Source organism: Mesoplodon bidens (assembly GCF_964165515.1).
Source record: "Mesoplodon bidens genome assembly, chromosome: 10".
In the NCBI taxonomy this organism is placed as follows: domain Eukaryota; kingdom Metazoa; phylum Chordata; class Mammalia; order Artiodactyla; family Ziphiidae; genus Mesoplodon; species Mesoplodon bidens.
Genome location: NC_138172.1, coordinates 1,716,633 through 1,837,176, shown reverse-complemented (window position 1 = coordinate 1,837,176; position 120,544 = coordinate 1,716,633). Strand labels below are relative to the sequence as shown.

Below are 120,544 nucleotides of genomic sequence, written 5' to 3'. Positions count from 1 at the left end.
TTTGGGTGGTTGTGACCGTACGCCTCCCCACCCAGATGACTGGGTCCGTGAAGGCACGGACCGCTTTCTGCCCACGTGAACAGGAGGCCTGCAAAGGCGCCTATAATGTAGCTGCGCACTAACTGCGCGCGCAGCCCTCCAGGCTTAACCGGATGCCACGCCTCGAGGGGCGAGGAGCGGGCCGCCCACGGTGGGGGCGCCGAGGCCGAGGGGCCTTCCCAGGGGTCCGGTGACAGCCTCCAGGAGGGCCGCGCCGGGCACGCCCCCTTCCCCCCCCCCCCCCGCCTCCGGGCGTCCGGGAGACGGAACCAGCCAAACGCGGCCCTGGCGCCGGGATGGATGTGGCGCCTCCGCGCACAGGCTGCCACGCGCACGCCGCCGCCGGGCCTATGCAAATCAGGGATCGCAACCTCACCAATCAGAGCGGGGCCCCGGCGCTGTTCCTGCCAATGGGGGCGAGCGGCGCTGGCGGGCGGAATCCCCGCCCCAGACCCTAGGCCTGCAAATTCTTCTTCCGGCGGCGGCGGCGGCGGCGGCGGCGGAGTGGCGGGTGGGGTTTGTAGACCAACCCTAGGCGGAGGGGCGCGTGGCGCTTTTCCGGGGCCTGCAGTTTTCTCTGAGCTCTTTGGCACGGGGTTGTAGTGAGAGATCGTACAGATACAGATATCTTACCACCGGAATGTTGACTGTTAGGACTTTTGTCGTATTTGCTTCAAGTTTAATGAGCGACAAAAGTAAAATTCCCTTTGTTTCTCCTCGCCGTTCCCCACTCTTTTTCAGGGTTGTCAGTTTGGTGGGGTTTTTTACCAGGAAGAATAGAGTATCCTCAGGAGCCTGTGTCCTTTTCATTCAGGTTTTTATACTTTAACATAAATGTGATGTTAAAAGCACATTCTTGTATCAAAACATTGTTTTGTGATATTCAGGTTTACATAAATGGTATCATCTTGGGCATTTCCTTCGGCAGTTTTTTCCCCCTAGCTGACTTATCAGCTTTACTAGGTATTGCCAAGTTGCTCTCCAAATTTTCACTAGCTTCAGGGGCATGTGATTACCATTTTCCCACCTTTTGCCAATACTTACTCCTGCTTGTTAGAGCAGCATAGCATATTGTCCTGCCCTTCTTTTTTCTTTTTAATTTATTCATTTTTTATTTTATTTTTATTTTTGGCTGCGTTGGGTCTCCTTTCGTGGTGTGATCTAGTAGACCAGGACCCCAGCTGTTCTCAGGGCAGGAGGTACAGCTCTTGAATGAGGCCGTCTGGCCTCTCAGCTGGGCTCCCAGCTGGCAGGCCCTCCTCACCCCACCCTACCTGCACGATGACTGGGATTGGCTCCAGGCCTTAGGGACCCTTTCCTGCTCTGAAGTCTTCGAGCAGGCAGAGGGTCCCCTAGACTCTAGATTCTAGTAGACGGGTGTCTCCCCCGCTGCTGTCTGCGGTCCTTCTCGATCCATCTCTTCCTGCAAAGCTTGTGTACGTGAAGCACAGTCCTGCTTTGTATAGAAGCAAGCAGAACAGACGCAGGCAAGGGAGGGCCTTGGCCCACAGCGCACAGCTTGGCATAGGTAAGTTGAGGGCAAATCTGAGGGGCTCCTGGCCTGGGAACGGTGTCTCAAGTTTGGAGAGTTTGGACGAGACCCTGCTTGCTGCCAGGAGAGCCCAGAGGGTAGGTCGGTGGTGGGAACCAGAGAGGGTAATGCGTGGATTCAGACTCTCTCCCTCTTCTCAACCAGAGTGAGGAGCGCTCCGTGATGGGAGGTGTGGAACCTCATTTCTTGAGGAAAGGAGCTTTGGCTCGGGCTGTATGGAAGGGTCCCTAGTACATACAAAACTGACCAAGTCCTTGGCCCTCTCTGAGACTTGGTTTGCCCATCTCTGAATCAGGAGAGTGGGTGCTCACAGTTGAACTCCCAGGATCCCACAGCCACAGGCGCTGGTTGTTGGAGACCGAGAACCTACCTCTTGTCATGGTGTCCCTCATGTGGTGATGGGTGAGGGTCCCCCTTGCGTCCCGGGGCTCCAGGGAAGAGAGGCATGCTGCAGGCTCCGCAGGCAACACTCCCAGTGGGCAGCGGAAGCTAAAGCACTGTTTGGAGGAGCTGGGGCTTCAGTGAAAGGGGTTGGATAATCACACTGAATAACACAAAAAGTTTTATAGGGCAGCCAGGCTGGGGCAGGGCCCCAGTGCCACAACTTTTTGCCCCTGAGGGAGGCAGCCAGAAGAAAGCCAGGAGCTGGGAGAGGCAAGAGGAGGTGAGTGAGAATAGGGAAGCACATATGTGAAGGGTGCACTGTGCAAGGCTCTGGGGTCCCAGGAACAGCCCTGTGGGAGGAGGTGGTCACCCTGGTGCAGGCCCTCCGCAGGGGCAGCCTGGTCTCTGCTGTCACCACTGTGTGGCGTCCTTTGGCTCCGGCTCCATCAGGACACCACCATTCGAAGCTTCTTGTCTCGTGAAGCAGCCAGAACAGCCCACATAGAAGATCAAGCTGAGTGATCGCAAAGGTGGGGACCGAAGGCCACACTGAGTCACACGTGATTTTGCTTGGGCCATACAGTATTTATTTTTAGTTGTGGTAAAATACACAGGACGTAAGATTTACCATCTCAACCATTTTTAAGTGTACAGTTCAGTGGTATTAAATACAATATATTCACATTATTATGCAACCATCACCACCATCCATCCCCAGAACTCTTTTCATCTTGCAAAACTGAAATTCTGATCCCATTAAACACTAACTCTCCATCCCCCGCCAGCCCCTGGCACCCACCGTCCTACTTTCTGTCTCTGTGAAGTTGACTCCTCTAGGGACCTCATATAAGTGGGATCATACAGTACTTGTCCCTTTGTGACTGGCTTATTTCACTGAGCACGCTGTCTTCCAGGTTCATCTGTGTTGTCTCAAGTGTCAGAACTTTCTTTTAAGACTGAATAATGTTCCATTGTGTGTAGAGACCACACTTTGTTCATCCATCATCCACTGATGGACACCTGGGTTGCTTCCACCTTTTGGCTGTTGTGAATAGCGTTGCTATGAACATGGGTGTGCGAATCTCTCTTTGAGTCACTGTTTTCAGTGCTTTTGGGTGTGTCCCCAGAAGTAAAATTGCTGGATCAATTCTACGTTTGACTGAGGAACCTCCATACCGTTTTCCAACAGCTGCAACATCTTACATTCCCACCAACAGGGCCCAAAGTTCCAATTTCTCCACATCCTCACCAACACTTGTTTTTTTTTTTTTTAATGGTAGCCATCCTAATGGTTGTGAGGTGGGGTATTTCTTTTTTTAAGCCCACATTTTAAAAGTGGGAGGTTTCACAAAAAGGTTTATAGTTTCCACATAAAATATTCTCAGGAGGGACTTCCTGGGTGGCGCAGTGGTTAAGAATCCGCCTGCCAATGCAGGGGACACGGGTTCAAGCCCTGGTCCAGGAAGATCCTACATGCCGCGGAGCAACTAAGCCCGTGTGCCACAACTACTGAGCCTGCGCTCTAGAGCCCTTGAGCCACAACTGCTGAGCCTGCACGCCACAACTACTGAAGCCTGCACACTTAGAGCCCGTGCTCTGCAACAAGAGAAGCCACCATAATGAGAAGCCCGCGCACGGCAACAAGACCCAACACAGCCAAAAGAAAGAAATAATTTAAAAAAATTCTGAGGAGGTGGCTCTGATGACTGAGCCCTGTGTGGGACCACTGCCGACCGGGGCACCCTCCAGCCAGGCCTCCCTGGATGGCCCACGCCCCTCCATGCCTTGGGAGGGGAAATCAGAAACTTTCAGGAGGTGCTCTTAATAGGTCTGAGAAGGTGGGAAGCTCTGTCCACATTCTGCTGCATTGCTGCCTGGAGACCATCAGCAGGACTGGGTGGTCACTGCCCCTCTTCAGGGGGGGTCTGCGTCCTCCAGTTGGGCAGGCTGTCCTGCCCGGCCTGGGGCCTGTGCACCTCTGTGTCTGAGACCCTGGTGCAGTTCCCACGCACCCATTCTGTAGTGGGGAACCATGATGGCTTCGTACTGTGTCAGTTTGGCTGCACTGCACTACCTCTCCCAGAGCGCCCTCGCTTCTAGGTTTCCCGGTAGGGTGGGCCACAGGCAGATTCTCGCCAGATTTGGAAGGAAGCAACCATTTTGGTCGGTGAGCTGCTGATTTACCTCCTTGTTGGGAAGTGGCACCTGGGCCTGCAATTACTCTACTTTCCCTGGACTCTCCTTCAGTTTTTCTGACTACTGGGCCAGGTGTGGACATGTTGAGCTCTGGATGAAAGGTCTCAGCTTCTGCAGGATACCCTCATCGCCAAGGTCAGAGGCAACATGGACGTGGGTTTCAGTCCTGTGCTCAGTGCCAGGCCCTGCCCTGGCAGAGGACAGCTTTAGCTGGGTTGGTCCCCAGCAGTTGAATGGGTGGAGACCCCATCCTTTGGGTCGCTCAGGCTGCTCGACCTGGAAAGGGGCCTTTGCAGTGTGTGCAGAGCTGTCCGGGGCCCAGGGAGAAGTAGGACCCAGGAGCGCAGAGGGTAGACCCGCGATCCTGAGGAGATTCAAGGGAGGCAGGGTCCCAGCCCTGCGAGAGGAAGGAGGTGGCTTCACAGGAGGAGAGGGCGCTACCCCAGGGGTGCGAGAGACCAAAACCTGAGACCCTGGCCAGGGGTAGTGTGTTCAGACCGCCCTGGTCAGCAGCTGAGTGAGTAAGAGAAATCTTTTTTGGCTCTGTTTACAGGTGAGGGCACTGAGGCTTGGAGAAAACAGTCTTGCCCCAGAGAAAAGACCATGGTGGACCCAGGCTCAGAACCCTGACCTCATCCTCTGCGGGCCCCCCACCCAAGTCCCCTCCATCAGTGGGTGTGGGCTGTTGCTGTGCCCTATCTTACAGACAAGAAAACCACCTAGTCCTTTGTCTCCTTTGCTGCACAATGGATACCTCCTCCAGGGCCTCACAGTGTCACGTGCCTTCAGTGTTCACCTGGAATTGAGGCCCCTTGAAGCCAAATCCAAGAGACACAGTAAGTAAATGGGCTCCCCCGCTCTGTTCAGGAGCTGAGTGTGGTGTCAGGGCAGAAAATACACCTTCAGCACCAGTCAGGTGAGTGTTGGAACACCTCCCTCGCTGGGCTGTCTTGAGGCTGAGGTCTCTACCCTTCCTTAGAGTGCCTGGCACACGCCGAGTGTTCATTCAACTTCAGGATGTGGGACCCGCCTACAGAGATGCAGCTCGGCTGAAGGGTCTGAGTGAGCAAGATGGGAAGGTGGGGGACCTGTGGGTGGAGGACAGTGGGACCCTAGGAGAGTGGTTTTGAGGAAGACCAATTTGAATAGATGACAAGGTCCAGGATGTGGGCATGGGAGGATAAAGTGAGTTAAAGGAATGAGAGACCAGATTGCAAGTGACGTAAACCCAATTTCAACTAGGTTATGTGAAAAGCATCAGCTCACAGAATAGCCAGGTCTATGTAGCTTCAGACATGGCTGGATCCAGACGCTGCATTAATGTCCTTAGTTCTTGGCTCCACCTTTATGTCTTGGCTCTTTTTTCAGGTGGGTTTTCCCTATGTGTTGACAAAGATGGCCACTGGCAGCTCTGGCCCCAGTGTCCCTAACCTTAGTGATCCTGGGTGAGAGAGCACCTCTTTCTCACTAGTTCCAGGAAGTCTCAGGATTGACTCATTGAACTCACTGGGGTCAAGAACCAGTTTCTCCAATCACTGTGGCCAAGGAACAGACTAAACGCTCAACAGCCAGGTCTTTGGTCGCGTGACCATCCCTGGGACTGGAAGAGTCAGACCCCCCAGAGCCATGTGGCCTGAGAGTAGGGGAGCGGTTTGTCCCCAGAAGAAAATTAAAGTGCTTTTTATTATCAGAAGGATGAGAGATGCTACCTGGAGAAGATAGGCCTTGGCGTGGACAACAAGCCAGAGGCTAAGTCTTCAAAGAATGGAGGGGGGCGGTGGTGACAAGAGAAGGGTGTGGGCTGCAGCATCAGAGCCAGAGGCTGCTGGGAGAGCCAGGTGGTGTGAGCAGTGAAGGGCGGATTTCAGTGGGAAACCTGGAAGGACAGCGTGGAATAAGGCCGACCTGAAGGGCACTTCGGGGCCTTGGAGCTCACGGGATGTCTTCAAAGGATAGAGAGTCAGCAGGGGTGGAGCTTTGGGCAGGGAGGACTCTGGGAAGGGCAGGTGGCTCAGTGTGAAGGGTTGGGCAGGAAGGAGCAGCGTCCACGTGCCCAGGTCTCTGCAGCCCTTCCCAACCCTCTCTGAACCCCAGGGCAACCTAGGAGAGGGTCAGAAACCCAAGCCCCAGGCCCCAGCCTCAGATGGTGACTTGGACAACTGGGGTGAGCCCAGGTGGCATCTGGGCTTGGGTTTCTGCTTTAGGGAAAGAGGGTGTGGGGTGGGAGGGCTCCCGTTTAGCTGGTCAGGAGCACCATCCCCCAGAACCCTGGGGAGGCTGCGGCCTCTCACTGCTGCTAGCTGCTGGTGGCCTATTGGTTGGCTCTGCAGGCAGCTTGGGACCGGCCAAGGCTGGCACGGTGGTGCTGCAGCAGGGCACTGGGCACACTGCCCCAAAATCAAAACTGCAAACTAGATGAAGTTGTTACTGATCAGTAAGTGGCCAGGACATGGGCTGGCAAGGTGGGTGGAGTTCCCAGGAATTGAAAACAGTCTTTGCCCTAATCCCAGCCAGATCAGGGCCCCATCTGGCTCCCAAGTGTCTCTCTCCGAGCTTCTGCCTTGAGGGCAATGATGTGGTCCCCTGTGACTTATCTCCCTTCTCCCACACTGGAAGCTTGGGCAGGGCAGGCACCTGTGCTGGTTTGGCCCGCTTCTGTGTCCCCTGGGCCCAGGCCAGGGCAGGGCAATCACACACTGGCAGCTGGCCTTGCCGTTCCCTGCGGCAGGAAACAGTGGGGAGAGCCTGCAGCTGGGGGGAAAGAGACTTGAAGTGGGACTGGGTGGCCACTTGCCCAATGTGGGAAGGGTCTGCCCTGTTACCCAGCCTGTGTGCCAGAGGAGGGTAGTGGCTGCCAGGCCATGGTCAGGGTCACTTGCTGGCCAGGGCCTCTTCTCCACCGGAGATCCCCTGAAGCTCTCTCACCTACTTGCTCAGCCTGGTCTGTGCACATGCACTGTCCTAGAATGTTGTCTGGCTTTCCACTGCTCCAGGGCTCTCCCTGTTTTGCAGGGTTGTCCTTTCATACGAGCATCTGTCAGAATAGGCCTCAAGTCTAGTGCCCAACTACAAGCACAACTATTCCATATGATGGACACAAACTGTGTGGGAGGGTGTCCCAGGGTTGAGGGTCATTCCTGCCAATCTGTCCGTAACCCTCTGGGTCCCGTGTGCACTCCAGATTAACTTACAAGCGCCGGGAGGGTCAGAGCCTTACTCAGACCCCACCTCAGTTAGTGGGGAGTGAACCAAAACCCGGCTCCACTGTCCCTGTCACAGTAACACGAAGCCTCACTGAATTCGGAGTCAGTAAGCTCTGTGAAGGCCCGGCGTGCGGTGACCTTGTGAGACCTGAGGGTCTCTAACCCGCAGACCCCGCAAAGCCCCCGCTCCCCCACCCCCCAGAAGGTGGACCCAACTGCCCATCTACCAAGGTAAACTCCGCACCTCCTTCGGGGACCAACCGGCCCCCGCTCCTGCCGGGCTCCGGACCTGCACCTCTAACGGATCCGGGGTGCTGGGGACCCGCCCCCCATCCAGCCCAAGCCCCGAGGCGGCGACGCCGCCCAACCCTCCTCCACTCGGAAGAAAACAAGAGCGGTTCAAAGGTTTAAACAATTTATTGTGCCCCAAAAAAGGCGACGAGAAAAAGGAGCGCCGCGCGGCCCCGCGCCCCGCGCGATTGCTCGGCGCGCGCCCGGAAACAGGGTGGGCGGGGGCGGGAAGGACTGAGCGGCCGTCGCGTCCTCGCGCGCAGGCGCGGCGCGGCCTTCGGGGCCCAGTAACCAAGGCGACACCCGTTGCCAAGGGCGAGAGCCAATAGGAGCATCGCCAGGGCCGTTTCAAAAATCTAAAGCAAACAAAAAAAAACGCTCCCACGCGGGGGATGGGCAGGCCGGCGCGGGCCCGGGTCCCCTGAAGTCGGAGCGCGCACGGCGGCCCGGGCCGATGCCCCGCGCAAAACCTACGTGCAGTCGGGGTGGAAAAGGGGGCGCCGGGGCCCCGCGTTCACTTGCGGCCCTTGGGCACTTTGGGCACGCTGGGCTTGGCCGCCTTCTTCACCTTCTTGCCGCCCGCGGCTGCCGCCTTCTTGGCCTTGCTGCCTTTGTCCTTCTTGGAGGCGGCACCCTTCTTGTGCGAGCGCTTCTCGGGCTGCGGGCCCTTGGCGGGCTTCTTGTCCGCGCGCCGCGCAGGGGCCGCGCTCGGAGCCGCCTTCTTGGCCTTGTGCGCAGCAGGCGCCGGGGCGGAGGCGGGCGCCGGGGCTCCGCGCCGCTCCCCGCCGCCCTCCAGCTTCTTGCGGTTGAGCTTGAAGGAGCCGTTGGCGCCGGTGCCCTTCACCTGCAGCAGCGTATCGTTCTGCACCAGCGCCTTGATGGAGTACTTGAGGTAGGTGCGCCCGTTTTGCTGGTCGAACCATGCCACCTTCTTGGCCTCCGCGTAGATCTTGGCCAGCGACGAGCCGTTGCGCTCACCCAGTCGGCGGATGGTCTCCACCACCAGCTGGCTGTATTTTCCTGGTTGGTTCTTCTTCTTGCTGTTTTTCCTTTTTTTGGAAGGGGACAGTGAGGCCGAGCCGCCGGCCTTGGCCGCCTTCTTGGCCGCCCCCTCGGCGGTCGTCAGCGGCAGGGCCTCCTCCAGCTCCACAGACATGGTGGCGAGCGGATTGGTGGCGGGCGGGGCGCGGAAGCCCGGGGGCCGCGCCGGGAAGAGAAAGGCGAGGGGCCGCGGGGGCGCCGGGGGGCTGGGGGCGCGCGGCGGCTCCAGGCGGGAGCGGCCGCGGCCGTGCCTGGGGCCGGGCGGCAGGGCTGGGGTGGGGGCCGGGCCGGCCGGAGCGGGGGTCCCGAGCCGGGGCCGGCGCGGGGGCGGTCGGAGCGCAGGGGTTCGGCACGAGGTAGCCGGAGCGGGGACCGTCTCGGAGCGGATTTAGTCGGCCTTGCGAGCGTCGCCGCCTCCCCCAGAGCTCGCTGGGCGTGCGCGCTGGGCTCTGGCGAGGAGGGCGCCCCGCTCCGCTTTTATGGCTCTACGGCGGACCACGTTGAGAACAACAACAGCCTGGTCCGGGGCCAGCGCCAACTTGTGCTTCTTGGAGCCCCTTCCCCGGCCGCTGGCTTCCCAGACCGCGCCTCCCCGGCGCCGCCGCGCCCGCCGCCGTGCGCCCCGGACAGGGCCCGAGCCTGCGGCGCGGCAGAGAGGCGGCCCGCGCCCAGGGAGGGCTCGGCAGAGGGGAACGGAGGGGCGCACCCTAGGCTGCGGGAGCGCGAGAGGAGGGGGGCACCCTGTTTAGGGTCGAATAGCGCGGGCCCCCGGGGAGGCCCCGCGGCCCGGAGCTCGGCGGCAGTCCGCCAAGAGTGGTCCACAGGCCCCCAAGCCCAGACCGCGTCCGTGGGGGCCCGGGCCTGCCCGCTGGACGCGCTTTAATTTGTCCGAACTAACACAGGGCACGCCCTCACGCGGTCGGCTAGGGCAGTGTGGAGGGAGCCGGGACGGCTTCGAGGGGGGTCTCCGCCAGAGTGCAAGGGGAGAGCGGATGCTGGCGCCCTCCCCTGCGCGCCCGGTGTCTCCTTACGCCTCGGGGGCCTGGGCAGGACGCGGGAGGCGGCGGAGAAGAGCGCAGGTGCTTCTCTGGGGACATTTCCTAGCCGCCGTCCCCCCCCCGCCCCCGCCGCAGATGCTACAAGTGCCCCATTTTGTGGTGGGTGAAGCAGCCTCCACCATTCCCCCCAAAGCCAAATGGCGGCTCCGGCGGGAGAGAGGGGAAGGCCGCGGACCCCGGACAGTTTCCCGGAGAGGATGGGGGAGGGGAGTTGCTCCTCGTTCCGGGCCACACCCCTCCCCCTCCCGTGTGGGGAGCGCAGTTGAGAGCGGGGGCTCCCTCTCCGGGTACCACGCGGAGGCTTGTGCAAATCTGGTGGCCCTGCCGCTGGGTCCAGTATTGGAGGTGCGGAGGAGGCGCTGGACAATCTTTCTCGAAGCCGAAGGAGCCCCCGCTTGGGGAGCTGAGGCCACGGGGAGACGCTCCGGGAGGAGGGCGGATCCCTTTGGGGTGAGTGATTTAGGCCCAGATCCTGCGGCCGTGGCCACGGCCACGGCAGGATAAACAGTTCCCTGAGGCGCGAGCATGGAGGAGAGGGGGTGGGACGGGGGGGGGTGGACTGGAGCTCCAGGGGTGAGGAGAGCTGCAGGCCGTGAAAGCCAAAAAAGCGGGGTGCGTTTCGAGCCTTCTGACCGAGCAGGCCCCCTGAGCGGTCTGTGCTTCCCCCGTCACAGCGCTTGTCCGGCCCCCATTTGCTTTCCGACAAGCTGGGGAATAAGCCCCAGGGGAGAAGGAAATTGAGGCTGGTGGGGTGTTTGCGGGGGTCAGCGGCTTGAGCCACAAAAGGGGGCAGAGAGTACATCCCGTAGGAGAGGGAAGATGGATCTCAGCCCGGGCTCCTGCAGAGGCCAAGCCCCTCTCCCAGGGAGGAGGGCCGCTTAGCGAGCCCAGCCCAGGTGACGAAAGACCATCCGAAATTCTTAACGGGGGTGAGGTGGGGGGACACACGGGTCTGTGAGAGCTGAGCCCTGGGAGGAATGGGGAACAGTGGCAAGGAGCTTGCAGATACTGATGGCTTGAGCAAAGACCTCGGGTTCCGAAGACGCAGGGTGTGTGCAGGGTGAGAAGCAGCGAGGTGTAGACTCCGTGCCCCCGAGGGGTCTGCCTGGGAGCAGAAGCCCCGGGAGTGAGCAGAGGGTGCGTGTGCTGGGGGTGGGCGTGGCGGCCCTCCCGGGAGGACCAGGGCGCATTGAGGTGGAGTGGGGGCAGGGGCGCCCACGAGAGAGCTGGCCCAGGGCACCCGGGTGACTGGCACGAGGGGCTCCAGCTTGGGTCTCTGAAAGGTCAGAGGGAGAGCAGAGGGTGGTAGCCCCGAAGGACCCCCGACTGAAACCTGCCCAGCCGTCGCCGTGGAGGGGGGGCAGGTCGCTGGAAATGTGAATCTGGAGCTGGTTGCAGCAGCAGGCGGGGTGAGGGCTGTCTCCGGGGGTCATCAGAGGGGAAGGAAGGACGTGGGGTGGCCGGAGAGGGAGGCTGCCCACTGGAGACAGAGGAGGAGCGGTGAGAGAGGAAGGGAGGGCCCGGCGTGGCTGCTGTCCTGGAAGCCGAGGAGGAGAGTTTCCAGGAGGAAGGGCCGGTCTGTCCGGTGCAGCTCCCTCAGGAAGCTGCTTGACCCTCAGAGCCGGCTTCTGAGACCCGCTGCCTGGACCCTGCCTGTTTCGTCTGGTGTTTTACTAAGTCCTAAATTAGTTCCAGGATTTAAAAATCAGGCGATTTCAGTAAAAATGCAGTCCAGATTTCAGATTTCCCTTTAAAAAAATCTCAAGATTTGACCGGGGTGGGTTGTGGGGAGTGGGCATAGGGTGCAGGGCCTGAGTAACCGTTCAGTGAGGGGTGCTGGGAGGCCCTCTTGCCCTGGGGGAGGCCTGGCCGTACCGGGAGGAGAGAAGGAATCAAAGCAGGGAATGGGACACACGCAGGCAGGGCAGTCCACAGGGAGGACACAGCAGACACGGCTCAAGAGTCCACACCGGCCCTGGTGGGCTCCTTGGCCTGCCCAGAGGGGGTTGCTGCCTGGGGCCCAGGACTCAGGAAGACTAATTCTAGGCTTTGGGAGTGGGCAGGGAGGTTATTTCCTCCCAGTGACCTCATTATACAGGTGAGGACACTGAGGCCTGGGTGGCAGTGAGTAGCTTTATCCAGTTCTCCAGGACTCTAGGCCTTCGGGGATGCCTCTTGAACCGAACGCTCCTGGGTAGCCACTGCCATCCTTCTAAGGACGTCACAGGTGGGGAGGGCCTCACGTGGCCAATGGGAAAATGCCAAAATACGGGAAAAGGAGCACCTGGAATTGGCCAGGGCCTGGCGGAGAGGGCCACCCCTTCCCCAGGGCCGGGGGTGCCTATTCTGGGCGGGTCCACTCTCCCTAGGCAGGCTTCTCCCATACTGGGGCTCCAAACACCATCCATACATTGGTGACGCCCATTTCTGTCTCTCTCCCGAGTAACAGACGGCCACGAACTGCCCGCCGCTCCCCCTGGGATGTCTAAAATGTGTCTCTTCTGTGTCATCGCTGAAACAAAAACTCCCCATTTTCTCTTGCAATCCTGCTCCTCCCCAAACTCGCAGAAAGCAGGGGCCCCTCCTCATCTCTTCTCCCCTCTCCCCTCTCCGCCAACCCGTAGGTGCCCGTGTGCACTCCTCCCCCAGCCGCCGCGCTTGCCGCCCTCCCTCTCCAGGCTTTTTGTTCCTCCCACACACCAGGGGCTCCCACCTTGGGGCCTTCGCACCTGCTGTGTGCCAGCTCCTTTCACCCAGAACCCATTCGGTGCAGCCTCCAGGCCAGCCGGGCCAAGACGCTTCTCTGGGATTCCTGTCTCGTTACCCTGCTTTATTTTCTTCATAGCACTTATGATCATCTGACCCTGTTTTGCCTATTTCTGGGGGGGCTCCGAGAGCGTAGCTGGGTCTCCCTTGCTCCTTGCCGGCCCCCAGCCCCGGGCACACCCTGCTTGGCAACGCAGCAGCAGGAAGGTGGACTCTGGGAGTCAGGAGCTCCCCTCCCCCAAACTCCCTGTGTGACCCACCTGTCTGGGCTCCTGGCGGGCTCAGTGTTGCCATCTGTATAAGGGGTACACGCACAAAAGGGCAAACAGAGGCACCTCCACCTCGGAGTGTTTCTGACAGCCTGGGCAGGGGCCCTGGGCGGGGAGGCCCAGAAGGCTGTGGAGTCGCCAGCCTGCTGTAGGAAAGGCCCAGTCGGCTCTGGCTAGGCTGCTGGGGTAACAGTTAAGAGGCCAAAGGGTCTGTCTCCCCAGAAGGTGTTTTAAACTGAGAGGTTGGCTCCAGCCTTAGCCTGGGCTGGACCCAGTTTGGGGTTTGAAATGTAAATAAGAGGCATTAAGTGCTTTTCAGTATTTAACGGGAGACAAAGGGGAATTCACTAGAAGAGACTGTGGGGAGGTTGCCTTTAAGATGCAAATGTGTATTGTGAAGCCCTGAATGGGGACGTGGTGAAGGCCTCTGGCCCCTCACCCCCAGGGCCGGCGTTGGGGCGGGGGCGGGACCGCCAGGCGGGAGGCTGAGATCAAAGGAGCGGACAAGTAGATGCTGACGCTTAGAGGAGGTGGAACGGGGGACTGAGCTGCCACCGCGTCCTGTCGTGTCCCCGGGGCCCCGGCTGCCCACCACCTCTGCTTCCCTGCAGGGTCCCCTGCTGCAGACGCCCCCAAGGTGCTGCTGTCCTTAACGTGCGGGTTGTCAAGAAGGGACTTAGGTGCCACTCAGTGTGGAAGGAGCCAGACCTCGGCGGGACCCGCCACCGCCTCGCGCTGTGTGTCAGGGTCAGAGCGAGGGAGGCCCCCCCTCTGGGGGACTGAGGACCGTGGGTGCTGAGTAAGGACCCCAACCTAGAGACGGGCCTGCAGTGGTGATCAGAGGCGCGGCGTGCAGACTGGAGCCCGTACCCTGGGACGTGAACAGTGGCTCGGCTCCAGGAGGGGTCCTTCCACCTCCCGCTTCCGCTTCTGCCCGAGCTGGGGACCTTCTCCAGGACTTTGACTTTTCTTTTCTTTCCTTTCTTTAAGTGCTGGGTAGTTTTTTCTTGGGGAAGTTGTGTGTGGTATAAAACCCAACGGGAGTAGAAGGATGTGAAGTGAGAACAAAGCCCCCGCCCTTGGCCCCAGCTCGCGAGCTGTGCGCGCACAGGGCTGCGTGTCGCTGACTCTGGACACCGGGTCTGCGTCCAGGTGGCCTGTCCTGAACGGCTGCAGCGCCAGCCGTCTGGTCGTGTCCTCCTGCGGGGCAGGCGGGGCTGTTACTAAGGTGTTTCCGTGACTGTCCTTTGTTCACGAGCCCAGAACTCGCCGCCAGATTCACTGTTATAAATCGAGTTAAGCCTTGCTGCCCCGCGACCGTGCAGCCCTCCGAGCGCCCCCTCCTCCCCGCACCCGCGTCCCCTATGAACGCCCATCCTGGCTTCTGTGACTCCACCCAGCCTGGCCTGTGTGTGTCCCCACCTCCCCGCCCCATTTCAGGCACCGCCATCCCCCCGCCCCCATGACCTGGCCGCCTCCTCTGGGCTTCCCGACCCCCCATCTCTTCTGGGCCGCGGCCACCAGCCTTTGGGGGCGCGAAGGGACGTGGCATCCTGCCCCCCTCACAGCCTGGCTCTGCCCTGCCCACCTTCCCCTGCCCTCCCTCCTTTCGGCCTCGGCCCACCCAGCCCAGCCTCCCCAGGGGCCTCCCCTGCAGGGGTCTCTGCCTGGCTGGGTCAGGCCTGGGAGGAGCAGTGGAATTGGGTGGCGTTTGGGCCCTTGTTTCAAGGACAGGGGAGCCGGCGACTCTCCTGGCCCAGGAGACGTGGGCTCCCGGCCCCCCTGTCTGCGGGGCAGGGGTCTCCTGGGACCCAGGCTGCCCGCTCCAGTGCCCCCGGGGAGGGAGCCGGCCCAGTGGGCGAGGCCAGACTTGTCTTCCAGCCTTGGGCTGTGGTAGAGCTTGACATCTCTTCTCCAGAAGGTCCGGGGTTTGAGGCCCGAGGAGCCCGAGCGGGTTTGGAATGGAGAGACCATTTGGGGAGGGCCCCGGCGACCAGGACAAAACCCGACAAAGAGACAAACTATCTTCCAGCGTCGCCCCGCGGGGCAGAGGCGCCGACAAGGGAATCTTGGCTTTATCTCCTTTCTTACAAGCAGCCTCAGCTGTGGAGACGCTTCCGCGGGGGCCGGGGCGGGGGGACCCGCAAAGTCCTACAGGGGGCGAGAGCAGCCTGGGCCCAGGCGCCGGGCATCCACTCATCCCGTGCGGCCGGGGCTGCGTTTCTGCCTGCGGTGGAAAACCGGGACCCAGGAGAGACGGGGTAAGGTCCCCGGGGACCCCTGGCCAGGAAGACATGGCAGAGCGTTTGCTGTTTACCTCATTTCAAGGCGCCCCCCCCCACTTTCTAGCACTTGGTCTTACACCACCTATTGCTTTCTCATGCCTGCCGCCCCCAGGAGAGCAGGGACCCGGTCAACCCATGCTGCACGAGGCCTGGCACGTAGTAGGTCCTCAACAGATATTCGTTGAATGAATGAGATGGGAGTCAAACCCTGGCGGGCCTCCCGTCGCAGTGCGAGTCTGCGCGGTTCCAGGGCCGAGCCGAGAGCCCGCGGGGCCTGCGAGGCTCACAGACGCTCATGTCAGTGTGACTGGCAATGCGGACACCCTCTCCTGGTCAAGAACAATTCACAGCTGCCCGGAGAGGCTGGGACTCTGCTTCCTGACTGCCGTTGTCCGGGGCGGCTGCCACCCACCAGCCCGGGCCCCCGACCTCCCCGCTCAGGACCCTCCAGGGCTCCCCGACCGTCCTGCAGCACTCGGACCTGCTGACCTCTTCAGACTTTACGTCCTGGCGCCCCTGCCGTCCCCGCAGCCTCCCGCCCAGAGCCCACTTCCCACCCCTGGTTTGATTTCCGTCGGCTCCTTCAGTCCTGTCATCCTGATTCCTTTTCTCAGAAGTTTTCTGTAGCTAAAGTATCTTTTATTTTAGCATCTGTCCCCCACCCCCAAGACCTTGTCTGTCTTGTGTAGCATTGAATGATGAGAATCTAGAAAGGAATCTAACTCCAAACTCAGGAGTTAGGTCCGTCAGGACCCAGAATTATATTTGTGAAAGGGGGAAACAAAAGCCACCAAACCAACACCTAGTCTAGAGCTTGACATAAACGGCTCTCCAGAAATGAGTTCCCTTACTTTATTTCCCTCTAATCAGATCTTAATGCTTGAATGCTTCGGGACCGTCGATGGATCCAGTGGGAAGGACCCTCAGACCCTGTCTTGTCGTCCTGTCTGCCCTGTCCCCACCTTCCATGAAGAAGCTGAGGTCCAAAGAGGCCGGGCTCACACGGTGCCATGGGATTGCGCTCCCAGCCTGACTCCCAGTGCAGTGCTCCTGCCCTTTCTGACCCTTCACCTGTCCAGTCAGCCAGGGGCGGGGAGGGACGGCAAGGCCAAGGCTAGGTCCCAGGCTGAGGACAGGTGTTCGCCAAGCTCCAGCCTTGTCTGGGTGCAGAAGTCTTTCCATCTGGGCCGGGCCCCGGAGCCAGGGCACGGCGGAAAGGCAGCCGGAGGAGGCCCAAGCGCTCTTCAGGCAGCTAAGCTCACTGTGGACCTGCCTTTTAGGCACCATCTGCCCCAGAAGACTGAGAAAGCCTCGGAGTGGATCTCCCTGTTGCCAGATCTTCACAGAGGCCCAGGTTTTCTCAAAGCCCCCATTGGACCCTGTCAGGTCCTGCCCACCCCTCAGACACGCGGGCGGCTTCCCGTCACTCTTAAAACACAAGACGCCTGATGCGGTTTGCCTTCCTGCCCTGCCCTGGACAGCAGGCCAGCCCACGCGGTGTCTTTGCTCTGCTGTCCTGTCCTCCGTGGACTCTCAGGCCCTGTTCCCTCTTGCCAGTCAGGTGAATAACACTTCAGGGAAGCCTTCCCTAAACACCCCGTCTGAAGTTGGGCCACCACCACCCCCCCACCGCAATCTTTCACCATCACTTTGACAAGTTTTTCTTTAAAGCACTTACCACTACTAGAGCTTTTGCATTTATAGCCTAGTCTCTCCTCCCCACCTGGAGTCAGCTTGTCTGGTGTGTGGGTCACCGAATTCTCCGTACTTAGCATACAGTAGATGCTCAATAAACATTTGTTTGAGTAAGTGACAGAGAAAGGGCCCTCACAGGGAGTACAGAGATTCGGCCCAAGGTATTAAGCTGCGCGTCTGGAGAGCCTGGGGGTTAGGGCCAAGATAGCACCTTCCCCTGCCCTCCCCGAGCCCCTCGGCCTTCGACGAGTGAGCAGTTGGCTCCAGTGGAGGAACTAGTATTTCAAACGGGAGACAGGTTGGGGCCTTGGGGCAGCCTTCTGTGTGGGGAGCGGGGACAGTTCTTGGGAAGGACAGTCTTCACCCTTAGGGTGAGTAACGACCACGGCCGGGGTCAGTCGCTGTGGAGGGGACTGAACGGAAAGGGTCCCCGGGATGCACGGGAAGGATGCTTATCTCTGTGTCACGGGGAGCGGGGGCCGGCACCCAGCCTCTGCGTCTTCGGCCGCCCGAGTCCCCTCCGGGCTTCAGGGGCGCACCGCGTGGTCTCACCCGCGTCCCCGGCCCTTCCGTGCCCGCCTCCCTCCCGCCCCGCCGGTGCGGCTAGACTGCCGGGCGGGTAACTGCGCTCGCCGGCGGCGGGCGTTCGGCGCGCGCCCCACCCCGTCTCCATGGAGACCACGCGCCCGCCTCCCAACAGCCCAACGGCTGCGCGGCTTCGGGGACCAGATGCGCGGATCCTAAAGCCCGGAGACGCATGTCAACACGCGGACCCCCAGACCCCCTTCTTGACAGGCCCAGGGAGGGGCGGGGGGGTGTCTCTCGTTTAACAAAGGGTCGATCCTGGGACAGGTTTGGGAAGAGGAATTGACCCAAAGCCTGGAGAGCTTGGACCCTTGGGTACTGTTGCTGGTCCAGGACCTGCAGTGGAGCTTTCCTGCCACAGGTCCTCCTGAGGCCTTGCTAAAGTTTCCCTGGGGTGGCGCCGAGGCCAGACCCCAGGACTTCGTCCCCTGGGCACAGATCCCTCTGGTCACTCCCCACGGGGCTGCACTGGAGGAGGCTCTGAGATGAGGTTCTGTGAAGGACGCTACAAGGCTCCCCCCGACGCCGCCGGGCAGCCACCAGGGAAGGTGTCCCGCTGTGGGGACCGCTTGCCCCCGTAGATCCCAGCCAGGCTATGGCAGAAGCTCTGCAAAGCTGACCTTGGTCTTTGACCTCTGCCTGGTAAGCTCAGAGAATAGCCCAGGCCACATCTACGCCCACCAAGGAGACCAACTGCTGGTTTCCTCCCAAGACCACCACCCTGCACAGATATATATGTATGTATGTATATGTATATATATATATATATATTCGGGTAGGTAGGTATGTATGTATGTATGTATGTATGTATGTATATATGTATGTAGGTACGTGGGCCTCTCACTGTTGTGGTCTCTCCCCTTGCGGAGCACAGGCTCCGGACGCGTAGGCTCAGCGGCCATGGCTCACGGACCCAGCCGCTCCGCGGCATGTGGGATCTTCCCGGACCGGGGCACGAACCCGTGTCCCCTGAATCGGCAGGCGGACTCTCAACCACTGCGCCACCGGGGAAGCCCTGCACAGATTTTTAGATGTCCACAGCCCCAGTAGAGGACTGGCTAACCTGAAAGCCGACTTCTCCCGGGATATGGCAAAGTGACAGCTGGTGCACACCTGACCTGCCACTGCACTAATCACTAGAGCTGGCTTCCAGAGTGACCTTTTAACTTGTCCTCACTGGCCACTCCTGATGCTGCCTTCAAGGCCTGTACAGTCGGCACCTGCTGGCCTTTGTATGTCAGGAATCCACGCCACCAGCCCCTGTGGTGACACCGAACACGGGACCAGAGCTTCGCAGATTGGCCTGATGGTAAACCACCAGAGATCCGTCCTCATATGGAACCACCACACTGCACAGCTCTGTGCCTTTCATGTCCACCTGTCTGGGATGCTTTTCTATTCAAATTTTGTCCCAGGAAACAAAAAAACAAAAGTCCAAACCAAAACAGAAGACAAAAGCATTAATTTTATCTGTCCCGGGGTTCACAGACTTACAGGCCTACCTGGCCAGGTAGAAAATATCAATGAATGAGATGGTTTGCGAGGGACTGGTGACCTGGGGGGCACGGTGGGCCCATAAGGGGGCAATGAGCCCAGCCCCCACTGCTATGCCAGGTAGAAGGCAGGCCCCGGGCTGCAGAATACTCTGAAGAGAAGTGGCAAAACGATATTTTTTAGTATATAATTTCTTGTTTTGTTCTTTAAACATTATTCAAAATTCAGATTAAAGGACTTCCCTGGTGGCACAGTGGTTAAGAATCCGCCTGCCAATGCAAGGGACATGGGTTCGAGCCCTGGCCCAGGAAGATCCCACATGCCATGGAGCGGCTGGGCCCATGAGCCATGGCCGCTGAGCCTGTGCGTCTGAAGCCTGTGCTCCGCAGCGGGAGAGGCCACAACAGTGAGAGGCCCACGTACTGCCAAAAAAAAAAAAAAAAAAAATTTAGATTAAAGAAAAAATTGTAAGAAGTAAAACAAGGCACGTCTGCAGCTCAGAGTTGGCCTGCCTGGCTTGCTAGCCTGGACTTCAGTGCAGATTCAGCCCTGTCTGCCCGTGATCTTATGAAAACTCCACTTAAGCCTGCTGTGTGCAGACCCCCTGGACACTCTTCTTTGCATGTGCCTGAGCCCCAGAGATCCCTCCGTGTTACTGGCCGGGTGGGGGCTCCTCAGGGGGGGGACCCTGCCTGGCCCAGCTACCTCACCTGCTTCTCCCTGAGGAGCAAGGGCTGCCCGAAGATTCTTTACCAAACTGATCCTGCAACCAGTCTAGAAGGAGATGGAGAGGGAGGTGGAGGTCTCTGGGCCTCTCAGCACCAGGTGCCATGCCAGCCACAGGGTGCACTCTTCCTGTTTTGAGTTTGGCCCCAGACTTGTGAGCCGACTTTCTCAAAAGCCCCTCCCACCCACTGAACCTAGAGGTCAGGGTGGAAAGAGCAGCACAACAGCTTGGCTTCCAAGGCGGCTTCTGGCAGCACCCGCCCAGTACTGAGATTCCCAAACTCAGCCCTGAAAATCTGCACCTCGTTCCTGGCCCCTTTCCGGATGGTTTATTTGCTAACCAGCAACATGCACTTGTGCATAAGCCAGCGCCCTGCTCTGGGGCCCCAGCGGTCAGCTCAGGAGCCCCATTGCTCCGGGGAGCCCTGGGCTCCTCCAGGTCCAGGTGTGACTTCCCAGGGGGACGGTTCCTGCACACAGTGCGGGGCGTGTGACGGTAGTTCCTCGGGCTTCAGGCCTTGACTGAGAAGGGAAGGAGGTTTCTCTCTTCCCCTTTCCAGAAACGTACAAAACAGAAATAGAAACCAACTGCTCTGCCCTCTAATACTTGTCTGCTGCCAACCCGTCATCTTGCAGGACCACGGACACTGGAACACGATGACCACAGTGACGCCGGCTCCTTTCCTAGTTCCCTAAGGAGCCTTGGGCCACGGCCTCTGCTGACTGGTCACAATCCAGAAGAGTGGTTCTCAACCTGGCTGCACGCTCAGATGACCTGGTGAGCTTTAAAGACTACCAGCGCCTTCTCCCAGGACAGTGAAATCCAAAGTGCCAAAGGTAGAGCCCAGGCATGAGGATTTTTTCTTCCAGTTTTATTGGGATATAATTGACGGGCACTAGGATTTCCGGGGGGATGGGGGGGTGTCTAGGGCATTACCAGAGAAAGAATGCCTGCTTTGGGGCAGTGGAAATGCTGCCCCGCTCCCAGTGGGAGGAGGTGAGCCCTGGGGCTCCCCGTGGTCCAGGGGCAGGCGTCCCAGCTTCCAGGATGTGGGTGGGTGAGAGCCACTCCAGGGGTGGGGGGCAATCTGAGTCTGGGGCCTTTCTCGGGGGAGGGAGGGGTGCCTGAGGGGGTGTTCTTTGGCCCCCTCCGCTTCCACCTCCTTCAGGTAGTGAGGCTGGCAGGCCTTGCCCACTGGCTCTTTTAGAGCTTGATGGCCAAAGAAATTAGCCCCACACCACTGCGCCCTCCCACACCTTGGAAGAAGGTTGTGTTCTCTACATACACCGGGGAGTGGCAGCAGAAGTCGAGCTGGCCGAGCTGTCCCCGTGTGCGGTGTGGCTTTGCCCACGCACGGGCGTTCCTGTTGAAAGGGCACCCCGCGCAGGGACATCACAGAGGATGGAGGATGTTTGCGGGCAGAGGCAGCGGCACCTGGGGGTCTGTGAGGCTGAGCCCTCTTCAGGTTTCGTGAGCTGCAGACACTAACTGCCTTTGACTTCTTTAGCTCAGCAGTTTCCTTTTTTCCCGTTTTTTTAAAAACAAAAATGAAATGCACGTAACAAACTTTTTACCATTTTAACCATTTTTAAGTATACAGTTCAGTGTCATGACATCTATTCACAATGTTGTGCAACCATCACCACTGTTTATTTCCAGAACGTTTCCATCATTCCTAACAGAAACTCTGTTACCAACTAAAGAGTAACTCTCCATTCCCCCACTGCCCACAACATCTATTCTATTTTCGGTTGATAGGATTTTTCCTATTCTAGCTCCTTCACCTAAGTGAAGTCATACAATATTTATTTTTCTATGTCAGGCTTATTTTACTTAGCAAAATGGCTTCAAGGTTCATCCATGTTGCAGCATTATTCAGAATTTGTTCCATTTTGTGGCTGAATAGTATTCCGTTATACATATATAAACCACATTTTGTTTACCCATTATCTGTTGATGGACACTTGGGTTGTTTCCACCTTATACCTATTGCAAATAATGCTCCTGTGAACTTGCTATACGACCATCTCTCTGAGCCCCAGCTTTCAATTCTTTTGGGTAAATACATCGGAGTGGAATTGCTGGCTCATATGGTAACTCTATGTTTAAATTTTTGAGGAATGACCAAACTATTTTCCACTCAGCCGCACCATTTTACATTACTTCCATGTGCACAAAGGTTCCAATTACTCCACATCCTTGGGAACACTTATTTTCTGTTTTTTGGGGGTTTGTTTCTTTGTTTTGTTTTGTTTTGGTTGCGTTGGGTCTTCGTTGCTGCATGCGGGCTTTCTCTAGTTGTGGCGAGCGGAGGCTACTCTTCCTTGTGGTGCGCGGGCTTCTCATTGCGATGGCTTCTCTTGTTGCAGAGCACGAGCTCTAGGCACGCGGGCTTCAGTAGTTGTGGCTCGCGGGCTCTAGAGCACAGGGTCAGTAGTTGTGGCGCACGGGCTTAGTTGCTCCAGGGCATGTGGGATCTTCCTGGACCAGGACTTGAACCCACGTCCCCTGCATTGGCCGGCCAATTCTTAACCACTGCACCACCAGGGAAGTCCCTTTTGTTTTGTTCTGAATAATAGCCGTACTACTGGGTGTAAAGTGGCTTTGATTTGCATTTCCCAAATGCCTAGTGACATTGAGCATCTTTTCATGTTCTTATTGGCCACCTGTGTATCTTCTTTGGACAGATATCCAAGTCTTTTGACCATTTTTAAATTGCACTGATTTTTGTTACTGATTGTAGAAGTTCTTTATATATTCGGATATTAACTTTTGCTGCACAAAAGTTCTTAATTTTGATGAAGTCCAACTTACCTATTTATTTCCTTTGTTTCCTGTGCTTTTGCGGTCATATCGAAGAAGTCACTGTCAAATCCAGTGTCATGAAACTTTCCCCTGTGTTGTCTCCTAAGGGTTTTATAGTTTTAGCTATATGACAGTTAGACCTTCGATCCATTTCCAGTTAATTTTTGTATATGTGTTAAGGTAAGGGTCCAGCTTCATTCTTTTGTGTGGCTATCCAGTTTCCCCATTGAATGGTCTTGGCACCCTCGCTGAAAATTAATAGGCCATATATATACTATTTCCAAGCGCTCTGCTCTATTCCATTGGTGTATGTGTCTGTTCTTATGCCAGTGCCTCACTGTCTCGATTACAGTGGTTTTGTATTAAGTTTTAAATCAAGAAGTTATTTGTTATCTTAACAATTATTAAGCTTCCAATCCATGAACACAGTATCTTTCCACTTATTTAGGTCTTTTTTTTTTTTTTTTTTTGCGGTACATGGGCCTCTCACTGTTGTGGCCTCTCCCGTGGCGGAGCACAGGCTCCGGACGCGCAGGCTCAGCGGCCATGGCTCACGGGCCCAGCCGCTCCGCGGCATGTGGGACCCTGCCGGACCGGGGCACGAACCCGTGTCCCCTGCATCGGCAGGCGGACTCTCAACCACTGCGCCACCAGGGAAGCCCTGTTTTATTATGTTTGATGCAATCGTAAATGGAATTATTTTCTTAATTTTTTTGGATTGTTTATTGTTAGCATATAGAAATGCAGCTGATTTTTGTGTGTTCATATTTGAATTTTGTGATGTTGCTGAAGTAGTTTATCATCTCTAATTATATTGTGGACTCTGCAGGGTTTTCTACATATAAGACTGTGCCATCTGTGAACAAAGATACTTTTACGTCTTCCTTTCCAATTTGGAGGCCTTTTATTTCTTTTTCTTCCCTGATTGTTCTGGATAGAACTGCCGGTGCTCTGTGGAATGTGGTGATGGAAGGGGGCACCCTTGTCTTGTTCCTGATCTTAGGGAAAAGGCTTTCAGTCTTTAACCGCCGAGTATGATGCTGACTGTGGGGTGTTCATATGTGGGTTTTATTATGTTGAGGCAGGTTCCTCTATTGCTAGTTACCTGGTGTTTGTATCACAAAAAGGGGTTGAAGTTTTAAACACGGAGATATGACTGACACATACCATGCTATTCGTTTCAGGCGTAGCGCTATTTGTATGTGCTGTGAAATGGTCACCACGGTAAGTGTAGTCAAACCCGTCACCATACATCGTTACAAAATTGTTTTTTCTTCTGATGAGCACTTTTAAGGTCTAGTCTTAGTGAAACTGCAGGGACCGCTTAGTTAAATCCACTTCACCTGTAACCTGCCCTGACTCATCAGGGTGGTTGTAGTCGTTGCTACAAAAAGACCTGCGTGTCCTCCGCGCAGCCTGACAGTGTGCGGAAGCCGAGAGTCAGCTGCAGCCTGTTGGAGCTCAGCCGGTTGAAACCGGTTAGGACGGCCGGCCCTCCAACTGGGCCTGCGCCGCTGTCCCCGGGGCGGCCTTTTGAGGCCGGTGGCCGCGTTCCGGCAGCTCGCACCCTTCTTCCATCACTTTGCTCCACGCCCCCCACGCGCAGACCCCGCCCTGCTTCCTCCTTCCTTCTCCCGAGACCACCCGGGCCCCTTGCCTGCCGGCGCGTCCGTTCTCCTGCCTCCTCGCTCGGCTTGCCGACCTCGGCATCTCAGCTCGTGGCTTGCCGCGCGCCAGGTAAGACAGCTTGTTTCAGCAACTGTGAAATACGCAGTCGAGTGCGATTGACCCTGGTCGCCACCCAGGACGGTACATTCCCAGGACCAACGTTGTAACCGGAAGCCTGGCCCTCTTGACCCATTTCACCCCCCCACCCCCCGCCAGCTCTGGCAACCTCCAGTCTGTTCTCTGTGTCCGTGGGTTCGGCTTATTTATTTATTTTTAGATTCCACATATCACGGAGATGATACAGTATTTGTCTTTCCCTGACTTTCTTCGCTTAGCCTGATGCCCTGAAGTCCATCCACGATGTCATAAATGTCGGGATTTCCTTCGTTTCTTATGGCTAAGAGTCCGTTGCGTCCGTGTACCACGTCTTCTTTAGCCGTTTATCTGTGGATGGACACCTAGGTTGTTTCCATGTCTTGACTGTTGTGAATAGTGCTGTGGTGAACGTGAGGGTGCAGCTGTCTTTCGAGTTGTGTTTTCACTTTCTTCAGATAAATACTGAGCAGTGGAATCGCTGGATGGGTTGATAGTTCTATTTTTTTAATTTACTTGTTTGTTTTACCTTTTCACAAACCCCTGTGTCGAGGGCTGACTTTCAGTAGATCGGGGTGAGGGAGCCGCTCTGCTGCGTTTGAGGCCCGACCCAGAGGCGGCTCGTCTACAGACGGTTCAGCTCCAGGTTCCCCACAAACGTGCGGTGCATGATTGTGTTTTTAATTTCTTGAGGAACCTGCATACTCTCTTCCACTCCCACCAACAGTGCACAAGGGCTCCCTTTTCTCCACATCATCACCAACACTTGTTTTTTCTTGTCTTTGATAGCCATTCTGACAGGTGTGGGGTGTTATCTCATCGTGGTCTTGACTGCTTTCCCTGATGATTAGTGATGATGAACACCTTTTCATATACCCGTTGGCCATCCGTGTGTCTCCTCTGGAAAAATCTCTCTTCAGGTCCTTTGCCCGTTTTTCAATTGGATTGTTTGTTCTTTTGCTTTTGAGTTGTATGAGTTTTGTAATATATTTTGGATATTAAGCGCTTATCAGCTGTATGATTTGCAGATATTTTATCCCATTCAGCACGTAGTCTTTTCATTGTGTTCATGGCTTCCTTTGCAGAGACTTTCTAGTTGAATTTTTTCAAATGCTTTTTCTGCATCTGTTGAGATCATGTTTTTTGGTCTTCATCCTGTAAATGTCGTGTATCGATAGACTTTTGTATGTTGAATCATCCTTGAATTCTAGGAAGAAATTCCACTTGGACATAGTGTATAATCCTTTTAATATTCTTTAGCAGTTTCCTTTTTTACAGCGAGAATAGCCAGAGAATCAGTGACCTGACAGGATTCTGATGATCCCCAGGGTAACCTGAGTTGATCTCAGAGTTGCAGGATCCTATCCCAGGGCCAGAAATGGGGGATGGCAGGCAGTTTCCCTGTCCTTCCACAACCCCTGAACAAGACAGCCCCCAGACAATCCTTTCCAGGCGTGGAGGGCTGACTGGAGAGACAGCCAGGGTCCTTTTTTTTTTTTTTTTTTTTTTTGATGTGAACCATTTTTTAAACGTCTTTATTGAATCTGGTACAGTACTGCTTCTGTTTTATGTTTTGGTTTTTGGGCTGTGTGGCATGTGGGATCTTAGCTCCCCCAGGAGGGATCGAACCCACACCCCCTGCATTGGAAGAGGAAGTCTTAACCACTGGACTGCCAGGGAAGGCAGTCATGCTGGCTTCTCCAAGTAGAAGGAACAGATACACATGCAGACCCCACTTCAGCCAATTGGCCAATTGGCCTTTCCTCCCCTAAAGCAAGGGGTTTATTACAGCCCTTACCCTTCCTCCCCTCTGGCCTAAAGTAGGGACTCAAGGTTCCCCCGTGAGCTAGACTAGACCCTAAGTGGTGATGTACTTCCAGCACTGGCTCCTTTCCCTGGAGCTCCGGCAAAATGGCGAGTGCCCAGTGACAGGGGCGGCTCTAGCCCTGCAGCGCCAACTGAGGCAGGACTCCCGCCAGCGAGCTCGCTTCTCCCCAGACGTCAGGAAACTCGGGAGCCTGAGCCCGCCTGGCAGAGCAGCCCCGACAGCGCCTCGTTCCGCCACACGCCAGGGCTCCGGCAGCACCAGATGCCAGTCACACGCTTCTTGGCCAGCACGTGCAAGTGACACACACAGGGAGAAGGCAGGTGTGCAATGCGCTGGGTCCTCCGCAGCATGTGGGATCCTCCCAGACCAGGGCTCAAAGCTGCGTTCCCTGCATTGGCAGGCCACTTCTTAACCACTGCGCCACCAGGGGAGTCCCATCAGAGAATGTTTTGCCTACGATCTCTTCTAGGAGTTTTATGGTGTCATGTCTTATGTTTAAGTCTTTTAGCCATCTTGAGTTTATTTTTGTGTGTGGTGTGAGGGAGTGTTCTAACTTCATTGATTTACATGCAACTTTTTACATGCAACTGTCCAACTTTCCCAACACTACTTGCTGAAGAGACTGTCTTTTTTCCATTGTATATTTTTGCCTCCTTTGTCAGAGATTAATTGAGCATAGGTGTGTGGGTTTATTTCTGGCCTCTCTTTTCTGTTCCATTGATCCGTATGTCTGTTTTTGTACCAATACAACACTGTTTTTGTTTTTGTTTTTGTTTTTGTGGTACGCGGGCCTCTCACTGTTGCGGCCTCTCCCGTTGCGGAGCACAGGCTCCGGACGCACAGGCTCAGCGGCCATGGCTCACGGGCCCAGCTGCTCCGCGGCATGTGGGATCTTCCCAGACCGGGGCACTAACCCGCGTCCCCTGCATCGGCAGGCGGACTCTCAACCACTGCGCCACCAGGGAAGCCCTTTTGGTTCTATTTTAAAAGTGACTTGTTTTTTACATTCCCTTTCTGATATTTCAATATTAGTGTAAAGAAATGCAACCAACTTTTGTTTTGTTTTGTTTTTTTTGGCCTCACCTCATGGCATGCATAACTTCCCCAATCAGGGATGGAACCCATGCCCCCTGCAGTCGAAGGGTGGAGTCTTAACCACTGGACCACCAGGAAAGTCCCTGCAACTGATTTTTGAATGTTAATCTTGTATCCTGCTACTTTGCTGAATTCATTTACTAGATCTAGTAATTTTTGTGTGGAGTCTTCAGGGTTTTCTGTATATAGTATCATAGCATCTGTATATAATGACAGTTTTACCTCTTCCCTTCCAATTTGGATAACTTTTCTTTTCCTTGTCTGATTGCTGTGGCTAGGACTTCCAATACTATGTTGAATTGAAGTGGTGAGAGTGAGCATCCTTGTCTTGTTTCAGATTTTAGCAGGAAGCCTTTTAGGTTTTTACCATTATTATATTGGCTGCGGGTTTGTCATAAATGGCTTTTATTATGTTGAGGTATGTTCCCTCTATTCTAATTTGGTAAGACGTTTTATCATGAATGGATGCTGAATTTTGTCAAATGCTTTTTCTGCATCTATTGAGATGATCATTTGGTTTTTGACTTTTGTTAATGTGGTATATCACATTGATTTTGCAAATGTTGAACCATCCTTGTGAACTTGGGTTAAATCCCACTTGGATTCAAACTTGGGATCGTGGTGTATGATCTTTTTTTATGTGTTATTGGATTCGGTTTGCTAATATTTTGTTGAGAATTTTTGCATCTATATTCAAAGATACTGGCCTGTAATGTTCTTTTTTGGAGTGTTCTTTTTTATGGCTGAGTAGTATTCCAGTGTATTTATGTACCTCATCTTCTTTATCTGTTTATCTGTCGATGGATATTTAGGTTGTTTCCATGTCTTGGCTATTGTAAACAGTGCTGCAGTGAACATACGGGTGCGTGTATCTTTTTGAATTAGAGTTTTCTCTGGACATACACCCATGAATGGGATTGCCAGCTCATATGGTAGTTCGATTTTTAGTTTTCTGAAGAACCTCCATACTGTTCTCCATAGTGGCTGCACCAACTTACATTCCCACAAACAGTGCAGGAGGGTCCCCTTTTCTCTGCACCCTCTCCAGCATTTGTTATCTGTAGACTTTTTTTTTTTTTCCAACAGCTCTCTTTTTAAATTTTTTAATTTTTTGCCCCCACACATGCAGGATCTTAGTTCCCCGACCAGGGATTGAACCCCCATTCCCCTTGCAGTTGAAGCATGGCGTCCTAACCATTGGACCACCAGGGAATTCCCGTGGACTTCTTAATGATGGCCATTCTGACTGGTATGAGGTGGTACCTCATTAGTAGTTTTGACTTGCATTTCTCTAATAATTAGTGATATTGAGCATCTTTTCATGTGCTTGTAGGCCATCTGTATGTCTTCTTTGGAGAAATGTCTATTAAGGTCTTCTGCCCATTTTTCTACTGGGTTGTTTTTTTGTTGTTGAGTTGTACAGGGCCACTTTCAAATATGAGGTCAAGTTCTTATTTGAAATTCAAGGAGGGTTAAGGCCAGGTGATCTTCAGTGCACAGATTCAAGGTGAAGTTCAAGATCAAGCTGAAAAGAGGGAGGCACAGAACACTGGATCAAGGTCAGGTTCCAGGTTAATTTGAAAGCTTACCCGAGGGTGCTTCAGGGGGATTATGGTCAGGAACATCCCAGTATGAAGGACAAGGTTGGGGTTGAGAAGTTCAAGGTTAAAATCAGTTTCTCAATGTGAGACATTGGCAGCATGATCTGGATCGGGGTGAGGGTCAATTTCAAGGTCAACTTCAAGATGATCAAATTCAAGGACCAGTTCAGCACTGACTTTGGTTAACGTGCAGCATCAGGAGGGTCATTCCAAGGTTTTAACATAAGGTGACACAGGGTCAGGTTCAGGAGAAGGTAAAAATTAGGGCAATTCACGAGGAACATATATCCATAGGGTGAGAGACTGGATCAGGGTCAGGCTCAAGGTCAGTTTCAAGGGAAACATCTGGTTTGAGGCGAAGTAGGAAGTCAACCTAAAATTAGGACATCGTGTGGTCAGGTCATTTGGAAGGCAAAGAAGTGCCAACATCGTGAGGTCCAGGAAGATCTTTAGGGTCGTGACAAGGCAAGAGGTTCAACCTCAGCGTGTATCTGGCTGAGAATCAGGGTCTGGGTCAGGATTAATGAAACAAGATGAATATACTCAGCAATATACTTCACCTCAACAGCAAGCGCTTGCTGAGAGCTTGAGCCAGTTAGGATGAGTCTGATTAGTGGTAATGGGGAGAATCCGCATTAGTGTAAGCAAGCTTAGTCTCAGCCATTGCAGGTCAGCGTAAACCGGGATAGACCTACATTCAGCTCGAGGGCACGTTCATCTAACTACTGCTACTCGAAAGCACTGTGTGCAGACAAGCTCAGCCTCAGGCATTCTTCTCAGAGATAAAACCTTATTGCTAGTTGTGTTAACTAACACGAAGGGACACAATGCGACACACCTTCATCTAAAGGCACCTTCTTGCTGAGACGCAGGAGAGATTAGGACCAATCTGAACAGAGGTTTTGATAAGAATTCCCACCAGTGCAACGACATGAGTCCCAGACTCCTTACAGCTTGTTGGAGTGAACTGAAGGCGATGCCCATTCACGGGCGACAGTGGGTCTGGATCAAGCTGAGGAGTACCACTGAGATGAATTTGTATCCGTGCAGCGAATCATTCCCATTCTTCTCAGAAGTAACTTCCTCTTGTTAGAACAAACTGAGATGAATGTAAACACAGCAGCACACATTCGTCTCAATTCACATTCTTACCGGGAGGCACAGCATATTCAAAGGAACTTAACTGTGTTACTGAAAAGAATTTGCATTAGTACAAACACTCCAAATCCCACTCTCCTCAAAAGCAAATCTTACTGCTCGTTGGAGCAAACTTGTTTCTCTCAAAAGCACGTGCTGATGCTGACTCTTAGTAGGAATATGGGAAAAGACGCTGTATTAGTGCAGAGTTCGGTCTCAGCCTTACTTCTTACTGTGGAGAAACCTAGATAAGCGTAGCTGTATGTATAGAGTTTAGGTAAATAAGGTGTGATCAAGGTCAGCCAGACATTGGGCTGACGGGACATTACATGGATTAGTCTCAGGCTGGGGAGTAAGGTTGTCATGGGAGGTAGGGTTCAGTGTTAACTTCAAAGTTGGAGTATGACAGGGTCAGGAGGAGGGTCAGATTCAAGGTCATTTCAAGGGGGACCATGTTTAGGATGATTGTCAGTGACAAGACGAAGCTGAGAACAACAGAGTCAAGGTCGGTTGAAAGTCAAATTTTGAATCAGCTAGCTACGGTTCGGATCAGGGCCACGAGGTTATGTTCAAGCTCATTTGAGAATAAAGCAGGTCAGTGTAAGGATGATCATCAGTTTTAGGGCATGGTTGAGGTCAGAGGTCAAAGTCCATTTCCACGTCCTGCTCAGGGTTAGGGCCAGAGGGACCCGGTCTGAGAACGGCAGCCTGGTCCACACAGCAAGGCCCAGCACTGGGCCGCCAGCTGGGAAGGACGCGGCCCCTCTCGAGGCCGAACAGCATAGCCACCAAGCCCAGCCCGGGTGCAGGGCCACAGCAGGCTGAGCTCCACCAGCCACGGCGGCACTGTGGCTGTGAGCGCCTGAGGACGCTGCTTTCACACGTGCCGTACGAGCCAGGAGCAGCGGGGAAAGACACCGACTGAGGGGCTGGAGACGTGGGCCCAAGTAGAGTCCAAAGGCTGAGTCTGCAAAACCTACACTGTCCTGCTGCGGGAAACATGACTAGTTCATACGTTTGACTCAGCCCCGGCTGTTGCTTATCCGTGTTGGACTATGGGGCCGCTGCTGCTACGTCTTCCTGTAGGTGAGAGATCAGGAATCCACGACTGTCCGATGGCCGACCACAGCATTAGCCACCACGCCAGTTAAAAAGCAAGACAGCACCAAGGCCGAGTCACACTCTCAGGCTGTGCGTGGTCCATGGGTCCCCAGCAGCTCGTGGCTGCTCCTCTAAAGGGACAATGCTCGCTCCATGCAGGGTACCCGCCCCCACTACTGTGATTAAAAATGCAAAACACAAAAGCCAGGGGCAGGTACTGCAGGGCTGGAGAGGAGAAGGCCTTCCTGCCTCCGAGGCCTGCGGGCCCAGACAAAGCAGCGGCAGTGATTAGCCCACAGGGTCTCTCCTGAGCCCGAGTCTGGACGAGGGAGAAAAGACGGGGCGGAGACAGACGGTCTTTGTTCTTGTTACATTTTATTGGCATCACGTTCATCTCTTTACAGAAGAACTTGGCCCACACCCTAGAATGCAGGCCTCTGGAGAGAGGGAGGTGCTCTGAGAAGCAAGCTACAATGCAGGGCAGGTCCTGGGGCACAGCTGCCTGGCTCCACACCCAGGACACGGGGAAGGCGTGGCGCGCTGTACTGGGAAGAAGGAGAGAAGGTCTGCTCACCTAAGGATGCCACAGCCCCGAAAGGAGCACCTTCCAGAACAAAGGTAAAGTCACTAGGACAGGTCTGGTAGGATTTTCCTTTTCCTTTCCCTCTTGTACGTGGATGCTGATCTAATAGGAGAGTTTAAAAGTGTGGAGCAGAGAAAAAAAAAAGAAAAATGAGAGTTTTATATTTCTGAAACAGCCGTTTCTCCATTGCACACACCATGGTATTATGCAAATCAACCTCTTGGAAAAATTTAGATACAGAAGGGAACTAGACAGTTTTCCCCCGGGAGGGATGAAAAGCTTTTTGGCTCCTAAGTCTTTGATTAAAAGGCGTACATGATTCTCGTGTCTGCTGTACAGAATACTGCCTCCAGCTGGATTTCTGGAATCTGAGTGGCAGAACAACACTCTGTGATCCAGACAGGCTTCACCCTCCATCTCTACGCCTGCATCACGGGACTTAAACACGTAATCCAAGAATTTCTTACACTAATTTATACATTTTTAATTGGTTGCATATATTAACATGTACTATAAGATTCTTTTCTAAGAAGCATTACATAATAAATGGATACTGTAAAAAGATCTGATTAGTTAAAAGTAACAAGCATTAACAGATAAATACAAAACTCAGCCTGATCAGACTGGGTGTGAGCCTGTAATGAAGCGCAGGGCACCAGCCTTCCCAAGTGGTAGCCTTCACGGGGGTGGGGTGGTGGTAGGGTAAAAAGACCACAAGACAGTTAAAAAAACCAGAACTAATTAGACACAGGTTGACTGTAAACAGTTCTCTCTCTCTCCAGTGGACAAAACGAAGAAGCCTCCGAGGCCGACTCCAAACCGGCACGATTTCTACAGCCGGCCCATCCTGCTGCCGTCTGAGGGCTGACGCAGGGACCCCGATGGAGCTGTCACAGGCCTGGGCTGTAGAGTCTGTCTGTGTCGGGGGGGGGGGTGTGTGTGTGCAGGGGAGACTGTGTTTGGGGGTTCTTTTGGCAGCTGGATGTGAGAGATGACTGTTTGTGTGGAGAGGAGAGGGGCTCGTGGTGGAAGGCCTACGTGTGTTCTTGGTTCGCGAAGGACTCTGTGCTCTGCTTGCTCTCTGCCACTTCAGCAGCTGCAGCTTTCTGCCGAGGCCTTGGCCCGGTCGTTCTTGTCCAGTTTGATGGGCTCAGGGAATTCATTGTACAGCTCCACCTCCGTTTCCTGGGCAGGGAGAGAGAGAGGCTGGTTAGTCCAGTCGGGGAGACTCCCGAGCTCAGCCCGGGCAGGTGGGGGGGGGGCATGGGCACGGAGCAGGCCCAGCCCTGGCAGAAGGCGCTCGAAGCCAAGTGAGCGGAAGACGGGGCAAGGTGACTCTGAGCGAGCAGGCAGGACAGGGCCCACGTGCCCTCCGTGTGGCGTCAGCCTGGGGGCTCCGAGGCTTCTACCAATGCCTGACAAGAAGGCAGATGCTCCCGTGGCCTGCATTTGGCCGCTCTGAGCCAGCATTTCCACAGGGTTCCTGGGCACTCCTCCAGCCCCCTATCTGCTCTCATCTTTCTGGACTCAGGGTCTAGCTTCCTTTTCTTAGCTCCAAATCTGCACAGGCAGAGCCCAGCCGAGGACGGATCCCTCTGTCTGTGGGGATCACAGGATACAGGCTGATTAGCGTGTTTCCAATGATCCAGCGAGGAGCAGCTTTCTACCTCCGAGCACCTGTGCAGCAGGAACTGTTCAAGGATTTGGGGAAGCAGGGAATCAGAAGTTCTCTAGGAAAAATCATTCCATTCACAAGTAACAACCTCTAGAATTGCTATAAAAGTAACAACCTCTAGGACTACATATTTAAAAAAAAAGCTCTACTGAATACAGCAGTGTGTGTGTGCCATCTTGTTTAGTATATTCAACAGTTGCCAGCCGCCACCACGCCCTGATTCCAGGACACTTCCGTCATCTCCAAAAGAAAGTCTGCACCATCGGCAGCCACCCCGGACCCTATCTGATGCCCTCAGCCATTCACACACACTTAGCTACTTTCTGCCTTAACAGAGAGTCCTCACCGGAGATCGGATTTGCTGGCACCCTGATTATGGACTTCTGGCTCCAGAACTGAGAGAAAATAAAAGTCTGTTGCTTTAGCCACCCAGTCTGTGGTATTAAGGCACCCAGAGAGACTCGTACAACGGTTGTAGTGCAATTCCAATCAGAATCTCAATAAGGTCTTATTTGGAAGGAGGGTGAGGAAAGAAAAAATTAATAAAATGAACCAAAAATAGCCAAGAAAAAAGATAAAAATAGTGAGGGGAGGCCTGCCTGGTCAGGGGCCAGATGCAGAGGCAGCAAAATCAAGACGGTCCAGGCAAGGAGCAGGCAGACGGCCAGGACAGACCCCAACGTATGTGAATACTGGATACTCAACTAAGAAATTCTCTATGGAAAAAGCCCCTGCAGTAACAGGTGAAGTGAGGTTGACTTCAAAAGCGCCCTTGAGCCCTGCGGGGTCCCGCGAGAGGGCTGTGTATGGGCTCTGCTGCAGAGAGTGTCATCCAGGGCCGGCCTGCAGCGTGCTGGCGGGAACAGAAGGATTACCGCTGTCCCTGGGAAAGCCAGGGGGCACTTGCCCACAAAAGTACACACACCTTTCAATCTAACAATCTCACTCCCGAGATGCCAGCTCGTCACTGTAACAAGGCTCTAGGGACAGCAATATTCAGAGAGAAAAACTCCAACAGTGATGCCAGCCAACAGGGAACTGGTGAAAAACGACTCCTGTACAGCCTGCAGACCAGCTGCCCCGACTGCCGAGAAGCACACCTTCTGTAAACCCACTCCCAGGAGCTGCAGAACCACCCTGCCCTCTGCAGCTGCCACGGGCCCCTTGCCTCCGACTGCACCCCTCACCTGCCCACTACAGACGACTGACAATGCTGGGACCCGCCTCAACGCACCGGCCCCAACAGAGCTGCTGAGTCAAAGAGTCTTCAACTGGCACTTGCCAACAAGAAGCCACTATTATTTCAGGGGAACAGGTGAATAAACAAAGAAAAAATGTAGGAAAACTTTATCCAAGGAATACAATTCCTAGAGCTTTGGGTTAACCTTTCCGGGGATCATTTAGGAGAATTCCAAGTCAGTGTATCTCATTTAATCTTCACAAGTGCCCCGAAAGCCCACAGTCTCTTACAGCTCAGATATGATTTCAAAAAACAAACGGGGCTTCCCTGGTGGCGCAGTGGTTAAAAATCCACCTGCCAATGCAGCAGACACGGGTTCGAGCCCTGGTCTGGGAAGATCCCACATACTGCGGAGCAACTAAGCCCGTGCGCCACAACTACTGAGCCTGCGCTCTAGAGCCCACACTCCGCAACAGAAGCTACTGCAGTGAGGGGCCCACGCACCATGGCAAAGAGTGGCCCCCACTCACTGCAATTAGACAGGGCCTGAGCGCAGCAGCAAAGACCCAACACAGCCATACGTAACATAAATATATTTTTTAAAAACCCCAAAAACAAAAAAACTAGATCCAACGATGGGCAGCAGAGCTGGTTTTCAAATTCAAGTTTATCCCCTCCCCAAAGAGTCAGTGAGGAAAGAAGATTAAGGACAAGGCAGCCAGGCCACACCCACCTGCTTCAGCGCGTTCCGGGCAATCGTCTGGAAGGCCTGCTCCACGTTGATGGCCTCCTTGGCACTGGTCTCGAAGTAGGGAATGTTGTTCTTGCTGTAGCACCAGGCCTGTGCCCGCTTTGTGGCCACCTGGAAGGAGAGGCAGGGCACGTGTGTGCAGGGAACAGCGGGAATCCCACCCGGCAAGGACCGTCCCCCCTGCCGCCCCGGTCACCCCGCTGGCTACACACAGCAGAGCCAGGAGCCAAAGCACCCCGCCTGCCACCCACGGCTTCGGACCCTCCGCTGCACTTAGAGTAGAAGCAGCTTCTGAACGGAGTAAGACGCCGTCCCAGGAAGGAGTAACCGTCCCTCCTGGGACCACAGAGACCCTCAGGACAGGCCTGGCAGCTTCGTCTTAAGCTCCGCAGCCCCTTCTGTTACCACTCACGGCACCTCACCTGGCCGCACACCTAGGCACCAGAGCCCCGAGGCCCTCACCCTGCCTCCCATGTCCCGACCTCTCCCCACCCTAGCCCATTTTCAGGCAAGATAGGGACTAAGTCACTCAGGAAAGGGAGATAAAGAGATGAGTGGTCAGAAATACACCTAGCTACAATTAAGAGTCTACATTCCCCAGAGAAATGCTATTTGAAGGAGACCTAGAGCAATGTTGCTCAAAGCCCAAAGCATCTCCTGTACACACGGGGGTCAAGGGAGGCCCCTGAGGCGCTGAGAGAACCGTCACGCTCGAGTCCCCTCCTTCCCAGCGCAGAAAGGAACGAGGCTCAGCGGCAAAGGTAATAATGACCCAAAGTCACAGCTGCAGGGGCAGCGTGGGGATGTGAACTGGCCTCCTGGGCCCTGGTCCCCAAAGGCAGCTGGCCAGGAGTCAGTCTGGGCTCAGCACAGAACCCTCTAAATTCACACAGTACCCCAGAAGCAGGGGGCTCTCACAGGAGAGGAAAATGCTAGAAAGCTCCTCCTGGGCACCGCAGCCCCAGACGCACTGTCATCTGAGTGTCCTCGTCAGATGAACACAGCGTCAGACTCAGGAAGCATCCCCGATCTAAGAGTGCATGAGCCAGACTAAGTGCAAGTCTGCCTTTGCGTCCGAAAGACCAAAAATGTCACACGGCCTCAAGGCAAATCCCGTCACCTGGACCAGGAGGGCTGGCCAGTGCAGGTGGCCCCACACGGTGGGCTTCCTGCTTTGTTGCCGTAATTCCCAAGGGAATACCAACCACTGCAGACTTTCGCTGCCCGTCTCTCCACGGGGAAGCCAGGATGGTAGGTCTTTACAGGGTGCAAGGCCCCAGTCCAAGGGCTGGGCAGGTGGCTAGTTAGTTGTCTCCCACACCCACCCCCGCATGGGGGTGCACGCAGCCAGACATGGGGTGTAGATCCCTGCGGCATGTAGTTTTCTATCAGTCAAGTCTAAAAACGGCACGTGTCAGCCAAACCTTAGCTGCCCTTTCCGAGAAGGCCCTTCCTGTGCCTCAGCAGCCCTACCCCAAGCGAGGGCAGGCTCACAGGTTCTCAAGTCCCGCAGTAAGTCGCTGGCACTTACTTGTCTGTTTTCGAGGTCAATCTTGTTTCCCAGCACAACGAAGGGGAAGTTCTCAGGATCCCGGGGACTGGCCTGGATGAGGAACTCGTCTCTCCAGCTGTCGAGGGTTTTGAACGTGTTTGGGGCAGTCACGTCAAACACCAGGACGCAGCAGTCTGCGCCTCTGTAGAAGGCCACACCCAGAGACTGGAACCTCTCCTGTCCAGCCGTGTCCCAGATCTGCGAGAGACAAAACGGTCGTTCCTTGGGGCGGAGTGCCAGGGGTGGGGTGTGTGGAGGACGCCAGGGCCCCCCCCAGAGACAAGCACTTCAGGATTCATCAGGGAACAGAAGTCAGCACCCGAGTGTCCAGAGCGCCCCGACAGACAGCAGTGTGAGTGGACGTGTCCCATGACTGGCGGATGCTAGAGAAATGTTTATCTTGATCCAGGTGGTGGTCACATGGGTAGATGTTTATGTAAAATCTGCACTGTAAACGTAAGATTTATGTACCCTGGGAACTTTCTGGGGGTGATGGAAATCTAGGGAGGTGATTATTCATTGAATTGTACGTTTATTTTTACTTTTGGCCGTGCCGTGCAGCTTGCGGGATCTCAGTTCCTCAACCAGGGACTGAACCCAGGCCACGGCAGTGTGAAAGCACCAAGTCCTAACCGCTGCACCACCCAGGAACTCCCAAACTGTTCATTTAAATGTATGCATTTTACTGTATATAAAGTTGACCTAAAAAAACCTCAGTATGTTTTATTTATATTATACCTTAATTAAGAGACAAAGGAAACAAAGTACCAGAAAAGGGGGGGGGGGCGGGAAGGAGAGAGGGGGAGAGAAATAAAGGGACAAGCAACGCGAGAACACACCATGGAGGACAGATCGAAGTCGCTTCTGATCAAGACCACCAGGCGCTCAGCTCAAAGAACGTCCCACCATTCACGCCACACCAGGTCCAACAGCAAGGATGCATTTCCTCAACGCCCCAGATCCCAACAGGGCCCCCGGTCTGCCTGGAGAGGACTAGTGTTCTCCAGAATGGCCGCACACCCGCAGCGAGCCACGGTGCCGGGGTCCAAAGTGGTTTGCAGTTACTTCCAGCTGACAGGAGTCTTCACCTCTTGGCTCCACTGTCTGTTGGCAGGAAACCACTTAGCTTCAGAGCAACATGAGAATCTGGACCATCCTCGCAACCCAAATAAATTTCAACCTTATATCCAAAGCACCAGCCAATGAGCTGAAGGCCTGCGACTTAGACCAACATGGAGTGTGGACTGAGCCACGACAGTTTCAGCTCCAGAAGCAGCTTCTGCAGAAGGAGGGCTGAGCTCCTCCCCGAAGCTCCTCCCAGGCAGCCCACAGCACCCGGGGACACGCCAACTCTACCGCGGCCACAGACCGCTTTCAGTTCAGGTCGGAAGAGCCTCACTGCACAGAAAGTGCACAGGATGCTTGTGCACAGTGAGTGAATACACGTAAGGATAATCCAGCAGAACAGGACAGTATCATGGGATTTGCATTTCTTTAATACTACCAAGCTCAGGATGTTCTAAACCCCACAAAACCTCCCAGAATGTTCTCCAAAAGGAGCCCTGAAACGTAACATGCAAATGCTGAAGGTTGGTTTTCCCATGGGGACGGGCTCAAACAACATCATGGCAGACAGGAGCAGGGCCAGGACTTAAATATCGTCTGGAAATATCTAAAGCTGGGAACAGCAGCATTAGAACCCCTTAAAGAAGTTCCCATAAAGCAGTGCAACTACACAGGCTAAACTCTGGCTCACAGACGGGCCAAGGACAGTGCATGTGGAAGGGGGCTGTTGTGGTCGCCCGTCGGTGCAGGTCACAGAGTGCCCACCCAAGCCCAGAGGTTACCCTCCAAGGAGGGCAGCTCTGCAAGGCCCACGCAGCCCTCTCTTCCGAGGTATGGGGCCCTCCACAACCAGCACACGACGCCACAGGTGACCAGACTCCAGGTCACAGCTCTGGCCGCACGGGGCCTGACCACGGCAGCCTACCCCCGCCCACCCCCCCGGGAACCTCCAGCCCACGTGTGCTCCAAACACTCTGGGAAGAACCCTCCTGAAAAGGACACGTCCTAGTGGCCACGGGGGCTCAGCGTGCCTGCAGGCGTGGCGTCAGGAGGCTGTGGTAATGTCCACGCAGGGCCTAGCAGGGCTCCCACTACGTGGAAGGAAGCAGCCACTGGAACCAGAAGAAGTGATGATAAGGCTGAAGGGCAGTGAAAGAAGCAAAGCCGAAGAGCCGGCGGCTCTCAGCTCTCAGCGGGCTGGGAAGAGCACCGCCCGCCCCACGTGAGCAGCGGAGCACACGTGCGGACACACGGTCTCTGTGGACAGCGCGGCAGCAGCCGGACCCTGTGAGGGTCACCTCTGTGCTCGCCTGCGGTCCAGCGTCCTACCCTGCATGCGTGTCCCTGGGTGGAGACCAAGGTGGAGGGAGAATCAAGAACTGTGTCACAGCAGGTAAAAACTGACAACTACTTCTATAAAGAGAAACACAGGGGAAAAAATATATATATATATGCGCTTGGACAGCAACGAAATTCCCATTAGAGAAATAACACTGTCACTATGTAAATATCTGGATAAGTAAAGCAAAAGCCAAAAAATGCCCCGAAACTCTTGGCGTCCTCCCACCCAGAGGTCTTCACGAGCACACGTCTTTCTGTAGGTGCCCGCGTGGCAGGGTCACTCACGCAGCTGAAATCCCAGTGCACAGGCCACTCCCCTCCACCCCACGAAACATGCAGCGCCCTCCCCGGCGAGAGCGCACATCCTTACCCTGCCCAACGGACTCAGCCAACCACTTCACTCGTTTTAAAAAAATATTGCTGCCAATTTTCCGTAATTATAAGTAACTCAGTAACGAGCTTTAACACAGAGAGTCTTTCCTGTAGTTCAGATTGCTTCTTTAGGACAGGATCCCAAGAGCAGAATTACATAGGAACTTTATGACTCTTGGTGGAACCAAATGGGTATCTGGAACTCAGATACTGAGAAGGCAAACTAAGGAATTGAAAAGAAAGGTTGGAAAATTGGGGGTTATTCTTAGCAAGTTTCCAAAATTAATTTAACACTTACAAAAGTCCAGTCTTCTGGCTATGATGTTTCAAAATTTGTAATATTTTAACTGAAATACTTTATTTTCTACCTTCAAAATACACCCAATCTATCTATCTACCCACAACTCCAAGGTGACAACTATTAACACTGCCGTTTTGACATCAGTTCTTCAGGAAGAGAGTCAGCCCTTCCTCACAGCCTTCCTTCCGTTCCCTCCCCACCCCCCTTCCTGAGACCTGTACCACAGAGACAGCGTCTGTAACATAATTAATTACATGTATTATGTACAAGATCCTCTGCATCTTTTTGCTGTTTTTTTCTCCAGATGTTAACAGCTGTACAGTATCCCGGTGCCTTGAAACAGCACCACTGACTCCCTGGATCCGCTACGTTATCCGTAGTTTTTCGTGACTGCACAGAGGCTGCAGTGAGCGTTCTTCTTCACTTCTCGTCGGGCCCACAGTTTCCAGATGCAGAGTGGCTGCTTGTCAGGGATGTGTGTGTGTGACGCTGGAGAGCCCACAGAAGTCTCCATTCGAAAGGCTGCACAGATATATTCCCACCGTCAGTTTGAGGATATTCTACTTCTAGCCAAAACTCGATTTTGTCAGCCTTTTAAATTTGCAGTTCCCTGACGTCAGGCCACACACAGGACGTGGTTTCTTCTGAGAGTTGCCTGTCATCCACTAGGTCACTCTGCCGAATGGATACTATTAGGCATTATTAACAGTTTCTCCCAGTCTGTAGTTTGTTACTTAGAATCTTGTTATTCAGATGTTTACTGTGGTCTACTATCAATCTGTAACCTTTTATGATTTGTGCTTTCTCTATTTTAAACGCCTAAAGTTAAAAAAAAACAAAACTGTATTTCCATTTTACAGGTTTTCATTTTGTGCTTTTTCCATTCAGGTCTTGAACACTCTGGCTACTCACCAAATGGAAAGCCACCGGCCCAGGCCTGTTTACAGTATGACTTGTCCTCTGACTTGTCCTTTCCCCATTCTGCAAAGCCACCTGTACCTACCCAGTGTCCAGCTAGGTGTGCCCTGTTTCTGTGCCCTCCGTCCCCTTGATCTGTGGATCTCTGTGACAATATCATACTGTTTAAATTACTATGGCTTCATAAGTTACCTTTAGGTCTGATGTTTAATACCAATTGATTTCTAGCTTCTTCCTGAACAATGTAAGAAAATTTAAAAATGCACAACGGTCACTCATCTTTCCCCACACATTAAATTACACAGTTCCAATCTCGGTTTCCTTGTACTAGTTTGAAGCTACATACTCTTACTATTAGGGTCATAATTCTAAAAACAGATGCATGCGTACAATTAAGTTTATCTCACTTTATCTTATCTCAGACCTTTCCACTTCTGCCTGAAGTGTGTCTCTTAGGATTTCTGCCCCTGAGCCTCAGGAGGCACTCGCTCTCCTTCTTGGAGGCGGGCATGTCCAGGGGCTCAGAACACCCTGCTGACAGCCCCCGGCTCCCACTCCACAGCCTGCCAGTCCCACTGGCAGCCTCACTGCTGCTCCTCCAGGTCATTCTGTTTCCTCTGGCTGCCTTCAAGTTTGTCTTTAAAAAAAGAATTTTTTCCCCGTATGATTCTTCTAGACTTCTTTATTTCTCCTGACTCTGTGGATTTGGTGCCACATCAGTTCTGAAAAATCCTCAGCAAATACCTTTCACCTGTTCGCTCGTCTGAGACTAATTAAAATTAAGTCCGACCTACTCACTGAATCCTGTTTTTACCTCTTTTCCCCATTTCCCACCATTTTTCTTCCTTTCAGCCCTCTTGTGGTGTATCCTATCTGTTGCTAAAAACACTCTCTTTATTTCCAAATTGTGGTTATTGCATTTCATTTTTAGAAGTTCTACTGACCTACACCACCTGCTTAGTTTCTTCTCCACAGATACACAAGATTGCCTGATTTCTTTAAATACAAAGACCACTCTAAACGGCCAGGGGGGTTTCCACTGGTTCTTGCCTTGTTGTCTTCATTGGGATTATCTTTTTTTGCAAGCTGCTAACGGCCGTGAAAAATAGGTGAGGATTCCTCAAGATCTATAATGATGACGCCTTTGCCCGGAGATGATGGTTTTCATTTAATTCTAGTCTTTTAAACTGGCTGTAGGAGCACAAGGGCCAGCCTTTTGTTTCAACCTGAGGACCACGTTCTTTTTTTCCACCCTTTCCAGACTCTGCTTTGGTGCCCTGGGTTCTCCAGATGGGATTGACTCTGGGAAACTCCAAGATCCGAGCTCAGGGTACCTGTGGGGCTCTATCAGAATGGCCCCTGAGCCAGGAGGGACTGGGCCTCGCTTCTCATCAGCCCACCTGGCTGTCAGAACCACAGCGTGGCTCTCCACCTGCTTCTCCTGCTACGGGACACGGGAAACCTTCAGGTGGCATTTGACCCCGGCACCCTGAATACATCCCATTTCCCTTCTGCTTTCTGTTGTAGCCGAGAACTTATCTAACTGCTGTTCCTTTATCTGGAACCTGTCTTCTCTCTCCAGCTGCTTTTAGGATTCTGATTTTTGGCACTCCGGTTTTGCGTTTACCCTTGAGGTAATTTGCTCAGCTTAATCTTGAAGTTTACTGTTTTCTTCAGCTATGTTTAATCTGAGGTTTAACTGTTCAGTTTATTTAGTGACTATTTTTTCACTTCTTGAAGTTCTGCTAAGCTTCCCGTATCCTCATTTTTCATAGCGCCCCTTTTCATTTATGGTTCCCATTCCAAGAAATCTCTAGTCATTGGGAGCATTTTCTGCAGGACATTATCTCCCCTTGAGCTCATCCTCTGTCCCTGTAGGGTGGTCTCATCTTTGTTTTTGCCAGGAGTGACAGAGTGTTATGTCAGATCCTCCAGACTAAACTCTCTGTGCCTGGCAGAGCTGAAACTGAGAATCCACACACGGGCACAGTGGGACTGGGAGTCTCCAACCAGGAAGCAAGCAGCAAAGCCCCAGCCTGCACCCCACATGCCAGCTTTGCCACTTCTGTGGGCTGAGGTTTTGGGTCCTGTTTTCACATCTTTCCAAGGTCCTAGATGAGTGTGTGTCTATGTGTGCAGGGGGTTCTGAGTTCTGGGCCCGCACCTTGTGCAGTTCACGCCTCTTGTCCTTGATGACAGAAATCAAGTCCCCACTATAAATTCACATATCACCATGGCAGGAGCCCCTGAGCTTATGATGGGCTTTCAGTCCTCTCTTCTTTCCTGTTATCTGGTAATTTCCTTTTCTCTCAAAAGCTTGGCTTATTCAAACTTTAGTTACACACACACACACTTACTATTAAAGTATAACTGACGTACAATATTATATTAGTTTCAGGTGTACGACACTGATATATATATATATATATATATATATATATATATATATATTTTTTTTTTTTTTGCGGTATGCGGGCCTCTCACCGCTGTAGCCTCTCCCGTTGCGGAGCACAGGCTCCGGACGCGCAAGCTCAGTGGCCATGGCTCACGGGCCCAGCCGCTCCGCGGCATGTGGGATCCTCCCAGACCGGGGCACGAACCCACGTCCCCTGCATCGGTAGGCGGACTCTCAACCACTGCGCCACCAGGGAAGCCCTGATTTTATATTTTTGTAAGTTACAAAAGGACCACCCCGATGTCTGGCTACCATCTGTCATCACACAGAGTTATTACAATACTGCCGACTATACATTACCTCCCCAGGACTTATTTACTGTATGACTGGATGTTTGTACCTCTTAATCCCCTTGACCTATTTTGCCCACCTCCAGCTGTACACTGAACACCTCTGTGTGTATGCTTGCGGTACGGGGGAGCCACATTAGCCCCATCCTGGAGGTTTGAGTTCCCCTGGGAGCATGTGACAGCTGTCACATGTAAAAACTATGTGCAACCTGTACCATCCAAACATTTCAGCGAGCCCGGTGCTCGCTAGGACCCCCATGTCTTAGTCTCCCCAGGACATCAGTTAGCAGAGAAAGTAAGGAACAACTGGTGTGGAGGTGGGAGCTTCCAAAGACAACATCTGGGGTGAAAGTTGGTGACTTCAGGATGGGTGCAGCTGTGACCAAAGGGCCGAGCAAGCAGAGACTCGTGCAGCTACAGCTTTGTAAGAGCAGCACATGATTCGGAAGGACTGGCAGGAGATGAAAAAGTGAAGAACAGTTTGCAGCCAGAATGTGAAGGCTTTTAAAGAGCCATGTGAAGAAATCTGTTTCTATCCTAACTGTTGAAAGGGAAGCCCTTGAAATCCGATTAAGCTGATAGGTGAAAAACCAGATTGGCTTAATAGAAACACAACTTTAAGGGCTACAGATAGGACAGATTATAAGAAGCCAGAAAAACAGGAAAACTAATTTAACAGCTGCTGTAAGAACCTAGGAGAGACACAAAGACTTTCTTGGCCTAAAGAACTAGACGAGGGTACTAGGAAAGAGACAAGTTACACATTTTGGAGACATAAGACAGGAACCTGTGGGTTGCCAAATTTACAGCAAAAAAACAATGAAAACCAGGAAGTCCAGTTAAATTTGAACTCTGGGAAAAAACGAAAAATTTTTCGTGTGTCTCACACAGTATTTGGGACATACTTGATGTCTTGCATTTTATCTGGCAATCCTACCTATAAGCCAATTATCCAGGAATACAATAGTGAGATCTAAGGAACAGGGAGGGGGAAATGCCTGGGCATGAAAAGGGGTACAGACGGAACGACCAGGCTTGGCTGGCAAAGTGAGACATGCGCTTACCTGCATCGTAACCAGTCTGTCATCCACCATCACCTCCTTTGTCAGAAAGTCTGCTCCTATTGTGGCTTTGTACTGATTACTGAATTTCTTGTTCACATACTGGTTCATGAGTGATGTCTTACCGACTCTGAAATTGGAGAAAAACCACAAGTATAAGTCAACTAGGAAAGCGCTGAAAACGGACTCTGACGCCTGCCGCTCAGAAGGAACCTGCCCGTCCTGCAGGAGAACAAGGCCCTGCCCACCCCCATCAGAGGAGGAGGACTTCCCAGTTCACTCGCCTGACGACATGCTTTCTCCTGGGACAACACAGGGTGCAGATGTGGCCAGACCTGGAAAGGCTGCTTCTAGGTTCTGGTATAGCTGGTGGAGCCTGGTATTATTTCTCTCCAGAAGCATGCCAACAAATACGCTCCTTCTAAAAGCAGCCCCAGCAATAAGATCGCTCCACTAGTCCAAAAATATCTCTGCCGCCTTGGGTGTGTCTCCATTTAGTGGTTGCTATTCAGTCCAAGCAAATAATAGCCAGAGGAAGCCACTGGCTCCGAGAAGACATTTACACCAGTTAACCAATCTGCTGCTTCAAAGTTTAAAATCTGAAGCAGAAAGAAGCACCAATATTCCACCAAACCAGAATCTACCTCAAAGTATGCTCCTCCAGAGGTATTTTCCAGTAAGAAAACTCAGCAAGAGACAGTGTGTGATTTTTTTTTTGGTTATGAGTTAGTTAGGACAGGCCGAAGACAACGCAAGCCTTCCTCACGGCCAGTAGTACCATCCTTTTCACAAAGGAACATTCATTTCACATGCAGAGGGGACCTGGACAGCCCAAGGCACTGTTCTCCACCTGGTCCCGTGCACCAGAACTTCCAGGGGGAAAAGACAGGAAATCTGTAATCAAGCAAGTTTGGGTAACACAGGCTAAAAGCAGTACTTTCAATCCTGACAGCATACCAGAGGCACCAGGAGAATGTATGTGAGTGGAAGCGGGGACAGGGAGAGAGGAGGGGGGAGGCGGGGAGAGATGAGTGCCAGCGTATTTTAAGCACCGCCAACCAGGTCCCACCCACTGGGCTGGGCAAATGCTAATTGTTAAAAGGCCCCTGGGGTGATTAAAAAACCCAGCCACGGTAGAAAAATCACTGCCTTTTAAAAAGAACTTTGGAATAAGGACGTGCACCTGCATTTATTATCATATTGTTTTTAAAAATATGTAGCCTCCAGTCTAAGTTTTCATGGCTCACTTCAGATGCCAAGTCTGAAAAGCTCCCCCTGGAACCCCCTGAAACTTAACAGTGATGAAAGAACTAGTTAGTTACCCGGTTAGCGGCAGATCTAAGACCCGAACCCAGTTCTCCAGTCCCAGGCTCTACTGACGCAGGCACAGCAGGAGGAGGATGCAGGCATAGCCCACTTTAACGCGCTCTGTGCAAACTGCACTTTTTACAGACTGAATGTCTGTGGCAGCCCTGTGTCAAGCGAGTCTATCGGTGCCACTTTTCCAATGGCATTTGCTCACTTCATGTCTGTGTCACATTTTGTTAGCTCTCGCAATAGTTCAAACTTCTTCATTAGTATATTTGTTACGACGATCAGTGATTTTGATGTTATTGCAAAAATATTACGACTCCCTGAAGGCTGAGACGATGGTTAGCATTTTCTAGCCATAAAAGCATTTAAATTGAGGTGTGTACACTGTTTTCAGACATAAGGCTATTGTACCCTTACGAGACTACAGTGTAGTGCAAACGTAACTTTTATATGCCCTGGGAAACCAAAAAGTTGACGTGACTCCCCTTCACTGCGATACCCACTTCGTCGCGGCGGTCCAGAACCAAGCCCACAGTGTCTCTGGGATCTGCGTGTGCTGCACAGTGCACCCCAAACCTCCATCTCGTGGACACGGCGCCAACAGCAACAAGCCTACATAAACAGCGCTCCCTAGTCTAACCAGCTTGGGAAAGGGATTCCATGGTTTTTTTGGTTTTTTTTTATATATTTTCTTTGTTTTTGGCTGTGTTGGGTCTTCGTTGCTGTGCACGGGCTTTCTCCAGTTGCGGCGAGCAGAGGCTACTCTTCGTTGTGGTGCACGGGCTTCTCATTGCGGTGGCTTCTCTTGTTGTGGAGCACAGGCTCTAGGTACGTGGGCTTCAGTAGTTGTGGCTCACGGGCTCTAGAGCGCAGGATCAGTAGTTGTGACACACGGGCTTAGGTGCTCCACGGCATGTGGGATCCTCCCAGACCAGGGATCGAACCCGTGTCCCATACATTGGCAAGCGGATCCTCTTTTTGTTTTTTTAATGAATTTGTTTGTTTGTTTGCTTGTTTATATATTTATTTATGGCCACGTTGGGCCTTCATTGCTGCGCGCGGGCTTTCTCTAGTTGTGGCGAGCGGGGGCTACTCTTCCTCACGGTGCACAGGCTTCTCATCGCAGTGGCTTCTCTTGTTGCGGAGCACGGGCTCTAGGCATGCAGGCTTCAGCAGCTGTGGCTCGTGGGCTTAGTTGCTCCGCGGCATGTGGGATCTTCCCGGAGCCACGGGGAGGGCTCGAACCCGTGTCCCCTACACTGGCAGGCAGGCTCTTAACCACTGCACCACCAGGGAAGTCAAGTCCCCCATGAAACTATCATTAATTGACTTCAAACAGCCACCCTTGTCCCTAAATCATGCCCCAAATTGGGGAACAAAGGACTACCTGACCAGGGGTCATTCAGATTTTTGCTGTGCTCCTAAGAGCACGGAAACGTAGGGCCCTAATGCCATGGCTATTAGAGATGGAAGCAGCAATTGTCAGCACAGAGGGCATGAGCTCCAAGCGCGTGAAATGTAAACCCAGGCCAGCGTGCTGGCTCAGGTTTAGGAGGGGCACTTACCCAGAATCCCCCAGGATGATAACCTTCAGCAGCACTTTCTTCCTCGAGGTCATCCTTGAAGCTGGAAGAGAGGAGAACGCACGTGAGCAGGATGGGAGCACCAGGGGGACCACCTCCCCGGGCACAGGACGTCTCGGCAGCCCCAAGAGCACTGAGCCTGGGCCCTCCTGCCGGCTGCTCCCTGCCGTCCAGGGCCTTCGACAGAACACAGCATCAGTACTGGAACTCTGGACCCAAGAGCTCGGCCACACAGCGTGCCAGGGCCATCCGCCCCTGGGAGGAGTCTGAAGGAAGGATTCTCCCACTTGGATGTGGGATCAGTGCTCCATTTACTCAACAGCTGGGTCCTGCTTCAGGCAGGTCCCTGCTCACACATCACCCCTTGGAGGCGACCCCTCTATCTGAAGTAAAGCAGCCCACCCTGTCCCCGTCTGCTGTACCTGAAGTGAAGCGGCCCACCCTGTCCCCGTCTGCTGTACCTGAAGTGAAGTGGCCCACCCTGTCCCCGTCTGCTGTACCTGAAGTGAAGCGGCCCACCCTGTCCCCGTCTGCCGTCCATCCTTTACTCTGCCTTATTGTTTCTTCAGAGTACTCAACACTACTGCTGACTCTTGAACATCTCAAGGGTTAGGGGCGCTGACCCTCCACTCAGCTGAAAATCGCTTATAACTTAACAGTTGGCCCTCCGCATCCGCGGTGCCACATCCGCGGTCCCGCATCCACAGTATCAACCAAGCAGGGTCGCGTCATTCGTGCTGTTCAAGGGTCAACTGCACTTGATATTTTAATGTATTATATTCGTTTCTCTTCTCTCTTTCCTAATAATTTCTGTGAAAACAGTTTTATTCCCCACGGTTTTATTCTCCAGTACCAAGTAGAGAATTATCAAATATTATGTTAGTGCACAAATTAATATTTGACTTCGCAGCTCTTGAGACCACCTTTCCCCAGAAAGCCTTTCAGGTAGCCTTCCACAGCCTCGACCAGACAATATGTCAGAGGCCTAATCTGCGCTCAACTCTCTGCCACCACGTGACCGCGTGGTCAATTTACTTATCAAGACCGGCCTCCTCTCTTAATTGCCCCTCAGTCCTCAGGGCCTGACCCAGTCACTTTCAGAAGATGAACAACTTTCAAGAAAGCAGGAGTCCTAAATTCTGGACCCCAATGTCAGTGACTTAACTAAAAACTGCCAGAGCAGCACTACTCAGGCAGCTGATCCCCAGGAGAGAGCTGCCACCTCCTCTAGAATCAGGAATTTATGATTGCATGTGAGCCTCAGAAATGACACCTCTGCCTTCTGAGAACCTCTAGCCTTGGCCATTATCCTCAGGAGACACTGAAATAGCCAGGGCAGGAGACTACCACTAACAGTCACAGGGCAACAGCCGACTCCTACCTTCAGTGGAGCTGGGGGAAATTAAGTGTTTATACTTAAGCAAAGTAGGTAAGGATGTGGGTTAAATAAAGCCTGTTATTTTTCCATAGTTTGGGAAAACACGACAGTCAGGACTGGGTCTGAAAAAAGCTACCTTTAGTTTCACCTTTATCCACCTGGCGTCCTGAAGGTGAGGATGACCGCACTGCCTACCTACGGTGGGGGTGACTTAAGCATGCAAATCCCGATCCCATGCTCCTCTGGCGTTGCCACTTTCCAGCTGTGTGACCCGGGGCAAGTCATTTAACCTGTTGGCATAGGGAAAATAGTTCTTATGTCCCATGGGTGATGTGAGGCCTGGATGAGAAAAATGCTCGGGACACTGACTAGGATATAGTAAGTGGTTAGTAAATGTTGGTGCTATGATTTTAATGTGTGCCAAATACCGAGATGAATGAACAACAGAACAGAGTCCAGAAGGCAGTGAGAGAAGCGGTAAGTCACAGAATCCAGGCAAGTAATTCAGCTACACGCCTCGGTCTCCAGATGCCTGGCCGTCAACTGTTCTCCTTCAGCTGGTGGTATCAAAAGGAAACTGAGAGAAAGTATCAGAACCAGCTAGTGCGCCACAGGCCGGATTAGATGGCGAGCCCCACGCGCCTGAAAGCGGTGTCTTCCAGGCTTCAGCAGTGGGGTGGGAGCGGGAGTCAAAGCAGAGGCAGTCAGCAGGCACCACGACCCAGCCTGGGCAAGCTGTCTCAGAGCCCCGAGCCTCATGTCTGTGCGGTCTCTGCAGACACCAGCTTCTGTCTATGAAGTGCCCACCAGTGCCAGCTGGGGCGGCATAAGACAAGCCCGAGTTCTGCCTGTTTCCTTTACTCTTCCATCAGATCTAGGGTTGCTGTTGGTTTTTTCTCTCTGCAGTTAGAGGTACACACCCCCAATCACCCATATCACCCACGAGATCCACAGCCCTACCTTCCTCCCTAGGGACCACCTTGACCAAAGTTTAAGAGTCTCACCCCAAGGTCTGGTACCAAATTTTGGGCTAGAGATCACATTATGACAGCTGGGACAAGTTTCAAATCCAAAGGGCAAATTAAGGAAAGGTATGAAAAGAGGGTGAGCTTTGCAAAGAAATTCTTAAAGAATGTTTAAGACACTGATTTTGAGAATGGGAAAAGGGATTTCCATGACCTGGTTTAGTAAGGCTCATGGTGCATCCAGTATTATTTCATAATATTAGAAGGAAATAAGAAACAAACTTCACCCATCCTGTTCCCACATGACAGACCTCACGTTTGTGTCCTCTCAGGTTTCTGCTCACAGCGGTGGCAGGTGGGCCCGTGCGGCCACCTTGACCCTCCTGGGCAGCAGAGCACGACACCTGAGCGTCTTTCCTCACCTGCACACCCAGTCACAGAACCCCCAGAACCCAGCGGAGGGCGCAGCCGGTAAGTCCCGAGTCCCCATCAGAGCTCGCCCAGCCCCGCACACAACCCGGTATTCTGTCTCTCCCATGTTACTATGTATCCTTGTTTTCCAGTACTTGCTTCCATGACAGTCTCAGTGTCTAATATTTCTCTGAGTGAATTATGCATTTTAATAGCCATTCCTACCTTTTGTTTAATATATCAAAAATCTGGGAAAAACAACGCCATAAGAAACAGCTCTGAACTCCCATTTGTGGGGTCATTTTCCTGGGCCGCAGCAATGCCGCTGGGGAGGTCTCTTAGGCTCAAACTCACGCGACTATCGCAGGCCACGCCAGCCCTGAGGAACACGGATCGCTGGCTGACCTCGCGACGGCCCACGCCGCAGACAGCTCAGGCACAGGGAGGCGGCCTGGACTCACCACCCTGGCTCTGAGCCCTCATTCCTGGGGGGCTCCCACGAGGGACACGTCCAGCGCGAGAGCCACTGTGCTCCAGAGGGGCCTGGGGCCCATCAGGTACTCACAGCCCCTCCCCATCTGTCACATGCAATCACCAACCAGGAGACATTTTATCACAAACCACACTGCCTTTAGTGGGGTTCCAGGGAAACAGCTAGAAAGTTAAACAAAGGGCAAATTCTCACTCACGGGAAAGGGTTTTGTCCACCTTAACCTATGGGTATTGTTTAGGAACGGGGTAACTGAGTCAAAAGTATAAACATTTTCATAACTTTTGCTAATTCACTTTCCTGAAGGGTTTTCCAAATTTACACTGCAACCACTGTTGCAGTGATTAACAGCATATAGCATCTAAATGAGAAAAATGACAATTTTACTGAGACAAAGAAAATCTGAATAAATGAAGAGATACCTCCAATAGGAAGCCTTCATGTAAATATATGAATTCTTCCCTATTTAAACAATTCCAAGGTTTTTTTGGAATCGGATGAAGTGATTATAACTTTACCCATAAAAATAAATGCACAAGAGCCCCTCCCACTCCTCTCAAAGAAAGAGTAATGACAGGGATTTGCCTGACAGTCTTGCAAAGTACGTTATGAAAATACAGTATGAACACCATGGGCCGGAATAAACAGAAGGGACTCCAGAAAGGAACAATTTCGGCATGTCCAGTGTCACAAAATTCAGCAGCAAAAGGACGAACGGTTCACCACGTGGTGAGAGCCAGAATTAACGTGCTTAAACCTCATCTTCCACAACAGATTCCCACAGGAGTAAAGGTGTAAATGTAAGGACGGCTATGTACGAAGCTGAAAGGAATACATACAAGATTAAAAGGTTTTTCCTGCGTGGTGGGATTCCAAATGATTTCGTTTTCTTTATATTCATGTGAAGAGTGCATTTCTTTTAAACTCAAAAAGCTACTTCCATTTTGGAGGAGTATGTTCACCTGTTGATTTTTCAGGTAAATTTTCTGCTTGCAAGAATATTCCTGTTCGCCATGAGGTGCACCTCAAGGCAGATTTTCCTCTTTGCTCGGTGCCTGTGAACAGTCGGGCTTTTGCAAACAGGGCGCCGGCCCGGAGGAAACCCCCAGCTGGCTTCACCAGGACGCTGACGGCTTCAAACTGGCAGAAGCTAAGAGCTATGTTTTTGTACTTAATGTTCTCCAGGACCAAGAATGGGGCACTTGTTTCTAGAAAAGAGCTAAGAAAAAAAAAACCAAACGAAACCTTGAACACAACTCTTGCCACAAGCAGAAGTGGCTTTAAAACCTCCACTGGCAGCTTCTGCTTTCTGTCACCCATTTCCATCACCACCTTCATGAATTTTCGAAGACAGAAATTACTTTTAAAAATCCTACCAAGTGAGAAATTTCTAAGTGGAAAACCATTCTTCAACGCACAGAGCACTTCCTTTTACACTTTTACAGGAGGAAGGGAAGCAGGCAGAGAGAAGGGAAGGAGCTGTATGAGGTCCCTCACCCGTTGCCTGGAAATGAACATTTTAGATAGCATCCATTAATCCAGGAAGCTCTCTAAAAGTCATTCTAGAATAAGATATATTCAGAACACACTTCCTTCCTTCTGCTGTCAAACCAAACTTGATCAGCGTGCTCTGGGGTGCGTTCTTCTAGAACACTAACTGTTCCACACGCTGAATCGATTGTTTCCCTCACGTACAGTGTTTCCCGTGGAATGAATCAAAAACCAGAACTTCCCCCCATCAGCTGGAGTTGCCGCTTTCCTCACTGCTGAAGCACAGCAGCCAGCTGGCCATAAAGGCAGACAAAACAAGGAAGCCCCAAGCAGGTAAAAACATCAGGAAAACACCGTTCCCAGCTCTGGGCCAGGCAGGGTCAGTGAGGACAGAAGGGGACTGACGGAGAGGGGTCAGCGGAGGGCGGTGAGGACACAGGGCTGGGGAGGGGAAGAGCAGGGCGCTGGGGGTCGGCGGGCCACCGCCAAGTCTGAGTTCCTGGAGGTAGGTCGACTTGGCCTGGTGATCAGAAACACGCTGACTATGCTCAAGTGGAGGTGAGGCTCTATAGGGAGATGCAGGGCCAAGGAGGTGAGCGCAAAGCCGTCAAGACAATGGTGTAAATCGCAGGGGATGAAACTGAACAAGGTGTCATCACGTCCAAGGTCACACAGCAATCAAGTGGCATAGCTGGAGTGAACAGGTGTGTAAGTCCAGACCCAACACCTGACGGCCCTGCCACTCAGCAGTACCAGCTTTCCCCTGGTTCGCCAGGAACCAGGCACTTAAAAAAGCTCCCTCTGGGGACTGAGGTGCACACACAAGGTTTGGAAAATCACTGACGTGAGGTCAAAAACTGCTGTTCTGCTTTACATTTGTGTCTGATACAAAACTAACGATGGCACGAAATATTTGAACAAGTGCTAAAGGTTCAACAAAGCTGGGACAGTTAAACCAATTGATTTTCTATAGTCCATTAACATCTTTACCTGGTCTGTGTTTCCAAGCTGCCTACCTTTAACAGCTACAGCCTAACCAGACACTTGACTTTTCTGCCCCCATTAAAGTATTGAATTGTACAACATTCAGAAAAGTACAAAAGAATGAAGCAAAGACAAAGGCCAAACACAGTTCCATCTCTTAGAAGCAAGCAATCACTATTAGCATCAGGGTATAAGTCTTTCCAGTTTTCCTTCAAACGGCTGAGATCATACTGTTCATAACTTCGCATCCCATTTTGTTCTACATTAAATATCTTCCCACATTATTAAGGCTGATAATACTTCAGCATATGGATAATCCCACTCCTTTGTTATTAAGTGGTTGCTTTTAGTTATAATGAGATGAACCCATGTATACAATGTGATCAGACTCACAAATGAGTTATTACTCAGCTAAATAGCGTAAGTATTTGAAAGGCCTTTGAAATACGTGGACAAATTAGTTTCCAGAATAACTTTATTTCCACCCGTGCCAGCAATGAACTAGTATTTCAATGTCACCGCCCCCAGCTATCATTAGCACAAATCACTGCTAATCAGACAGACAGCTACAAACGAGGGTCAACGGGTCCTATTTGTACTCCTTACATTAGTAGAGTCAAACATTTCCACCACCTGTTTCTCAGTTGTCTGATGGTCTCTGCCTACTTTACCTATTAGACTGTGATCTACTGCACACATGGTCTACATGTAACATCGCGAAGGAAGCAACACTGAGACACAGACCTCACAAGCTGTAGGCTTCTGAGCAGAATAAAGGTACCATCCTCACCTTTAACCAGCACCCACTGCCTTCCAAGAGTCTGCACTCTGCTCCTGACCATTAGAGAAACCAGCAGTCTTCCTGCTCCCCAAACGGAAGGACCTCAAGGCTCGAGAGAGGGAGGCAAGCGATGTCTGCTGATCAACTTTTGAAGAAGGTTACGTGGAGAGACGGGGAAGGCATCTGAACTCACATAATACTACCGTGTTGGTCGTCAAGCTCAACAGTACTGTCTGTTGTAGGCAGACTCTTTTTTTTTAACTTTCCAAACTGAGGAAGCAGACTAGGACCTAAAGAGTGGAAGGGCACAGCCCATGAAACAGCAAGAAGCAAATTCCGGCTAGTGAACTGCACCCCAGGCCTCCGTGAGGTCATCTACTTAATCCTCAGGACAAGCCCATAGGGTTGAATTCCCAGTTAACAGATGAGGAAACGGAAGCTCCTAAGTGATCACTGCATTTCTAAAAGTATTCAGACATGAGACTGGAGCCCAGGACTGATTACAAAGGCCTTCATCTCAGCCACTACACTGGGTTGATCACCAAGATCATAAAGGCATTTCGTGCTTCAAATAACCTACAGGGTGAGACCACATGCACAGCCAAAGACGGGGTGACATGATAACTGAGGCTGAGTCACTGGTGGGAGGCAGGGAGGTTCATAACACTGGTCTCGTTACTTTTGTAACACCTGAGATTTCCTGTAGTAAAAACTGTAAATGCAATTCACACTTTTTTTTTTTTTTTTCTTTTTGTGGTACGTGGGCCTCTCACTGCTGCGGCCTCTCCCGTTGCGGAGCACAGGCTCCGGACGCGCAGGCTCAGCGGCCATGGCTCACGGGCCCAGCCGCTCCGCGGCATGTGGGATCTTCCCGGACCGGGGCACAAACCCGTGTCCCCTGCATCGGCAGGCGGACTCTCAACCACTGCGCCACCAGGGAAGCCCGCAATTCACACTTTTAACACACAAGGAATATCTGGAAGAGAAATCAAGACTTTATACATTTGTTTTCATTAACAAAAATATCTGACGAACTTTTCTGGTAGATGTATCCCCGATTAAGGATTGGTAATCATCTCTGGCCATCTGTGATAATCAGCCTCTGGTTGCGGCGCAAGCACGAGTGTTAGTTTTGCCACCGCAGAAATCTGAGGTTAGAAATGTCTAGCAAGGGCTTCCCTGGTGGCGCAGTGGTTGAGAGTCCGCCTGCCGATGCAGAGGATACGGGTTCATGCCCCGGTCCGGGAGGATCCCACATGCCGCGGAGCGGCTGGGCCCGTGAGCCATGGCCGCTGAGCCTGCGTGTCCGGAGCCTGTGCTCCGCAACGGGAGAGGCCACAACAGTGAGAGGCCCACGTATCGGAAAAAAAAAAAAAAAAAAAAGAAATGTCTAGCAAAAAATTATGTTAGGGTTTTGATAAGAACAGGTAACTTTTTTTTTATTTCTATTTTTTTGGGTTTTTTTATTATTATTTTTTAACTTTTTTAAAAAAGATTTATTATTTATTTATTTTATTCATTTTTGGCTGCACTGGGTCTTACTGGTGGCACACAGGATCTTTTGCTGTGGCATATGGGCTCTTGGTTGTGGTGTGCGGACTTCTCTCTAGTTGTGTCATGTGGGTTTTCTCTTCCCTAGTTGTGGCGCGCAGGTTTTCTCTTTTCTCATTGTGGTGCGCGTGTTTTCTCTTCTCTCGTTGTGGCGCACGGGTTTTCTCTTCTCTTGTTGTGGCGCGCGGGCTCTGTAGTTCGCAGCACGCGGGCTCTAGTTAGGCACAGGAGCTCAGTAGTTGTGGTGCACAGGCTTAGCTGCCCCGTGGCATGTGGGATCTTATTTCCCTGGCCAGGGATCAAACCTGCGTCCCCTGCATTGTAAGGCAGATTCTTTACCACTGGGCCACCAGGGAAGTCCCACAGGTAACTTCTTTTAATATCAGTTTGAGAAAGAAAAAGGTAACACAAATATGAATTTGGATTCCGATCCCAGAGGAGCTTAAGAAGAAAAGAGAAAAGTCAGAATGAGATCAGAATTTTCAGCCAATAATACCACCAAGACAACTTCCATTCCAGTGGCTAAAAGGCACTGTGCAAGGGTTTTAAAGTATCAGGAAACAGCCATAAAATGTTGTAAGGTGAATAAAAAATGTCTCTCACCAGCACCTCCCAGCCAGCAGGTGGAAGGGAGGAAGGAAGTCATGCTGGTTGCAGAAGGGAGGTCTGCTTGACGGGCCTGGGGAACACAGGTCACAAATCCGTGCAGGAGGACTAGTTACCCAGAGGCCTGAGCTCAAACAAACCACTCTGATGTATGCAGTAAGCTCCCATCACCACCTGCTTCCCCTGCAAGCTCACTACTGACTGTCTCCAGGCTAATGAGCAGTTTAACTGCTCATCTCACCTGGGGAAGCAGGAAGGTTGAGACAACTTAGTGTTGTTAAGGGTGGCCAGCATGTCCTTGGGGATGAGAGTTGAAGCGTGGCCACTTTAACGACCCAAGGGTTAGCAAATCTAGGAAATATTCTACTACAAGAAAGAGGTAAAAGGACGGGGTGTGACAGACTGGCTTGGGTTAAAAATGAAAATGGCTTCCAAGTTCTAAGCCCAGGGGAGAGGCAAAAGAAAGCATCACTGAATAACATTTTAAAGGCTACAGAACTAAAACTGACGTCATAACTTCGAACAGTAGCAAAAATGTCCCACCAATAAAGGAAGATGGAAACTGGAGATGTTCTGAAACTCCACGATCAGGTGGTGCAGGGACCAAACGCAGGTGCAAGGAAGTGAAGGAGAGAAAAGTGTAGGAGGCCAAAAGCCACTTCTGTGGAATCATCCAGTCATTTCCAGGGCGCTCAGGACAGTGCTGGTGTTCTAGGAATGGAGACATGATTAGACTGGAACACAGAACTTAGCAACTGGTCACGACAATCACTACTCTGAATGTACAACAGGCATTTAGGCAGTTAGGCGTCCTTTTTACTTGTGACTCGCCTTTGCCTTGTTTGCACCGTTCTCCTCTCCCCTAAGTCATCAGCCTGTCCTAGCACACCTTCTGGGCCCTTCCACTGTCCAGTTCCCAATTTCCCTTCATTCAACACAACTGTTTCAGAATAACCTTAAGCCCTTAAATCTTGGTTATAAACCCCCAGGGCACCAGGTTTTGTCTGTGGTGAGCTGTTCCTCACTCCCTTAAGGTCAAATGCCACCTTCACTGAGAAGCTTCCTCTGACCTCCCCAGAGCCCAAGACAGACCCAAGCCTCCCTCCACTGTGTCCGCGACACTCTCCCGTGCTGCCAGGCGAGGATGCGGCTCTACAGGGTCCTCTGGGTGGAAGAGGTCAACCTTCAGGGCATGGCCCTCTGACCACGTGGAAGCCTGCGGGCAGTGCAGGACAGGACGACAGTCACCTGCAAGACCATCTTCACCTCTGCCGCCGTCCTTGAAAGGATCTCCGCCCTGGACTGCGGTCCTCTAACCGAGCGCCGCTGCCATGCACGCAGGGGTGCCGTCTGTCCTGAGACACTGGGGTTATACAGCTTGAAATACGTGGTCTGCAGATAATGCATATCCTGTGTGCTCCAAGTAAGACTTCTACCGTAATGATATTAGCGAACAGGCTGCTGGTCTGAGGTTCCATTTAGAACCACCACCTCCACGTGGGAAACTCAGCCAGAAGATGTTACTAGAAGCCTTCAAAAGGACACTGTGAGGGCCCAAGGGGTAGGGAGAGACACTCTTTCATTACATAGCACATTAAGGAGGTGACCAACTACTTTAAAACACCACCGTGATTGAGACATATTGAATTAATTTTAAGGGTAATTAACTTAGCTGGGAAAGTCAGGGAAGGATTCCTCCAGGAAGATCTGACTGAATCTGGATCAGAAGCAGGAAAAGCACGCCAAAATTTCCCTGGCAGGAAAACTAGCGCATGCAGCATGCAAAGGCCTTGTGGCAGGGAGAAACAAACACCTGGGGGTTGACGGCCAGATCACAGGGGCCCCAGCAGGCCACGGCGGGGCCCTGAAGCACTGAGCAGCGCCCCCTCTACGATTCTGACACAGCAGTGTTCACGCTGTGGAGCCATCAGCTTGCCTGCCGCGGGGTGGGGTGGGGGGGTGTGGGGGGCAGCGTTCAGCAGCGGGAGAGCCCACGGCGCATGTGAAGAGGCTGCGTAACCTCCGGGCAAGGGGGCTGCGCCAGAGCTGTGGTGAGACTGAGGGGAACGGAGGTGCTCCCGGGGCCAAGAAAAGAGGGTCGGCACCACGCGCTGAACTGGTCTCAGAAGGCAGGACACAAGGGGCGCGCCGCGAAGCGCCCGGGTTCACACGCAACGCAACCCAAAGCATCCTCGGACAGGGAACCCTGAAAAAGAGCCAGGCGTTCTTTGGAAGGGAATTATGTTTGATTTAGACACATGCTAAGTTTGAAGTGACCCTGACATAAAGAAGAGAAGGTCTTTACTCAATTAAGCATATGGTTTGCTTGGTTAATGCTCAAAACGTCTTTAAGTGGCAAATATATAACTGAGTGGAGGACAGACATGGATCAAAATACAGATGTGATAAAGAATCTGAATGACAGTTACCTTTCACTGTAGGAAAACCCCACTAAAAGCAGAGATGCTGCCAGTATCTCTGACCAACCCGGAATGGAATCTGCCCGAAGAGGGTGCCCACACCAGGGTCATAAATGGCTGGGGGCAGTGCGCAGGACATGTGGAATTTCCTGCCTTGCTGAATCAGTCTGTACTCTGCAAAGTTCAAGAGGCATTGCTTTAACTGACTCAAGGATCTGGTAAGGAACAGGTATTCTGAGATTCACATTCACCTACTTCCATGTTATAGTTTACAGGGATTTCCAAGACTATGAAAAACATGAACTCATTTGAATTTTATCATATTCCCCTTTCCTCCAATACTAGAGGGCCTAGGATAATCTTGCAATCAAATCTATTTTTAAAAGATATAGTTGTACATCTTACATCTTAAGTTTCACTGTTAACTGTGCTGGACTTATGACTTCAGTCTACACCCCTGTGCTAACACGGGGACATCAGCGCTCCCTGGACAGGAGTGTGAAGAACAATGCTGGCGGGCCTTGCCTCCTAGAGGCTGCTGCCGGGTGGCAAGAAGACAAACGATACCCAGGGCAGGACAAACATGGACTTCAAGACGAGAGTGGTGTAGAAGAGAGAACCCAGCCGCCAGAAATACCGAACATCTTCCAAAGCAGGACTAAACAGCCGCACACACGATGCCTCAGAAGGAGCATTCAGTCTGTCCAAACTGTCAGGATGCTTTACTGTCTTCAACTCCTCGTAAGCTTCAGAGACAGTCCCAGGAGGCCCAGGGGAAAGTGCTAGGGGACTGAGATGACAAAGAGCCGGACTGTGGAGCGTCAGGCCTGGGGCCAAGACGGGCAGGACACGGGAGTACAACGTCACCAAGGTGGGAGGCCTGAGCTGCACACGAAGCCCAAGCACAGCCACCTTGCTGCTCCAGGCAACCTTTCGAGGGAGCCGCCTCGTCTCCCCTGGCAACACTGCTCCCAACAGGCCTCATCTCCCCCCCAAATGCTCCGTCTCAGGTGCGCCTGCCACTCCCCACGGGGCCCCGCACGTGAGGGCTTGGGGACAACTCGCACGGGGCCCCGCACGGGCCTGGAGAGCACAGCCTTCCCTGGTGGAGACACGGGTCCAGGGGCTGCCCCCGTGAGCGCCTTCTTCTAGGCTTGGCCCACACGGATGATGCTGAGCTTCCGAGCACAAGGCTAGCGCCCATTCACATGAAGACTTTAAGCCTCCTGCCCATCACTCAGCAGGAAAAGCCTGGCTGACCATTCTCACCGGGGCACATTCTCTGGATCCGCCACAGTATTAACTGTCGTCTGTGCTCTCGCTTAAAAGGTGGAGACATTACTTTCTTGTGTGCAGTGATCTGTGATCCTTTAGCAGTAAAGGTTTAAGGGAGTAGGCAAAAATCTAGACGGATTACACAAGACATAAAGAAATGCCTTGGCAGCTCCGTTTCCTCCCCAGGCCTGGATCATTTTCTTTTTAAAAAATATTTATTTATGGCTACTCCGGGTCTTAGTTGCAGAACGCTCAATCTTCATTGTGGCATGCGGGATCTTTTTTTTTTTTTAGTTGCAGCATGCGGACTCTTAGTTGTGGCATGTGGGCTTCTTAGATGCGGCATACGGGATCTACCTCCACGACCAGGGATTGAACCTGGGTCCCCTGCACTGGGAGCGCAGAGTCTTACCTCCTGGACCACCAGGGAAGTCCCAGGCCTGGATCATTTTTGCGGCGAGCCCCGCCTCTCACTAAGGTCTGCCTGGGCCAAGAGGGGACTTGGTGGACGCTCGCGCACAGCGCTGCTCCGTTACAGGCCTCCGCAGCCCTTGGTGCTGCTCCTCAGCTCTAGCCCGGGTAGATTATGTCCAACCATCAGGCAGGTAAAAGGAGGCACACAGCAAGCGTCCCCACCCCTCGGGCACCAGCCTCTGCCACAGGGAGAACTGTCCTGGCATTTGCAATGCTTTTCCATTCCGCTCGGGCTCAAATGGCAGCCTCTCCCTAGAACTCAAGATGTACACACACAGAAGAGTAAGGTAGCTTGTCCAAGGCCACACAGCTAGTCATCCGGGAAACAGGATTTTTTTTTTTGTATTTATTTATCTATGTATCTGGCTGCGTCGGGTCTTAGTTGTGGCACACGGGATCTTCGTTGCAGCGTGCGGCATCTTTCGTTGTGGTGCGCGGGTTCTAGAGCGCAAGAGCTCAGCAGTTGCGGCACATGGGCTTAGTTGCTCCGTGGCATGCAGGATCTCAGTTCCCCGACCAGGGATCAAACCCACGTCCCCTGCATTGGAAGGTGGACTCTTAACCACTGGACCACTAGGGAAGTCCCTGGAGCCAGGATTTGAAATGAGGCAGTCTGGCTCCATCGTTCTTCCAACAAGAATCATGGGCTTCTCCAACATTCAAATTTCCACTGTCTAAGTGCAAGGCACCAGGCCAGGTTCTATTTTACAGTTCTGCTCTGACTGTCCCATTCCAATTTGCCTAAGGAACTTGCGATCACAGCCCCACTGAATGATAACCAGAAGCAGGCGCTCCCAAACTCTCAGGGAGACAGATAAATGGTTACACTGAACACCAGGGAGAGAAGGATGCTTAGAAATGGACCAAGCAAGGCAGTTTAAAGGCTACCCCTCCACAGGAGAGGTGCAACAGCCATGGGAAGACTATGGGCTTTGGGTCCCAACAATGGGATGAAATCCCATCTTGCACATCCAGCTGTGTGAACTTAAATGTGTTTTCATGTGAAAAATGAGCATCCCCTACAAATGAGATAATGCAGAGAAAGCTCTATCTGGCTCATTAAATCTACTCAGTAAGTGGCTATTATGACATGAGGGCTTTTCTCACAGTGAATAAAAACTTACATCTCGTCAATTAGTATTACTTCCCTTTCCAAATCTCACCACTACGGCCTCTCACACTACCTGTTTGACTTTTGCTATGTTCGCCTGTTAACCCACGTAACTGTGTCTGAGGTCCTAGTTACTCATCCAAGACAAATCGCACCTTCACTTACGTGCTTCCTAAAACCACACTGTATACCAGCACTGAGGCCCTGCACCGTACATCAGCAAACACTGCAGTGGAGTCATGTCTGGCCTAAGACCTGTCACTGGAGGAAGATCCATGGCCAATGCCATGGAAGAAAGAGCAGAACTGAGCAGCGGGCACTGGGTCACTAGGTGCCTTACAGTTTGAATCCCTAACTCTGCTCCCACTGCTGTGCGTTCACTGCACAGGCACTGGCGCCCGAGGGGGGTGGCGCACTGCTCCCAAGACCCTGACCCACGTCGCTCAGATGACCTCAGACTCAAACATCCCATGTCCTGCAGTCCCGCCTCCATGCTTCAGACTTAAACATGTCCAATCACGTATCCCCATTTTTTTCAGTAACAGTGGTCACTAACCATGACCTAAGGGTAAGCACACCTAGTTCAGTTCAAACACCTGCTGAGGGTCCAGTCAGGGTCAGTTACTGGGTTGGAGGCTGGGGTTTACCTACAGAAAACTACAAACACTTCTTATTTCAAAAGGAGGCCATCATAATTCTCTGTAAGCTGAACAAAGCATTCTGTTTTGTAGCTTTCAAGTGTTAAACTGGAAACTTCAGTGGCCAAATTCAGCTGGCTATTTCACAACTCCTTGCTGGACAAGGGGTTCTATGTGATTCTAAAAACAGTGAGGGAGCTTCCCTGGTGACGCAGTGGTTAAGAATCCACCTGCCAACGCATGAGACACGGGTTTGAGCCCTGGTCCGGGAAGATCCCACATGCCGCAGAGCAACTGAGCCCGTGCGCCACAACTACTGAAGCCTGCATGCCTAGAGCCCGCAAGCCACAACTACGGAAGCCTGCGCCTAGAGCCCATGCTCCGCAACAAGAGAAGCCACTGCAATGAGAAGCCCGTGCACTGCAATGAAGAGCAGCCCCTGCTCGCCGCAACTAGAGAAAGCCCGCACGCAGCAACGGAGACCCAGTGCAGCCATAAATAAATAAACAGATTGATAGGGAAAAAAAAAACAGTGAGGTCAAGTGTAGAACAAAGCCAAATCACCTTAAACTCATCCAGAATCGGTTCTTAGAAGTCATTTTATCCTGAGCTTTTGTTAGCAGAGACACTTCTTCCGTGGCACCGACACCTCGCGCAGTTCCTGCCTGCACACTCACAGTGACCATGAAGTACATCCTGTGCAGTGTTCCACTGTCAAAGGCTGCAGAGGGATTTAGAGACACTCGACACTCCATCACCAGTGCCAACATCTTTTCTCAACTCCTGTCCATGCAGCGTGGCTTCCAGGTCACTCAACTTCCGGTTGCCCACCTCTGACTGGATCAGATTCAGTGTACTTCTTAAAATGCCTGCCTCTTTGTAAAAGTACCGTCCATTACTAACACACGGTGATGCCATAAGGATGTGGAGAATTTTACAAACCTCTAAAAACTCACTCAGCTGTGATGTTCTTAACTGCACTCACAGGTACCACCAGCCTCAGCAGTCATTTTAAGTGTTCAGGAAGTGCACTGCCGTTGGGCTAAGCTTCTCGATAATGCCAACCCTTGGTTAGTCCAGGCCATGCATTCCCAGCGGGGGTGTTATTAACAATGGTTTGTGGCCCTCTAGAAGCCGCAATATAAAAGCAAACAGACACAGTACGTCCATGGTATTAAAACTTTACTGGGGTAGGGGAGACAATTAGGGGGAAAAATCTAAAAAGGCCTGTGGAGCAGAAGGGAGGTGCGATAATCAAACGTGGTTGAGAAAGTCCGGTCTAGGCCTGTGCTGTCCTACACAGCAGGCACTAGCCATTTAAATGAAATCAAATACAGCTCCTCAGCCACACCAGCCCCACTTTAAGTGCTCACAAGCCACAGAGCTAGCACCCACCGCACTGGCCAGCGCAGACAGAGAACATTTCCATCCTCACAGTAAGTTTTATGGTATGGTGCTGGTCTAACAACCCTGGAGGATTTCACTAGCATTAGTAGATAGTCCTCAGACATCTCAAATCTCGATTTACGGCCATTAATTACTGATTATCTAGCCCACCTTCTTTCACTCTTGAAAACACAGTAACGATACTCACTCCTCAAGAGCCAACTTTAGAAAGTATTAGTTAACACGCGAGCTTTTCGTTAGAACCCTACAGCTACAGCAAGATCTTGGCTGCATCACAACCACTTCTAAATATTTGGAGCCACCGGTCCTAGCAGCCTACGAGTGTCCAAACACTACCCGAGGTCCTTGGTAACCCACTGAGACCGAGGTTCAGTTAACTGCTTGAAAGCAAACCATACTGTGAACAGCACAGGAGCATCAAGGACCAGACACAGGTCACACTGATCAACAGGAACAGTTTGCCTGCGTAAGGTAAAATTACGAAAGTGTCCACCACATCTTGAAATCCTCCTTTGATTAGGTGTGGAAGTCTTCTCCTGACAGTGTAGAGCGTTTCATCAGATCCTCTTAGCAGCTGGATGCGACTGCAGAAGGTGGTCACACGTATTTTGTTCTCAAGCACCCCTGGAAGAACCATGGTGACTGAGGTGTCTCACACAGCTAGACTTACACTTCAAAACAATTTCTTCCTGGCCACTTCCTAATCAAGAAGCCAAAAAAAAAAAAAAAAAAATTCAGTCAGGTAAGTGATAATCTGTCTCCACACTGGGCAATTTTTAAAGCTCCAAAACAAGTACAGCAAACAGTGCAGAATGTAATACTCCTGGTCTGGTTAGATGCCAACAAGTTAATGCCACCGCTCACGGGTCCATGTTCCAGAATCTCAGGCAAGGAAGCCCAGGTCACGTGATACAACATGCCACCAAGACAGAGGGAAAGAAGTCAGAGAGGCAGGCTGAGCTCTATCAGATTTAAAGCAAAGGTGTCCTTTACCCTCCTAGGAGAGGAAAGGTGGAAACCAACGGAAGGCAGATCCAACCAGAGCCCACAGGAGGGCGAGGTGGAGAGCACCGTTAAGCCAGCAGCCTTCCTCCCCAAGTCAACACAGCGGTGGCCAAAGGCCAGGCTACCAACGTGAAGGTTGCATTCGTGCTACCTCTCCTCCCCAGTGCTCCGGCTAGTCTCCAGTCAACAGACCCCAAACAGGACTCTCCCTGCAGGGCAGCCCACCACTGCTCACATGTAACTGAAGACCTAAGAAGGACTCTCAATGGCCGCTGGCTGTCCAGGGTATGCAAGAGCCCTTTAGTTCCAAAGATTGGTTTGTTTCTTCCGAACAGTGAACTTCAATTTCAACTTTTGCACCGTTGCACCACCAAAATCCCTCCACCTCTCCAAAGAATAAGGTCAAAGGAATACAAAACTGTGGCTACACGGCATTTACCTCTCCGACACTGAAGCGCACAGGTGGAGTTACCCCCACGGGAAATGCTAGTTAGAGCAGCAAACTCTTGCCCAAAGTATAAGGGTCTACAGGCTCGAAACCTTAGGTATTGCTTCCAAGTCAGATACTAGGAATACAGGAGTACCAGGAGTCCCATACCTTGTCACAAGGGCCATCATTCTCAGAACAGATACTTGAAGAAGAAAATGTTCCCAAGTAAATCAGCTTTAAAATAAAGACCATATTTCATATCATGTCATCAAAGTACATTAAACCTAATATGTAACCACTGGGGCTTCAATTCACAAAGCCTCCCCAGCAAAAACACTTTTTTTTTTTTTTGCGGTACACGGGCCTCTCACTGTTGTGGCCTCTTCCATTGCGGAGCACAGGCTCCGGACGCACAGGCTCAGTGGCCATGGCTCACGGGCCCAGCCGCTCCGCAGCATGTGGGATCTTCCCGGACCGGGGCACGAACCTGCGTCCCCTGCATCGGCAGGCGGACTCTCAACCACTGCGCCACCAGGGAAGCCCAGCAAAAACATTTTTAAAACAAGTGTTCAAAAATTTTAACATGAAAGGAAAGAAGTAGAGAGAATAGCATTATCAACTCATATGCTGTAAGGAAACTTGCAATTAAAAAGAGTATGGGGGGGCTTCCCTGGTGGACCAGTGGTTAAGACTCTGCGCTCCCAATGCAGGGGGCCCGAGTTCAATCCCTGGTCAGGCAACTAGATCCCGCATGCTGCAACTAAAGATCCCGCGTGCTGCAACTAAGACCCAGCACAGCCAAAAAAAACAAAAACAAAAAAAGTATGGGATGCCTCCAATGGGAAATGATGCACTACTTAGACTCTTGATTCTAGATCACTTCCTTGGGCTATTTCACTCTGGGGTCTCACTGCCCTTGACCAACTGTAGGTTGTAGGAATGATGGGAGAACAAATGGCTCTTATCTACACAAACGAATTCTATCTGGACAAACTTCCACCATGGAAAAGCCAGTTTTGTGTCCATCTGCAGGTTCCCTGCAACATTACCAACTTCCATGTATGTCTGTTCTTTGTTCATTTCATATTTAAATGACAGTCATGATCTTACATTTTCTTGAAAATTATCTTTTAACGGTACCCATCACCTAGAGGCTTCCCTGGTGGTCCAGTGGTTAAGACTCCGTGCTTCCACTGCAGCGGGCATAGGTTCGATCCCTGGTCGGGAAACTAATATCCTGCATTCCGCTCGCCCCCCAGCCCCCCAAAACCAAAAACAACATCAAAAGACCCATCACCTAGACTTAAACAGCCAACATTTCCAAAAAAGTTTTAAGCATTTTGGCTCATCTTCAGAGGCAAAAACGCCATACTCTGAAGAGCACATGAAGAGCGACAAGATTCCTACTAGTCCACAGCAGGTCACACAAAGGCCGGTCAGCACACTGTGGCTCCAGGGGCACATTCCCAACTCCTTCCCCCCAAGGGGCTCAGATCTGCTCCTCACTCACATGCAGGAGGAACTTGGGAGATGAGAGACCAACCAAGGGCTTGGGACCTGAAGGCTCTGCTTCAAAGCACGGCTGCAACTTACTAGCTGTGCAAGTCGAGGCAAGTCATTTGCTCTCCTGGGGCCTTACACTGAATTCCTAACCCTGTAACAGGCGCGTGTGTTCCTGAGAAGATAGGAGAATGCAGAGGCAGACGAGCCAGAGACCAACGTGTCTCTACTTCTCACAGTCCCGGAGCTACCGCTGGGTCCTGGTGAAAGTAATCCAGGACAACGTTCTCCAACTCAGTGCGCTGCGGGGCTCCTTGTCCTGTGACGGCTCAATTACAGAACCTATTTTAGTCTCCACCCATCTTCCTGAGATGAGCCCCATGACTTAGGGAATCTTCCACCAAATACAAAACTTAAAAGTAAGATATATCCTTTCTTAACATTTAAAGACACAAGAAACAGCAGCAAGAGTCTAATCAAGAACTAACCATCTGCAACAAACACACACAGCCCTCAGGGACACCAATAAGCCCCAGCTAGTCCACCTGTGCTGAAGTACAACTCCAAATCACACATCCAAATGTGCATCAACCAATGAACAGAGAACAAACTACAAGTAAGCAAAATAATCTGCGCCCCCAAGACTAAAAAGTCAAAAACGGAGAAGAGATGAGAAATCACGAGATGTCTCACCGTCACCATGCTGGGCGGGACATGGATTCCCCAGGTTCTCCTGGGAGGCTGCCAGGAACCCTCCACCCAGTCCACGGGAACCAGGAGCAGTGCAGTGATGGCCCTGACCGCACACCAGGCTCCTGCCCGCAGCTTCCCACTCCTCCAGATCCAGTCCCTTTCCAGCGCCCTCGACTCATCTACCTCGGACTCTGCCGTGACGTGTTTTTAACTGGAATGACCTTCTTGCCCCTCCTCACCATCACTGCTTCTCCTACCTACTCACCTATCCTGCCTAACCCAACCCAAATAACACCGGAACACCTTCTAACGTGAAGAAATCTCTAGGTTCTCAGCTGGCCCCTCTACCTATACAGACACAAATGCAAAATGTCACATGAACTCTGATGTGCTGCACTGAAAAAAGGCACTCAACCACTGGCAGCCTCAATACACAGTAAACGTGTGCCCAACTGCATTACCCCAGAGGACAGGATCCAGACCAGGGGTTTAACAAACGACTTTGGAATCAAGGAAACTGAATAACCACCAGTTGCTGAATAAAGTAGGATATACCAAGAAGCGCTGGGAAAACTCTGTCATGGGAAGCAGAAGACAGGACACTCATCAGGACAACAAGTGTAAGACTGAACTATATGTATCGTATGATTCCTTTCTGCAGTCATGACTTTATAATCAGCTACCAAAAATGTTACAAAGTGTAAATTCTGATGAAAATTATTTCATATAATAATTCCTCACTCTGAAAGCCCATGATTAGAGAAAAACAATTAGTGTATCCTGCCTTTTTAATAGGAATTGTAGGACTTCCCTGGTGGCACAGTGGTTAAGAATCCGCCTGCCAATGCAGGGGACACGGGTTCAAGCCCTGGTCCGGGAAGATCCCACATGCTGTGGAGCAACTAAGCCCATGTGTCACAACTACTGAGCCTGCACTCGAGCGCCTGACAGCCACAAATACTGAGCTCACGCACCTAGAGCCTGTGCTCCACAACGAGAAGCTTGTGCACCACAATGAAGAGCAGCCCCTGATCGCCGCCAACTAGAGAGAGCCCGCGTACGGCAACGAAGACCCAACACAGCCAAAAATAAATAAATAAAATAAATAAATTTATGGGGGAAAAAAGGAATTGTACAACTGGAAAAAAGCTTGCCAGTTGACAAGTGGGAAAAAAATTTTAACACATGAATGCCAGTAGAAGGAATACATGATTAAAAAAAAAGGACCTATTGTATAGTACAGGGAACTATATTCAGTATCTTGTAATAACCTATAATGGAAAACAATCTGAAATAGAATAGACAGATATATATCTGTATCATTTTGCTGTACACATGAAACTAATACAACATTGTAAATTAACTACTTTAATTTTAAAAAGAGAGTAGGGCTTCCCTGGTGGCGCAGTGGTTGGGAGTCCGCCTGCCGATGCAGGGGACATGGGTTTGTGCCCTGGTCCGGGGGGATCCCGCATGCCGCAGAGCGGCTGGGTCCGTGGGCCATGGCCGCTGGGCCTGCGCGTCCGGAGCCTGTGCTCCGCAACAGGAGAGGCTGCGGCAGTGAGAGGCCAGCGTACCGCAAAATAAATAAGTAAGTAAGTAAGTAAATAAATAAATAAATAAATAAGAGAGTAGAAGGAATACAGAAGGAATGACTGATATAGAATTTTTAAAAATCATTTTGGACCTTCCCTGGTGGCGCAGTGGTAAAGAATCCGCCTGCCAATGCAGGGGACACGCGTTCGAGCGCTGGTCCGGGAAGATCCCACATCTCGCAGAGCAACTAAGCCCGTGTGCCACAATTACTGAGCCCGTGTGCTGCAACTACTGAGCCTGCGCTCTAGAGCCCATGCTCCATAACAAGAGAAGCCACCGCAATGAGAGGCCTGCGCACCGCAACGAAGACCCAATGCAGCCCCAAATAAATAAATTTTTTAAAAAATCATTTTGTAATCCTCAATGAAAACAAGAAAAGTCAGGTCAAGATCATCAGTGATGCTAATACCATACAGGTGAAGGTAGGTGGAAAACTAAAGATCCACATGGTGCCAAAATATTACCTCGCGGATCACTTAGTAGTCACAAACGTTAGGGAGGAAGAGCAGTAATATGGCAGCAACCATTGAATACAGTGAGTAAGCTCATCTTCACTAACAGTGGGACGATCAGACACTATGAAGTATTCTTGTCAAAAATGTATAACCAGGGCTTTCCTGGTGGCGCAGTGGTTGAGAGTCCGCCTGCCGATGCAGGGGGCACAGGTTCATGCCCCGGTCCGGGAAGATCTCACATGCCGCGGAGCAGCTGGGCCCGTGAGCCATGGCCGCTGAGCCTGCACGTCCGGAGCCTGTGCTCCGCAACGGGAGAGGCCACAGCAGTAAGAGGCCCGCGTACCGCGCGCACACACACACACACACACACACACACACACACACACACACACACAAATTGTATAACCAAATTCACTCAAGCTTTCCGATCTAACTTCCAGCTCACAAGAAGTACCAGGACTAGAGAAACACATTCAACATCAAAGGATGAAACCAGCCAAAACTAAAGTGTGGAACATTCTGTTAGGACACCTAGCTTGAGCTTGTCAAAGTTAAAGGTAACGATATAAAAGGGGGGGGAGGAAAGGAGACCACATTCTTGATGAAAAGACTCAAGCATTTATGGGTGAAGTGTCATGATGTCATATACTTTGTATTCGTTCAACCAAATATGCAGATAAAACAGATAAAATGTTAGCTGCTGAAATTTGGTAGGAGCGTGTGCATTCATGTACTATATGAGTCTATTTACTTTTCATATATTTGGAACTTTTTCATAATCGAACATTTTAAAAACAGACAGCTACCCCACATGAGAGGGGTGGCTCCCTGACACAGCATTACCAGGGCACCATCTCTGGTCAGATCATCCTCTGCTTAAACGGCTTCTAACCCTCGTCCCCAGGACCTGTGAGACCCATCAGGGAAATGCCTCAAGCAGAACCTTCCAAAGAACTTTAGGTGTGCTGCACTAGGAAACACCCCTCCTCAAGCCAGAAAGGCCCTCACTACTAAATCAGATTTCAGTAATCCTTCAGGACACTATATAATTCCCTCCCGTTTCTGTTTCTTGTTTTTAGAGGAGTGTGTGTGGAACACTTCAGAAAGTTAAGAAAAAGTGTGGGAGAGGTCTGTAATAAAGAACAAACGACATGGTTTGCTTAGTTTACTGTGCTGGCGGGAGAAAGGCTTGAAAGGAAATGAACGTTGGTAAACGTTCCTTCTAATTCTTGGGGAAGAGTGAACAGAAACCCTTCAAGTGTCCATCTCCCCTCCCGTCCCTCCCCCTTAGCCCTCTTCACCTTTAATCTTCACACAGCAAAACGTACCTGCCGTCTAGAACAAACTGACCCATCACTTTCAGCTCCCAGGTTTTCGAATTTATTAGCATAAAGTTATAGAAAGCATTCTTACTTTATTATAATGTATGTGGTAAACTATACATAACATAAAATTTACCATTTTAACCGTTTTTAAGTGTATAGTCAATGGCATTAAGTACCATGAAGTTTATTTTCAACAAGAAATTTTAAATCTTACCGAAGGTGACCGGCAAAACCTGGGCGTATACGGGCGGCCAAGCGCGGGGAGGGGGGATCCAGCAAGGCAAAGGCCCCGCAGCTGCCGCAAAGCAGGAACACAGTCAGTGTCTGCTCATGAGGACGACGCCACGGGTCGACAGGCATCAACAGAAATGAAATCTTAAATGCCTGACCGCTTTTCAGGCAGTAATTCAGATTACTATTTCAATACACTGAGTTCTGTATACATAGACCCTATTCCTGAAGTTTACCTAAAACTCAAATTATTTTTTAAAACAGGATTGTTGTTTGACAGCTGTTGCTCTAGAGTAGATGTGCCCCATTCTTCCAGAAGAGGAATCTACTGTATGGAACCAAGTCTTGAAAATTTAATAAAGGACTGCTGGCTCAGAGGTCATGTCAATTTGGACAGACAGGCCTTGGTGCATAAGGCCTATTCAGAGTCTGGTGACCCTGGAACAGACTGACTTCTCAAGCGCCTGCACTGAGAGCAATGCTAGAGATACAAAGATGACTGGGCTAGTCTCCATGTCTCGAGCTCGGTTTAACGAGACACTTGGTAAGCAAACAGGAAGATATGTGCTAGGTCACAAGGATATAGTCAAGACTTCTTCCTAAGAGTAGGATATGAGGAGTGTACAGGACACTGACATCATATACATATATATAAAATTCGCCTCCTCTGGAGTTTTAAAATAGCAAGCATATATAATTTTTGTAATCAAAAGAAACTCTGAACACAGAATAAGGGGGTAGGGGTGATGATGAATTTCCACATCTGCACTTCAGTTTCCTTCCTCGTTGTAGGACTTCCTGCCCACCTCCTAGGGCTGTCGGGCTCATCCCATAGGCAAATCGGTAAAGGCACCTTATAAACGAGAAAAGGCTTCACGGAGGTCCGCACCTCACCTGAAGTCACTGTGGGACAGGCAGTGGGGACGACGTGGTTCTGCCTTGCTCCTGCAACAAGGGCTAGACTGGGAACGGTCTCAGAGTTACCGCTAGTCCCATCTTCTCGCCCCCGTGTTGCCCACAGCTCTCACTGGCTTTTCACTTCTACCTCACACTTCTCTTCTGGTTCCAGGATGAACTTCCCCACTTGGACTCAAAGGACTTACCAATCAAAAAAGCCTGTTGGGGCTTCGCTGGTGGCGCAGTGGTTGAGAGTCCGCCTGCCGATGCAGGGGACACGGGTTCGTGCCCCGGTCTGGGAGGATCCCAAATGCCGTGGAGCAGCTGGGCCCGTGAGCCATGGCCGCTGAGCCTGCGCGTCCGGAGCCTGTGCTCCGCAATGGGAGAGGCCACAACAGTGAGAGGCCCGCGTACCGCAAAAAAAAAAAAAAAAAGCCTGTTGGCTTGGCGACTGCAATGAACTTTTTGCCAGTCAGAGTACATATGGCCATTCTCAAATCAGACTAGGTCCCTGAATTGTAAGAAGTACTTGTGAAGCAGAGGTATGGAAAAGATCAGCATAATGATGCTATGGGGCTTGTCTCTAGGAAGAGTAACTCTATTAACGCCAGATGTACTAGTTAGGGTTCTCCAGAGAAACAGAAACATTAGGATGAAAGAACAGAGCCTAATGGTTCTGTTGACACCATGTACAAGCCCACGTTTTACCAGTTACCTTTAAGTGATATTTAAAATCTGTTGTTAAAAATAAACTTCATTGGGCTTCCCTGGTGGCGCAGTGGTTGAGAATCTGCCTGCCGATACAGGGGACGCGGGTTTGTGCCCCGGTCCAGGAAGAACCCACATGCCGCGGAGCGGCTGGGCCCCTGAGCCATGGCTGCTGAGCCTGCGTGTCCGGAGCCTGTGCTCCGCAACGGGAGAGGCCACAGCAGTGAGAGGCCTGCGTACCGCAAAATAATAATAATAATAAAAAAATAATAAACTTCATTAAGTCAGAAAGAGATAAACAAATACCGTATGCTAACACATATATGTGGAATCTTAAAAAAAAAAAAAGGTTCTGAAGAACCTAGGGGCAGGACGGGAATAAAGACAGAGACATAGAGAATGGACTTGAGGACACGGGGAGGGGGAAGGGTAAGCTGGGACGAAGTGAGAGAGTGGCGTGGACATATACACACTACCAAACGTAAAACAGAGAGCTAGTGGGAAGCAGCTGCATAGCACAGGGAGATCAGCTCGGTGCTTTGTGACCACCTAGAGGGGTGGGATAGGGAGGGTGGGAGGGAGACGCAAGAGGGAGGGGATATGGGGATATATGTATATGAATAGCTGATTCACTTTGTTGTACAGCAACAACTAGCACAACACTGTAAAGCAATTATACTCCAAAAAAGATATTAAAAAAAAGAATGTATACATAAACGTATCACTGTGAGTTTGCTGTACAGCAGAAATTCACAAAAAATTCAACTACAATAAAATTTTTGTTTGTAAAAAAAATAAACTTCATATATATGACATTATGTTTATGTAACTCTGCATGAGATTATATAATACATACATGAGATTTAGTACTTAGATTTAGTAAGGAAGTTCTCACGTGATTATGGAGGCCGAGATGTCCCACGATCTGCAGTTTGAAGGCCTGAGAACCAGGCGAGCTGGTGGTGTCAGATCCAGCCTGAGATGGAAGACCAGAGAAAACCTGCAGACAAAGTGAATTCCCTTCCTCAGCCTCTCTTTCTAATTGGGCCTCCCAGGATTGGATGAGGGCAGTCTGCTTTGCTCAGTCCACACATTCAACTGTGAATCTCATCCAGAAACACGGCAAAGACACCCCGAGAATGATGCTTTAGGCAAATACCTGGGCATCCCTTGCCCGGTCAGGTTGACACACAAAATTAACCATCACACCAGGTAGATGTGAAAACCCAGCAGATTGCAGGGCTCGGGCAAAAGCCCAGCTCCTTAGGCTGAGGAGGAAGTGCTAAAGAACAGGATGTCAGAAGTTTCCAAACACTCTGCTTCCATTTCAAAGGTTACTATCCACAGGTTATTACTGAAGTATAGGTTTAAAGGGACTCAAACTGTGCTGGCAAGATTCTGGCAAAATAAAGATCCACATGTCTCAGAAGATCACCGACACACAGCCTGCTTCGGATAACGTTTAGGAATATCACTGCCAAACACTAACTCAAGGTGGAAACACACCAGTACCACGCTGAAAAGGCAAAGGGCCGAACAGTCTGTAAGTAGGTCAGGTTTGTGTGCTTTTGCACAGGTCCACGCAGTGCTGCTGGACACACTACAAGGTGGTGACGCGTGGTCGACTTAGGACAGCAGCTTTAGAATAGAGGTTCTCAGTTTCCCTACTGCTGTTTACCAACCTTGATGTAACTACAAAATCACATTTCAAGGTCAGAGATCTGTCAGTTAAGATGCTGTCTGGGTTTTATGTGGGAGAAAGAACTTGTTTGAAGAGAAGATACTGATTTTAATTTCTGCGTGTGTTAAGAACATCACCCTGTGGTGCAACCATCACAACTACCTATTTCCAGAACTTTTTCATCAGGGCAAACAGAAACTCTATGCAGATTAAGCAATAACTCCCCATTTCCTGCTTCCCCGGCCTGTGGTAACCTCTATTCTACCTTCTGTCTCTGAATTGGCCTTATCTAAATCGCTTTTGTAAGCGGGGTCATACAGTATTTGTCCTTTCCTGTCTAGCTTATCTCACTTGGCATGCTTTCATTTCAAGATTCATCCACACTGCAGCCCACACCAGAACTTCATTCCTTTATATGGTGAATAATACATCGCTGTATCTAGATACCATATTTGACTTATCCATTTACCACTTGATGAGCACACGGGCACTCTCTACCTGTTGACTGTTGTGAATAATTCTGCCGTGAACAATAGTGTACGAGTATCTGTGTGAGATCCTGATTTCAAATCTTGTGGGTATATACACCTAAGTGCCAGGACATACAGTACTTTTGTTTAATCTTCTAAGGAACCACCACACTGCTTTCCACAACTCCAGCACCATATTACATTCCTACCAGCAATACACGAGGGTCCCAATTTCTCTACATCCTCACCAACACACTTTTTGCATTTTTAAAAATAAGAGCCATCATAATCCGTGTTTTGAATTTCCTAACGACTAGTGATGCTGTGTATTTTTTGTGTGTGCATCAGCCATTTCTATATCTTCTTTGGAGAAATATCTATTTGGGTAATGAACACATTTTTTTTTTTTTTTTTTTTTTTGGTATATGGGCCTCTCACTGTTGTGGCCGCTCCCATTGTGGAGCACAGGCTCCAGACGCGCAGGCCCAGTGGCCATGGCTCACGGGCCCAGCCGCTCCGCGGCATGTGGGATCTTCCCGGACCGGGGCACGAACCCGTGTCCCCTGCATCGGCAGGCAGACTGTCAACCACTGCACCACCAGGGATGCCCCTGAACCCATTTTTAATCAAACTGCTTGTTTGTTGTTGACTTGTAGGAGCTTTAAATATGTATTCTGAATATTAAACCTTATCAGATGTATGATTTATAAACATCTTCTCCCATTCTGTAGGCTAACTTTTTACTCTCCTAATGCTGTCCTTGGAAACACAAAAGTTTTTAATTGTGATAAAGTCTAATTTACCTTTTTTTTTTTTTCTATTGTTGCCTCTGCCTTTGGTATCATATCCACAAAATCACTGCTGAATCCATCTCTTGAAATATCCCCATTTTCAACTCTTTTTTTTTTGGCCACACCACGTGGCGTGTAGGATCTTAGTTCCCCAACCAGGGATCAAACCCACACCCCATGCAGTGGAAGTATGGAGTCTTAACACCACTGGACCACCACAGAAGTCCCTCAAAGTTTTCTTTGATATTTAATTATAAGACGTGACGCCATAAAACTTCTAAAAGAGAACATAGGCAAAACATTCTCTGATGTAAATCATACCAATGTTTTCTTAGGTCAGTCTCCCAAAGCAACAGAAATAAAACCAAAAATAAACAGATGGGACCTAATCAAACTTACAAGCTTTTGGACAACAAAGGAAACCATAAACAAAATGAAAAGACAACCTATGGAAGAAAATATTTGCAAACAAAGCAACTGACAAAGGCTTAATTGCCAAAACATACAAACAGCTCACACTACTCAATAACAAAAAAACAACCCAATCAAAAAATGTGCAAAAGACCTAAACAGACATTTCTCCAAAGAAATACAGGTGGCCAACGGGCACATAAAAAGAGGCTCAACATTGCTAATTATTAGAGAAATGCAAGTCAAAATTACAATGAGGAGGATTTCCCTGGTGGTCCAGTGGCTAAGACTCCGCACTCTCAATGCAGGAGGCCTGGGTCCGATCCCCGGTCAGGGAACTAGATCCCACATGCTGCAACTAAAGGACCCTGCATGCCGCAACTAAAGATCCCACATGCTGCAATTAAAGATCTCACATGCCACAACTAAGACCTGGTGCAGCCAAATTAAAAAATAAAATAAAATAAAATACAATGAGGTACCACCTCACACAGGTCAGAATGGCCATCATTAAAAAGTCTACAAGGTGGGGCTTCCCTGGTGGCGCAGTGGTTGAGAGTCCGCCTGCCGATGCAGGGGACGCGGGTTCGTGCCCCGGTCTGGGAGGATCCCACATGCCGCGGAGCGGCTGGGCCCGTGAGCCATGGCTGCTGAGCCTGCGCGTCCGGAGCCTGTGCTCCGCAAGGGGAGAGGCCACAACAGTGAGAGGCCCACCTACTGCAAAAAAAAAAAAAAAAAAAAAATACAATGAGGTACCACCTCACACAGGTCAGAATGGCCATCATTAAAAAGTCTACAAGGTGGGGCTTCCCTGGTGGCGCAGTGGTTGAGAGTCCGCCTGCCGATGCAGGGGACACGGGTTCGTGCCCTGGTCCGGGAAGATCCCACATGACACGGAGTGGCTGGGCCCGTGAGCCATGGCCGCTGAGCCTGCGCATCCAGAGCCTGTGCTCCGCAACGGGAGAGGCCACAACAGTGAGAGGCCCGCGTACCGCAAAAAAAAAAAAAAAAAAAAAAGTCTACAAGGGGGACTTCCCTGGTGGCACAGTGATTAAGAATCCACCTGCCAATGCAGGTGACACGGGTTTGATCCGTGGTCTGGGAAGATCCCACATGTCGCAGAGCAACTAAGCCCATGCGCCACAACTACTGAGCCTGTGCTCTAGAGCCCATGAGCCACAACTACTGAGCCCACGTGCCACAACTACTGAAGCCCGCGTGCTTACAGCCTGTGCTCTGCAACAAGAGAAGCCTGCACACCTCAACGAAGACCCAGTGCAGGCAAAAAAAAAAAAGGCTACAAGGGACTCCCTGGTGATCCAGTGGCTAAGAATCCGCCTTCCAATGCAGGGGACATAGGTTCAATCCCCGGTCGGGGAACTAAGATCCCACGTGCCGTGGGGCAACTAAGCCCACATGCCACAGCTAGAGGGCCCGCATGCCACAACTACTGAGCCTAAGCACTCTGGAGCACACATGCCACAACTAAGATCCTACATGCCGCAACTAAGACCCGACACATCCATATAATTTTTTTAAAGTGTACAAATAATAAATATTGGACAGGGTGTGAAGAAAAGGGAACCCTCCTACACTGTTAGTGGGAATGTAAGTTGGTGCAACCATTATGGAAAACCGTATGGAGGTTCCTCAGGAAACTAAAAATAGAATTACCATATGATCCAGCAATCCCACTGCTGGGCACATACACAGACAAAACTTTAATTCAAAAAGATACATTCCCCTATGTTCATCACAGCATTATTTACAATAGCCCAGATCTGGAAACAACCTAAATGTCCATCGACAGATGAATGGATAAAGAAGATGTGGGGTGTGTGTGTGTATGTGTGTATATATACATGTATATGTGTGTACACACACACACACACACTGGAATATTACTCAGCCATAAAAAGGAATGAAATAATGCCATTTGCAGCAACACAGATGGATCTAGAGATTACCATACTAAGCAAAGTAAGTCAGAAAGACAAATACCATATGATATCACTTGCATGTGGAATCTAAAATACAACATGAATGAACATATCTATGAAACAGAAACAGACTCACGCACATAGAGAACAGATGTGTGGTTGCCGGGGCGGGGGGAGTGTAGGGATGGATTGGGAGTTTGGGATTAGTAGATGCAAACTAGTATATATAGAATGGATAAACAACAAGGTCTTACTGTATAGCTCAAAGAACTATATTCAATATTCTGTGATACGCCATAATTGAAAATAATATGAAAAAGAATATGCATAACAAAGTCACTTTGCTGTACAACAGAAATTAACACAACATGGTAAATCAACTATACTTCAATAAATTTTTTTTTTTTAAGATTTAGGTCTGGGCTTCCCTGGTGGTACAGTGGTTAAGAATCTGCCTGCCAATGCAGGGGACACAGGTTCGAGCCCTGGTCCAGGACGATCCCACATGCCGCAGAGCAACTAAGCCCGTGCTCCACAACTACTGAGCCTGCACTCTAGAGCCCGTGTGCCACAACTACTGGGCCCGCGTGCCCAGAGTCCGTGCTCTGCAACAAGAGAAGCCACAACGAGAAGCCCATGCACTGGGACGAAGAGTAGCCCCCGCTCGCCACAACTAGAGAAAGCCTGAGCACAGCAACGAAGACCCAAAGCAGCCAAAAATAAATAAATTACTTAATTATAAAAGAAAAAGAAATGCAGCTGATTTGTGTGTGTTCACTTTGTATCCTGAAACTTTGTTGAACTAGTTTATAAGCTCTTAGCAGGTTTTAGTTTTTTAATTTTTTGGTATGAAATCTTTAAGGTACTCCACGTATTATACCATGTATCTCTTTGCTTTCCAATTGGATGTTTTCTTTCTTTTTCTTGCCAAACTGCTCTGGCTAGAACTTCCAGTAGTGTTTGGAATAGAATGGGGTAAAAGTGGGCATCCTTGCCTTGTTCCTGATCTTAGAAGACAAAGTATTAGTCTTTCACCACTGAGTACAACATTCACTGTGGGTTTTTCATACATGGCTTTTATTATGTTGAAATAATTTCTTTCTATTCCCAGTGTTTCGTTTTCATTGTGAAATGGTGTTGAATTTTGTCAAGGGCTTTTTCTGCATCAACTGAGATGACATGGTTTTTTTCCCTTTCATTCTGTTACTGCAGTGTATTCATGCTCGCTGTTTGGTTGTGGAACCATCCTAGCATTCCAGGAATAAATCCCACTTGGTCATGGTATATAATCCTTTTAATATGCTGCTGAATTTGATTTGCTGGTATTTTGTTAAGAGCTTTTGCATCACTGTTCATAAGAGATACTACTCTGTGGTTTTCTCTTTTCTGTAATGTTTGTCTGGCTTTAGTATCAGAGCAATGCTGGCCTCATAGAATGAGTTAAGAAATCTTCCCCCCTCTTCAATTTTCGGGAAGAATTTGAGAAGAATTGGTGTTATCTTTAAATGTCTGTTAGAATTCACCAGTGAAGCCATTAGATCCAGGGCTTTTCTTTGTCAGGAGGTTTATGATAACTGATTCAATCTCCTAGCTTAACAAGTATGATTTTCTATTTTCTATTTAGTTCTGGCAGTTTGTGTGCTTCTAGGAAATTGTCAATTTCATCCAGGCTATCCAATTTGTTGGTGTACAAGTGTTCCTAAGACTCTCTTATAATCCTTTTTTTTCATAGAATGGGTAGTAACATCCCCACTTTCATTTCTGATTTTAGTAATATGAGCCTTTTTTAAATTCTTAGTCAATCTAAAGGGTTTTCTGCGCTAATCTTTGTTAGCATTTATAGTTATAAATTTCCCCCCTAGCACTTCTTTGCTGTGTCCCGTAAGTTTTATTTATTTTTATTTATTTATTTTGGCCACACCACACAGCACTTGGGATCTTAGTTCCCGGACCAGGGATCGAACCCATGCCCCCTGCATTGGGAGCACAGTGTGTTAACCACTAGATCGCCAGGGAAGTCCCATGGCCCATAAGCTCTAGTTTGTTGTTTTTATTTTATCTGTCCCTAAAAAACTTTTTTTTCCACATCGCATGTCTTGCGGGTTGTCTTTGTTCCCCAACCAGGGATTGAACCCGGGCCATGGCAATGAAAGCACCAAGTCCTAACCACTGGACTGCCACTGAATTCCCTGTCCCTAAATATTTTTAAATTTCTCTTGTGATTTCTTCTTTGACCCATTAGTTCTTTAAGAATGTGTTATTTAACATCTACACATCTCTGGATTTTCTAGTTTTCCTCCTGTTACTGATTTCTAAACTTCATCTCTTTGTGGTCACAAAGGTACTTTGTATGACAAGCTACTTTTTAAAACCTACTGAGACTTAAATTATGGCCCCACATATATTCTATCATGGAGAATGACCCATGTCTACTTGAGAATAATGCGTGTTCTGTTGGTGGTGGATAGGGTCGTGCGTGTGTCTGCTGGATCGAATTGGTTTACTGTGTCATTCACGTCCTCCACTTTCCTCACTTATCTTCTGTCTGGGTCACTCAGTATTACTGTCAAACTACTTCTCCCTTCAGTTCCGTTAATTTTTTGCTTCATATATTTTGATGGCCTGTCAAATGGTGTGTAAACGTTTTTCACTGTTTTATCTTCTTGCTGTACTTAATCTACTTTACCTCAGATTAGTATAGTCGCTCTCTCTTTTGGTTACTATTTGCATGGATCTTTTCCGCACTCTTTCACATTAAACATTTTTATCGGGCTTCCCTGGTGGCGCAGTGGTTGAGAGTCCGCCTGCCGATGCAGGGGACACGGGTTCATGCCCCGGTCCGGGAAGATCCACATGCCACGGAGCAGCTAGGCCCATGAGCCATGGCCGCTGAGCCTGCGCATCTGGAGCCTGTGCTCCGCAACGGGAGAGGCCACAACAGCGAGAGGCCCACGTAACGCAAAAACAAACAAACAAAAAAACCCCACAACATTTTTATGTCTTTGACTCTGAAGTGAGTCTCTTGTGGACAGCAAGTAGATAGATGTTTTTCTCTCCAATCTGCCAATCTGTCTTTTGACTGGAGAGTTTAATGCATTTACAATTAAAGGAATTACTAATAACAAAGTACTTATTTCAGTCATTTTCCTGTTTGTGTTTCATATGCCTTATGGCTTTTTTCCCCTCATTTCCTGCATGGTTATCTTCTTTTGTCCTTAGCTGATTTTTTATAGTGAAACATTTTAATTCCCTTCTCATTTCCTTTTTTGCGTATATTCTATGGCTCTTCTTTTTTTCTGGTTATCATGTAATTACATTTGACATCCTAATAACAGTATAAGGCCAATTTATACCAGCTTAACTTCAAAAACATACAAGAGGGCTTCCCTGGTGGCACAGTCGTTGGGAATCCGCCTGCCAATGCAGGAGACAGGGGTTCGAGCCCTGGTCCAGGAGGATCCCACATGCCACGGAGCAGCTAAGCCCGTGCTCCACAACTACTGAAGCCTGCGCTTTAGAGCCCATGCTCCACAACAAGAGAGGCCACTGCAATGAGAAGCCCGCACACCACAGCGAAGAGTAGCCCCTGCTCGCTGCAGCTGGAGAAGGCCCGCGCGCAGCAACAAAGACCCAACGCAGCCGAAAATAATAAAATAAATTAATTTAAAAAGAAACATAGAAGAACTGTTCCTAGACAACTCTGACCCACCTCCCTTTCACTTACTGATGTTACAAAATTACATCTTTATGTTGTGTGCCCCCCCACAAAGGATTAACAACTGGATTTTTAGGTAAGTTACTCTCTTAACACCAGCTACAATAGCACCAGCTTTTGTAGGACGAGCCCCTCGCAGGCAGGTCTGGTGGTAACGAACTCTCTCAGCTTTGATTTATCTGAGAAGGTCTTAATTCCTCCCTCATTTTTGAAGGACAGTTTTACCAGATATAGGATTCTTGATTGACAGCTTTCCCCTTCAATACTTTGAATACATCAAAACCATGCCATCTGGCCTCCAAGGTTTCTGATGAGAAATCTACCGATAATCTTTATTTGATCTTTAGCTCATTCTTTTCCTTGAAATAAAGACATTTTATTGATTTAGTTAGTATCATTAGCATAGTTAGTCCTGTTAATACACTTAGCATTGTTACTGTAGTTGGTTCGCACAGGTAGTAGCAGGCAGCTCAGATACTGCAGGTTTGGTTCCACACCACTGCAACTAAGTAAATACAGCCACAAATCAAGTCTTTATATGCACACAAACGTTTAGGCATTTTATATGCACACAAACTTTTTGGCGCATATAAAAGTTATATTTACACTATACTGTAGTCTGTTAACTGTGCAATAGTGTTACGTCTAAGAAAATGTACATGGCCTTAATTTCAAAATACTTAATTATTAAAACTACCAAACATCCTCTGAGGCTTCAGGGAGTTGTAATCTGTTTGCAACAGTAACATCAAAGATCACTGATCAAAGATCACTATAACAAATATAATAATAATGAAAAAGTCTGACGTATTTTGAGAATTTTCAAAATGTGACAGAGACCTGAACTGAGCAAATGCTGTTAGAGAAATGGCACTGACAGACTTGCTCGACGCAGGGTTGCCACAAACCTTCAATTTGTAAAAAATGCATATTTGCTGAGCTATTTGTAATGAGGTGGATGGACCTAGAGTCTGTCATACAGAGTGAAGTAAGTCAGAAAGAGAAAAATGAATACTATATACTAACGCACATATATGGAATCTAAAAAAACCCGGTACTGATGAACCTAGTTAGTGGCAGGGCAGGAATAAAGACGCAGACGTACAGAACGGACTTGAGGACACGGTGGGGAAGGGGAAGCTGGGACGAAATGAGAGAGTAGCACTGACATCTATCCACCACCAAATGTAAAACAGATATAGCTCGTGGAAAGCAGCTGCATAGCCCAGGGAGATCGGCCTGGTGCTCTGTGACCACCTAGAGGGGTGGGAGGGAGGCTCAAGAGGGAAAGGATATGGGGCTATATGTACACATACAGCTGATTCACGTTGTTATACAGCAGAAACTAACACAACATTGTAAAGCAATTATACTCCAATAAAGATATTAAAAAATGCATGTTTGCTAAGCGCAATAAAGCAAACTGCAATAAAACGAGGTAGTTAGCAATGTTAGCATAGTTAGCATTGCTGGTTAATATTGTGAGTTAGTGTACTTGGCAGGTGACCATGATGCAGGGCCTCACTGAAGCCTCCCTGCTGACAAGGCGGCTCGTATGGACAGTTCAAAGCTCCTCAAAACCACTGGCCAAGGTAACTTCACTAAAGTGATGCTGGCCCAGGGGGCCATCAAGGTCCTTAAAAAAAAAAATTAACAGAGCTCCTCCAGCCTCCAGGCACTTTTCCATGAAGTCCACAGCATGAAGGTTTATTTTAAAAATTATTTTATTTCTTAAAGTACAGTTGATTTACAATGTTGTGTTAATTTCTGTTGCACAGTAAAATAATTCAGTTATATATATACCTTCTTTTTTATATTCTTTTCCATTATGGTTTATCACAGGATATTGAATATATAGTTCCCTGTGCTATACAGAACTTTGTTATTTATATATTTTACATATAGTAGTTTGTACAATATATGTTAATCCCGAAGTCCTAATTTATCCCTCCCCCACTCCCTTTCCCCTTTGGTAACCATGTTTGTTTTCTATGTCTGTGAGTCTCTTTCTGTTTCATAGTTTCATTTGTGTCGTATTTTAGATTCCACATGTAAGTGATATCACATGGTATTTTTCTTTCTCTTTCTGACTTCACTTAGTATGATAATCTCTAGTTCCATCCATGTTGCTGCAAATGGCATTATTTCATTCTTTTTTATGGCTGAGTAGTATTCCACTGTATATATGTACCACATCTTCTCTACCCATTCATCTGTCGATGGACATTTAGGTTGCTTCCATGTCCTGGTTATTGTAAATAGTGCTGCTATGAACACTTGGGGTGTACGTATCTTTTTCAATTAGAGTTTTGTCTGGATATATGCCCAGCAATGGGATTGCTAGATCATATGGCAATTCTATTTTTAGTTTTTTGAGGAACCTCCATACTGTTTTCCATAGTGGCTGCACCAATTTACATTCCCACAACAGTGTAGGAGGGTTCCCTTTTCTCCACACCCTCTCCAAAATTCGTTATTTGTAAACTTTCTGATGATGGCCAATCTGACATTATAGTTCTGATTTACATTTCTCTAATAATTAGCGATGAGCATCTTTTCACGTGCCTATTGGCCATCTGTACGTCTTCTTTGGAGAAGCATCTATTTAGGTCTTTTGCCCACATTTTGATTGGGTTGTTTTTTTGTTATTGAGTTGTGTGAGCTATTTATTCATTTTGGAAATTAAGCCATTGTCAGTCACACTGTTTGCAAATATTTTGTCCCAGTCCGTAACTGTCTTTTCATCTTGTTTATGGTTTCCTTTGCTGTGCAAAAGCTTGTAAGTTTGATTAGGTCCCGTTTGTTTATTTTTGTTTTTATTTCTATTACCTTGGAAAAATGACCTAAGAAAACACTGGTATGCTTTATATCAGAGGACGCAGCCTGTGTTCATTACAAGCAAGAGATTCTTTATAGGATAACAAAGCACCATGAACCAGCCTGTGGGGGGAGTCAGAGAAGTGATAGGGGGTGTGCCCCCCCAAAGAGGCTTGGGGTCACTTTCCTGTATAGTAGAGTTCCGTGACTATAATACGGGACTCGTATTCTACTGTGATTTATCCTTTTTGTAACAGTGGCATGGAGCAGCCCCTCGAAGAGGCTTGACCAAAGCATGGCCTGTTCAGCAGCTTGAGGTTCTAGGGGAGCTCCGCACGAGCCAGACATCCTGGGGGGTCCACAGGGAGGAGGCTTGATAACACACAGCAGCCCAGAGAGATGGAGGGGATGATGGAAAGGTGCCTTTTAGAAAGCAAGTTCCACATTCCCAGGAACCCGGTATTTCCATTTTAGATGGTGAATCTGTGTGTCAGATGTCCATCTAGGAGCTCCCGCGTGGGCTCCTGGGAAGCCCAAGGAACGTTGCTCGGCCCCACAAGCGCTGTGTGTACAGCCTTTCAACGCTCAGTGACCCTGCCCGTGAGTCTGCATCTGACCATCAGAGAGGCTCCTGCTTCGTGCCACACCCTGAGAGCACAGCTGGGGAAGCAAGAGGACTGGGACGGGCTGGGGATCTTGCTGCACCCCTTAATCTCCCCAGTTTTGGTTTTTTTACGCTAAGCAGCCCAATGCGCGGTCAACCAGCGCTGCTCTCCTTGAAATCCATCGCCAGCTTTCATCCCCTGCCCGGCGAGTCCCAGTTCCTTACTGGGCTTTTGGGACCCTGTGTGACTGGCCCCCTGCAAACCTTTCAGCACCGCCCACGCCTTGCACTTTACTCACTGAACTGCTCGGTTTCCCACAGACACTGTGCATGTGCGGTTTTCTCCCTGGGGTGCCCACAACCCAGGCCAAGCACCATTGGGCTCCCCAAGAGGAATCCGACACAGATCCTGCCTGAAGAGCTCCCAGTCCAGCTGGAGATGAGACAGGGACCCAACTCCAGTGCACTCACCCGTTTACAGGGACCAAGGAGGACACACAGCACAGCCCACGCTCCCCTGCGGTGGGAGGGGTCAGGGCAGCTTCGTGAAGGAGGTGACGTCCAGCTGGGCCCCGAGGCGAGGGTCTGAGCGCAGGAAACGGAGAGCAGGCATCCAGGCGGCGGGAAGCCGGGGTGTCAGACACACGCAGGACAGAAATGGGGAGCGAGGCTGGGAGGCAGGGGCTGGGCCAGCCCCCCTTGCCTCCAGGACCACCCCCACTGGTGCACCGTGCTCAGCGGCTCCAGCTCAGGGCCTGGAAGCAGGCGGCTGCAAGGATGGAGCGCTCAGCTCTCCGCTCCCTTGAGCCTGTGGCCCGGGCTGGGCCGTGGCTGCCTCTTCTTTCCCTCATTAGTGCAGGTTAGAACAGGAGAGTTCAATCCACTTACACTCAGGCCGCGTTCCTTTCTCTCCATCCTTCTCTTTCTGTCCCTCACACTGAGTAACTTCAGTTGTCTTAACGCGCAGCTTGCTGGTTCATTGTGCTCACATCACTCTTAAACCCTTCTAGTAAGTTTCTCCTTTCAGTTACTATACTTTTCTGTTCCAGAACTGTTTGGTTCCTTTTTATAATTACTCTTTCTTGACACCCTCATTTTGTTCAGACACTGTATTCCCAATTTCCTTTACTTCTTTGCCCATGGTTTCCTTTGGTTCCTTGAGCATATTTAAGACAGTTGATTTAATGTCTGACTAGTAATCCCAACATCTGTGCCTCCTCTGGGATGGTTTCTGTCAAATTCTTTTTTCTTTTTTTTCCCTGTGAAGGGGCCACACGTTCCTGTTTGTTATGTTCCACAATATTTTTTGTTAAGAAATGGACACTCTGAGTATTTTATAGCGTGGAATTCTGGAAATCTGATTCTCCTACTCTCCAAGGATTGCTGACTGTTCAGGGCTAGAACTGTCCACTTGTGAGTCCACCACTCGCTCAGGAAAGACCAGCAGACCATCCCCTCAGGAAGGCTTCATCCAATCAGGTCCCAGAGCTCCAAAACAGCTGATCCCAACCACTCTTTCCAGCTCAACGGCTGACCTGGTAGAGGAACCGGCCACTAAAGCTTCCGACTCTGTCATTTTGTGTGACATCACTGTGGTCTACAGTCTTTTAATTTAAACATCAGTGACTCAGTCCAATTTTTAGACCTTGACCAAACTCATTCAAGCCCTTGAATCACTGCTAGTTCTCTCAGCAGAAAATGCCAGGTACCTGCATATTCTTTAAATATAAGGTATGGTTTGTTTTCCAGTTTTGGAAAAGGATCAGGATGCGTCACTCTTCCTTGAATGTTAACTCCTTCCTTAAGCCTCCTGTGACCACAGAAGAGCACAGCGAGAGAGACCATGTGTGGCAACAGGCAAAGATCATCTCATCTCACAGCGCAGACCCCCGCATCAACCTAGCTGCTCCAGAGTTTAAGTACTGTTCAAAGCACTAGGGTGGAACGTAGTTATTAAGAGGCGGCTGACAAGGAGCATGACAAAGAATCTACTTCTAGAGTCTTTATTCCGGGGACAACTTCCGAGTGCCTGCGGCTGCAGCTGAAGTTAATACTTCCAACTCCGTGCCCTAACCCTAACCACATTAGGAGCCTGGACATGTGCTAGAACATTTACCTTCTTTTATCTTAGCAGAAACATCTTTCTGGAAGCATAGGTAAGAAAAAATACAAAGAATGCTCTGTGCAGGAGAACTACTTAGCTCTCACCCCAGGAACCTTCTCTAAAACATGCCTTTGGGCTTCCCTGGTGGCACAGTGGTTAAGAATCCGCCTGCCAATGCAGGGGACACGGGTTCAAGCCCTGGTCCAGAACATCCCACATGCCGCGGAGCAACTAAGCCCGTGCGCCACAACTACTGAAGCCCGCGCACCTAGAGCCCGTGCTCCCCAACAAGAGAAGCCACCGCAGTGAGAAGCCCACACACCACAACGAAGACCCAAAACAGCCAAAAATAAATAAATAAAATAAAAATATTTTAAAAAATAAAACACACCATTTTTGAGGCAATTAATTTGTACCAGTGGGTAAGCCGGGGATACGACGTGAAAGACCGATGTGTTAACAGCCAGCAATTCCTACCAAACAAGTTCCTCCAACAATAACAGGAAAACTGCACCAAGAGCTGGCCCTCGGGGGCCCTGAGCGTGACGTCATCACCGATTGGCAGCAAGGGGAAGCGGGGAACCTCTGCGCGTCACTGGAAGCTGGTACAGACCAGGGCAGTGCAGCACGGAGCACTGCCTGGGCATCTGTGGTCCCTCCTTTCTTCGGGAGCACTTTGCCCTGCTCCCTTCCGTCACCGACTCCACTGCGCGTGCCCCGCCCAGCCCCCAGCTACCCAACACCTGCCCAACAAGCTCTCCTGCTTTCACAGCCACAGCCATCGTCAGGCGCTTCACGCCCCAGCTATTTCGGCTGCAAATCCTTTCACCCAGAATGATCTCCTCTGCGCTTTCGACATGTAAGTATGGATAGGCTGCCATGACAAAATGTGGTTAATGAAGAAATAAGAGAACCGCAAACCTGTTTTTAGCCCCATCACGTACCTGCTACCTGGGCTCTCGAATAACACGGCTGAAAAGCGCCAAGCCCACCGCCCCTGAAGTCACGTGCACAGTGCCGCACACGAGGCCCGCTCTCGCACTGCACGCGGTCCCGGTCCTCCCGCCTCGCGTTTGCAAGGCCTTACCACCACCTCAGTCCATCAGGCCCGGAATCTCACAGCCTGCTTCCAGGTTCTGCCACGTCAACATGTTTGGAAGGTCACGGGTCCACTTCTCTCCTCCCCTCCATGCACATCTCTTGGCCAAAAAATGACCCAAGCAGGGAAACTACTCTGCCCCTACTTCAAAATACACATTCAGAATACATTAAATACATACCAGGCAGACTTACATGTATTATTAATGGACCTTCTAAAATGCAGTTAGATTTTTTTAAAAAGGGGTACAGAACAAATTATGCTTCCATTGTGTTTATTAGGTTGAAGCCTACGAAATGTCAGTTTTGAAAGTCAAAACCAAGCAATTAAAGGGTTCATGGTCATCTCTAGGTAGGAGGCACTGAGAGGAGACACAGACTGCTTTCCAGGTTTCCTTCTGGACTGATCAAGTGCATCATCGCCTGCTCACCTGTCCAGAAGCCTCCTATCAAATCGGTTTTCATATGACATCATCCCCTTTGTAGGTAGCTCGTCAAGTGTCACACAGCCAAAAGGAGGCCCCCCCCAGGACAGGAGCCGCCTCCCCATTGGGCACTTCCCTAGCGTGGCACCGGCCGGGCGCAGCCTTTGCAAGCTCAGGCGTCTACAGACCGCACTTCCACCCCCGCACCACGGGGACAGGAAGCCAAAAACCAACTTAGTTCTCAGATTCAGACACACAGCGTTTGATTCTGGCCTGTGAACAGCTACAGGTGAAGTTATTGGTTGACTGTGTGCCCAGAGAGGGGGTACGTGGCAGGACCGGCCCACATGAGCTCCTCCCTCTCCCGCCCCGACCTGCCCCCACCCCCAGGGCTCTTGATTACGCCGCCTCGCTTCTCCACTGGGCTAACAGGGGTCCTGGGCACCAGGCTTCACCCTCCTCCCCTCGCAGACCGTGGGTACCTGCAACACAGGACACCACGGACAGGACTTCATATCACAACATGCACAAATGACGAGCTACACCTTTAGAAGATAGCAAGCAAGAGAAAAAAGAAAGAACTGGTTGACCCAGTGTACTTTTTCTGTCAAAAAGGTAATTGTTTTTTGCAATTCAGATGGCTAACATTTCCTCAAAAGCCGTGAAAATAAAGACTGGCCCAATGGTCTACTCTTTATCTGTGAAAATTAATTAGTAAAAAGAAACATTTTAATGCATGCCAAGCCTGGCACATTTTTATGGAACCTGCTACGAACAACCCTCCACTAAGAAAGACAGAGAAATCTAACTTGTCAAAGTTAGACAAGAACAGTTAACAACAAAAACCCATCCAGGGGGCTGCCGGTCCCGTGGTTACAACTCCACACGTCCACTGCAGCGGGCACGGGTACTATCCCCGGTTGGGGAACTAAGATCCAGCACACCACGCGGTATGGCATGGCCAAAAAATAAATAACATTTAACAAAAAAATCCATCCAGAGTGCCGATTATGAAGTAACTGTGTATGCTCAAATACTGCAAGAAAAGACCAGAGATGGCAGAACATGACATGCTTAAAAGCATCATGAACACAGTTTAAAACCCAATACTTGCTTTCCAACCCATTCACAAGACAACAGGGATACATACAAGGATGAACAGATACGTACATTGCCGCCCACACCCAAGCCTCTCCGGGGCTCAATGCAGGTTTTCTACTGTTTGTATAACTCCTGCTGTACGGGAGCTTGTGGCGTGGCAGGTGCTCCACAAAACCTGCTGACTGAACGAGCAAGTATATGGTGTTTGTCCCAGATACATGGCAGGTGGGTTGGAGGTAGCTCCTTCCCCCTACCAGGGCATCTTAGAAAAAGGCTTCCTCTAAATTTCCTGATAAATGAATCTGCCTGACAAACTGATCAAGAAAACAGGACAAGCGCAGGAGGAGCACCAATTTAACCAGAAGCAAACAGGTCTTTGAGCACAGCTTCAACAGAGTCTATGAAAGATGGAAAACTGCCTAATTTATGAAAACGTATCATGAAGCAGAGAAGCAAGCAAGACAGCGGCACTGTCCCAGAAACAAAGAATGGAACAGAAGTATTCACAAAAGACACATGTAGGTGGGAAATTAGTGTGTGTGATAAAAAAAAAAATTCTAGTCAGTGAGGAAAGGATGACAATACAATGAAACACTGAAGCTACTATGCATTTGGAAACAAAGAGTCTGACATCACATCATACAGAAGAATTCCAAACATGCTAAGTACTAGGAAAAAAATGTTGTTTTTATTGTCTTAGGAAAGGAGAAGGCCTAAGTATAATATGAAACCCAGAAAACAAAACAAATTGACAGATGTGACTACAGAAAAGTTTCTATACTATAAAAATACAGCATCAACCAAACCAAACCAAAAAAACAAGCCAGGAACACTGAGACATGAAAAAGGGTTGATATTCTTCCTATATAAAAAATATTCTTACTATATAAGAAATATCCTTGATATATATATATTTTTTCTTTTTCTTTTTTTTTTGCGGTACTCGGGCCTCTCACTGTTCTGGCCTCCCCCGTTGCAGAGCACAGGCTCCAGACGCGCAGGCTCAGCGGCCATGGCTCATGGGCCCAGCCGCTCAGCGGCATGTGGGATCCTCCCGGACCGGGGCACGAACCCGTGTCCCCTGCATCGGCAGGCAGACTCTCAACCACTGCGCCACCAGGGAAGCCCTGTTTTTATTTTTAATAAATTTATTTATCTTTTATTTCTGGCTGCGTTGGGTCTTCGTTGCTGCACGCAGGCTTTCTCTACTTGTGGTGCGTGGGCTTCTCATTGCAGTGGCTTCTCTTGTTGCAGAGCACGGGCTTAGCTGCTCCGCGGCATGTGGGATCTTCCCGGACCAGGGCTCAAACCCGTGTCCCCCGCATTGGCAGGCAGATCCTTAACCACTGTGCCAACATGGAAGTCCATTGCTACATATTTTTTTAAAAAACCCTCACCTGAGCTTTCAAGAACAAAAGCCAATTCACAAAAGAAAAATAAATGGCTAATCCTTTTTTTTTAAGTTTAATCCATTTATCAAAGAAATGGAAATGTTAAACAATGAGGCACCATTTAAATTTTCCCCACTAGTTAAACTGGCAAACACTAAGAAAATTGACAATTGGCAACTATATAAATAGAATCCTCCAACTACACATATTAAGTACGCAACCTTCCTGGGGGTACTACAGTAATGAGTACCACATTTTAAGTATGTATAACCACTACATCTCAGGGAAACTATCAGGTAAGTGGACAAAGATAAACAGTGAATAATTCTGTGACAGAGAAAAGGCCGAAGTCACCCAGTGTCCACTGAGAGGACGGCTAGCCTACGGCAGCAGCAGCAGGCACACAGCCGCGAGCGGCAGCTGGCGCTGACCAGGACAGGGGCTGAGTGACGTCTTCAACGGGCAAGAGACACAGGGTGTGCACTGCATGACCCCCTGTACACAGAAAAATGTAAGTCTGCAAGTACGGTCACCCAACTACCGGAAGGATGACAGAAAACCATTCACTTTAAGACTTCCACACTGCTTCTGTAATTTAGAAGCAAGTCATGCTAGGAAAAATCTAGCCACCCAGCAGTGAGGTCCCCCTGCTCCTCTAAAGAAGTGAATGAGCAGGGCTCCGCATAGGTGACAGCTGCTCCGTGGCTGAAAGGGTTCTTTACGTTTCCATGACGTCACCATGCCAATTAGGATACTGCAAAAGCCACTGCAGTATGAACAAGAGCCAAAGAAAATCAGAACAGGAAGGATCCTGTGGGTACTTAGTCCCCCCTTACCCATGGGAGACATGGTCAAAGCCCAGTGGATGCCTGAAACCACAGGGAGCACCCACCCCTGTACATCCTGCTCTTCCTGTACACACACACCTATGATAAAGTTCACCTTTCAGTCAGGCAGGCAAAGAGATTAACAGCAATAACTCATAACAAAACAGAACAATTGTAACAACACACTGCAATAAAATATGAATGTGGTTTCTCTCAAAATATCTCACCGTACTGTACTCACCCCACCTCTTCTCGTGACGTGAGAGGATAAAACGGCGCTGTGCCACCGCTGGCCTTCTGACTACACATCTAAAGGAGGACCATGGCTTGGAGAGACCCCAGATGGCGGGGCCATGACGGTGTCAAGGCCTGGATGTCTGGAGCGGAGAATGTGGATCGCTGGGGATTCCAGGTGGGAAGGAGCGAGATTTCAGAACAGCACGCAATTTAAAATTACGAACTGTTTACTTCTGGAATTTTCCATTTAATATTTTTGGACCATGGTTGACCGCAGGTAACCGAAACTGCAGAAAGTGAAACTGGGGATAAGGGGGGACCAGTGTACTCTCATTTTCCAGCAGTGGAAACTGAAGCCTAGCAACTACCTTGAGATCCATCCCGGGCCCTGCTTAAGGAAGCCTCTACAATCCTCCGGTTTCTGGTCCACCAATTTCAAACAAGGTGAGGAATTTTCAGCAGGGAACACAACAGATGTGTGTGTATATGTATCTATCAAAAGCCACTCGGGGAACGTATTTTTAGTTCTTCCTTTCATACGGTTACCTTTGGAGGGAAAACATAAAATAGTCTAGGATCTAGGAGTTCCCTGGTTGCCTCGTGGTTAGGATTCAGGGCTCTCACTGCCGTGGCCTGGGTTCAATCCCTGGTCCGGGAACTGAGATCCCGCAAGCTGCACGGTGCCCGCCCACCACAAAAGGCTTATTGGTTTAAATAAATAAGTCTGGGATTTACCCTAAGACCCTCTCCCAGAGCAGGCAGAACACCGATAACACGTGTTTAAGACACACATATACAGGTCCCAGGGATTCAGTGAAAGGTGGGAATATGATGGGAAAAACTTAGGAAATGAAGTTGGTGGTGCCTGAGCAAGGCAGGACGCCAACAGGCAGAACACAGAGATGAAGGGGAGTGGCAGGAACCAAACTGTAGGAAGCAGGGAACAAAGTGTGGTCAGGAAAAGGTTAAATACAGCCAGTCAGGGCAACACAGGGTCTGCATCAAAAGGACAAAGCCAGGAAGACAAGCCGGAGACAGTTTGTGTAGAAAAACACAGGGTTCTGTGGCCAGGGAAGGAATGGAACCTAAGGACCACTTGAAGACTACCTGGTAGCACTTCACAAGAAGGATGGGGGTGCTGGGCGAAGGTACTGAAAATGTAGATGGCAAGGGAGGGCTCACACTCAAACGTTCCTTTCACGCCTACTTCCTGCGAAGGATACTGCAAGGCTCTCGAATTGAGATTATCCCACTTCTCATTTAAAAGAAATAGATTTCTTACGATAGGAAGCTGATTTGTCAGAGAAGATTTATGGGCAATTTGGTAACCTTTTTTGCATTTAAATTACTAGCTAACGGAACAAGAATCTACAAATGAGGCACCTTCCCCCAACAGCTAGTACCCACGGAAGCCAGCCACTGTAAAACCAGCACCATTTCTCCAACATTTCCAACTCTATGCTTTCCAACTCAAGTGCCTCTTGATCCCTTGTGCACTGTGACTCACTCTAACCAGTGAGCTGTGAGCAGAAGTGACGTGTCATCTCTGGGCTGGAACACTTAATCACGGGAGCAAGACCCTCCAACAGTTCTCCTTTACTTTGGCAAGACAGCCAACAGCGTCCCACACTGTTGTCTGTTGTGGCTGCTTCTTCAGCTGGAGTAAGGATGACACAGAGCCCCTGGAAAATCCATACAGAACACTCTGTCCTTTTTTTTTTTTTTTTTTTTTCCGGTAAGCGGGCCTCTCACTGTTGTGGCCTCTCCCGTTGCGGAGCACAGGCTCCGGACGCGCAGGCTCAGCAGCCATGGCTCACGGGTCCAGCCGCTCCACGGTATGTGGGATCTTCCCGGACCCAGGCACGAACCCGCGTCCCCTGTATCAGCAGGCAGACTCTCTACCACTGTGCCACCAGGAAAGCCCCCACGCTGGCCATTTTGAGATTATTTGTTACTACAGAAAAACCCAGCCAATTCAGTCAGATGCTGCTCGAAAACTCACTACCTGGAAATTTACATTTCAAAAGAAACAGAATAGTCAAAGCATCCCTCTTTTCAAAAACACTTTAAAAGAACACTTAAATAAAACCAATCACTAAAGTTAACAAGGGCTATTCTCTTCCATAGAAGGTGCTATTCTGGGCTTCCCTGGTGGCGCAGTGGTTAAGAATACGCCTGCCAATGCAGGGGGCACGAGTTTGAGCCCTGGTCTGGGAAGATCCCACAGGCCGCAGAGCAACTAAGCCCGTGAGCCACAACTACTGAAGCTCGTGCGCCTAGAGCCCGTGCTCCGCTAGAGAAGCCACGGCAATGAGAAGCCCGCACACGGCGACGAAGAGTAGTCCCCGCTCACCACAACTAGAGAAAGCCGGCGCGCAGCAACAAAGATCCAATGCAGCTAAAAATAAATTAAAGAAAAAAAAGTACTTATCTTTAAAAAAAAAAAAAAAAGAGGGCTTCCCTGGTGGCGCAGTGGTTGAGAGTCCGCCTGCCGATGCAGAGGACACGGGTTCGTGTCCAGTCCGTGTCCTCCCAGTCTGGGAGGATACCACATGCCGCGGAGCGGCTGGGCCCGTGAGCCATGGCCCCTGAGCCTGCGCGTCCGGAGCCTATGCTCCGCAACGGGAGAGGCCACAACAGTGAGAGGCCCAAGTACCGCAAAAAAAAAAAGAAGGCGCTATTCTTCTCACCATTCTTGGGGTTAAAGACACATCTGCCAACCTGGAATATGGAGCGCTAGTCGGGATACTGAGCATGTTCTTTCAGGCTGGTCTTGCATCTGAAAGAAGATTCTAACAAGGCAAATGCTGCTGCTTAGTTTGAACTTGGAAGTGAAGCATCAACAAGGTAACCATTAAGCTCTACAAAACGTAAAGAGATTATCTGTGTGTATGTATATATATACTTTGTTCAAGGTATCACATTCATGTGTGGGGAGCGGAAAAACTAAACCCACTTTCTCAAAGAATCAAGTTCCTTGGAAAGCAATTCTTGTTACGAGGACTGTGCAGCCCCTGGATCAAGAGATTCTTGACTGTGATGCTCCCACTGTTCTAAATGCAGGTGCCAAACCAAGAGCTAAGCATCTGTATTAACAGACCACGAGGACAGTGCCTTTTTTTTTTTTACTTGTTGGTAAGACAGAATGGAAAACAAGAGAGAGTTACACACAACTATTTTTCAATAGTTTGAACGTCTGACATGAACCCTAAATTATCTCAGGCATTTAGCCAATAAAACATTGCCCATAAACTGGTAAGAAGTGTCCACATGGGCTGGCTGGCTCAAGAAGAAAACCAAGCTAACTGCTCTCCTTCTCCAGCCCATCCCCCCAAACCAGCTCTTACTTTTAACCTGTGCTAAAGGCATTTCTGAGCAAGTACCTCTCTGAAGGTTTAAGCATGCCACCTGTATTTCAGTCCTAGCCCCACTCATCCCTTAATGTGTGTTTCTTTAGGTAAACTATAAATCCATAACTGGGACAGCATCAGTCTTACCCAAAAGGATTGTGAGGTTCAAGTGAAAGGATTGCGCCCTATCCTAGCACCACCCAGTGAAGCACCACTTTGTTAAACATAAATCCTTCAACATGGCACTGGAGTTCATCCCCTCCTCACCCCAGTCTGGCCCCCATACCTGCTGCCATTCCCCAACTTGAGGTACCATAGTCCCTCCATCTGCCCTACGTTCCCCCACCTCCATTCGTTTGCTATGCCATTCACTCCAACTACAGTGGCTTTCCCAGTCTCCCCTCCATATCAATTCATCCAAAATCTACTCAGTACCACCTAACCAAGTCATTGAACACTTCCAGCATTTTTGTCTCTCATCTGTCTTGTTTTTACAATTATTCCTAAACCTCCAGTGTTTTTTATTTGATACTCCCCACAGCTGTCAGCGGTATTTTCTTACAGTAGACAATAAAACTGTGTCAAATGAACACAGAACACATAATTTATCATTCAGGAAGGCTATCCATATTAATCACTGGCCCAAAAGCAAAACGTACATGCTACAAATAGTAAAATCGTGTCCAAAGTGAGAACTGGAGAAATATTTTTAAGTTTACTGAATAATATTTCAAGATCCATGCTAGAATAATGATTCATCCCTGCCCTCAAGGAGATCAGAGTGGGGGAAGGGCGGGGGCATGTAATATTATTCCAATCAAACCGAGGTCTACAGTGGATGCACAAAGCTCAAGATCACGCAGCCAGAAAGCAGCTGGTCAAACACCAACTAATATCTAAATGGTCAGTCAGAACATGCAAAACAGACCTATCCCTAGCACGTGTATGAGGGAATCTAATATTTTAAGGATGCAAGTGTCAGACCAAAGAAGAACTTCAGTGAAAGCACTCTACCATGGCTAGATTTATACCCTACAGGTGACACTTTGAAGCCATTCCATCCCCAGGAATGAGTCCAGATTATAAATGCAAAAACTAACCCATAAGGGCAACTAAGGGGGGCTAACTGCTCACTAGACTTAAGTCATTCTGCTTTTCTATCCCCAACGGATTTAAAAAGCATTTACAAGAGGCAGTCTCAAGTTATGACACACATGGCTGCAGAAACAACCTCCCCACCCCCTCAAGGATTGCCCATGCTGGTACTGGAGGGAGATACCATGCTAGCACCACAAGGGCACAATGAAAATAAGTGTCAGCAAAGATGTGGAACATGTGGAACTCTCACATACCGCTGATGGGAGTGTAAAGCGGTATACAGCTTTGGAAAGCTGGCAGTGTCTACCGAGGTGCAGCACATACCGTCACGGACTGAATTTTGTCCCCCACCCCATCCCCCCAGAATTTATGAAGTCCTACCCTCTGGTACCTCAAAATGTCAAAATGTGACTGTATTTGGAGACGGAGCTCTCAAAGGGGTGATTAAAGTTAAACGAGGTCGTGAGGGTGGGCCCTCACCAGACCGGCGTCCTTGTAAGAGGAGGTTAGGACACGGACTCCTACAGAGAAAAGACCATAGGAGGACACAAGGAGAAGACGTCCACCTACAAGCCAAGGAAAGAAGCCTCTAAAGAAACCAACCCTGCCAACACCTCGATCTCGGACTTCTAGGCTCCAGAATCATGAGAAGATAAGTTTCTGTTGTTTAAGCCACCCAGTCTGTGGTATCTGTTAGAGCAGCCCTAGCAACATACAGATACACATGCTAAGACTTTCCACTCTTCAATATTAACTTATGGAAATGTGTGCATACAGTCAACAAAAGACAAACCCAATAATATTCATACAGCATTTTTTTTTGGCCTTACCGCATGGCATGTGGGACTTCCCTGACCAGGGGTTGAACCCGTGCCCCCTGCAGTGGAATTGTGGAATCTTAACCACTGAACCACCAGGGAAGTCCCGATACAGCATTATTTTTACCAGCCACAAACTACAAGCTACCCAAATGCCCAACGATAAATTAATAAAAACACTACGGTATATCATATAATCAAACACTACTGAGCAATGAAAATGGAGTTACCACTGCACCCAACAGAAAATCTCACAGGCAACAATGACTCAAAGAAACAGATACAAAAGGATACACTGTGTATGAATTACACAAGGTCCAAATCAGACAAAATTAAAATACAGTGTTAAAAATCAGCAGGAGGAGGGACTTCCCTGGTGGTACAGTGGGTAAGACTCCACGTTCCTGATGCAGGGGTCCAGGGTTCGATCCCTGGCTGGGGTACTAGATCCTGCATGCATGCCATGACTAAGACTGAGTGCAGCCTAAATAAATAAATGAATATTAAAAAAAAAAAAAAGGTAAATGGAAAACTAGAACATTTAAAAAAAAAAAAAAGCAGCAGGAGGGGATGACAATGACCTGAAGGAGGCACAAGGCAGCTTCTGAGTTTATGAAAACTCTCGAAGTTGTTCACTTACCTATACGCTTTTCATATGCCCTACTGAAAATTCACAGTTCACTAAAATGGAGAAATGACAAGTTGCAACAACTTACTGATCCATTGTCACCATGGCACAAAAACCTTATTATGCTACTGAACGCATCAGGTTCTTCACCTGTTGCCACTAAACATTTGAAAAATACAGCTAGTCTCCTGATCCCAGCTTCCCGCCACTGAGTGTTTATCTAGAGGGGTCCCACAGGTCAAAGGATCCAAAGAATATCCAGGGCCCTCCAAAGTTCATCTCTCATACCATACTTTAAAAATTCAATCTCATTAAAGGAAGGTATTAAAGTATACATTCATCAGAATAAAATAACCAGTTAACACTCCGGTCTGCCTCGGAGTAGTGAATTGAATTTTTCGTCTTTTTACTTCTGAATTTTCCTAGCTTTTTTTTTTTTTAAAGAAATGATGTATTTAATAATCAGTAAAAGAGAAATGTCATTTTAAATAAAAAACAGTGGAAGAAAGATACATTTTTATAAGGAGTCAAATGCTGAGTGCTTTACAGCAATCATGAATAATCAAAAAGCCAGGCTGGTGCATCAGAAAGAGCCTCAGCTGTGTTTCAGGAGACCCATACTAGCATTAGCGTAGCAGGGCCACCTGAGCACCCAGGCTCGGCCACCCTCTTAAGCCTGCAGGGCTGCTGTGAACACCAGCTGAAATCCATGTGAACTGTTAAGCACTAGGCAAACGTTAAAAAAAATCACTGAAAGACCAATACCATGTAGGAAAAGTTTCTACAAAACATGAATGCAGACTTCCCTGGTGGCACAGTGATTAACAATCCGCCTGCCAATGCAGGGGACATAGGTTCGAGCCCTGGGCCGGGAAGATCCCACATGCCGCGGAGCAACTAAGCCCGTGCGCCACAACTGCTGAAGCCTGCGTGCCTAGAGCCCGTGCTCCGCAACAAGAGAAGCCACTGCAGTGAGAAGCCCGTGCACTGCCACAGAGTAGCCCCGGCTCACCACAACTAGAGAAAGCCCGCGCACAGCAATGAAGACCCAACACAGCCAAAAATTAATTAATTAATTAATTAATTTAAAAAAAAAAAAAGAATGCTCTTTAACAACCCTCAACTGAGCAGGACAGGCTGGAAGACTTCAACGTGGCTCCTAACCTGTGGGCTGCCCAAACGACCCAGAGTTACTTCTGGAGCCCCTGGCCTACAAGTACACAGAGAACTGTCGGTAGCCTGACTGAATGACACATGTAAGAGGCATTATTTTTCATAACGTCTGTGCTGTTACAATCAGGTTTTTTTTTTTTTTTTTGCTGTACGCGGGCCTCTCACTGCTGTGGCCTCTCCCGTTGCGGAGCACAGGCTCCGGACACACAGGCTCCGCGGCCATGGCTCGCGGGCCCAGCCGCTCCGCGGCATGTGGGATCTTCCGGGATAGGGGCACGAACCCGTGTCCCCTGCATCGGCAGGCGGACTCCCAACCACTGCGCCACCAGGGAAGCCCTACAATCAGGTTTTTTAAAGGTTAATTCATAGTAGCTTTGTTGTGTACTCTCAAACAACTCAAATGGTAATAAATTTTTAAAATTCAAACTGCATACCAAGATTGGAAACCAACGACGTAACTTTTTACTTCACAATGGAAATTTTAAGGTATTCCCTAACTGAGCTGAGCTGAAGTCCAGGAAAGGCAGTAGGAAGAGCAAGCCCTCTAGCTGTGAGAGGGTGGGGAGACCAGAGCAGGCGCTTCCCTGCACCTGGGGGCGGGCACTTACGCAAGGCCACTTGAGAGCCAAGCAAGGTCCCTGCCTCCCTTGATGGGCTTGCTCAAACCTGCTCTGTCCGGACAGCAAGCAGTCCTAGACAACCAGGAAATGGACCACAGAATCAGTGAGACTGATCTCCACGGCAGTGACGACACCACCAAAACAGAGAGCCCCGGGCGAGGCCTGAGATCCCCTGCATTAAGCCCTGCATCTTCAGGGAGATGAACAAGGCCAATACTGCATGTCACCCCTGGAACCAACTCCCAAGCCCTCTTCCTCCCCCATGGAGACATTCTGCAAGCAGCTATTCTTAAATTGTTTTTGAAATCACAGCCTGGAGTACTAAAATTGAAACTCGTCGGAGACGGTGCTAAAAAGCCTGTTCTGATTTCCCGCACCGCATCACTTTTACTTTTGATTCACAAATCCCACAACCTCCATTATCAAGTTTTAAAATATAAGCGCAAACTATTTTTCTGTGTTTAATGCCATATGCGGGAAGGAGAAAGCAGAACATACAGGGAAGGTGCGAGAGCAAATAACTGAAGAGATCCACACATTGCAGCAAACTGCAGACAGAAGCACACAGATCCAGCAGACGGCAGTCACAGACGCAGGTGTGATCAAGCAGAGGAACAAATGCCAGGAATACAGCTGCCACCTTACAGGGGAGACAGGAAGCATCAGAAAGCCAGGAGCAGCGAAGTGGGGGGAGCTAATTTCCCCAGCTCCAGCCTCCTTCAGGGATGACATCAGTGCCGGGTGAACCACCGTCTGAGCCTCACGCAGGAGGACTCCTCCTGACTTCCCCGGAACACCCGGACTCTAACTCCCAGACCAACAGCCTGGTGAGTTCTCCTTAGCCATATGGGAATTACGTAGATGGAGAGCTAGACAATTCATGACAGTAATAATGGTAAATATTTACGTCAAATCTCAGAGAGAAATGGTGCATAAAACGGCTCTCCCACGTGTGTGGCCTGGGTTTGCTACACCTTTGCATAGAAAGACTAACGCCAAACCTAAGGGCAAGGATGTGCTCAGTGCAGGTCCCTTTGGAAATTTATTAAAAGCTAATCAAACAACCAAAACCTTCTGCTCGCTTGGTGGTAGGGTCAGGAATTGGATTCAAAGCCACACTGTACTATAAAGCAATGCTCTTTGACTTGGGGTTTGGGGCAGGGGGTTAGGCCTGGTCGGCACCAAGAAATATTTTTGTTCCATGAGGTTGCTAACAATTACCTGAAAAAATGTCCAAATAAAGCTGTTTTAGCTTATCTTCTACATTCCACTCTCCCTCTGTTCGTCTACCCCTGAAATTCTACCACAAATGCAAAACTCACGTCCCCTCTTAAAGAAGGGGAACCAGAAGACTTGTGGGACGTGGGGTGGCGGAGGGTTTTGTCTAGGATGACACTGGTCCTGAGACTGGGAGGCGACACATGAAACTTTCACTGTCGGCTGAAGCAGCAGCCCCAGCCTGCCAAGTGCACCTCTGCTCAGGCAGCCCCCGAAGCTGACATTCGCACTATAAGATGACAGTGACACCAACCCCCTCTTCGGTGAACAACAAAAGATGCTGGAGAGCAAAAGGTAAAAACAAGTTTAGAGATGAAAACTACCCTTCGAAAAACACGACCCATTTAGGAACTGTGATATTATCTTCTACGAACTCTCTTCAAAAGCAAACCAAATCAAATGCTGTTGTTAAAATGAACAAAGCTTTCAAGTTACCCACTCTGAATGCACCTGCTGAGATGAAAAATAACTCCTCTTTACAAAACATCTCAAATTCTACCACCAAGCCATTCCACCAGAGAATTCCTGGCCATGATCACTCACCATCTTTAAATTCCTTGAGAATAGGAACCAGGCCTATCTCCCTGAGTCAACAGGCAATGCCTGATACATGGTAGATACTCAAAACATCTGATGAACGGATGAAACGCTGCTCATCATTACACTCCTCTAAATGCAAACAATACTTAAGGCTACCACACTTAATACCCACTTAAGTATATCAGGCTGAGTAACAAAGTTTAAAAAAAAAAAAGAAATCAGACTACAACAGGGCTTGGACAGGATCTTCAGGAGAAGTACTCACAACTCACTTTCAAGTTCTTAGACTCAAATCTGAACAAACTCTCCTAAGTCTGAAGAGAGAAGCACACCAATAGGAGACTTTATCAATCCATGGATGAGAAGTCATGCGGGTAATCAGCTGCTTCAGTCACAAGGAAGAGACAAGAGCCTGTTCTTTTGGAATCCAAAGAGAAGATACAGTATTTTCAACAGGAAAGAACCAGCTAGCTGGACACCCATGCACTAAGGCTTCAGGAAAGGTCCACATGGCAGGACTGCCAGCCCAACTCATTTGACAAAAGACGTAGGTAACAAAAACTTTCAAACCTTAATTGAGTATTCTGCTATGATACTAGAGCTCCCAGTTTACTGGCACTACACTATTTAAAAACAAAAAAGTGTGTTAAAACTCACAACTGCAAATGGAATATGTTATGGTTTTAAGGCAGAACTAATGCCACCAGAAAAGGCTTCCGAAATGACATCACTAGAAAGAAAGGAGGCGGAGAGAGACAGATACCAGGTGGCAAAAGATACTTCACAAGCTTCAGGGGCATCAGAAAGTACAACCCAGAGGCCGAGCACAGTGCTCTGGAGTCTGGGTGCCTGGACCCGAATCTCCGCTCCATAACTTATTAGTTCTGCGACCCTGGGCAAATGACTTAACCTCTCCGATCTTCCATTTCCCTATCTATATAAGTGGACACAATAATAGTACTTGAGAAGTCTACTCTGAGAATTAAATACAATAATCGCTGCAGAAATATCGCCACGCTGCCTAACATGCAGTAAGCGCTCCAATGTTTGCTACTGTTATTTTCAATTTTCCCAGTTTTGCGAACCATTCCTTTCGGGGAAGCCCGAATTGAACGCCCTAAGAAGGCCCCGCCGCGGTCCGAACCAAACGCAGCTCTGCACCCAGCCACCGTCTCTCCCCCAGCAAGTTTGGAAACTTCTTCCACGCCTCACCGTAACGTCTTTGTGACAGAAAGCTCCCAGTCGCGGGAGCCCGAGGCGCCCGAGGGAGCCCGGGGCACGTGACCCGGGTCTCCCCGGACTCGCGGCGTCTGGGACCCTCACCCGCGTCGGTAGGACCGGACGGCGGGCACGCGGCTCTGCCTAGCACCGGGGCAGGGTGGGCGGCGCCCCCGCCGCTGGTCGGTCGGCCCCCCCGCCCTCGGCCGCCGCCCCAGTGCCGGGCCGCCCAGGCCAGGTCGCCCTGGCCGTCTCGGACCGGACGCCCCGGGAAACGGGCGTGCGCGGCGCCAGCCGGGGTCACACCCGGCGACCTCTGACACCCCCGCGGACGCTTGGCCGGCCTGCCGCCGGGCCCGAAGACACGGAGCTCCCCAAGAGGCCGGGCCGGGCCTGCCCAAGACGCGGACGGCGCGCACCGGCGACCGAGGGCCGGGAGGGGGATGGGGCCGGGCCGCCACTTACCGCGGCCGCTCCGCTGGGCTCCGGGCCGGGCGCGTCGCGAGGGCTCCGCCGAGGAGGAGACGAGGGGACGACAGGAGCGAAGGAAAGTCCAAGCTCCGATTCCGGAGGGCTCCTCGGCCTGTCCAACCTTCCAACGCCGCCGCCGCCGCCGCCGCCTCGGGCCTTATGGCCAAGACTCCGGCTCCGCTCCCACTTCCGCCACCGCCGCCGCCCCGAGCGGAAGTACCTGTCACGAGACGCTCGACGCCAGGGCTGCGGGGGGGGGAGCCCCGCCTCTACCGTGCGTCACGTTCAGCCGCCTCCGGCCCGGGCCTGGGTCACGTGGCCCAAACATGTCTGCCCCCATTGGCTGCGGCCATCTTTGAGGCCCGGCCGTGAGCAGGGTGGCGCCATGCTGGACCCACCCACCTGCCTCAGCCCCTGAACTTAGCACCTAAAGAGAAGCAAAGAAATTGAACCCACTAGAGCCCTGCGGTGGGCGGGGCACCCTACCCAGCTCCAGCTCCACCTGCACACATTAGAATCTACTCAGAACTTTGGCTCCATCTTCAAAAACATGCTCCTCTCATAGCCTTTTCTTACTGGTTCATGCAAACTTCATTCTTTTGGTTGCTGGGTACAAAAACTTTGGAATCATTCTTGATCCCCGTAGTGGGTTGAATAGTGACCCCCCACACACACATCCTGGAACCCGTGGGTGTGACCTGATTTGGAAAAAGGGTATTTGAAGGTGTAATTAAGGATCTGGAGATGAGACCATCCTAGATTACCATGGGGGGGCTCTAAATCCAATGACAAGTGTCCTTATAAGAGACACGGAGAAGAGAAGGCCACGTGGAGATGGAGTCAGAGGCTGGAGTGAGTAGCCACAACCCAAAGAATGCCAACAGCGGGGGGGGGGGGGGCGGGGAGAAACGGTGTTGAGTTTAGACTTTTGTATTTGAGAGAACGTATTTCTGTTGTTTTAACTACCAAGCTTGTGATGATTTGTGTCAACAGTTCTAGGAAACTAACTCAACTCCCCTGTTTATCTCTCGGACCCCTCATCCACAAGCTTCAAAAGATATCCGAAAAAAAAAAAAAAAAAAAAAAAAAAAAGATATCCGGAATGTGACTCCTTACTATCTCTGCCACTACCCCTTGGTCTGAACCGCCATCATTTCTCACCTGGATTATGGCAACAACCTTGGTTTCCTGCTCGCACCTCATTCCCTATCCAGTCTTAACACAGTAGCCAGAGTAATTGTATAAAAATGTCAAACCATGTCATCCTCCTGCTCAAACTATTCCCATAGGTCAGAATAAAAACTAAAGGCTTTACAAACAAAAGGTCCTATCCTGGGAATTCCCTGGCAGTCCAGTGGTTAGGACTCCGCGCTTTCATTGCCAAGAGCCCATGTTGGATCCCTGGTTGGGGAATTAACATCCCGCAAGACGCCAAAAAAAAAAAAAAAAGTCCTGACCCCTTAGATACTTCTCGGACCTCATCTCCTTCTAACATCCCCTCTGATCAGTCTGCTCAAACTACACTAGTTTAAGAAAAGAGAAGGCACACATGTAACTAAAGCCTTTGCAGTTGTATTTCTTTCGATCTGGACAGTTTTTCCCTCAGATATCTGTATGGCCACTCCCTCACTTTCTTCATGTTTTGACTTAAATGTCATCTTTTCAGTGAGAATGGCCTTCCCTAAATAAAACTGAAGTTCCCCTTCCTATCACACTAGACATAAAACATCCACTTGCTATCTGCCTTCCTGCTTTTTTGTTTCTTCATATTGCTTTCTTGTTTGTTTACTGTCCATCTCCCCCACTAGAATGGCAGTTACATAAGGGTATGCATTTTGTCTGTTTCATTCATTGCCATATCCTTGATTAGAACAGTGCTGGGGCACAGTAGATACTCAGTGAGTACCATTTATAGAGTATTCAGGGCAATGGAAGTTGGAAGTGGACTCAGAAGCCAAGAATTATGGTAATTCCACCCCACTCTGCAGCCATTCGAAATGCTAGGCTTAAAGAAACAACTAGAGAGCACAGAAAAAGGCAGAGCACAAAAATAAAAAGAGACCTGTGAACCCCCAGCTTTCTAAGAAGCAGACCAAGATGGCTATTCAAATGCAAACATGGCTATTTCTCATGAAAAAGAAAGGACTACTCCGAAGAAACCCATCAGCCAAGAAGGTGGAGTCAGGAGCTGCAGAGAATTATTCCCAAGGAGCAGGATTGGACCCTTATCAGAAAACTGACAACATGTGCCTAACTGGATTTCAAAATTGCTGTGACCCAGTCGTAGCTATGTCACTCCTGTTTTTCCCCTTCTGAACAGAAGGGTCTGCTCTGGTTGTGATATGCCTGTCAACTCTATTTGTTGGCTCTGTGCTGTGGAGAGTAGAAAACATGTCCGTAGCTCACAGGTCTTCAGATCAAGAGAAACATATTCAAGAAGCTGTTCTTGAGGAATCACAGGAACTTCGTCTTCTGAGGAGCCTCATTTGCACCAGGACCTGATTTACACAAGATCCACTATGAGCAAGTGATGTACTGCGATGAGATTTTTAGGGCCTCTGGGAGGAGGTGTGCATATCTGGCACACAGGAGAACTAGACAAAATCTGTGTCCTGAAGGTAGACCACGGTAGATTTAAAAAGGTGGTAAATTCTTTGTTCCTCCTTCGAGTTGTGGAATCTACTTCCCTTCCTTTTGAATTTGGGTTGGCCTTACTTTTTTTTTTTTTTTCTAATAAAGTTATTTATATATTTATGTTTGGCTGTGTTGGGTCTTCGTTGCTGCGCGCAGGCTTTCTCTAGCTGTGGTGAGCGGGGGCTGCTCTTCGTTGCGGTGCACAGGCTTCTCACTGCGGTGGCTTCTCTTGTTGCGGAGCACGGGCTCTAGAGCGCAGGCTCAGTAGTTGTGGCTCACAGGCTTACTTGCTCCACGGCATGTGGGATCTTCGCGGACCAGGGCTCAAACCCATGTCCCCTGCATTGGCAGGCGCATTCTTAACCACTGTGCCACCGGGGAAGTCCCTATATTATCTTTAAGTTTTAACTATGGGACTGTATTAACTACCAAATATTTAAATTAGGGACTTCCCCGGTGGTCCAGTGGTTAAGACTCTGCGCTCCCAATGCAGGGAGCCCACATTCGATCGATCCCTTGTCGGGGAACTAGATCCCCGCATGCCGCAACTGAAGATCCTGCACACGGCAACAAAGATGCCGCGTGCCGCAACTAAGACCCAGTGCAGCCAAATAAATAAATTAATTATTTTAATTAAAAAATATTTAGATTAAAAAAAGAAATCCACAGAGTGATAATTGGGATGCAGGCGATAAGATGGGCTTCTCGGACAGTGAGGGAAGTTGGAGGAGAGGTGATATTCGACACAGGTGGTGAGAAAGTCTCCCTAAGGAGGTGACATTTGAGCAGAGAGACCTGTTGATGAGATGGAGCGACCCTGCTGAGATTACCTGAGCAGAAGGTGTTACGGGACAAGGGAACAGCAGAGGCAATAGCTTTGTGCAGAGACAAGGTGTCCTGTTCAAGTGTGGTTGCAGAATGAGGGAGGGAGAGAGGGAAGAGAGGGGGTGGAGAGACGGGCAGAGCTGGCGGGTCTGAAGCAGAGCATGTGCGTGTCCAGGTGTGAGGTGTGTCTCCCTTCACAGGCTGCTTCACTGCGGCCCTTCCCCTGTTCCCACGGCGACCCATGGCCCGTCCAGGCCCGCCGCAGCCCAAGGATACTGCTTGCTTGATGCCTGCTGATTCATTCCCTCCTCGTCCGGCCTGGGGACCAGCACCTGCCATGGCCTGCCTCAGTGGCCCAGCACCCGCTGAGTACATGTCTGACCAATTCAACGCCGGGTCACATGTTGAATTTTTCTATGTGATGCAGCCTTGCATAATTTATAAAGTTCTCTGAGATTTTCTATTCAAACATAGATGGCTTGGCTCAAGGGTTCCACCCTTGGCAATTTTCACTAGTCCAGGAGTTAGGCTGGCTGGCCCTCCACCCCTGCTCCAGTCTTCCCTTCTTGGTACTTCCCCTGACCCCAGCACTCAGCCTGAGCCCCTGTGCCTTTCAGGTACTCTCCTGAGCTCCGTGGGCCTCAGTGTCCTCGTTCTGAAATGGTGTGGATAAGCCCGCCTCTCTGGGTCATTGTGGGACTCAGATGTGAAAGTGACTTACAAAGTGCTCCATCACATGTGGGGGAGACCAGAGTTACATGTCGGTTTCTGGGTGGTGGCTTCAGGCACTTTTCTTTAAGATGTGGTCACTCATCCATTCATTCAAAAGTAATTAGGGACTGCCACAACTACTGAGCCTGCGCTCTAGAGCCCGAGAGCCACTACTACTGAAGCCCACACGCCTAGAGCCCGTGCTCCGCAACAAGAGAAGCCACCAAAATGAGAATCCCGCGCACCGCAACGAAGAGTATCCCCTGCTCACCGCAACTAGAGAAAGCCCGCGCGCAGCAACAAAGACCCAACACAGCCAAAAATAAATATCTATTTTTTTAAAATGTAATTGGGGACTTCCCTGGCGGTCCAGTGATTAGGACTCTGCACTTCCACTGCAGGGGGTGCGGGTTCGATCCCTGGTCAGGGAACTAAGATCCCACATGCTGCACAGCACAGCCCCCCCCCAAAAAAATCAGCTTCCAGGTTGACCACAGGGACACAGAGATGAACCAGCCCAAGTCCCTGAGCGCCAGGAGGTGCCAGTGGGCTGTGTGTGTGTGTGTGGAACGCCCACAAAAAGACAACCACACATCACACTAGACCCTGCTCCTCCGACAACTAGCCACAGGCTGCTTTCCAGAGCCTTCCTGCCCACAAGGCTGCACTGCAGCCCTCTGCCCACAGTGACCCTTTCATGGACGGGAACTCGACCAGCTCCAGAGCATCACGGTCTTTTTTGGGGGGTGGAGGAAGCAGACCTGTTGGGAGAAAGAAGACTTTTTTCCCAGGACAAAGAGTCAGCCAGGCCTAGGCTTGCTGGGGGCTTCCTGTCACCTGGAGAGCAGAGCCCGCGTGAGGTGGCAGGGACGCGTCAGAGGGACACAACCGGGGGCGCTTCATCCAGAGACGCCCGAGTCCTCCCTGCCCCCCAGCCTCTGCCACGTGCTTACTGGGGAGCCCCAGCTGCTCTGGGGCTGGTCTCCATGGAGCTGAGCAGCTGCAGGGCCCAGGTCCTACCTGCCTGGAAGCTCAGAGGCCTCGGCTCCCCTAGTAACCGCAGCCCAGAAACGTAGGTCGTGGACATCCCCACCGGGAAACTGGCCAACAGGACAGACGCAGGAGGTAAGGAGCTCAGAGGAGAGTCTGCTCTCACCTTCCCACCTTCCCCAGTGGCTGCTCCTAACGGCCTTCCTGGAGACGGCGTATGCGAATAAGTTTGCCAGAATTAGCAAATAAAAATACTCGCACTGGGCTTCCCTGGTGGCGCAGTGGTTGGGAGTCCGCCTGCCGATGCAGGGGACACGGGTTCGTGCCCCGGTCCGGGAGGATCCCGCATGCTGCGGAGCGGCTGGGCCCGTGAGCCATGGCCGCTGAGCCTGCGCGTCCGGAGCCTGTGCTCCGCAACGGGAGAGGCCACAACAGTGAGAGGCCCGCATACCGCAAAAAAAAAAAAAAAAAAAAAAAATACTCGCACTAAAACATCGTTTGTGTTCATGGAATTCCCACATGGCGGCCGGTCCTCGCTGAGCATCACAGCCAGCACAGTAACACTCACCTCGCACTTCCCTCCCGCTCCGTCCTTGCTCCTTCCCCGGCTGCCTGGTTTGCCAGGTCCTGAACCCGGGATAAAGTAGCAGCACGTGAAGCTGGGCCTCAGCCTCTGTCTTCCGGGGAGCTGAGGTAAGACAAGGCAGTTCAAGTAGATGTTCGTCGCTTGCATCCAAAAGAGCCCTGGTGACAACTCAGCCTCAGTTTCTTCTTCTGTGGCACGAGGATGACAGCTTCCGCCCCACTCACAGCCCAGGATGGACGATCACGCCAGCGACCTTAGGAGGGGCAAGGTGGCCAGGCCGGAGCCAAGAGGTCACGGCAGCCACTGCTGGAGAGCTGCCCCACTACCCCAAGCCAACGGGCTGGGAGGCAGGTGCCGTGCCCTCAGCAGCTGTGGCCCTCCCACGTTCTCTCCCATGGGCCGCGTCTCTGCGAGTGCCCCTTCTTGGGGTCACTGCGCCTGACTCTTTCAGACTCTGTGCTTCAGATTAAAAAGCACTGTGGGGACCAGGGGCGCCTGCCTCCACCCGTCGTTCTTCCTACGCTGTGCGTTGAAGCCCTCCTGGGGCTCCATCCTGACAAGCTGTGGGTGTCTCGTCCTGCCTTCACCTGACCAACACGGGCCCCCTGTGTGCACCTTCCATCCCCCAACGGCCTTCAAGGCCCTACATCATCTGGCCTTTGTATCTTTCATCTATTTATTCATTCAACAAATGTAGCTTGAGCACTTACTGCGTGGCGGGCACTGGAGAGACAGCAGAGAACAAAACAGACAAAATTCCCTGCCTTCATGTAACCTATATTCTAGTGGCAGACACAGAACATAAACCATGTAAATAAGTAAGATAGTATATTAGGCACTTCCCTGGTGGTCCAGTGGCTAAGACTCTGCCCTCCCAATGCAGGGGGCCCAGGTTCGATCCCTGGTCAGGAAACTAGATCCCACATGCATGCCACAACTAAGTTCACATGCCACATGCGGCCCGCCAGCCGCAACTAAGAACTGGCGCAACCAAAGAAAGAAAGAAAGAAAATATTATGGTACATTACATGGTGATACGTGTGGGGAAGAGAAATAAAGCAGGGCAGTGGGTGGCGAGTGACCCCGGCCCCCGGCCTCCGTCTCCTGGGATCAGGCCCCTCCTGCCGCACCAGCTTCTTCCGGCTCCCAGATACACTGAGCTTGCCCCTGCCACTGCCCATCCAGCTCCGCTGGCCCAGACAGTCCCTCTGCCGTTTCCAAGATCTTCTCGGGGTTGGATCCTTCTTACCACTGAACTCAAAGGACACTTCAGGGAGGCCCTCACGGGTCAATATAACCTTGTTACCTTGTTACATTGTCTCCAAAGCACCTCTCTGAGCAAGGATCCCCTGTAATTATTCGTTTCCTTGTTTTATGAGGAAACTCTCCCTCCTCCTAGAATTCCCCCTTCCTGAGAGCAGGGACCTTGTCTACCTGGTTTGATGCTGTGATTCCAACGCCTGGAACAGTGCCTGGGACATGACAGATACTCAGTGAATATTCACTGAATGACTGATAAATTCATTGCTCTCCCATCCCCCTACTCCTCTCCTTTCACATAAAAGAATTCCCCCCTTTCCTTTAAGGCTAGTTCATCAAGAATATATTAGTAGAGACTTCCCTGGTGGCGCAGTGGTTAAGAATCCACCTGCCAACGCAGGGGACACGGGTTTGAGCCCCGGTCTGGGAAGATCCCACACGCCGTGGAGCAACTAAGCCGGTGCACCACAACTACTGAGCCTGCGCTCTAGAGTCCACAAGCCACAACTACTGAGCCCACGTGCCGCAACTACTGAAGCCCGCCCACCTAGAGCCCGTGCTCCACAACAAGAGAAGCCACTGCAATGAGAAGCCCGCGCACCGCAACAAAGGGTAGCCCCGGCTCTCTGCAACTAGAGAAAGCCCGTGTGCAGCAATGAAGACCTGATGTAGCCAAAGATAAATAAATAAATAAGATTTAAAAAAAAAGAATATATTGGTAAACACACCGTCACAGTACTGTGTTACAGAAGGCAACCCTACCTGCTATAACAAATAGGTCTCCAAATGAGTCAGATATCAAACAAAACAGAAGCAGGCGGCTTTCCCCCACACACTGACGTGGGGACCGGGCTCATTCTCCCCTGTGGCCACACCATTCCCAAGGGGCTTGTCATTGTCTAGATAGAGCTGGTAGCAGGGGCAGACCTTTGTGGAGATGGCACATCTTCTTAATGCCTGGGTGTGCAAGGGACACATGCCACCTCTGCTCATGTTACTTTGGTAAGAGCTAGTCATGCTGCACACCTGGATGCAAGAGGACCTACGAAACAGGGGCCCAGGTGAGGCAACAGCTGTGCACTCCAGAAGAGGGAGAGCAAACCCCGCTGGGGAGCTGTCTGCCTCTGCCACTGATACAGCGTGGTGATCACTGGGTACAGGAAGTGAAGGAGCGAGGGTGGCCCAGGAGAAACACCTGAGGTAGCCTGGGAGACAGAGTAGTCAAGGAGGGCTTCCCAGAGCAGGAGGTGCTGCGGTGACTTATGAAGGATGATTAAGAACCTGCTGGGGGCTTCCCTGGTGGCACAGTGGTTGAGAATCCGCCTGCCAGTGCAGGGGGCACGGGTTCAAGCCCTGGTCTGGGAAGATCCCACATGCCGCAGAGCAACTAAGCCCATGCACCACAACTACTGAGCCTGTGCTCTAGAGCCTGCAAGCCACAACTACTGAGCCCACGTGCCACAAACTACTGAAGCCCGCGTGCCTAGAGCCTGTGCTCTGCAACAAGAGAAGCCACCGCAATGAGAAGCCCATGCACCGCAAGAAAGAAAAGCCTCCACTCGTCGCAACTAGAGAAAGCCCGCGTGCAGCAACGAAGACCCGACGCAGCCAAAAATAAATAAATTTATTTAAAAAAAGAAGAAGAACCTGCTGGGCCAAGAGGAAGGCGACTGCTTGGGAGGGATAGCTGGGTGTGAACGTTTAGAGAAAAGAGAACGCATGACATAACTCATTCCAGAAATTGCTGACAGCATAGTGTGCCTGGGGAACAGAGTTCAAGGGGAGGAAGCAGGGGCAGTAAGGAAACTCACGCACGAAGACTGGGTCGTGGTGGGTCGTGAATGCCTTTGATCCAGATGTCAACGGGGGGCCTTTTCCTGTTTTCAAGGTCCAAAATTGAGGGCAAAGAGCATGGAGGATCTGACACTTGGGATGACTAGGACATCGGCTGAGACGGGGGCGCACACGCACAGAGAAGCGGCAGGATGGGCCCCGCCACCACGGCTCCCCTCCTCCCCTACCCACACAAGCAGCAGCAGCAGCAGAATCGTGGGCAGGCAGGACAGAGGGAATGCTTGCAGCCACGGGGCCGCTGAGCCCAGAGCACTGGGCTCCCCCTCCCCCGCCGTTGCCACGGTGAGGTGTAAAGCTGGGGTGGGGGAGGCAGGACGGACTAGCGTCTCATTTCCCAGGGGAACCTCTGCGTCGTGGGCACCAGATGTGTGGATCCTGCCCTCTGCCTTCCTGGCAGGGACAGGACAGGGGCTCAAAGAGCAGGCTGCAGGGCGGCTGCCTGCAAACCTGCGTGGGTATGGCCACTAGGCAGGCCTCTCCCAGAGTCAAGGGGTTGGTCCAAAGGGCAGAAGACTTGAGCCTCTGTATCAGCGATTTACTGCTACAAAACGAAACACCCCCAAACCTGAGGGCCATAAACTTGGGCTCATTTCTTATCTCATGATTCCTGTGGGCCAGGAGGTCAGACTGAAGATCACGTGCATTGACTTATCTCTACTCGTGCTGTCTGGGGCCTCAGCTGAGAGCCGTGAAGGCTGGGAGCTAGGGTGATCTGAAGGCCTGCCTGGGGCTCGCTCACACGCTGGCCGACTGGTGCAGCCCAATAAGCTTCTTTCCATAGGGCTGTTTGTGTCCACACAACACGGCAGCTGGCTTCCCCCTGAGAAAACTACCCAAAGGACTGAGGTAGACGCTGTAACGTCGGATAGGACCGAGCCTCCGAAGTCCTATGTCATCACCTCCACAGAACTCAGCTGGTCACACAGGTCAGCTCCCATTCGGTGGGAGAGGGGACCACGGAAGGACGTGAACCCTGGCGGTAAGAACCACGGTGGCCAACGTGGAGGCTGGAGACCACAGCTCTCTCATTGGCTCTGCAGCCAGGAGGGCTGCCCAGGAACAGGGCACCTGAAGAGGATGAGCCAGAGGGGCAGGAAGAGTTCAAACCTGAGTCAGCCCTCCCTCATCACAGACCTGAGCTGTGGGACGGCCCCAATGGGCTCTGCGGATAACTCACACATGGCCTGTGCGGGATGCACGCCCAACAGAGATGGCAGTGATCACGGAGCAGCTGGGACCTGAAAGATCTGTCCACAAGATGGCCCTTTCCCCACTGCCCTCCAGTGTCACCTTGGCCATAAATCGGATGACTGGGTATTTATGGCTCTATTTCTAGACTGTCCTGTTCCACTGATCTGTTTGCCCATCTTTATGGCAGTCCCACACTAGATTAATCACTGTACTTACATTATAGATCCTGATAGCTGGCAGTGTACATCCTCCAACTTCCTTCCTCCTCTCCTGGATGGTCTTGGCTGTTGTTGGCCTTTTGCATTTCCATGTAAATTTTAGAATCAACTTGTCAGTTTCCACCCCAAAAAATTCTGCTAGAATATAGACTGGAATTGCATGGCATTTATACTCCACTTGGGGAGAATTTTATTGAGTTATACAGTTACTTATTATTTGAATGCTTTTTCCTATGTATGTTACACTTCAAAAATATTTAATGTCATTAAGAATTCTGCTACCCAGGGCCTCCCTGGTGGCGCAGTGGTTGAGAGTCCGCCTGCCGATGCAGGGGATACGGGTTCGTGCCCCGGTCTGGGAGGATCCCATATGCCGCGGAGTGGCTGGGCCCGTGAGCCATGGCCGCTGGGCCTGCGCGTCCGGAGCCTGTGCTCCGCAACGGGAGAGGCCACAGCAGTGAGAGGCCCGCATACCGCAAAAAAAAAAAAAAAAAAAAAAGAATTCTGCTACCCAGAGCATATTTCATACTTATATTACAAGACATTGAGATTCTTCAACCAACTAACACTAAATTTTTTTGTTTTAATTTTACATTTTTTTCCCAGGGGGTCTGTGTTCCCTCAAATTCCATTGTTTGCATACCATCTTCCCATGCCATCAATACTGCTATTTATGGAAAGGGAGTTGACTTAGAAATTTTTTAAACTTTTTTTTTTTTAAGAAAACCTTTGGGGCTTCCCTGGTGGCACAGTGGTTGAGAGTCCGCCTGCCGATGCAGGAGACACAGGTTCGTGCCCCGGTCCGGGAATATCCCACATGCCGCGGAGTGGCTAGGCTCGTGAGCCATGGCCGCTGAGCCTGTGCATCCGGAGCCTGTGCTCTGCAAGGGGAGAGGCCACAACAGTGAGAGGCCCGCGTACTGCAAAAAAAAAAAAAAAAGAAAGAAAGAAAGAAAAACTTTGTATCACCATCATAAGGGGATAATGAGTCTCTATTGACATATATATAAGATAACTGGCAAAATAAGCATAATGAAAATAAGCATTATTGAATTATAACTAGATACTGTCTGCTGAAGGAAGCCTGCTCTTTCTTTGTTCAAAATGTGTATTTGCAAGTGTCAGAGAAATGCAACATACACACTGCTATCATACTTAGAATTTCTCCTTGAGGTATTCAGAAAGATTGGAAAATAACTGGAAAAGGAATAATTTTGTCACTTTTCTCTTTTGGAGCTAATTCTAGATCCACATGTAGGTGTAAGAAATAATCCAGAGACACGGCTTGAACACTTTACTGAATGTCCCCCAAGGGTGACATTTTTGCAAAGCTATAGCTCTTCAGTGCGAGGACACTGACACTGGTTGTATTCAGAGCTCCTCAGTCTCACTTGTGCTTTCTGCGTGTGTGTGTGCGTGTGCACGCCCATGCGCGTGCATGCTACGTGCTATATAACTGAATCCCCTGTGTCGGTCCGTGTATCCACCACCAGACTGTTTTTTCATTACGTCCTCACTCGGGAACCCGGGCCGATGGCGCCAGCCTCCAGCACTGCGGACCACCCGCCGCTGTGCTTGTTCCAGGGGCGCAGATGCGGAAACTCCTGCCCTGCCTCTGCAAGGCCTCTGCCCACGTGTCAAGCACGATGCCTCCACTCGTGTGTCCTTAGACAAAGCCTGTCACCTGGTCACAACAACTTCCATGAGGCAGGGAAGCATGATCTTACTATGACTCTGAAAGGAGGATCATCTGAGCATTAATGAACAGCATTGAATATCTGGACAGTATTTGAATATTAATGACCATCATCATACCATTTAGACACTTCTCTCCCGTTGACTGCACCAGTGAGCAACCTAAAAGGCCAGGACTGTATTCCATTCTTGGAAGAAACAAGGCAAATAGAACACAAACTGTTACGTAAAACTTTCAAAATAACCTAACACAGGTATTCCCCACCTTTTGAAAGTTCGCTTTATGCCACTTCGCTTTTACGAAAAGACCTATGTTAGTACCTGTTTTCAGTAACCAAAAGATCTCTAAAGAGGATTTTCACTTTTACGAAAAAAGGCAAAAAGCAGAAATAGTGTTCACCATGTGTTCTGCAGCAAGCTGTCACAGAGGCAGCGCACGTTCTCAGCAGCAGGGGTGGCCCCGCCAAGCTCCTTCCCCCAGGAGCCACACTCAGCAGCTCAGCGTCAAGCCACCACAAGCTTTAAACTGTGTCTGCAAGCATCTTATCCTGATTTATTCTGTGCATCTGTGAGCAAGATGTGTCCTAAGGTAACTGCTCCTTCGCTTGATGCCATTTGGCTTATGAAAGCTTTCTTAGGAACGCTTTCCTTTCGGATCGTGGGGGAAAGCTGTTATTAATAATGCTGGGAGAGTAGCCTCATTTCCCTTCTCCGTGTTCTCTGGAGGTATCTCAAGTGTGGGACAGTTATCTGGATCATCTCTCTCTCTCTCTGCCCTTTCATTAAACCAGGCACCAGGATCCACCCATCTGGTGTCCTGTTCCTCTCCTGGGTTCATCCGTTGTTCCATTCCAACGCCTGACCTTGCATCCCATACAGCACCCACCACGATTCCACCCTCCTACTGGGGCCTGGCCTCCACTCTGCCTCAGGGATCTTTCCTTACTTTCAATGTTTCCGCTGAATGGAACTCAATAATTAAACATCGTGATAACAATTAATTTGATACTCAAAACAGAGACTCCAAAGAACTAACTGTTTTGAGTTTTCCTTTCCAGGCTTTGTCCAGATGCAGATGGAATTTTTATGCAATAGTATCAGTATACACTTTTTTTTTTTTTGGCTGCACCGCGTGGCTTGTGAGATTTTAGTTCCCCGATCAGGGATGGAACCCAGGCCGCTGGCAATGAGAGCACGGAGTTCTAACCACTGGACTGCCAGGAAATTCCCTATGGACCATTTTTTTTTTTTTTTTTTTTTTTTTTTTTTTGTGGTATGTGGGCCTCTCACCGTTGTGGCCTCTCCCGTTGCGGAGCACAGGCTCCGGACGCGCAGGCTCAGTGGCCATGGCTCACGGGCCTAGCTGCTCCGCGGCATGTGGGATCTTCCCGGACCGGGGCACGAACCCGTGTCCCCTGCATCGGCAGGCGGACTCTCAACCACTGCGCCACCAGGGAAGCCCCCCTATGGACCATTTTTATACTGCCTATTTTACCTAATGTTATACCAAATGCACTTATGTTACCAAATGGTTCCTAAGCATCCTAAAATCAGCTATCACTTGCACTTTCTGATTATGTAAACATATGTTCATTACTGAACATTTTAGAAAAATCAGGCATCTGTGAATAGGAAAATGAGGTACCAACAATCATCCCACCTAGAGACAACTGGTAAAACAGTATGTGGTACACATCATTTGTGTCTCTTGTCTATGCTTGATACAACACACTGCAGTAGTTACCTTCAGAAAATATCAAAATCACCTTAAAACTTAGCAGCTGAAAACGACAAGCCTTGATTATCTCATGGTTTCTGAGGGTCGGGAATCAGGGGTAACTTGGCTGCGTGTATGTGGCTGCAGCTGACGTGCTGGCTGAAGCTACAGTCACCTCGAGGCTTGACGGGGGAAGGACCCACCTGGATGCTGGCTCTCGCGGCTGTTGGCAGGCGTAGGTCTGCACTGGCTCGTCTGAGACAGCAAGCAGTTCCTCCCCACCCGGGAGCTCCACAGAGCCGCTCAGAGCCTGGAGCCACTTCCCCAGAGCGAGGGCTGCGTGTGAGAGGGTGATGGAGAAGCTCCCTCTTTTTAGAACTTAGTATCAAAAGCGACATTCCACCACTTCTGCTGTGTTGTTTGCTACAAGTGAGTCCCTAAATCTGGCCCGCACCAAAGACCAAGGGTTACACAAAGGGATGACAATCACTGGGGGGCATTTTAGAGGCTGCCTTCGTACCACTTATATGAAACATTATTTTGTAACCTACTTGTTTTTTGTTTATTTGAGATATAGTTCATATTCCACAAAACTTACCATTCACCAATTTTAAAGTGTACAACTCAGTGGTTTTTAGTATATTCACAGGGTTGTGGAAATAGCACCACTTACTCCAGGGCATTTTCACCCCATAAAGAAACTCCATGCCGTTTGTAGCCACTCCCCATTCCCTCTTTCCCAGCCCCGGAGACCAGTGATCTACTTTCTGTCTCTATGGATTTGCCTATTCTGAATACTGCATATAAATGCATATATGCAGTGTCTGGATATTACATATATGGATACATATGAGTTGCATATACATGTGGCCTTGTGTTTTGGCTTCTGGGCAATAATGTTTTCAAGGTTCTTCCGTGTTGTAGTGTGTCGTCAGTGCTCATTCCTCTCTATGGCCAAGAAAGATTCCACTGTATGGAGAGACACATTTTGTTTATCCATTCATCAGTTGATGGATATTTGTTCTCTTTTTTGGCTATTAGGAATCACGCTGCTATTAATACTCACGTACACATTTTTGTGAACCTATGTTTTCAACTCTCTTGGGTATAAACCTGGCTGGTCATACAGTAACTCTACGTATAATTTTTTGAGGAACTGCCAAGCTACTTTCCAAAGCTGCTGCATCATTTTACATGCCCATCAGCAGTGTATGAGAGTTCTGATTTCCTGATATCCTGGACAACGCTTGTCATTGCCCATTTTTCTTTTCCTGTACTCATCCTATGGGTGTGAAGTAGTTTCTCATTGTGGACTTGACTGGCGTTTTCCTAGTGACTAATGAAGTTTATATATTTTCATGTGCTTATTGAACTTTTGTATACCTTCTCTGGAGAAACGCCCATTCAAATCCTTTGTCCATTTTTCAATTGGGTTGTCTTATTATTGTGTTTTTTATATATTCTGGGTAATACATCCTTAGCAGATATATGATTTGCTAATATTTTCTTCCATTCTGTGGATTTTTTCACTTTCTTGACAGTGTTTTTTGACACATGAAAGTTTTAAAATTTGATGAAGTCCCGTTAATTGTTTTCCTTGGTTGCTGGCGGTTTAGATGTCACAGCTAAGAAACCATTGTGTACTCTAAGGTTGTAAATACTGACATCTACGTTTTCTTGTTTTCTTGGCCACGAAGCTTGCAGGATCCCAGCCACCCGACCAGGGACTGAACCTGGGCCCTCAGCAGTGAAAGCGTGGAGCCCCAACCACTGGACTGCCAGGGAATTCCCACATTTTCTTCTAAAAGTTTTACAGTTTTAGCGGTTACATTTGGGCCTTTGATCAATTTGAATTAACTTCTGTATATGGTATCGTTAGAGATCCAACTTCATTCTTTTGCAGTGGTCCCAGTACCATTTGTTGAAGAGAATATTCTGATCCCATTCAATGAGCTTGTCACCCTAAGTGAAATCAATTGCCTGTAGATGTATGGGTTTATTTCTGGACTCCCTAATCTGTTCCATTAATCCACATGTCTATCCTGATGCCAGTACCACACTGTCTGGATTACTGTTACTATGCAGTAGTTCTGAAATTGGGGAGTGTGAGGTCCTCCAACTTTGTCCTTATTTTCCAAGGTTGTTTTGACTATTCTGGGTCCCCTGCATTTCCAAGAGATTAGGATCAGCTTGTCAGTGTCTGCCCAAAAAAAAAAAAAAAAAAAAAGGCAGTTGGGTTTTGATACAAATTGCATTGTATCTATAGATCAGTTTGGAGTGGATTACTATCTTCACAATATTATGTCTTCCAATCTATGAATGCAAGGTGTGTTTCCATTTATTTAGATCTTCTTTAATTTCTTTCAACAATGCCTTGAACTTTTCAGTGTATAAATCTTGCATTTTTGTTAAATTTATTCCTAAGTATTGTATCCTTTTCAATCTATTACAAATGGAATTTTCTTAATTTCATTTTCAGATTCTTCATTGCTAGTGCACAGATATAGAACTTTTTTATTTATCTTGTATCTAGTAACCTTGCTAAGCTTGTTTATTAGCACTGTGTGTTGTGTGTGTGTGTATGTATTCCTTAAGAGTTTCTATATGTAAGATCGTGTCATCTTTCTTTCCAATCTGAATGCCTTTTATGTCATGTTCTTGCCTAAATTCCCTGGCAAGAACTTCCAGAACAATGCTGAGAGGAAGTAATGAAAGCAGACATCCTTGTCTTATTCCTAATCTCAGGGAAAACTTATTCTTTCACCATTAAATGATGTTAGCCATGGATTTTTCTTAGATGCCCCTTATCCATTTGAGGAAGTGCTCTTCTGTTCTTATTTTGTTAAGTGCTTTTTAAAAATCATAGAGTATTGCATTTTGTCAAATGCTTTTTCTACATCTACTGAGATGCTCATGTGTTTTTTTCCCATTTTGTTCAATTAATATGGTATATTACGTTAATTGATTTTCATATGTTCAACCAGCTTTGCATCCTGAGATAAATCCCAGTTGGTCATGGTGTATAATCCTTTTTATATGCTACTGGATTCAGTTTGCTAGTATTTTGTTCAGCACTTCTGTATCTACGATCACAAAACATACTGGCCAGTAGTTTTCTTTTCTTGTGATGTCTTCGTCTGGTTTTGGTGTCAGGGTAATTCTGACTTCAGAAAATGAGTTGGAAAGTGTTCTCATAATTTTTGGTGAAAACTGGACATTTTAAATAACTGAATGTACAGCTCTAGAAATAAGATTTTCTCCGTCCCCAAGGTCTGTTGTCATTACTGCTTGTCGTAGTAGTTGTTAAGTAACTACCCTGAACTAATTCTATAGTGTCTGTATTCTTTGTCACATAAGGTCACTGAAGTTTCCGTTAAGTTAATGCTCAGCTAATGATAGGACAGAGATTTCTTTAAATGCCTGGAACAAATAAATCTCCCATTCTTTGCCAAGGGGCTGTGAGTGTGGCTAGGACAGGCTTTCAGGGTGCAGACAGGCAGTTTACAACTCCATCTTAGACTTAATTTCCTGAGTGGGCAATGCTTCAAGGTCAACTAAGGTGAGAGTTTAGGGCTTTCTCAGTTCTTTTCTGAGCAAGTGCACATCCCTGGGCACACAGACCCACATGTGTGCACGACCACCCAGACTTCCCGTAATGCGTCGAAGCTTCCAAAGCCCTTATGGAACTCTATTCCCTAAACTTTTAAGTTTTTTTTTTTTCCAGGTCTACTGTTTGACCCAACTCTTATCTGCTGCCTCTAACAATCACATAGTTTAAAAAGTTGCCTGGGGCTTCCCTGGTGGCTCAGTGGTTGAGAGTCCGCCTGCCGATGCAGGGGACACGGGTTCGTGCCCCTATCCCGGAAGATCCCACATGCAGC

The 120,544-nt window shown here is 49.9% G+C and overlaps 2 protein-coding genes and 1 long non-coding RNA gene across 7 annotated transcripts; 1 reads left to right on the top strand and 2 right to left on the bottom strand.

The window, feature by feature from the left end:
* Nucleotides 1-7,772: 7,772 nt before the first annotated feature.
* H1-10 (H1.10 linker histone) lies at nt 7,773-9,166 on the bottom strand. The gene has a single exon (XM_081246881.1). The coding sequence runs from the start codon at nt 8,819-8,821 to the stop codon at nt 8,180-8,182; it is 642 nt and encodes a 213-aa protein (XP_081103007.1). The 5' UTR covers nt 8,822-9,166; the 3' UTR covers nt 7,773-8,179.
* A 6,788-nt stretch (nt 9,167-15,954) lies between these two features.
* Nucleotides 15,955-31,405, top strand: LOC308623179. 3 transcript variants are annotated; one of them, XR_014016775.1, is made up of 3 exons: nt 15,955-16,089; nt 20,221-20,362; nt 31,318-31,405. It is a non-coding gene; the product is annotated as an uncharacterized lncRNA (long non-coding RNA). The 3 variants fall into 3 exon arrangements; XR_014016776.1 differs by having other exon boundaries at nt 15,955-16,645; XR_014016777.1 differs by lacking the exon at nt 15,955-16,089 and adding an exon at nt 18,324-18,469.
* RAB7A (RAB7A, member RAS oncogene family) lies at nt 31,272-103,188 on the bottom strand. Of its 3 annotated transcripts, none has more exons than XM_081245213.1 (7): nt 102,977-103,188; nt 73,072-73,176; nt 47,337-47,397; nt 44,461-44,587; nt 36,634-36,852; nt 35,085-35,213; nt 31,272-32,681 (listed from the first exon to the last, which is right to left on the bottom strand). In XM_081245213.1, exons 3-7 carry the CDS (start codon nt 47,387-47,389, stop codon nt 32,586-32,588), a joined length of 624 nt encoding a protein of 207 aa, XP_081101339.1. In that variant the 5' UTR covers nt 47,390-47,397; nt 73,072-73,176; nt 102,977-103,188; the 3' UTR covers nt 31,272-32,585. The 3 variants fall into 3 exon arrangements, with proteins under 3 accessions (XP_081101339.1, XP_081101337.1, XP_081101338.1); XM_081245211.1 differs by lacking the exon at nt 73,072-73,176 and adding an exon at nt 56,555-56,722; XM_081245212.1 differs by lacking the exon at nt 73,072-73,176.
* Between the last annotated feature and the right edge of the window lie 17,356 nt (nt 103,189-120,544).

What these genes read in the sequence shown, in the direction of transcription:
- H1-10 (XM_081246881.1), bottom strand. Translation starts at nt 8,821, where the DNA reads ATGTCTGTGGAGCTGGAGGAGGCCCTGCCGCTGACGACCGCCGAGGGG.
- RAB7A (XM_081245211.1), bottom strand. Translation starts at nt 56,684, where the DNA reads ATGATTCCACAGAAGTGGCTTTTGGCCTCCTACACTTTTCTCTCCTTC. An exon ending in ATCATCCTGGGGGATTCTGG is followed by an intron (nt 44,588 to 47,336) that starts GTAAGTGCCCCT and finishes CTCCAATTTCAG; the next exon opens with AGTCGGTAAGACATCACTCA. An exon ending in TTGACCTCGAAAACAGACAA is followed by an intron (nt 35,214 to 36,633) that starts GTAAGTGCCAGC and finishes CTCTCCTTCCAG; the next exon opens with GTGGCCACAAAGCGGGCACA.